The sequence below is a fragment of the Ornithodoros turicata genome, chromosome 5 (assembly GCF_037126465.1).
Source record: "Ornithodoros turicata isolate Travis chromosome 5, ASM3712646v1, whole genome shotgun sequence".
Taxonomy (NCBI): domain Eukaryota; kingdom Metazoa; phylum Arthropoda; class Arachnida; order Ixodida; family Argasidae; genus Ornithodoros; species Ornithodoros turicata.
In genome coordinates this window covers 43,474,103-43,618,281 of record NC_088205.1, presented here as the reverse complement: position 1 = coordinate 43,618,281, position 144,179 = coordinate 43,474,103, and the positions used below count along the sequence as shown (strand labels likewise).

General features: G+C 44.8%; 1 protein-coding gene and 5 long non-coding RNA genes across 7 annotated transcripts; 4 read left to right on the top strand and 2 right to left on the bottom strand.

Moving 5' to 3' along the window:
- Positions 1–25,282: 25,282 nt before the first annotated feature.
- LOC135395603 (uncharacterized) lies at positions 25,283–26,925 on the bottom strand. The gene is made up of 2 exons (XR_010423208.1): positions 25,658–26,925; positions 25,283–25,602 (listed from the first exon to the last, which is right to left on the bottom strand). It is a non-coding gene; the product is annotated as an uncharacterized LOC135395603 (long non-coding RNA).
- An 18,125-nt stretch (positions 26,926–45,050) lies between these two features.
- LOC135395601 (protein D1-like) lies at positions 45,051–127,137 on the top strand. Of its 2 annotated transcripts, XM_064626706.1 has the most exons (5): positions 45,566–45,613; positions 46,607–46,740; positions 46,867–46,939; positions 75,521–75,752; positions 126,577–127,137. In XM_064626706.1, exons 3-5 carry the CDS (start codon positions 46,923–46,925, stop codon positions 126,970–126,972), a joined length of 645 nt encoding a protein of 214 aa, XP_064482776.1. In that variant the 5' UTR covers positions 45,566–45,613; positions 46,607–46,740; positions 46,867–46,922; the 3' UTR covers positions 126,973–127,137. The 2 variants fall into 2 exon arrangements, with proteins under 2 accessions (XP_064482775.1, XP_064482776.1); XM_064626705.1 differs by lacking the exons at positions 46,607–46,740; positions 46,867–46,939 and adding an exon at positions 45,051–45,099 and having other exon boundaries at positions 45,481–45,613.
- On the top strand, positions 48,060–50,713 carry LOC135395600 (uncharacterized). Its single transcript, XR_010423207.1, has 4 exons — positions 48,060–48,689; positions 48,827–48,921; positions 49,045–49,163; positions 50,185–50,713. It is a non-coding gene; the product is annotated as an uncharacterized LOC135395600 (long non-coding RNA).
- LOC135395599 (uncharacterized) lies at positions 98,412–99,247 on the top strand. Its single transcript, XR_010423206.1, has 3 exons — positions 98,412–98,634; positions 99,033–99,104; positions 99,181–99,247. It is a non-coding gene; the product is annotated as an uncharacterized LOC135395599 (long non-coding RNA).
- LOC135395598 (uncharacterized) lies at positions 99,347–100,879 on the top strand. Its single transcript, XR_010423205.1, has 4 exons — positions 99,347–99,405; positions 99,725–99,784; positions 100,379–100,625; positions 100,766–100,879. It is a non-coding gene; the product is annotated as an uncharacterized LOC135395598 (long non-coding RNA).
- A 4,240-nt stretch (positions 127,138–131,377) lies between the features above and the next one.
- On the bottom strand, positions 131,378–132,032 carry LOC135395597 (uncharacterized). The gene is made up of 2 exons (XR_010423204.1): positions 131,850–132,032; positions 131,378–131,769 (listed from the first exon to the last, which is right to left on the bottom strand). It is a non-coding gene; the product is annotated as an uncharacterized LOC135395597 (long non-coding RNA).
- Between the last annotated feature and the right edge of the window lie 12,147 nt (positions 132,033–144,179).

Below are 144,179 nucleotides of genomic sequence, written 5' to 3'. Positions count from 1 at the left end.
AAATATCCTCTTCGTCCGCTTCGCGCGACATATCGCACTTCTACTGGAGACTAGTGGCTGTACTACAGCATCAAGATGTACGAAGCTTCTCCAGTGAAATGAACGCGCCGAATGACATGCACACAAACTGAAAGAAATATGCCGCGTCTAGCGTCTACGTCGTCTGCTCCTTTGGCGTCGCGAGTAGCCGCGAGGGACCCTCCTTGCCGATGGCGGCGAGGCAGCGGCAAGGGGAACGAGTGCTGATGTCACGGGTGACGTACAGCAGTTGAACGGCTCCCAAAACACCATCCCGAGAGTCCCAGGTGAAGTGAGTGAGGCGAGGCTATGCGAGCCGTGGTGAGATGCCGAGACGGGCTGAAGCGTGCCGTGGCGCCGGCTGCCGCGATTGCCGCGACCGGCAGGTGAGTGCAAGGCTCGAGTGTCGCTGCCGGCAGTGAGAAGCGTTGGGTCCGGTGAAGAGTGCCGAGATGCGGCAGGAGTGAAGGCGGCTCAATCTGTGAAGCGCGTGTGTGTCGGAGGTAGTGCTGCTCGATGATGTCGTTACAAATTTGGGATGGTGAAGGGCCGAATTGCTCCGGACGTGATGTTCTTGGTCCGGGTCACCAAATGTAGAGGACGATGGTCTTCCTCTACATGAGCCCTAACCGGCGATGATGGTATGCCACGGAGAGGCGATGACGGTGATCTCCATGGCCGCGCCGGTGGAACTGAGAAGCGGGTGCTCCATGCGCGTGGCCATCCTTGTCGTTGTCCAGCGTCCGCTACACAGTGCCGCCTCATGCATCGTAGATGAGTTTTAACTTGCGGAAACAAAAACAAAAACAAATGTGTCGGGTGGCTCTATCGCAACTGCCCTTATCTTGGGTTGCACTTTGTTTTCTTTTAATCTTTTTCTAGGACGCAAGAGGCGATAGTGTGCTCTTTCATTGTCTCGTTTGGGGGATGAAGGAAAGACGCATCTCTAGAGATGCGCAATGAACAAAATAAAGAAAAAAATGGCGTTTCTTCACGAATTTTTTGCGAACGATCTGTAGAACGGATTTTTCTTCTGAAAACGGCTTTGGTATCAGGCGACCGAAGAGATCAGATGTTCTGATTGGAACAACTTCGTAGCTTTTATAATTAAAAATTTAGAAAAATTATTACGGCTAATTAACAAGGGGCGATGAAAAAAATATTTTTGGATAGACCACACAACTGCCAAACACGTAGAGTTGGTTCCATTTGTGTCCAGCACTCCGTTTTTTCTTTAGCCCCTGGTCCTTTTTCGGTGGGACACCCTGTATATCCGTCGACGAAATAATAATGGATGCAACTGGACAATATGATGTACATTTAGCCGTAGAACAAATAATATTGAATGAAAGTGGGCAACTTAGTCTACATATAGCCGTCTACCAAAAAAAAATATTGGATGCAACTGGGCAATATGGTGTACATATAGCCGTCGACCAAATAATATTCGATGCAACTGGGCAACATTGTCTTTGGGCCCATATCGGCTGAGCGTTGGCGATACGGGTCCAACACGGAACCCGTTTTGCCAGGACTTTCCCCATGTTGGCTCAAACTTAGCAATATGGGCCACATATTGCCTATGTGCACCAGATACTGGCTGGAAATGCGGAAAATGGGACGAACCCGTATTGGGTACTTGTACCAAATGCCAAGCAGCACGGCAAGATTAGACGTTGAAGCGTGTGAAATGCCCTACTCAATACGTCATTACATCGAACTACTTCCCGCAGACGATACACATTGTTCGAAACAGTCAACGTTTGGCATTCCCACTAAGATGCACTGTCACTCAGCTGATACAGCTAGTACAGCTGATGCAAAGAGCCGTCATCTTCCTTCGTAATGCCAATCAGTCGTAGCTGCGGAATAAAACGAAACGACTCAGAGCGTGTGGTCGTTTCAGCGAAATCGCGAGACCTGCCACTCTTAATGCGCATGCGCGGCACTCGGATCGGTCGTTTCATTCGATCGAAAATTTCGGCAGTTATAGTCTCTAATGACAATGGAAGCTGTAGGTCAAGTATGTCTGATAGAGAGGGATATCCGTTTTGTAACTCTAGGTGCCTTGAAGCTACTGTAGATGCAGTGCGGGTTGCTGATGCGTATGTCCGTCACCGTCACGAAAGTGTTTCGCTCCTTTCTACTCTACGAGCGGGTTGTAAGTTTTTGGGTCATATGGTACTGAGATCCCAATGAAGGCTTCTGAGGGATTGGTAGTGCTCTTGCCTCCCTTCAAATCCGAGTAAGCGGTGTAGGAAGGGAAATGGGAGTTCGTCCCTCATATACTGGAGAGGAGCCCCTTGATAACGCGGTCCGTCTCCGGTGTGCCGTGTCTTTAAAGGGAGACTTCGCAAGGATTCGAAAAATATTAGGTGAGCATCATTCCGAAAACGAACCACCCCGTCGATACCGAGTACAACATTCGCCTTCATTTTGCGCGAGTAATTATTTCGTAAATGATGACAATAGCAAACCGAAACCGAAATGCGAAGAGCGGAAAACAGGGCTCCATACTACGGCGGTTCGTCCGGAGGACGATTCCGTGACGTCATCCAGCACTGTCGTCTGCTTCCAAGCCTGCATTCTTTCTCCCTTGCCAGATGCCGGATGATGTCAGCAGTGTGTTGCTTCCAGCGCCCTCTCGCTTCACAGTGGCGAAGCGCTCACTTCGTAATAATTCGTTTGGGTAAAGTCTGCGCAGTTTTGGACCGAGATATTTCGTACACATGTTCCTGACATCCCAAAGATTACGGATGTACCACAACCTTTGTGGTCATTTTGTTGTGGAGTTCTACTTTAAACGCGCGGCCTATCAAACGGCTTGTCCAGCCTGGGACCCACATTGGTGTGCTGCCTTGGTAATTATACATGTTACACATGATGCAACATGATGTAACATGACAGACATGATGCTGTTACAACGCTATTGTAACTGCAAGTATCTCTCCGCTCTCTATCTGTGCTTGCGATTCTACAGATATAATACAGCCCTACACGACGCAGGCGCTCGCTCTCAGTGTGTACTCCTGCAGCACGATCAGTTTTTGCTCACATTGATGTGGTGGGGCATCCATAGTGAAGCGGCAGGCAAATTACACTACAACGAGAACGGCCCGACGGTGGCGTGGCGGAGTGTGCGGTATACAGCCGCTCCGTTTAGTTCACCTCCTCTTTCCCGACCTATCAGCAGCGCCCTTCCCCTCTGAGTTCTGTGCTACCTAGCAGTTATAAATACGCTTCCTGGAAGAGGCTGCCGTATCGTAAACTTTTTAAGGGAATCTGTGGCTACAATCGCATTAAATTTCTGGAGTTGAAGTTCAGGCAGTTCGTCTTATAGAGTAGTTAAACTCCACAATGAATGACGAAAATTCTGGAATAGAACAGCGCGGCAGTAGAATGGGCCGTGTGCATGTGCAAATCGGCAGCCAAACACCTATTACTTTTTTCTGACATTATGTTCTCACTGTTCTCACAGAAGTTACTGTTCCGGATCCTTTTGAAATTTATTTGCAAGAAAATAAAGAAAAGCACATAAAAACACATACAGCCATCTGGCCCGTGTGATCGTCTGTTGTTCTACAATGCGCTCAGCATATCATTTAGTACGAATCGCACGTAATTCTAGTTTTTATTTATGGAATTTAGGTGTGTATGGCAACGACAGCTGCATTGCATTCCAGCTTGCTTTTGACACATTGCAAGCTGCTATTACGACATATCGTCGCTCCCATGCAGTTGTGCCGCATATATACCCTTGTCCGCCAAAAGTTGATTCACCTGCAGCCGTTTCGCGAACAGAAAGTACATAGTGTAGTTCACGTCAGCTGCCTTCATCACCCGCCGTTTACAAGTCATGAATTGGGAATCACCTTTTCCACGGTCCACGTTCGGAATCAGTAGCAGTACATTGTCTCCGACACTACTGTTAGTGAATTTTACATATCTTTTTTTTTTTCAACATACGTATAGCTGCTGGGAGAATCGTGCCCGAGCGCGTGATCCGTTCAATAGACGATTTCAGAAATTGCATGAATGGCCCACCAGAGAGCGCCGTGTTGCGAAAGCCCCGCTGCACCTTGGGATTTAGTGTTCATGACTCAGAGAGAAGAAGAAGAGCGCAAACGGTTTCGGTTTTCTTTCTCCTTCACCTCCCGCACCTTCAAGAAACAGGCAGACGAGCACGAATGCAAACCATTTCCCACAACGCATTACACGATGCGCGTGACTTGCGCGACGGAGGTCCCCTAGCGGGGCACAAGGGCAATATCTGAAATCGCCTACTCACAACCTTGGTTCACGCCGCTGCGTTTCATTGCGTGCGGACGCGTGCTCGGCCTTCCGCAGCAGAACGCAAGGAGTTCTCCCTAGATGAAGTTTTTCCAACGCACGCGACGAGCTGCAAGCGGAGAACCAATCACCGCCTTCCACGCATGCGTGTTCAGGCACTTCTCCTCTATGTGAGACGAATTCGAACACGGCTGAACTGTAAAGATGGAGCACATAGATGGTGCAAGAAAAAAGATGCAGGATTCATTGCATTTCCTTGGAACTGACAGCAGTGCAATTTTGCACCAGACACAAACACAGGCAGAAAGTTTTCTCCCGTAACGCTTCGTGTACAAATAGATGACTAATGACGCGTATTGGCTGACACTTGAGGCGCCCGGATGCCCTGTGTCGCACGCATACGTATACAGGCGTCTGTACGCAATGGAACGCAGTAGTATGTTGGTAAGCATTATTTCACCTAGTGTACCTTCACTTAATGACAGTGTGTAAAGGCTGACCCGCATGGAGCAATTTTTGGACGCGAAAACGCGACGTGCGACAAACTCTGTCGCCGACGCGAGCGAAGATACTCCCGCATGCAACGAGATAAAAAAACGTCGCAAGCGGCGTGCTTCCAGTGTTGCGCGAACACAGGGACATCAGTATCCCTGCTGGAAACTGTCTCATTCAAAATCTTACGAAAATATCATTGGATATGGATATCATGTACTCAAATCTCATTCAGTGCCAACGAAAATTCTGAATCCCAATAGATGATTTTGGACAAATATTAAATTGAAACTAGCGCAATACTCAATGAGTCTTCATGAGATCACAGTAAGTGTTAATGAGATGTGATGAGAAGTTGTGGCTTAAACCCCCCTTGTCTCCCCCCCCCCTTGTCTCATTGAACCAATGAGAAACAGCAGCATGTAGGGGAACACCACCACCTCTGCAGGTTCTCCGTTTCTATTTGCCAGTAGGTTTTTGTGGTATAGTCGGATTAGATGTGTAGAGATTTCGAGTTAGTCTAAATGAATTCGACTCAGTGTGACTTAGAAATTTATTGGATGAAGGCACTACATATCTTATGGTATCACAACACATATTCCAGCTTCGGTGAAATATTCTCAATTGCGCTAGGGTGATTTCAAGCAGGTTCAGGCGGGGTGGTCCGGTCGACCTCTCAGATTTTTTTCGTTCCAACATATACTGAAGCCTAGTGCTTAGGAAATACATTGCGGAGGAAATAGCTGAAAATATCTTATTGTTGTGTTTTGTTTTTTAAAAATAATCTTCAAGCCTAACCATTTCGAGCACTGCGCTGCCTAGCAATTTTCAGGCCTCGTATCTTCGTAACCACTAAGGCCATGCCGTTAATTTTATTTTTTTCACACTTATGTGTACTGCAGTACCGTTTGCTCCATCTTTGAGGTTATAGGTTCTGCTGGTGTCGAGACAAAAAATCGCAAACTCGTCTCATTTGCAAAAAATCGCACTTTTTCGGTGCATAACTGCTTTTCTGAAAATACCAGAAGGTTAACATGGGTGGCATCGTTCTGTTCGTCTTTAAACGCTCTTTCCATGTATATAAAAGAGCTTGTTGGACAATCTCTGACATACTTCCTAACGCGCGTTTAGAGGAGGGTGGTAAGGCAAAAACGCGTAACTTCGGTTCCATATTTTTCATATTCGCCGACTCGTGACGTGGTTCATATTCCTCACACATGTTGTTCATGACAAGCTCGCATGGAGTAGTGAAAAAAAAATCACTTCAGAAATATCCGAGGTGCACTTTCGGGCTTTCCGCGCACGCCTGCCGTGGCTGGTTCGTGACGGCCGCAGCGAGGGCGGACAGCGAAGTTTCGTCCCTTCGTGAATTCATATTACATTCGAGATAGTCAAGTTCTGGTTTATAAGGTTTATTACGAAACAAAGTTCAAATATCAATTTACAAAAACAGGAGTTACGCTCCGTAGGTCGGCATGAACGTTGGCCATACGCGCAAAACACAAATTGAAAGCACGAACGGTCTTTAATTGATGACAAACAGAAAGGGGGACAAAGTCTAACAGTGGAAGGCTACTTTCCTCCATGCACTCTTCGAAGGTTTTGCCGTGTACACTTCACGAACACCATTACCTGTTCATCATGCTGTCCCCACACATGTGAGGACTGTATTCCAGGAACGCGCTGGAAGTGCTCCCATTCTTTTTTGGTTGTACGACAGTTTGCGATGCCTTGCGCCGGCAGATGAAGCATCTGAATATTGGGCAGCTTGGCATTTATAATTACCTTGTTTGCCGTACATCTCAGGTTGTACAGTGTGGAATTGTGTTCAATTACTGCTTGTCTGTTTGCAGGCACACTGTCAATAATGGATTATTATTATTACGCCACCGATACCATCGCATGCACTCTTCCCGTGCCCCTTTGCAGTAAACACCCACGTTGCTACTAGGTAGCTTTTGCTTCGTAGTTCTTTCCACTGCAATGCTTACCACCGTAGTCCGCACAGAACACACGGTCTGCACTATGAGCTCTATTCATTGTACGCCCTTTCAAAGGAGCACTGCGGATTTTGTGTTCTCACACACAGCAGGAATAGAATGTGTTCTGCCTAGACGAAGTGGCATGAAGTCAACAGGAGCGACGGAAAGAGGCGCTTTCTCAACTTCTGTCGATCGCCTCTCCAATCACTACTCGGATAGCGAAATATGTTTCACTTCTTTATGACACATCATCTCAGCCGCTCTGCAGGAAATGCGCAGCTTCTTAGTTCACGCCTTGTGTGTGACATTCGTCAAAGTACGGCGCCATAAAACGCTAGCGCGCCTTCGACATCGCGCCATACACGTTGCTGGGATGGGGTAACTTTTGAGTGTCTGCAAAGAAACCTCAGCCATTTCTGAAGTGATTTTTTTTTCACTGCGCTATGCGAGCTTGTCATGAACAACATGTGTGAGGAATATGAACCACGTCACGAGTGGGCGAATATAGAAAATACGCTACCGAAGTTGCGCGTTTTTGCCTTACCTCAAAAAACGCGCGCCAGGAAGTATGTCCGCGATTTTCCAACAATATCTTTTATAACAATAGAAAGAGCGTTTAGAGGCGAACAGAACGATGTCACCCATGTTAACCTTCTGCTATTTGCAGAAAAGCAGTTACGCGCGGAAAAAATGCGATTTTTTTGCAAATGCGGTGACTTTGATCTGGACGGTGATTTTTGATGTGGACACATGTAAAACCTAGAACCTCCAAAATAGAGCAAACAGTACTGCAGCACATAGGCAACAAGTGTGGGAAAAAATAACTGCATGGCCTTAATGGTTACGAAGATATGAGGACTGACAATGGCGAGGAAGCGCAGTGCTCAAAACGGTCAGTCTTGAAGATCATTAAAAAAAAACTACAATACTTTCAGCTTTTTCCTCCAACAATGTACTGCCTAAGCACTTGACTTGCATGTATACTGAAACCAAAAAAATCTGAGAGGTCGACAGGACCACCCTGCCTGACTCTGCTTGAAATCACCCACTGTGCCTTCACAGATGCGCAATGTTTGACTAGTAAACGTTTTGACGTTTCAAAAAAGCCGTTGTGCACGACCGCAGGTTGCACTTGAGCACCGTCGAAGCGAATGTAAATGATAATCCTCGTAACTTCTGGAAGTGGTACAAACTTCAGAAACGCGGTCCGGTCATTTCGCCTTCTCTCAGTGACGGTCACGCCTTGTATTCTGACCCTCCAACCGTTGCAAAGATGTTTGCTGCGCAGTTTAGTTCGGTGTATGACGGTACCAGTAACACTACTGCTTCCGCTGATTTCAAGACCGCACCGTACACTGATGATTTGCCTACATTTGTTATCACTGAGAGTGATGTAAGCGACGCGATCCGCAAGTTGAAACCCACAACAACACCTGGCCCTGATGGAATTCCAGATATTTTTCTGAAAGCTTACTCTGATATTGTTACACCTGTACTATCGTTTATTTATAACTTGTCACTGAGATGCAATAATTTCCCTAGTCACTGGAAGTCATCCGTTGTGATTCCTGTCCACAAGTCAGGAGACCGGCACATTGCGACCAACTACAGACCGATCAGTATTCTATGTGCGCCTTCTAAGGCGTTTGAGCACATCATATATACGCACTTGTCGTCGTTTTTCAAACGCAAGCTCGTTGACTCTCAACATGGCTTCATGACAGGCAGATCTACGGTAACAAATTTGGTATCCTTCATGTCCTCCGTTGCCCCGTCGTCAGTGCTCGCGGTCAGATTGATGTTGTCTACTTCGATGTATCAAAAGCTTTTGATTAAATGAGTCACGGCGTCCTACTAGATAAGCTACGTACATCCGGTGTTTCTGACCCACTTGTTGCATTCTTCGAGTCATACCTAAGCCAGCGTTCCTGTTCTGTTTTTGTCTCGGGCGCGTACTCAGATGCATATGTCCCCACATCTGGGGTTCCTCAGGGATCCAACTTAGGTCCCCTGCTTTTTAATATTTTTGTGAATGACATGTCATCCTGCCTCAAACATTCTACTCTACTTCAGTATGCGGATGATTTCAAATTAATGACAGTGATCTCTTCGGTTTCCGACTGCTTACAGCTACAGGCAGATATATCCAATATACTGTCATGGTGCAGTGCCAACGGTCTCAAAATTAACAGCGCAAAGACGAAGGTTGTCTCGTTCACACGGAAGACAAATATCTCAGTGTTTCGATACTTCTCCGACATTGAAATATGTCGTGTTGACAGTATCCGAGATTTAGGAGTTATTTTTTATGTTAAGCTGCTATTCCATGAACATGTCACAGCGGTCCGTTCTTCCGCTCTTCGCACGCTGGGCCTCCTGTCATATACATGTAAGGAGTTTCAGACTCCTGTTGTCTTCGTTAAACTTTACAAGTCCTAAGTTCTTCCTAGGCTTGAATATGCCTCTGTTGCTTGGAACGTACTTTCAGGTACTGATACAAAGCGTCTTGAGGCTGTACAAAAACGAGCGCTCCATATCATACACAATGGCTTTTTACGAAAAAAGTTATTGTATGACTATGACACACTATTGCGATATTTTCACCTTCACCCACTGGCCACACGTCGCTCTATCGCCGACGCCCTATTTCTGTACAAATGTGTCCATGCCCGTGTTGATTCGCCACTCCTGCTGAGCCTCCTAAACTTTTGTATTCCTCGCGCGGCTTTTCGTAATCCATCAGTCTTCTACGTTAAACGCTTCTGCCCCAGCGATCCAATTACCCGATGACAAATTCTTCTGAACTCGCTTCCCCCCACATGTGATATTTTCCACACCTCAAGCGCATCCCTTAAACGCGACGTTATTTCTTTCCTTCATCAGTGAATTTTCAATCGTGATATTCTTTCCTTTGTTTTGTACAGTATATCGTCTTATTCCATCTTATTACTTATGTGCTGCGCGTAATCTATGTATTGTAGTTTTGTTGCTGATCTTTCATTGCATGTACTGCGTGGTATACTTGTCTGTAAATATGTAAGTACGTATGCGTGTCATGTAGTTTTGTTGCTGATGTTTCATCGCGTGTACTGCGTGGTATATTTGTCTGTAAATATGTAAGTACGTATGCTTGTTATGTTTGTAATGTACCTCTGCTAGTATCCCTCTGTATATGTATTATATATATGTCTGTACATAATTATTTGTGCGTTTATGTCTGTATTGTATCCACTGTGAGTTATGTGTATTGTGTGCGCCAACACCATGGCCTTAGCTGCCGTTCTTGGGCACTAATAAAAATTATTATTATTATTATTAATAGTGTCATGCATCATATAGTGATAGATAGAAAATCGAAAAGATGGAGTTAGCACTAGCTGAAGGCGCAACCTCCTTCACTCCTGCTCCGTTTCCGAAGAGCGGCTGATGAAGCGCCACATTGTAGTGTAAACCGAATACTAGAGAAGAGGTTGCCGGAACTCACTGTACAGAAGATGCAAAGGGTTAATGCAAACAACTTCAAAGGAATCTTGGACGGAGCAAAATGTGAAGCATTATCCCAACCTGGTCAGGTCTTGCAATCCCCTGACAACTTCACTTATTCTTTTAATACTGGTTGGCCACAAATATTTAAATCAGCAAACATATCAGTTTGGCCCTTTCACGTAATGATAAATGAGTTGCCGCAAAACTGTGAGGCAGAACCACATGTACCTGGGCTTTGATGTGGTAAAGGAAAGCAGGACATGAATACCTTCCTCGGACTCTGTAGATGATGCAAAGGATATTTTCAGTGGGGTGTCATGGAAGACCAAGTCAGGAAGCATTGTTAAAAGCAGACTTATTGGTCTACGCTGCTGTGTACTCCGTAGCTCTACCTCCCATGCAAAACCGTGTTGGGTTTCACGAGTACTACGAATGTAGTTGGTGCTACCATAAAGAAGAATACTATGCCTCACCCATGAACCCTATCACCTCTGACACCCCAAGAGAACGGACTGATGAAACAGCAATGAGAGAGATGCAGCAGGCATTAGAGGACAACGACCCCGTCTAGGAATTTAAATTACGAGCTGCACTAATAAACATGCACCATTTCGGAATTCTGTCTGGATCTCTTCCAGATTACATGTACACGGTGTTCCTGGGCGTTGTACGGACTGTCACAGGTATGTGGCTGTCTCAAGCCAAAGAAGCATTCTACGGGGTGTTTATTTTTATTCGTTAGAGTTTTTATTTTAAAAAACTAGCAGTGTTCCAGCTAACTGCAAACATATTTAAAAAATATATATAACACTTTTTCCATGATGAAATCAATTGCAATATAGCATATGCTGAAGGGCATTCCCTAGGAGGGCATTAGCAAAGTTGAAAGGCAATGTCTTAATTAACTTTCATTAATTAACTTTTTAATTATAAAAGCTACAAAGTTGTCCCAATGAGAACATCTGTTAATTTCGGTCACCTGATATCGTAGCCGATTTCAGAACAAAAATCCGTTCGATAGATGGCACACAAAAAATTAGTGAAGGAACGCCATTTTTCTTTATTTTGTTCATTGCGCATCTTCGCAGACGCGTATTTCCTTCATCCCCAACGTGAGAGGGGAAAGGAGTACAGTGCAGCCTCATGCGTCGAAGATGAGCTTTAACTTGCGGAAACAAAACAAAAACAAATGTATCGGGTGACTCTATCGGAACTGGCCTTATCCTGGGTTTCATTTTCTGTTTCCTTTTAATCTTTTTCCAGGACGCGAGAGGCGATAGTGTGCTCTTTCTTCCTCTCACATTGGGGGTGAAGGAAAGACGCGTCTTCTAAGAAGCGCAATGAACAAAATCAAGAAAAAAATGGCGTTCCTTCACGAATTTTTTGCGTGCGATCTATCGAACGGATTTTTGTTCTGAAAACGGCTACGATATCAGGTGACCGAAAGGAACAGATGTTCTGATTAGGACAACTTTGTAGCTTTTATAATTAAAAAGTTAATTAATGGAAGTTAATTAAGACATTGCCTTTGCACTTTGCTAATGCCCTCCTAGGGAGTGCCCTTCAGCATATGCTATATTGCAATTGATGTCATCTCGGAAAAAAGTGTTGTATATATTTTAAAAAAATATGTTTGCAGTTAGCTGGGACACCCTGTATGGCGAGGTGAACAATCTCTCGAAGAAAGTATGTAACTACAAGACGACTAATTACCTACAATTTAATAATTAACTCTTTAATTAGAGGATTTCGCGCAAAAGCGAGATCCCCTATGGTGACACCGGGTGGGGAGAGGAGAAAGAGGCCGCAAAACCTGCGCACCGCTCGAATATTTGTATTTTCGCGTATTTTTTATTAAAGCACAGAAAGGCGCTGTGGTTTCGATTCTTGCGAGGTTAGACTCCTCAGGGTTGGGCTCTACAACTTACAAAAATTATGAAGATTAATTATCAAAGTTAATTAAGGCTGCGCTAATTATCCATACACCACCACACCTTCGAATAGGCCCGATCGGGTATAGATACATTCAACGATTTTTTGCGAAAGAAAAGTCAATCGCGAATTTAATAAAATTCTGGTCAGTCTTACGTGACGCATCCTGCATATACAGGGTGTCCCAGCTAAATGCAAACAGATTTTTTAAAAATACATATATCACTTTTTCGAGATGAAATCAGTTGCAATATCGCATATGCTGAAGGGTACTCGATCCTTAAGAGGGCAACAGCAAACTCCTAAGCCAATGTCCTAATTAATAAGTAACTTTTTAATTATAAAAGCTACGAAGTTGTCCCAATGGGAACATCTGGTCCTTTCGGTCACCTGATACCGTAGCCGTTTTCAAAACAAAAATTCGTCCGATAGATCGTCCGCAAAAAATTCGTGAAGGAACACAATTTTTTCTTTATTTTGCTCATTGCGCATCTTCGGAGACGCGTCTTTCCTTCACCCCCAATGCGAGAGGGCAAAAGAGCACACTATCGCCTCTTGCGTCCTGGCACAAAAATAATAAAAAAACAGAAAATACAACCGAAGATAAGGGAAGTTTCGATAGCATCACCCGATAGATTTGTTTTGTTTCCGCAAGTTAAAGCTCATCTTCGACGCATGCGGGGGCACTGTGCTCCTTCAGCCTCTCACATTGGGAGTGAAGGGAAGACGCGTCTCTGGAGATGCGCCATGAAGAAAATAAAGAAAAAATCGAAAAAAAAATTTTGCGGCCTACGGATTTTTCTTCTGAAAACGGCTACGATATCAGGTGACCGAAGGGAACAGATGTTCTCATCGGGACAACTTTGTAGCTTTTATAATTAAAAAGTTGATGAACGATTTTTAGGTAATTAGTCATTCGACGGTTGAGCAACAGATGGCCAAGAACGTCCGCCGGCACAGAGATGACAGAAGTGAAAACAGGATGTCTATAGCCCTTATAGTTTTTTAACGAAAATCTGTATAAAAAAGACACCCTGTATATATATATATATATATATGGTACATAAATGCTATATCTTGTTTGTTGTTGTTGTTGTCTTTTATACATAAATCTGTTCACCAGTTGCAAACACAATGTGCAAAATTATGCATGAATAGAGAGCATACTTCACTTGATGATTCCTGTTTTTACCTATGCATGCTCGGGGGGCTAAGAATATTCTACTATAGAGTATTAACATCAGCATCAGAGCTGCTCTGATGTTAACATCAGCTGGTGTTAGCATCAAGGCAGTGTCCCAAATCACATCAGACCTGATGTCGCTTTTTTTTTTTTTTCAATAGGGATGCTTCTCCTTGACCATTTTTTTTTTTGCTTATTGACGTTTTTGTGAAGGAACGCTGGATATGTGCACACCATTGACTGTCAGCTGTAGTCCCGGTCAGCTGTCATTTTTTACAGTTTTCGTTGTAGTAATTGCTAGCCATTTGCACCAAAGGTGCTGGATGTGAGCTATTTTCTCTTTCCTGGACTTGCATTTCTCCCAGTCGTTGGCTTTGTCATTTTTTCATAATTTAAATTTTCTCTTGGTAACTCTTGAGTTTCATAATCCCTACGCTGTGCATTTTACCATTTTTGATAAAGCTCATTCCACATACCGGGCACAGAGTTTTTTGTGCTGACATGCTGCAATTGTTCTGTTACGTCTAATGTTACATGCCATTCATTTTTGTGTCTGGGCAGTACTGAAGCGTCAGCAGATAGGCAGACTGCCTATTACTGCATAACTTCGTTTTCTTTGAGACGCCACCACTTGTGCACCGCCTCTTGCTGTATACTTTTTCTTTCTTTTGAGGCACCGTTGACGTGCCAGTGGTTACGCAGGCAGGCTGCATATTACTGTATACCATTTCCCCCATGCAGCAATTTTACCGTTACGTCTAATATTAATGATACAAGCTGTTCATTTCTTCCTGGGCCACTACCGAAGTGCAAGTGGTTTGGCAGACTGCCTACTACTGCATACCTTTTTTTGTTTCCTTTGAGAGACTACCTCTTACTGTGTACGTTTTCCCCCCCTTTTGAGACACCATTGAAGGGCCAGTGGTTACGCAGGCAGGCTGGATATTACGGTAGACCATTTCCACCCTTTTCTTTTCAGGCTACATTGCCAATGACACTAGTTATACGGACAGGCTGCATATTTCTGTATACCCCTCTTTTTTGTTTTTCATTTCAGACACAATTGGCATGCATTGGGTGATGCAGGCAGACTGCTTGGTATGCACCACTCGTCGTTTAGTCTATTGAGGTGCTACAAGTGTTGTGTCAGTCTATTTCCTCTCCGAAAATAAAATGTTGGGCTCTACACACACTGTTTGCACTCGAAATTATTGTAATTATTAAAAATAAGCATATTAACGCTAAAATATGCATGGGGGTAAATATGCATGGGGGGAGCCCCTGACAGCCGTCGGGACCTGCTGGGACCGAATACTTGCTGCCGATGTCGGTCCTTAATCATTCCGGTGTTGCAAACTGGAGGAAGGACCGGTATCGGCTGGTGGCATGCCCCAGACTTTGTAGGATTCCTTCCCGATGCTGGACCGGCTTCGCCCCGGTCCTTTGTGCTGCTTGGGCGACATTGTTCAGTTTGCCTTCCTTTTTCTTGACCTCATTCCATAATTGCCTTTTTGCAAGGCCCTCTTTGTCCACCTTTTCGCACTGGTGATGTATATTTATACACAAACACGAAGAGCTAACTATGCTCCATTTTTCGTGCGACACGGTCTATACTGTTCGTGCAGCAAGGCCTGATTTTTGCCTTCGATGACCACGCTAGTAGAACACGGTAGAAGCGACGTGCACGTGTGCCATACTATAGGTCCGGGCGCGATTATAGATTTTTTATTATGTGTTGCTTTTGCGACCATGTGTTGCTTTCATTTCGGTAGCTGGAGGCCATTGGTTTCGCTCGCTACTTTGGTTACCTAAAAGATAATCAGATAGAAGGGTTGAAGACACGCAGCCTTTCATAGCATTTCCAAACCTTCAAGGCTGACTGGGACAGTCAAAACATGATTTGTTATAATATACTCCCAGGACACGAAGCGGTTACAATATCAGCGCAAAAGTGGTGGTGCCATCCTGGGATCGGCCCCGCGCACAGAAGTATTCTTGTACGAGGAGTTGAAGCTTGTATAATATCATATTATTAAAGCGAGCGCAAGCACCAGCATATCGAAAGCTTTACAAGTCAATATACATCCACAGTAGAACGTGTCTCTTTCAACAAAACAAGACATAAATACACAGAAATCCTATGGCTATGCTTACAACCGTAACAAGTAGTTATATCGGAAGAATATTGTCAACAAACAACAGATAGGGAGCTGTTGCCCTCTAATTCCTATACTACCTATATAAGTGTTCCGGATTACAGCATTTTCAACAAAATGCCTGACCTGATGATGCTCCTGCGAACAGGCATTTAGCGCCATGCCTGTGCTGCATCCCTCGGCCCTACTTCGAATGCTAGCTTCTGCTTCACGTGCCAACCAATTTGCTTCGGCAAACCCGCCACCGTCTCGCGCATGCGTCGTCATCTGTTTGTCGAACGGCGGATTGTGAAGCGTTCCATTAGATGAGCAAAGTAAAAAGAGTAACAACTTCCTGATTTTTAATGCTAGAATGAGTATCGTAAATTTACTGGAACATTTCATTTTTACGTGCAAGATTTCATGAAAATGCACAATTAGCAATGTCTTTGTTGTTCCTGTATTCTTTGACTCAATCTAACTGGTTAGTCGGATCCACGGGAAATGCACCCATTGTGAAGCGTTCCGTTAGGAATAAAGTAACAAGAGCAATAGCTTCATCATTTTTAACGCTAGAGTCACGAGATTTAGATGGATGATAAATTTAGATAAATGCGCAATTAACGGTGTCTTTGTTGTAGCTGTATTTCTGAGATGTCGTTATGCGGATCCAATGAGGACATATCAATTGTGAAGCGTTCCGTTAGATGAGCAAAGTACAAAAAGTAATAACTTCCTCATTTTTAATGCTAGAATCAGTATAGTAAATTTACTCGAACACTCAATTTTTTCGTCAAAGTTTTCTTGAATGTGAACGCGCAGCAAACGCTGTCTTTGTTGTGACTATATTGTTGAAACACGTGCTAACTGACAACGCGAATCTACAGCTTTTTCCGCTGTTATTAATCCTTTTGTCGTACATTTTAATGCTTATACCATGACATTTAATCCATTTGCCATCGGAATTAATCCTCCTTTCATTATTTTTAATCCTCATTTCACATAATTTAATCCGTTCCTCACGCAATTTAATCCAAGGTCTATGTGTGGGCTACATGACTTTTTTTTTGTATTTCGGGACATTTTATGTGTACGCATATTGCACATGCTTTTCACTAATATTGTGGGTTTCTGCACCATAACGGGATCCTGTGGGACTGTCAATCTGGATTACGGTGTTGTGGGACTATTCCCATGTCTACGAGTATTACCCATGGTTTTCATTAAAAATGTGGGTTTCTGCATTGTAATGGGACACTGTGGGGCTCTGTATATGGATTACGATATTGTGGGACTATTCCCAAGTTATTCCCAAGTGTACAGATATTACCCATGCTGTTCATGAGATATGCGGGTTTCTGCACTGTAATGGGATACTGTGGGACTGTCGATCTTCATTACGATATCCTGGGACTATAAACAAGTCTACGGTTATTCCCAGTGCTTCCCATTAAAAACGCGTTTTTTGCACTGTAATGGGATACTGTGGGACCGTCAATCTTCATTACAATATTGTGGGACTATTTCCATGTCTATGGGTATTACCCATGCTTTTCATTCAAAATGCAGGTTTCTGGAGTATAACGGGATACTGTAGGACTGTCTATCTGGTTTAGGATATTGTGGGACTATTCCCACGTGTGCAGGTATTAACAATGCTTTTCGTTATTATGTGGGTTTCTGACTGTATTGGGATACTGTGGGACTATTCCCATGTGTGCGGGTATTACCCATGCTCTTCGTTAAATATGTGGGATTCTGCACTGTAATGGGATACTGTGGGACTGGCAATCTTGATTGCTATATCCTGGGACTATAAGCGTGTCTATGGGTATTCGCCCTGGTTTTCATTAAAAACGCGGGGTTTTGCACTAATGGGATACTGCGGGACTGTCAATCTTGATTACGGTATTTTGAGACAATTCCCATGTCTACGGGTATTGCACATGCTTTTCATTAATAATGCTGGTTTCTGCACCATAATGGGATACTGTGGGACGGTCAATCTGAATTGCGGTTTCGTGGGACTATTCCCATGTCTACGGGTATTGCACATGCTTTTCATTAATAATGCTGGTTTCTGCACCATAATGGGATACTGTGGGACGGTCAATCTGAATTGCGGTATCGTGGGACTATTCCCATGTCTACGTATTTTACCCATGGTTTTGATTAAAAATGCGGGTTTCTGTACCGTAATGGGATACAGTGGGACCGCCAACCTTGCTTGCGATATTGTGGAACTATTCACATGTGTGCGGGTATTACCCATGCTTTTCATTAAAAACGCGGTTATTTGCACTGTAATGGGATACTGCGGGTCTGTCGATCTGGATTACGATATTGTTGGACTATTTCAGTGTCTATGGGTATTACCCATGCTTTTCATTCAAAATGCGGGTTTCTGCAGTATAACGGGATACTGTGGGACTGTCTATCTGGTTTAGAATATTGTGGGACTACTCCCATGTGTGCGGGTATTACCCATGCTTACTCTCAACCGCGGTTGAGCGCGCTAGTGTAACTATGGTATAAGTGATCGATTGCTTAGTGAGGTAGCGAGCTTGCTGATTTCATCATACATCCTGGAACAAAAAAAAAGAGGAAAATTCCGAAACTGGGAACACGAAAGAAGCACTGGAACAAGACATCTTCTTTGTAACTTCAACACTGAACTTGAACACTGTAGATAGTAGCACGTTTGAACACTTTTTGCTTCAGCTATCCAAATTACGATCACGAAGAGGAACACAGACAAACGCATGTACTAGAATGTACTGTAGATGTACGCCGCGTACGTTTTTTTAGACAGTTACTGGAACACCCTGCATACACTGCCTGAATAAATGCTGGTGTACACTGGCGGCTCATCCGTTCACATTGCATACTACCAAAACCAGAACGTTTTCTAAAAAGTGTCCTAAATAGACGCTGCAATGTTAGCGAACTAGCAAATTGTGCTTTTTCGAACAGCTGCTTTGGTAGGTATGTCTTGATTCAACCAGGCTTTTAGGAAACACATTTTTACACAACGCAAAATAACATCACGACACGTGCGCTACACATTGATCCAACACACAACCGGGGTAGCCATCGCCCAACGTGACGCCCAAAGCAGATAACAACCGGAGTAGCCATCAATTAGCATTAAAATCCCTACGAAACCCCCCGAGGCAAGACTAACGTCTTTCGTGAGTTTGAGTTCACGTGAATCACCAAGTAATGGCGTTGTATCATCCCGGTACTAACCGTGTTCGTTAGTTACAGAAAACCTGTCGTGAACCAAAACTATGAATGGACGCAGCCGTTATCTTTGATTCGCAGCAGAGGACATCCTTATTTCATTGTGAGTGCTGACCGAAGAAATACAAATGACACTTGTAGGAAGCAATGACAACGACACTTTCCTCGTGGCACTAAAATCGAAGAAAGTCGCACAAATAACTCCGGTAACAACCGAATTCTCAAGCATACTGAGAATACCGCCAAAATGTAGAATTTTCTCCGCGTCTACCAGTGCCGGATTTACAGTGGTGGGGGCCCCGGGACACTGTGCTGTGGGGGCTCCCTCGTGTATTCTATGTATTCGTGTATTATATGTCTATAAATGACATCGTTTTGTATCTAAAGGACGGCGGCCGTGTGGCACACTAGTCCGAGATTTTTCAGCAGTCAGGTTTTGTCATATTTTGAACATTTCGTAGACAAGTGAAATAAATATTCTATTCATGTCTATCCAATGTGTTATTCGGGGTCGATATGCGTGGACGGAGGACAGACTTTTACAAAGTTTCCGTTTCAGGGATGCGTTTCAGGCATGCAAAACAGATTTCCCTTGGACAAGACCTTTACTGGTGGGGGCCCCTTTGTGGTGGGGGCCCCGGGGCAACTGCCGCGTCTGCCCTCCCCTAAATCCGGCACTGGCGTCTACGCATTCCCTTCCCGAGCTCGCGCCGGCCGCACGCGAGCAGCGTAGAGAGGAGGAAAGGAAGAGTAAAAGGACGGGAGACGGTTTGTGACGTGATTTTCCCAGGACTACCGTGTTTCTCAGTTAAATTTCGTTGCTTACGTAACCGTCTTTTCTCTCTCTCTCACTCACACTTTTTTTTCTTTTTGTTTGGACACCGAACAAGCTTCGAAATATAGGCCGAATAAAGGATGGAATCGATGGACAAGCATAGGAATAAAGGCTTATTTTCGCGTTGCGACGGTGCCAAATAAGAACATCAGGACCATGCGTGCCCATTCGCATGTGTGTTTGTTTCTACACCTATAGGTGTCTAAAGAAGGCACTTTCTCGCAATAAGTCTTATCTAATAGACAACATTTCCCCCTTCCAAGGCATGTTGCTCAATCACCTACACAGAAATTTGGAGTAGACTTACACGTAAGGTGACTCAGCCTATATGTGTGGCGACATGCTGCACGTCCCTCAGTGTAGGACTGCGGATAATTTCAACCTTGTGGGGTTCTTTTGACATGCGCCGGAAATCTCCGACACACGGTGCTGGAAGCAATGTTTGCCTCCCCAACATTGCTACCGTCCTCAGCCGGGATCGAACCCGCGATCTTGAGCTCAATCCCGTACAACAGGGATTAATATTCGGGAAACAGCTCACTCTTGCTCAATAATTGCCTTGGCGGAACGACAATTTTTAGGTAGGAGAATATTCCACTTTTTTAATAAGTATAATATGCGCGAGACAACTGCGATCACGAGCGACGCCACAGCGGTCGAACAACTTCCACCAAATTGCCACCATCCTCGGCCGGTTTTGAGCCCGCGATCTTAGGATCAGCAGGCGGACACGCTACCGACTGAGCTACCGAGGACGGCTGGTTTTTAATGGCACCAGTCTTTGAATGGTAGGGTACCTACACCACTGAATAGAAAATTTGATTATACTGAACCCGCACCAGTAGGGCATGCAACTCGGCAGTACCCCACGTAACCTAACATCACACGTTGACCAGAATAAGTATTAGAATTGCGCGACTATTTTTCTTCCGTGTGGCACATGGTCACCTGTGCATTACGATGCTTATGGTTTTTGTCTCTTCTTCTTTTTCTAGTGTTATCCCCACTGTTCCGTGGATGTGGTGCTGGTGAAAGGATTCGCCTTTGTCGGCCTCACAGTTTCGGTCCGTGGGAAAGGATCCATCGTATTACCCAACTTTTATTTTTTCGTTACGTAACAAAAAGTTATCTACGGTAACTTTTCCGCACTTATTGCCATAGGAAGCCGCCCTATTTTCCCTGTTGTTCGTGGCCAGGACACGTGGGTTAAGCTTAACCGCTCGATTATTTACCTTGCGTCCCCATATTTACAGGGATTTTGCAGAAACCACAGGAGCATTATGTAGTGGGGATATTCTAAACATTAGAGTATTTTCTGTGGGAACACTATCATTATGGAAGTTAAACGAATCAGCACAGCGGAACCGAAACTCTCCGGGTCCCAGTCAGACATACGCTATTTTTCGAGTAATTTCGGAGGTATTTAATGACACTTAGCCCAGCGTACAGAGTGCTCATTTAGATATCATTAAAGGTTACCGAGCTACAAGGTTTCACACCATGAGTATCTTTTATCGTTCAATCAAAGTACTTATTTTTCGAAAACGCCGCCTCTGTATTCGTCGTACTCACGAACATGTTACCAAGCTGCCTTATAGCAGACATATGTCGGCACAGTTCCCTTAGAAGTCGGCCCAGGACGCACATTCCCCCAGGGCGTGAGTCGTGACGTTGCCCACATACGTGAGGCCGACAACGGCAAGCCCTATCACCACCACCACCACCACCTTATTTTATGAATATCATTCTTTTAAGGTATCGCTACTTTATTTATTTCTGAAACCTTCCAGAAAGTGTTTCATGACAACTCGGGACTACGCACAGGAGATGTCCTATTAACATATTTTGCCTCCGCCCATTTTCCTCCATGTTTGCCAAAGCACTTCGTGGTCGCTGATCTTCCATTTTTGTGCGGAATATTTGCGACTTCACGACTGATCAAACAGTTGCCGGAGACCACGTATATGGGAGTCGATCGAAGATCTTGTCATGGTCATCATGCTCATGTTTGCTGCACACAATGAAATATCTTATTATTATTGACACAGAAATAAGAAAAGCATCACGTGATGATCGCAGATTTATGCCTTCTCCCACTTGTTTTCTAAAATGTGAACGGAACGGCAACTTTGTTCCCGGATGCGTATTTCGAAACCCTGACCGATACAAAAGAGCGGCGGCGGCGGCGGCGGCGGCAGAAAACCCTGAAAACCCGATGCGTCGCGTTGGCGCAGGACGCTGTTGACATAATGGCGGCTGTAGGCGGTGTTATGTTTTTGTGGTGTTGGGTTGGGACAGATGGGTTGAGCGAAAAGAAGCAGATAGATTTGGCTTGCTGGTTGACGTGAGTTGAGATTACGCGTTAAGTAACGCGCAAGTTCTTCCAACATTTTGCTCATCGCTCAGGCTTGCCTATCATGGAATGTATAAATTACTTTGGTTAGGAATAGTGACAAGATGTATTTGACATTGTCATGAGATGCTTACAACTTGCTTTTCATTTTTGGCTGGGGCCACTGCTGGTTGGGTATTACTGGGAGCCCTCTGTTTTGGCAACTAACACATGACACGTTTCTCTTGTTTTTATTATTTAGGAAAGCTGTCATACAACAGTTTCTACAAGGGGGTATCTAGCAAACTTAGAAACTTATCAAGATGGGAAGGTGTCTAGGTTCACATGTTTACTGATCAAGGCAAGGGAATGGGTTAACTAAAAAAAAAAAAAAAACAGTGCCAGTGTTTGCACCCACTTGACCCAATCTTGATCATACCCACACCATCACATGCTGTATGCATGTATGCACATAAATTAAACATGTTGCTCACAAATGCAAAGGCACTGCAGCTCTGTAAAACAGTAACATGCACTGCCAGGTTATGAAACAAAAAGGGCTCGACTAGACAGCAGTGTTTTCAATATAGAGAAGGCGTTGGGACTTTGGGCACCGAACTCTGCGGATGCTGCCATGGCGGCACTTATGTTCAGAGCTGTGGGATGGATACAACCTTTTAGGATTCTCTGTGCATGATCCTGGGATAATTGTGAATAGTGGACTGCTAGTGAACATATGGCTAGTGAACAGCGAACATGTGCATAGTGAATACCAAACTTGCGAGCAGAGCACATGAGCAGTATTTTTAGGGAGTGTGTGTGTGTGTGGGGGGGGGGGGGGGGTGGAGCAGAATAAGTTGGGAGACATGTTCAATTTCTCCTGTTTTTTCATTACAAGCAAACAAAGGAGATTATTTATTCATGTCACTAGAGTAATACTTGCAATGTCACACAGCAATGTCGTTTCCACGAAACACCCACATGTTGCAGGATAAATTACTTGCTTGGGCTTCATGCATTCCGTGTAATACAAAAACATTACAACTGTATTCCCCATATTTTGCCGCTAATAATGGCCTTTTAATATTTCAGTTTGCTGTGCACAAACAACATATCAATTATGGTTGCACCATATCACTAGAGTTACAACTTTTTTGTTTTCCTATAGGCTGTGTAAACACCTGCCAGAAAGCTTTAAATCGATGAGATTTTTTTTAAAGTGTTGATTCTTCTGTGCTTAAGGCATGGTTTTGATGAATTCTGGTCCCACTCACTGCTATTCGCTGCGAGATCGACCTATAGGGGGCGACACTGTCACCATTCTAGTGTGGATAACACGTGGGCCGCTGTTCGGAATTGATTGTTCTTTTTCGTAATTCTTGTGTATGTTCACCGGAAGATCACTTGTGCCACGATGGTACGATACTATTCGGTTCCCCCTACAGCACTGAACGCGGAATAAACGTGTAAAAGCAGACGACGCGTCCACACTGCGATAGTTCTCTGTTCTCCGCAACGCGCCGACACCGTTCGATCTCGGAGCGAATAACGTTCAGATTGTAGGGGGAAACTCGAAGAACACACAGCCTCAACAACACAAAGACATCTATTGCTTAGTCGTATAAGGTCACCAGGGTGTGTGTGGTGGGGGGGGGGGGGGATATATTTATTATGTAAAAAAATAGGAGGGAAAGGTTAGCTTGCGCCATGGCGGGTTGCTATTCCCAGCAAAGAAAGGCAAACAATAAGAAAAACAAACAACCAAGGGCAATGAGATGAACATGTAAAGTACTATGGCTATCAGGTAACAGTTGTGTTAGTGAGCTTCAGGACGTGTCTTTAAGCGGGCCATTGTTGCGCAAGAAAGAGGAAACATATTGCGTTTTATGATGCCTGGTGCTAATGCCATACAAGCATAGCCCAGGCAAGTTCACGGGCAGTTAATAAGATAGACCTCAAACAACCGACAAAAACTTCTCTGGTACCTGCTACATTTTAATGTAGGTGTTCTCTCATTATCTCGAGCTACTATAATTCATACTTTTGCATACTTCACACAAACTTCATGTCACCTCCAAGTTTAGCCCACAGTTTTCAGTGTATTGAAAAGCTTAGTAACTGAACGGCATTTTTGCCAAATCAACATTTTTCATTCCCTTGTGAAACCCTCCTACGGGCAGAAGATGGCTTCCACATTTTGCTGACGCCATCTCTTGAGACACCCTCCTTTGAACATAATGCTCACCTACAGATGCCTGTCTCCTAAGGAAGGCACACTTACTGCTTGGGCTTTAGCTGACATCAGACATTTAGTTTTGAGGACTGACGTGTTAAGCTAGTAATCATCGACATGCTTCTTTTGAATATCTCTGCAGTTATTAACTTATGCCTGCTTTTTTGTGTCCCCACTGATAATAGCACTTCTTCAGAGGAAAGGCAAAAAAATGTGAGCTACAACATATATTTGGAGTAATTTACGACAATTTGAACAAAAATATGTAATGACCTGGGATTTGAATTAATGAGTCTACTATAATTTGGTGTTCTACACAACGTCTTGCAATTATGCCCATATGAAAAAGTTGCATGCAGGGCCAGTCCGTTCGTTTTGCTTCGTTATGCTGCTTCCTTCTGATTTGTTTATTTATGCACTCAGGGCAAAGCAATGTGATGCTTGATGAACTTTGACAATTGCTTTTGTACTGCACTACCTTTTGAAACCCACAAAAAAAGTATTTTAGAAGTTTACGCAGACTGTTCTGCAAATCTTGTAGGTCATGCTTTGTGGTAAACAGGCCTCATCAATGGACGTACTCTGAAAACAACATGACAGGATGCAGTATTTTCGTGTTGTCTTCAACATTTGCCCATTGCTCAGGGTTGTTTACCATGCAGTTTGTCCACCAGCTTGCCTGCATTTATGCTGTTCTATCAGTTGTTGTAGGTCAAGTTATTGTCATGCAATCACATTATTGATGAAAGATGGAAGTCACTGAAAAGGCTAGCCAGCTGTAGGACTCGAACCCATATCTTCTGCATTACCGGTCCAGGGCTCCACCAATTGAGCTAAGCTAACACACCTCCCCAGCCACTTCCAAGGATGCGTCGTCTCCCAGGCAAAAATCTGGAGTGGGACCACTTCGAAGTGGATTATCGGACAGGAACCACTTGGAATGTGGAACCATTCAATGGCTGGGACCAGTTAAAAGTGGAACCAGTTTCACGGTGGTACCACTTGTAGTGGAACCAATGGAAATTATCCAGTGGTCTCCTCTGCTAAGTGGTCTCGGATCCGACCACTTAGCAGATGGGACCACTAAATGCATGACGGAAAGTAATGCGTAGAAAAGCATATACTGTTGAAGTAAATATTGTTTATTCTGCTATGAGCATACACTAAGGATAAAGAAATAATCGATACATCTCTCACGTACTAAGTCGCACACGGGTAATCACTCACTGCGTTCAGACGAGGCATGTGCTTGCGTTGAATTTGCGATGCACTCACGGACAACAGGGAACATGGCGTTTTGTTGACCACCTCACACCTGTATTTTCTCAGAGAAGATGACACCTCCGTCCATGTAGGTCGCGGCATATACCATTTTCCTCTTCACCAAACGATCCTAATCTTTATACTCGTCTTAACCATGTTTCTCAGGTTCCTCTAGCTCCTGAAATAAAACACATAATCAGTAGTAATCGAAGCACCACGGTAAGCACTTATACCTCATAAAATCGGAAGAAGCATTCTGTGCAGTCCGTTTGGCGTTTCATCGTCCGGTTCTTCTGCGGACGCTGTGTCTTCCTAGCGTCGAAACTTCTCCGAGATATCGCCAATATGTTTCACATGACTCATTGTCATCACGTTGTCGTAGAAAACGCACTAAAACCACGTAAATAGTGCACAGGAGATGCCCGATATCTGCCACGGCAACCGAAGAGAAATAAACGACCTCGCAACGACGCGTCAAGTTCCAACTGACGCGCTCTCTCTGCTCCCTCTCGCGGCCCGCCGTTAGAATTTGAATTGAAAGCCTCCCGTCGCACCGGAGCGCCCTCATAATTATTGCATCCGCTTTGGGTCAGCCCGTGCAATTACCTCTTTGTTTTTAGTTCTTCTAATTATTTGGCGGAGTGTGTCATCTTTAGATTGTGTCTTTTGGCATCTTGCTGGTACATTTTATGACATTTGCCTTTAGATGAGAATATGAGCACGAATTGAAGTTACAGCGTATATTTTATCGAAGACGTAAACGGATAAAAAACCCAGAAATATAGATCATACGTGTGCTAAAATACATCAAAATAATGGCTAAAAAGCAAAGAAACAAAAAAACAAAAGGGTATATGGCAAGAGTGGACTCTTCTTCCCCTGACGGATCTCAAAGGGGGAAGCTGCCCAGCTTGGAATCTAAAGTGGTTCAATTGACCATTGTGGGAACAAAATGGTACCTGTGAGGCTCCCACTGTAAATTCTGGAACCATTTGAGGCCAGAGTGGTACCACTGACTTCACCAATGTGGAACCAGCCACCCCACTTGCGAATCCAGCTGGGACCACCAAGATTCAACTGGAACCATTCCGGAGCCATCCACATTCAAATGGAACCAGTCCAGATTCAAATGGAACCATTCTGGAACCAGTCCAGATTTTTGCCTGGGCTGAAGGGACAAACCAGCCCCTCTCTCTCACTCATCCTCCTTTCACTCTTACATTTTTGCTCACTCATACATACATTCATACGACGGGATCGACGCAAGCGGCAACTGTTGAACATGAGAGAACTTACGTTCTGAGGCTGGAGCACATAGAAAGGACAAACACATAAAAAGACTATTGTTTGTTTGTTACTGTCATGCTTCCTGCTTCTAAGACCAGATAGCACTTGTCTTTGCTATACTATCTGAAAGACAGATGAAGAAACACAATGTTGTAACACAATTGTGTTTAATAAAGCTTGTCTTGCAGCCACAGCAACCATTTAGTTGAGTGAAATAATGAAGCCCACACATGCTATTTGTCGTTCATTATTATACTATTATTGTTAAACTAATATTAATAATAACAACGCACACCACAGTCAACCGAGTGCACATCCGCGCATACGCGTCGGCGACGTCGTGATAGTGGAGGACAATGCACTGCCACCTCTGGTTTGGAAAGTCGGGCGCATACATAGGTGTCGAGCGCTTAGGTGTAGGTTAAACTAATATTAATAATATAAGTAATTATATACTATTATTACGTAGTATTATTTATTAATATATACTATTATTATAATACTGCATAGTCTTGTACGTGGTTGCAGATACCCGGCGCAGGTCTCATCTATCATACAGGCTACAAAGCAGACTTTTCGTAAAAGCAATAGATAGTGGTGTGTGTGTGGGGGGGGGGTATGTTTATTATATTAAAAAGCAGTAGACAAAGGTTAGCCTCTGCTATGGCTGCGTGATGGCATGCGTGATGACAATAGAAACCTCATAACCACCAGGTCTATCAACACACCCCTTTTGTTTACATTGATATTGGGTATGTCTGTATCTATGCAGGTGTTGGAAGGTGGGTGCAGGAGAACACTTTCCTCTTGATCTCAGGGCTTTGGGGGAACACCTCCCTTTTCATACATAAGGATTAGACAGGGCACCTGATATTCTTTCATAAAACATATTTTTACAGGATTTACATGCATTTTGATTACTACAGGTAGCGTCTATTAAATTAGAAGGATCTGTCATGTGTCATCAATATGTTTACTAATAGAATCACTACCCCTCTGATACCAAACATACTTAAATATGGCCTCACATCATGTGAGTCCTACCTGAAGTCTGCTTACCACAATTTACAATATTGCAGATTAGATTTCAAAAACTGCAGCTGCTACATGGCATAAACCGCCAAAGTGTAAACACCCCATTTAATTGTCCCAGTCTGAAAATTTCATAAACAGTTGGTGGTATTGGAGAGCTTTCTTATCGCTAAAGATGAGTTGTGCAGTGAGTGGCTTATTTGCATATGCTCACTAATTAAATAAATATCTTGAAAACTTTTGAATTTTACTTTGGACACTTTTGGGTAAGTACATGGGCCTACTTGCACTAAACTTCTGCTAGGGTCCTAATCTTGAGGAATTCCCTTTGGCGCAGCCTTGCTAGTACTTGTGTCACGTGCTACTGACATAAAGTTTCCTATAAGTGAAATGCACTGCCAGAGCTGTGTCAAAGGAAATGCCTCGAGGTTAGCATCCTAGAAGAAGTTTCGTGCAAGTGGGCCGGTACCTCCGGCAAAAAATATTCTGAGAACGAACTGCATTGACACCCAGTGACTTTTTCGAGTTATTAGTTGGATTCTGTTTACATATTTCTTGCGTGAAGCATTGTACAAATGTGCTCTTTGGCTGCTGTCACATGGAAGATGCACTGCGCTTTTCATTCGTCTTCTCTACCGAACTGGTGCACAGCACTCGTGTCGTCTCATGATGCAAACGTGCTGTCTCACCTGCGGAATGACATCATAGCCATTGGTGTTTACAAGTCAGGTAGAGAAGGATTCCAAAGCATGCCGTGTGGGTGTTCTTTAAGCAGTGTTCACAGAGACCAACAGACCAACTTCGAGGCGGTGCCATCTGCGTAGACACAAGTACCAACTAGGCAGCTATGCAACAGCTACAAGTACCAGCTAGGCAGACAAACAATCTCACATCATCTTATTTCACCAAGAGAACAACATTCTCTTAAGATATGCCAACTGGGACGTTTCTGCGGCTTTGACCTTTTAAGGACTATTATTTTTCAGCTACACCTGCAATCTAATAATAGTAGTACGGCACTATGACACAAATAAAATTGCATCACCATTGGAAGTGAGGGCATAAGTCATGTGACAATGCTCCTCTCGCCGACTTGCCAATGCACAACCACTTTCTGGAGGTTTCGTTCGGTGACAGATTCCCTCCAATTTGAGTCGGTCATGAATGTGCAGTTGGTGCAGAAAGTTGACCTGTGTGAACGCTCTTATCCTTTGTCACCCCTGTTTGTGTGATAGACAAATGAACATGCGATAGATACGTCAAATGAGCTGAGTAAGAGAGCTTTGGACACTGCTCTGTACAAAAAATGTGTAAACTGTAACCAACTGATAACTTGAAAAAATCACGAATTGCCAACATAGTTTTCGTTAAATATTTTTCACTGAAGGTTCCGATACGTAAAACAGACATTCCAAAAGTGTCACTAGTAAAATTTAAATATTAGAATTTTCATTCAGTTAGCGAGCATATACAAATGAGCCATTGCCTGCAGAGTCCATGGCACTGCACTCTCAAGTTTACGGAGGTCTAATCTGCACTAGTGCAACCCAGCTTATGACATACAGAATTAATTTTCCAGGTTCGATTGAAATACATGTGTCAACATAACTTCGTAACGTTCCGTCTCATCTACAGTCCAAGGGGTAGTCAAATTTGACCCACCCTTGCTTGTAATCCAAACACATAGTAAAGAACTTCAATATTGCGTGCGTGTTCCAACCTAACCTTGTTCTGCACATTTCACCACCTTCCGCCCTCCCTGCCCCTGTGGGCGGTGCGTACAATTTACAAATAGTCGGCGTCGGCGTCCGTACAGCAAACGCATCGGGTTTTAGGGATTTTCTGCCGCCGCCGCCGTCGCTCTTCTGTATCGGTCAGGGTTTCGAAATACGCTTCGCGAACCACACTCTCCGCGTCTCTTCGTCAGCTGGACTCTCGCCCTTTCTCCCTATCGAAATTGCTTGGTCCCTGGCCCAATCGAGCCCAGCAACGCGCTGCGCTCAAAGCTCTTCTGACATTTCTGGACACCATCGGACTTCGATCGTTATTGTGAAGGGGCTCGTTATTTTCTTCCCCCGATTCCCACCAGCACAGGGGTAGAGTATCGCCTGTGGCGATGAAACTCCCCACTCTCCAAGGTCAAAAATAAAGTTGTTGTTGTATGGTCATGGCTTGTACCGGCAGTAATCTCATCCCAGAAATATGTTGCTTTGATAAAGTCTGCAGCCAGGTTTCTTGTGTTTTCTGTCTTGCGGTGGCAGTTTACAAAGCCACATCTACTGTTAGCAGGTGATAAATGTGAGCATAAAAGCAAGTAGTTGTCACCTTGAATATTTTCTAATATTACGCATCATTGCAGAAATGTTGGTTTTGGGCATATTTGCCCTCCTCCTCTGGTGTGGTGTGCTGGAAGCGGTAGAGCACACATTTGAGCTACACATGTACTTACATGTGCGTCCTTATAAAATTTTAAGACCTTCACTTCTCTGTGGATTTTCTCCTGAACCGGCAATGTGAAACCTGCTCACAATTTTGCACGCAGCATCTCCACACTCCTGACAGTGGTATCGACATCATGACTACATGGGCTGCTTGACACTCTAGTGTTGTGTTTATATGCCCCCGTGAAGGCTCTCATTTGTCCATACAAATTCGTTGACACAAAACACTGCTCGCAATATTTCCTTGTATGCCTCTGTGGGATATTTCTACCTATACTTTTATCGAATAACCAAGTCTGATATCCTAAAGACACGCTGTTTTGTCAAAATTTCTCCCAGTCGACATATACAGCAGCACCCTGCGTTGAAGCCGATAAGCACTGCGAGATCTCACGAGCACAAAATTGTGCCAAGAAACATGCTCATAGCGCTTTCCAAAAAACATTAGTGCTTTCATAATGAAAGAACGCAATAGTGCTTTCCTGTGGGGCTTGCATCTTTCTGGGCAAGCAAATCAAGCTTCCAAGGGGATCTAGATCTTCCTCCATATGGTGCACTTTCCAGAGTCAGATCTGAAATATTGTATCTTGTTAATGTACTGGGACATCCAAGATATAACTCCAGGTACCCTCTCAATGCTACTATTTTGGAATGTCACTCGCACATTTCAAAGGCGAGCTACATGTTTGATATTTGTGCGCTTTTACATGCTGGGTAACATGTTCCATATTCCGCTGTATAGCTGTGAGGCACATGGAGGTATAACTGCTCCATGGAACCCCCTCCCTCTTGTGACCTCCGTTTAGTTTAGAAGACAAACATGATGGATACATTTTTAACGGGAAACACTTAACAGTAATCTAGGAACACAAAGCTCGTTCACAAGTACCGGCGATCACTGTAGTGTGCAGCAAGTCGTTAAATGCAGAACCAGCAACGGCAGCACAGCACAAACTATTCTTAGTGGTGTATAACAAAGGCATTAGGGGCTGTATTAAAAGTACCACGCAAAATCAGCGTCGTTTTTGTTGCTGGAGGTAACAGCTGTTTGTGCACGACCTCCTGTCAGCTTTGGATCGGAAAGTGACTTGTGTCTACCTGCCAATGTTGACATCACTAACTTTGACGATGTTGGTCCTAAATTAGGACATCGGATTTCAAAATTCCACTTGATACCGATCAACTTTTTATCGGTGGCGGGTTTATTACATCACTTACTTCGCTCACGGGTTCCTCACAACGTTGTTTTTGCTTAATTTCGACTTGAAAACTACGCAACAGCATCCAGCAAAAACTATTTTTGGGTTGTTTCTCGAAAGGCTCATTCACAGCTGCTCCGCGGTAGACCGGCTTTAAACTACCCCCACCCCTAGTTTAAATCAGTCCTATGCAAATGCATGGGAGTTACACCATCGCTAGGCCGCCGAGTTTACGTCGTGTGAACGGCGAACGAAATCAGACGTTGAGGGCAAATATTGATTGGAGTGCAACAACATTCGCCTTACGAACGCTTCTACGAACGCTTCTTTACAAGTCAAAACTTACCTGTATTTCGCCGAAAATTTTCCGGCGAAGCGTAGATTAGGCCTACGCGTTGTGCACACAAACTACATGGAGGCCGCCATGGGCCTCACGGTAACCGGGTTAGACCAGCGGGGTGGTTGTTCGTGATTGGTGGACGAAGTACTCACGTGATCAACTTAAACCAGACGTCACTAAACCAGTGGCTAAGTGGGACTGGTGAATACGGGCAAAGATGTCCTGCAGTGCAAGACAACTTAGTCTTGGGGATGGGGCTCCATCGCGTAAGTCCTGAGAGTACAATACTTCGTATCGGTCTTCCTATACTTTCATTTTATACGTCTGCGCTCACCTACATTTGTGCTCAAATTAATTTTCTCTTGGCTCTTCAATGTTGATCGCCGATGGAGGGCTACGTAAGAAACTAAATACGATAAGCACCTACGCTTTTTTCCGAAAATTCCAGGTCGAGTCCTGTACAACAAATGCCAGCGAAATTCTTCTATCTATTGCAAATGCACCACCAGAGCACTCACCCAGCAGGGACAGCTCTCACACAGAGATAGAACCAGTTGTGCAGCAAACAGCAACAGCGAGCACTGCAGCAGTGCCCACAATATCAGGTCGCCGTAGGCATTCGCAACAGAGGGCACAACATAACAGTCCATCTGACAGGCTAGCTGCCCTTTCCAAAATAGCGGACGCACTTTCAAAGCCTTCTGATGAGTGTGAAGCTTTCGGTAAGCTTGTTGGGTGCAAATTGAGGAGACTTCCCTCTTCCTGCTGCTTCGCATTCCAGCTTAAGGTGCTGGAGTCTATCAGCCAGTTCGAACAGTTGATGTCCAGTGACGAATCATAAAGTGGCTGCTCACCTGAGGTATTCCACTAGTAATGGTCTTCACATACAAGGGCTTTTTCTGTGACAGCCCTAAATGTTGTTGTTGTTATTATTTATAGTGAAAGAAACATAGCAGAAGGCCCCCTTTCCAGCAACATGCATGTAACATATGATGCGTAATCGACATTAGTCATGGAACTTGCTGCACAAAATGCATTAAAGTATTATGAACACTATGTGACGCACATCACTTAAGGTAGAGGTTCCAAGCTGCGTTAATGAACTGCCATAGTGCAGAAAAGGTGTGTAAACATTGCATGATGCAGGAAAGTTACCGAAATTATTATGAGCCAGTCATGCATGCCAGTTGACGACATGACGACAAATCATTTGCTACATTATCTACTTTTTCAGCCACGAGACTCGTGATTGAAGGAACAGACTGCAATTTATATTCTGCATGATCGTAAAAATGTATCATAGAATGTAGGCAGCATCGAGTGCTTTGATGTAAAGTGTAGGTCATTTGCAGATTAAGCTTATTACTGCTGGCAGTTCTTGCATCCTTTTTCCTTCTTTTCAGGGCCACCTACTGTCCTCACGATGCATTGCGCCATATTTTTCTTCGTTATTCATCAGTACCTAAGTGTGTGAGTGCTTCAGCAAACATTGTTTTGTACAGACACCTAATCCAAACTCTCCAGTAGCTTAAATTTGACACAGTGACCACCAAGCGTTCCCATTTTGTGTGGAACATTTTGCATCCTTTACCATCTTTCACATACACTAAATCTTCATAGTACATCGAGTCACGTCGCTCAGGACGCAATTACCAACCCTCTTGTCCCCCAATCCTTCCTGCTGTTCCCAATCTGTCATTGTCTGTACACTGCTCATAGCCACAGGTGCTTTGCTGCGCTAGCATGTATATATATATATATATATATATATATACATAAAAGCCCAAACACATTGGGTGAAAGCACGCAGGGGGGGATATGGTTCGTATGACCAATAACTGTTCCTGCAAGGTAAGCGCCTAGAATAGGCCCAGCGGCATCTAGGGTATGGTAAGATAAGTAGCTAAATATACATGCATGAACATATGCTTTTTGTTTTCTTGCTACTGTATAAAACAGTCAACGCAGGTTGCACACATTCCTGTTCGAGAAATAAAGTACACAAGACATGAACCACCAATCTTGATGCCCAGGTATCATTCAAAAATACATTTGTGTTCACAACAAATATTTTACACCGGCTTACATAATAAAATAAAAGCGAAAATATAAGGACGTTTCGACGCCTATACGGGTGTCCTCATCAGCTCGGATACACACCAGAATTCTTGTGCGTATCCGAGCTGATGAGGACGCCCGTATAGGTGTCGAAACGTCCTTATATTTTCGCTTTTATTTTGTTATGTGAGCCGGTGTAATATATTTGTTGTGAACATGTCTCCTTGCTTTTGGTCTATTTTCAACATTTGTGTTGTTTGTGTTATTGTCCTTAGCAACCCTCACCTGGGGTCACGTCAATAAAGCAGAGCAGTGCACAATTTCTTGGTGTCATTTATTTGCGTGCATTGATTATTCAACTGACTAAAAAAGTCAGAACAAACATTGAATGTGCTACATTAGACATTGTATGCAGTAATAAGTGGTTTATCCAGTATCTCAAGCACGGGGATTGCTGCTAAAAATTTGATGGGGGGGGGGTGCATTATTACAGTTGCATTACAAGAACTTAATGTACCCTTTACCGACATGTGCCTAACCCTGTATTAACACGAGTCAGTTTTCTGCCGGCAGCAAGTCGGGAAGGAGTGAGAGGATATCCGAGAGAAACGAGGTCACTACGGGTCTAAAGACGCCCGATCCTTCTCTAGCACTCACACGAGCCAGTTTTCCGGCGGCTGTCAGTTTTCCAATCCCTTCTGTATTCGCGCTTGCAATGAAAGGAAAAACTTGTCACACTTGTGCTCCTTGTGGATGATGCAGAGTGCATTCACGTGAGAAACCGGGACAAGATATATGGACCAAAGAATAGATTCCGAAGAAGCGCTACGGAATGTAAAACAGCATTAACCCAAATGTCCGTGTGGACGGCCCAAACGCCTGTCGGAGTATTTTGAGAATAGATGTTGTCACATTCGATTTTATTTTACACAAGTGAAGCGTATCTCGATGCTGAGCACAAATATAGGCGCGATAATGTGCCGACGAGTGATCGACTGGCTTTGACGCTGTGATGTCGAGCAACAGGTAGTCAATAATTAATTAAATTAAATTAAATCAAATAAATTTTTATTTTGCTTTCGGTAGGACGAGTAGCTTCCAATTATTATGTTTTTATACATGTACTGGAAAGGTGCAACCGAACGATTATGTGTAGTCAACGTTTGTCAAGCGAAAGAAATATCCGCGTTTATAAAATTCATGCTTTGTATTCCGTGTCTGTTTCGCCTCACGTAGAGAAAAAGCTTCCTATGCAACACTACATTGTAGGCATCTATCTATGCATCGCATAATTGTTCCAAAGCTGCTGCACCGGTGTGTCGTTGCACCACTTTCGCGGTAAAGTCAAGCATCGTTGGCGTTCCAATTCAGAAGTGGCCATAGTACAGTGAATGCCGTTGTATGGGACACATGCAGAGCAATCCTGATTAAGTAAAAAGCAATCGCGATAAGCAATTCCCCCAGCCATTCCCAGCAATTCGGGACAAAACGTAAAGCAGGCTTCACCTGATACTGTAGCCATGTATTAGGAATAGAAAAGCGCGTGCAGCACGTTCCGTTCTTACCGCTTTGCATTCGTTCTCTAGTGGGACGTTGTCTGTGTCATAGCGAAACATATGGTGCAAGTTTCGTTAACGAAAATTGGGGTCTTCGAGGTTCCATTTTGGTTCCAAATTTCTGACCTGTAAAGTAGGCTTCACCAGATGCACTGAAGCGCTGGTTGAAGCCCTCTACCTGGTGAGTTAGCGCAAATACTCCATGTACTTTGCAAGAAACGCGTGAGCAATTGAATGTTCCGTACGGCATTTCAAACACGCTACAAGACAGATAAGTTCGCATAATTTGTTGCGCATGCAAACAAGCAAAAAATCTCTGGCTGTCACGAGACTCTTGCTTCGATGCACGGAGCTTGTGAGTAGGTCTGAGGCCAGTGGCGCGCAGGCAAGGAATATCGTGGTATGAGCGGTGGTAAACAAGAACAGATGCCAACATTAGAGCACTAAGTTGATTCCTTTCGCCTGGTAAAGCATGCATCATCTACCTACCGCCACGGGATGCGCGTATTGAAAATCAAAGAGCGCGTGTAGTGCGTTGTTTTTCTTATAGTGATGTTTCTAAATGCATATTTGCGGGCGAATATTGTCAGGTTCCTTTGGGGTCTCTCCTGCGTCGACTCCTCCTCAATGTGGCTTTCACCCCACAATTCCAGTGCATGATCAGATGCTGGAACACAAGCCTCTGCTCAACCTGCGGTGTCGTTGTGAACTCTGAGCACATTCTTATGGAACGTGCACTCTACTTCCCGCAAAGGCGGATTCTGTGTGATGAGCTTGCCCCTATCAGCAAGACACCACTTAATTTAGCTGCACTCATTGTCCCCGTGAAGATCCTGTGCTCCATCGTCGGGTTCTTCACCTGTTCATGGACTTCCTGTCGTCCACGTCTGTCGACGTCTGTCGACTTCCTGTCGTTGCTCCAGTCGCTCTAATTCTTTCTCGTATTTTCATTCATCCTCCTCATATAATGTTTCACGTGCAATGTGGTAGGGTACCGCACCGCCGCGGTGAAACACCCCATCTCATCGTCATCATTTATTGTTGTTGTTGTTGTCCCTTGAGGTTCCAAACTTTCCAGTTCGGCTTGTTGAGGGAGCTTCACTTGGGAGCCCCAATCTGGCTGGTTCCTCTGCACAATTCCGCATGAACTTCGCGTGCTCCAAATACCGCTAATAATCTTAATGCGCAAATAATGCAATATATTCAAACGATAATGGTAACATCCCAGATACGAACATCGGATTCGAAAGTCTCGAAAGTACAGAATCTGCCATCTTTCTTCTTTATGATTCGTCCTTGAAACAGCTGATTTATGCAGCGATATTTGCGTATAGATGATTTTTTGTTCGCGCTACTTGACTACGCGTGTTGCGGATCGTTTTTTCTCACTTTGATTGGTAACATATAGGGTAAGGTGGGGCAAGATGAGACACGGGCCAAGACGCGACATTCTTTACTCGACGCCGCCTGTCTCAGAGACGCGTTGCTGCATGCTCTTGAAACTTTACTCATGTGCGGCTCTACATGTCCGGTTTATTGCACGTGAGAATTGTACGTACTGGTGTATGCGTTTAGGAGAAAAATATCGGTTACTTCTGACTGGAATGTAAAGACCCGACAAAAAGGCGCGATTTTCTGTAGTCTGTTTGTTGCAATCAGTGCGGCAGCGTTTCGCAGCCTTTTCTGTCAATGGAAGTTCACATCCCGTTTTTTTTATTCATTCTTCTAGATATACACAAAATATGGACACCCTTGGTTATTCACTGTTGAACAGAAAAAATAATGCGTCCGATGACATGCACGGGGCAAGACGCGACAATTTAATGTAATTTTAATTGAATGCAATTTCAATTTCATGTGATTTAAAAACTGATAAGTCAACTATTAGGTGGCTTTATGCCTGTTCCTCAGGGATTTCTTTTGTGCATATTGTGTAGTATTTTCCAGCAAATTTTCCTGTTTCCTAGGATATTTCCAACAAAGCAGAAGCGCACACAAAAGTGAGTCTCCAACGACACGTCAGACGGGCCGTGCCCTGTTTGTAAAGGACGGTGGAGCAAAATAGCACCGGGTTGGGTGCGGTTTTATTGGACATTATATGTGGTAATGGTGGGCTCAGGGGGTTGTGTAGGGGTCTACGGGCTTCACTTTGTCTGCATGAATTGCAAAAACTAATTTGTGTAGTTCATTACCACGGCGTGTCTCATCTTGCCCCACGCGATGCCTCGTCTTGCCCAGAGGGTTGGGGCAAGATGAGACAATCTGGGTTTTTAAATTTCTTGTTCTGTAATTATATTAGACCGGCTACATTCGTTCTCCATTTACAGGTCAGAAGTTGTAGAACCCGGAGAATGTGTCTATGGCTAGTTTTCTTGAAAAACACGAAAAATAAAAATTTCACGTTAAATTGCAAATTTCTGTCTCATTTTGCCCCATTACCCAATATATATTTCTGTGCTAGCTACCGTGGCATAGTGGTTAGAATTACTCATTTCCACGCAGAGACTGGGAGGTGACGCGGGTTCGAGTCCTGGCACCGGCTGTGTTGTCTGAGGTTCTCTCTGGCTTTTCGGGCAGACTTTCCAGACGAATGTCTGTACAGTTCTCGCTGAAATCTGCCGAAGACGCATACTAACCCCCTATCCTTCCTGCTGTCCTCTCTGCATCTGTCCACGTCTGTACGCCGCTCATAGCTACATTTGCTTCGCGGCGCTAACACTGAACTTAAAAAAGAGCAATTGTTTGTGTCCTTTGTCGTCCAGTGTTTATCACCACATCTCTCTTTGTACAAGGTGGGAATTCTCCTGCTACCCGCAAAAGAAAAGAAAGAGGCAGAGCATTTCGTACATAGAATGTGCGCAATAGACTACCCGCTGTTTGCGGACAGTCTACGTCACACTGCCAAATGTCGCGACCGTCGTTGGCAAAATATAGCGACGTGGGTTGGCAGCTGCCGACCACATGAGTTGTTTCCGATAATGGATGCCATTGCAAGAAAAGATACCAAGGAAAACTTCATGTGCGAGGCAGAACTACCCTGACCTCACCTCACCAAAACGCGAAAACCACGACGTTAAACGACGGCGACAACCACGTGTGCTTGCTTTGCCAAAGATCCACTCTTTCCCAGTTTCATGATATCTTGGTATGACGTGCCGCTGCGGGGGGTCTATTGGTACAGCTTGGGATAAACGTTTACGGAACACGGCGCTGACGTATTTCTTCATCGGAGCGGCGCTTTGCTAACTATCAGGAGGAGATCGAATAAGAAACGGGTGACCAGCTATTCTCTGAGTGTGTGTGTGCGTCCGCTCTGGTTTGTCGCTGGGCTGTCGCTCCAATGGAGAAATGCAACACCACGGTGTGCCGTGAACTGGTGTCCTAAGCTGCACCCCATGAAGCGGAAAACCAACTAACTGTCCAGCAGCGGAGCATAATTCGTAAAAATGAACGTCAATTCCCTTTGCTGAGTATCGCACTGCAGCGCACAGTTCCAGCAATTTTCGTTTAAACATTTCCGCACATAAAGGTAGCATCATGACGCTTTTACAGCATCCTGCTGTATGCGATGAAGAAGCGCCACGAGTGTATGCAACGTGTTGTGATCGAACCACGTTATCTTTACTTCACCAGTAAAATATCAATCAGAAAACATACAACGCCCTGGTAGAATTATCGCTTATCGCTACTTCAGAGACACCTAAGAGGGAAGCAACGCTGCCTCTGATGCCCCCAAATCGCACAATATCGTTTTTCTTATTTCGTTTTTTTTTTCTTATCTTCAGGTTGATGGAACCACATATCCGTAGGTTCAATGACGTACGCTGAACTGCGCGCGGAGCTCGACGCAAATCAGGCGAGGTGTCATAGTGACACCTCGAAGGACATAAGGAAGCTCAGGCAAATATTACGATGTGTGTTGAGCAACAGCCCTTGAGCCGCCGCTGCATTTCTTGTTGAAACTTATGTACTTTTCTGTCTTAGTGGCCTTCTGCATACTGAAATTTCTGTGTTTTCCTACCTAATCAAACCAAAGTGCAAACTGAGGAGTCTTAATAATGCGGTGCTGACTGCTTCAGATCACTCGCACGGAAAAAAAGAAATAAAAGCGAAAAGCCATGATCGTACTCTACATCACGCTTCGGCAGGTAAATTGCTGTTCGTGTTATGTGGAAGACATATTTCTTCAGCTGTTTGTAATCGAATTAGCCAACTTCTCCGGGTGTCAAAAACAGCACTATATACTCTTTTTTCCTTTTGCTGACTTTACTTTTCGTTATCATTCATTCAAGCGTCAATGTAAAAAGTACCTTATTTACCGGAGTCCCCAACAGCTAGTTTTAGTGCAATGGGATAGCGTGGTGGTTATGCGCACTGCGCGAAGCTCTCTTTTGCTGGAACATATCGCTGTAGAAGATACGCAGCTAGAGACAAGGGACGACAGACTTCACGCAAGAACTGCTTACTAACCGAATTTAATGCAACAGAAAACGAGTAAAACCCAAAGAGAAGTGACAAGAAAAGTTGTATTCTTAGTCATTACCTTCCTGTTCGGTGGTCAATTGACTTATCGCCACAAGAGATTAGCTACCTGTACGACAGGCGCTGTTCGACCACCGAAGAGGAAGATAGTGACTAACAAGCCAGTTTTTCCTATCACTTCCGCTTGTGTTTTCCTTGTTTTCTGTTGCATGAAATTATGTCAGTTGTTAGTAAGCATGCAGTTGTTGCGGGTTTGTCGTCCCTTGGCTCTGGCTGCATATCTTCTGTAGATCGCTTTATGTTTTACGCGTGCACAGAACCAACAACGCTATCAGTTACATACGCAAAGGCGATAGCGTACGATGCACTAAACCTATCTGATAGTGAGATTTAGTGCATCGTACGGTATCTCCTTTGCGCACGTAAAGGATAGCGTTGTTGGTTCTGCGCATGAGAAAAACAGAGCTTCGCGCATTAGAGAGCTGCGCAGGACCACCACACTATCCCTTACGTATGCAAAGGCAATAGCGTACGATGCACTGAAACGCGTGTTATCGTGTGTTTTAGTACACCGGAAGAATTCTCGCTAAACCTCGCTAATAGCGAGTTTTAGTACATCGGAAGAACTCTACGAAAACGATACGATAAATAAATTCTCATATCCAAGCTTAGCAGTGTGATGCCACCCGAAGAAACAGGGCGATTGGCTTATCATGCAATATGCTCGGAAGTTCCAGCCGCTCTTTGTACAGAGCTTAAAATAAACCTTTACATGGTATGATCACGATGCTGATAAACAGACCGCAGGCGTTGTACAGCAGGTGCTCACATAGCTTCCATTGCTTGATACCCGTGTGCTTTAACTGTGGTTCGATCAATCTGAAGATAAAAAGAGAAGATATTATGCGTTTTGGGTGTCTCAGAGGCAGCGTTGCTTCCCTCTTACATCTCTCTGAAGCACCGATAAGCGATAAATGTACGAGGGCGTTGTATGTTTTCTCATTGATATTTTACAGGTGAACCAAAGGTGACACGGTTCTATCGCAACACGTTGTATACGCTCTTGGAGTTTCTTGATCACACACAGCAGGGTGCTGTAAAAGCCCGTGATGTCACCTCTATGTAGATAAATGTTTCGACGAATTGCTAGAACTGTTTGGAATTGCTTGAACTGTGCGCTGCACTACGATGACCTCATACTCAACAAAGTGAATTGTGCTTCACTTTTACGGATTCTGATCCGGTGCTGGACAGCTGGTCTTCCGCTTGTGCCAATTCTGCTTCCGCATACTATGTCTGAAAAGCTTTGCTTCTTCCGTTTCTTTTCTTTTTCGTGCAGCAGCAGAATGTCTGGCTTGTACAAAATTAGACGGGAGAATGTACAATGGATGACAAATGACAGAAATAGATGTTACCATGACACATGTTACCAACCAAACAGAGGAAAAACGATCCGAAACGCGCGTAGCCAAGTAGCGCAAACATAAAGACATTCATACGCAAATATGGCTCCTTGAAGGACTAATCATAGAGAACATTAAAGGAGGCCAGGATGAGTGTGTACGTTCGGGACTTTGAAAACAGATATTCGTTGCGGGGGGGGGGGGGATTTATTGGCAGAAAAAAAAGAAAAAGAAAGGGGGGAAAGGGGGTGTTACCATCGGCCTTTGAATATCACCATCTTCTCACCTGATTTTCATTGTTCTTTTCACAGCCTATTCAGGACTTCCGGTTGTAGAAGCATTGCATCTGTTCCTCATTTCGAATCCATGCAAGCGGAATGTTGAGCACGCGAAGTATATGCGGAAGTATGCAGAGAAAATCCCCCCCCCCGCACACACACACATTGGGGCTCCCAAGTGAAGCTCGCTCAACAAACCGAGCGGAACAGTTTGGAACCTCAAAGGACAACACCAACAATAGATGATGACGATGAGATGGGGTGTTTCACCGCTGTGGTTTAGTACCCTAACCCATTGCACGTGGAACATTATATGAAGCTGATGAAGGAAGGATGAAAATACGAGAAAGAATGAGAGCGTCCATTCAATGGAAGACGGGAAGTCCATGACCAGGTGAAGAACCCGAGATGGATGGAGCACAGGATCTTCATGGGGACAATGAATGCAGCTAAATTGAGTGATCTCTTGTTGATAGGGGCTACCTCATCACACAGTATGTTCTTTGCGGGCAGTAGAGTGCACATTCCATAAGAATGTGCTGAGAGTTCACAACGACACCGCACGTTAAGCAGAGGCTTCTGTGCCAGCACTTGATCATGCACTTGAATTGTGGGGTGAAAGCCACATTGAGAAGGAGTCGACGCAGGAGAGACCCCAAAAGAACCTGACCATATTCACCCACAAATATGCATTTACAAGCATCACCATAACAAAAACAACACTACACGCGCTCTTTGATTTTCAATACGCGCATCCCGCGGCGGTAGGTAGAAGATGCCTGCTTATTACCATGCGAAAGGAATCAACTTGTTGTTGTTGGTTGGTTGAATAACAAGGGTAGGTTGAATTCGCGCAAGCGAATTCTGCTACCCCACAACAAAAGAAACGCTACGATCGCACCACAGAAGATGCGAGCGCACCGCAAAAGTTGCTCTAATATCAGCCTCTGTGCTTGTTTACCACCGCTCATACCACGATGTTCTTTGCCTGCGCGCGCCACTGGCCTAAGACCTCCTCACAAGCTCCGTGCATCGAAGCAAGAGCCTCGTGAGAGCAAGAGATTTTTTTTTTCTTGTTTGCATGCGCAACAAATTATGCGAACTTATCTGTCTTGCAGAGTGTTTGAGATGCCGTACAGAGCATTCAATTGCTCACGCGTTTCTTGCAAAGTACATGGAGTATTTGCGCTAACTCACCAGGTAGAGGGCTTCAACCAGCGCTTCAGTGCATCTGGTGAAGCCTACTTTACAGGTCAGAAATTTGGAACCAAAATGGAACCTCGAAGACCCCAATATTCGTTAACGAAACTTGCACCATATGTTTCGCTACGACACAGAGAACGTCCCACTAGAGAACGAATGCAAAGCGGTAACAAAGGAACGTGCTACACGCGCTTTTCTATTCCTAATACATGGCTTCTATGGGAGCAGTATCAGGTGAAGCCTGCTTTACGTTTTGTCCCGAATTGCTGGGCATGGTATCCCTTGCGTCACCTTCTCCTTCTGCCGGCAGCAGACGTCGTCTGTCGTCAGAATCTGTGCCGGGAGGACAAGATATCCGGCTGCCTCCGACTGCGGCTCCGGAGATCAGAAAGTGGTAACGTGGCGAAGAGCGCCGGTCACGTGGCACCAGAGAGCGGTGACGTTTCCTGCCGCCTGAGCGTCAGCCGGCGGAAAACTGACTCGTGTGAATACAGGGTAAGGCTGAAGCTGAATGGGCCATTACTGTAGGGGGGCACAGGTAAAAAGTTTGTGTTGTAGGGGGTATCTGGATTATCCACTGTGGCTAATTTTGCTCAGGCAGTCTTCCTTGGCGACTGAAATAGGCCGTGCGTGTGTCCCTTACATGTGTAGCCATCAGTGAGTGGCGGGCCCGTATTGGTTCAAGATCACTCATGGGACCAGACAGCGGAATCTGCTCCGTGACCCCGCTCTCCTCTGCATGCTGCCGTAAGTAGTTGTGGAGTATGCATGTTGTCTCTACAAGTAGTTTGACGTGTCTTGGTTCCGCGTAAATTGTAGTGTGATAGATACGGAAGCGGTTCGCAAGTATGCCGAATGCACTTTCTACTACATTTCTGGCCCGTGAAAGTCGCTTATTAAATGCATCTTCTTCGGGGGAGAGATGACTTCCATGGTAAGGCTTCATTATGTTCTCACTGTGAGGGAAAGCGTTGTCACCAAGAAACACTGGTGGTACTAGCAGTGAGCTGTTTGGTGGCTGTATTGATTTTGTTAGCCCTAGCTTACCAGTTGTCAACAGAGTTTGTAGAGGTGTACGAGACCAGATACCACAATCACTTGAAGAGCCTGGGGCATTTGCATCGACATACATGGACTTGTACCTGGCATCTACGACTGCAAACAGTACAATGCTGTGTGGCTTCTTGTAATTGAAAAACACTGAACCGGACTTCTTCGGCTTAACAATCTTTACATGTTTACCGTCCATTGCTCCTATACAATTGGGAAATTGCCAGTTCATGCTGAAGTCCTGATATTTCTGCTTCCATGCTGCTTCTGTGTTTGGTAGTTCTACAAGACCAGATAGGTGTTTGCAGATTGCAGTACATGTAGACCATATCAGGTTGCTAGTAGTGCTGTGACCCATTCTTGCCTGAAAGCTCAGTGACTTTTGGCTGTCTCCTGTGGGGAGAAATGGAGCACCTCGTGTTTATTGTAAGTACTGTTGCAATGTCATATGTAGTGATATTGGTGGGCATCCTTCTACGCTGAATAAATAAACTTTGTTTTGTACTTTTGTGTGAAACTGTAGCTGCATGGACTTCCAAATATTCCTTATATTTTAATGGGGCTGTATATCGTCGTTACAATAAGTAATTAGGGTATAGGGAAGAGATTTTATGAGTGCAGTATGCTATAAAACAAGCACTGCCATGAATGGATGGCTCATCTGATGTGTAATCTGCACAACCCCCCCCCCCCCCCCCCCAATTAAAGAGTTCCGCTTTAGTACTTGGATGTGGACCCCTTTTCGTTTGACGTGACATTCGCAGTAAGGACATTTTTTGATAATGTGAATTGACCAGACAAAACATTGTCTTATTGTTTGCCGCTTTCGTTGGCGAATGGTACGCTAGTCAGAATAGACAAAGCAGATATAGTAGCTGTAGCGAAATATCTTAGTGTTACACTAAGTTTGTCGTACGGTTAAATTGCGCTTCGCATGACTGTGCCCTGCTTCTGGAGATCTGGCCGTACAATATGTAAGAGCTCTTCAAACGAAGCGGTGTCCATACGTAACACGCAGCGATATGCGTTTGGATCGGTCAGCTCTGGCTCGGGAATAAGTTGTCGTTGTATCCCCCTGTGTTTGGGGTTCAACCAGTCCCTTGTCCACGTTTTCTTTTTCTTTGAGCTATCGTCTTCATCTAGATCATCAATAAGTAGCGCAAGACATAGCAGTTTCCTTTTCGTACTGTTCATTATTTCGCCAACAGTGGTTGTGTCATTCACAGCGCTTGAAGCGTTTGGAGTGTCGTCTGCTCACGTATCGTCCGCTAGGTGGCAGTATCGCCACTCTCAAAATTCTACCGCCGTGTGAATGCTCAACACAAGACGCGGGGAACTTCTGCGCCGTAAGAAGTTTTTTTGCTTTTGCTTCCACAAGAATATTCCACTGACATGTCGCTCGTGTGAATACACGGTAAAGGAAGCGGCGGAAGAAAACAGCGACGGGCTCTTCTTCCTCTTTCATTCTCACTGTTTCCGATAACTGCGGCGTTGTAGCCTTGCCGTCGTTAACAGCGGACACGTACACACAAACTCCAGATCAGCGCATGGCATACACAGTGTTACCCCTAATTTTCAATTTAAATTTTCTGAAAATTTTGGCTGCAGTTGTGCCGAAAAATTGTGCCGTGTGTGTACAGAGGGCTCCGGCTATCGAATAAATATATCTTCTGAGACTGCACATCTACTGCTTTACGATACTTTTAAATGGTGCCATTTCGTTCCAGTGTTCGCTTATTCATTTCCCGTTGGAGCAGAAGTTTGCGCGACAGCAAGCAGCTGCTACAGCCTGATATTTTCGCCAGACGTAAACAGAGCTGCAGCTGTGCACGTGTATCCTGCAAGCATCAAATCTGCACGGTATGTACCTAACGCACAGTGTAGCATTATACGTGGAGTTTTAAAGGAAAAACAACATCTCAAGAGTGCATGTAAGCTTCATTCATAACAACGTTCATATGATCCCCGCTATTGTTTTTCGTGATCAATAGCACATCCAATATTATATAAATGTACCCTGAGTACAAAATATTGCATGCACGTGACAGCATCTACAGGGTAGATGTCCTCAAGCTGTTGGGATTTCCACTTACGTTACATTGTCGGGCCCAGCATTTTTTTTAGAACTCATCACCACCATTAAAAATTCTTTGATTTTTTTAAAGCTTGTACATCGCTCTTCTCTCAGCCTCTGGATGTGCAGTGTTGTGCTTGTGTGGATTATAACAGTTTCAGAGGATAAAACCAACTGGAGTAAGGAGGCAGTGGTGAAAGAAGGTGGCAGAAGCGAGACTGTGTTTGTTCAATTTCGATCATGTTTACAGAATGCTGCCTGCCTCGTTGCGTGCGTAGGGAGGGGGGCATAAGTACCAGAAGTTGTTAAAGAATTCGGAACTAGTCAATGAGCAAGTGCGACAGATTGACTGTCATATGTAGCATAGACCCTATCGACTCCCGATACAGAAAACTTCAAGTAGATGCAGGAGTTACCGTCTTGTGAAACAAAACAAGGTGGATAGGAGCTGCTAAAAGAACGATTGAGTCACAACATTTTAACAACTGGGATACTGTGGAGGAAACGCCCGTTTGGTTAAAGTGGATATTCAAGATCAAGTGAGAGAAAGGAGGGAACGGTGAAAAATATAAGGCCAGGTTGGTTGTTCAAGGATATTCCCAGCAGTATGGAGAGGACTATGACGTGCATTTGCCCCTGTCGTAAAACCAAGCACGTTGCGGACACCTCTAACGGAAGCTACAATAAAGGAACGTGGGTTACTTTGACGAAAAAACTGCGGTTTTGAATGGTGGCATTGACGAGGATCCATTTCTCGTGACACGTCAATCATTCTCCAGCAATTAACCACCTGAGGGCATTACGTCGCCGAGCAGAAAGAACGGCTCGTCGAACGGGGCAACTTACTCACATTGTGGAATACCGCCGGATGGAAGCCACGAGGACCTAAGGGGGCCGTAAACAGGTGTACAAGGTGCGCATTTCTCTGCGTTATATTATTCTAACTTAGGCAGTGAAAGCTCCTTGCAGTTTCTAGCGCTCAAAGCAAAAAGACGCTTGCATACGGATGAAATATTCACTGCACTCTTTCGCTTTTTAGCTCCGCCCTGCGCTCTAACTTTACGTCCTTTTGACGTGGCACTTTCCTCACCAATTATGATCAAGGGTTCCAGGTATGATTTTATTTCACTTGCGGAAATAGACTAGATGAATGTGAGTCTTATTCTATCCAAAATCTAACTGTGAGTCTTATTCTATCCGTTTTCGCGCGGTGGTGGTGGTGATGGTGAAAGGGCTTGCCGTTGTCGGCCTCACGTATGTGGGCAACGTCACGACTGACGCCCCGTTTTCGCGCAGTAGCACGCAGCACACCGCGAGCGCGAATGAAAATCAAGCGCTACAGTTCCGGAATCTTAGGTAGGTGCGCGATGGATCATCTTCGTCATCTTCGAATGGTTCCGACGACTGGGCTGCCGTAACTTGGTTTGAGCCACGCGCAATCGCGTTATTAGCTCGCGTGGCGCAGTGGTTAGCGTGCTGGCCATGTCACGTCGTGACTGAGAGGTACCCGGGTTCGAATCGCGTCATGTGAAAGCAACCCAGTTGTTGACGTTTACGCCAGACGAAGATGTTGGAGATGTCATGACGCTGAATTATTTCGGAACCACGGAGCGCAAAATGTAGTTCCACACAAACAAATGGAGCACTCCACCTCACAGCTGATAATGAAGCCTATTTATTGGCTGGTAATTTGAAACGTCACGTTCCCCCCCTCGATTGGATGACAAAAGGCTACGTAGCCATGTGACGTACGCGTGGTGGAGAGAGGCTCTGGTTACTCATCGTTGAAAGCATTTATATGGGTCACTGAGCTGGCACGAGCCGAACGAAATGTATATTTGGGTACTATGACCTGTGTTCTTTCATGGGGTACGTACCATTATTTGTGAAATGTTTGGCGACCTGTTTACGGCCCCTTTAAAGGTCAGGTCTGCCAATTTTTAGTGCCACAGAATTGAACGATACACACGTTGTGTGCCCATTAGGGAACACTTAATATGTGTGCGAAACATTTTGGTCCAACTGTTTGTAGTTCTTTGAGAAAAACATATTTTTTTTAGGTTCCCTGCCACCCCGTCAAACCGTCGGCAAACCTTGCGCTAGGGCGCACCGACGTCACTGCTCTAGGTTTTAAAGGTCAGATATGCCGATTTTGAAGTGCCGCAGAACTGAGCGATACTCGCGCTGTGTGTTCATTACCGAACACTGAATATGTGTGCGAAATATCTTGCTCCAACTGTTCGTAGTTTTTTAGAAAACAGTTTTTTTAGTTCCCACGCCCGGCCGTCAGACCGTCGGCAAACCCTGCGCACGGGCGCACCGACGTCACTGCTCTCGGTTTATCTGTCTTTGGCTTGGCATGGACTCTTGGCTTGGCTGCTTGGCTTCTTTCGTTTCCTCCTCTGTGCATCGTACATAAGCGAACAGCTGTTATGTTGTTGCTAAGCCGGAAACAAAGCATGTGAATGTTTTTTTTTTGGCACAGCGTCGTTGGGAAAGTGCACTTCCTTGTTCTGACCTTGCCTTTTATGGGCTGGAGCGATATGAATCGTAAATATGCCACGGCGAAGTTGTCGAAGATGCGAGAGTGCTACGCTGTTAGAACAATTCATCGGTGCATTCAAGTGTTACCTATTATAAGCTGCCAAAAGACCAAGCAGTGCGAAGCTCTTGGCTGACAGTGGTGCCTGCTAATTTCCACTGCAAGGATTTCGTCCACGAATGTTATCATAGGTTACGCGCGACTCCAGAGGTAATTTGGAATCTCGGCACGAAATCGTCTGATGAAAATCTGAGGTGCCCGACGCATAACATTTTGAACGTGCCACGGAGGATCAAGGCAAAAAACGAGAGCAAAAAATGGTAAGTCGAGGTTCAGATATAAAAAATAGCAAGCTTAATGAATCGATTGTGCAGCTGTCCTACTGCGCTTACTCTGATATAACCACGATTAACAACACAATAGTACTATTGACAATCTAACTTCTGAATTATCACAGGCGCACGCTGAAGGCGGAAATGAAGCATGATCTGGCTTGCATCTGGTCATGAAGAAATTGCTGACACGTTAGTTGCAGTCCACCTCCACCAACAGGTATGACAATGTGATGTTATAATTTGAGTATTCATCTATGTTCAACTTTTCATGTGCACTCGCATGCAGACATTTTGACACCACTTTTAAATCTGCCCTCAAAGTTACAACCTGTGGTTCCAGGGTGGAAAACAAAGATCGCCATTCCGATTAGCTGCTATCTCCCAGTTCAAGCACTTTTGCTGTCTGGACACTGGTTCCTGTGGATGGGGTGTTACAAGCTTTACTGTCTGATATAGAAGGTATGTTACATTAGTTCAGTTAATTTGTCTTTTGCACATTTTTGTTACTGTTAGCTGGATTACTGTTGGACATACAATCCTTTGACACACCAAAGCTGATGTCGCCTCTGATAACATTTTAGAATTTTCAGTGTCATCAACGTCCATTGAGGAAGGTGCCTTTACTATCTGTGAATCTTCAACTGAAGAATAGCCCAGAATTCATGTTAACATTGTCTACTCTTATTAATTCACTGTCTGTTTTCTGTGAGCTAAGAAAAATGGAAACTATTTATTTGTCACAACTTCACACTGGATACTGGTGTGGTACTGGCTTGACATGTAAGCTAAAATACCTGGATTCTACAATAATTGTGTTCAACTTGGTGCATTACCCTGGGCAATGCCACATTCACTACATTTTTAGTGGGTCCAGTGCACAAATACTGTGTGCATACTGCATACATACATACTGTTCGATAGGCAAAAATACCTGAGCAGTGCTGTGTAGTCTTTTTACCCAAAGTCCATACTCTTACTGCAAAGTCACAGTACGTAGAACAGCAATGTGCAGGTATACTGCGATAGAGATTCACAACAGAAAGAAGACTGTTGAGAGCATCTAAATTTTAATGAGATGAGACTTTCGTGCACAAGGCTGCTCTTGTCAATGTCTGACATGAAGTTACAAAATCCCAGAATACATAAAACATGTTGTAATGTAGAGAGTGAGGCAGACATGTAGAGACATGTAATGTAGAGAGAGAGACATAAAGATAATTATATAATCATATATAATAAAATAAAAAGGGGGTACAACTGCCCCCTCAACTCAACTCGACAACTCAATAACTCTACTTATTCTCTACCTTACAACATGTCATATATTCTGGAATTTTGTAACTTTATGTTAGACATCAAGAAGTACAGCTTTCTGTGCAAAAGTATTCTTTCTGCCGTGCACAATCATTATGCAGTAAATGCGACTATCCATTTCTTGTCATTAAATGCTTTTCCTTTCTTTCTTTCTTTTTTTCTGCAGTGATGAGCATCCATAAGGACACATGCCAGAAAGGGAGTCTCTTTGGGATGACAAACCCTCATCACCTCATGAGGATACAATGGTTGACGAATGGTTCTCAAGCACATCGAAACTTCCAACAAATAATTCATGAAAAAGCCAGTCAGTGCTAGCACCAGGAATTGAACGTGGGCCATCCTGCTACCAGTCAGAGATGTTCAGTGGTGTAGCCACAAGGGGGCTAGGGGGTCTCGAGCCCCCCCTACCTGCCACGGACCGACCCACACAAATCGTGCAAATCCGAGAACATAATATATGGGGGGGGGGGACCAGTGTGACTATCGCGAAAGTTCTTGCAGTTCATGGCGTCTATCTAAGAAGCATTCTTGAATGGTTTTCAAAGTATGAGCTTTTCAAAATACTTCCAATCTCGTGACACCACTTCATTGGTCATGACAGCCTATACATGTAATCGTACTGCGAACGTCTAAATCAACTATTTTCGTTCCCTTTTTTAATCCTCAGTTTGAAGTGTGCACAAGTATGTGTGTGTTGTCGACACAGGATCAGCGGGGGGGGGGGGAGTTTTCGTATCGAGCCCCCCCTACCTTTGAGGTCGGGCTACGCCACTGGAGATGTTACATTTCAGGCGCTCATTGACTTTTGGTGAATTACTTGTTGACTTTGTCCCAAGGTGGAGCTCGCTACAGCTCATTTGCTATCTGTTAATGTTGTGGCGTGTGTTGCATTTTTTTCTTTGTGTGTTCCAGACTCAGAACGGTTAATTTGGATCAGGTCAGGTACGTTTCATTTAGACATGGCAAACATAAAGTGGTGTTTCTCAACACAACTTAGCAGTGGTCTTCATGCATTACTGATACAGGCCATTAAGCGTGAATAGAAACCTAGCCAGAGCAGCTGATACACAGAGAGAACATAGCCCGTGTGTGTTTGTCTTTTCCACCGCAGCCCTTGGGTTTCCTCCCTGATGGCTACACATGTCAGGGATAGGTTTCAGAACCGGTAGTTCCCGCCAAGTGTGAATTGCTTTTCAGGGGATCATCACGCTGGCAGATGAAACATATGGTTTAAATTATTTGCAGGACAGGAATTGCGCAGCTTCACACAAATCTACTACTACGACGTAAGAGTGGTTTAAAATCTATATTTTTTGTGCTCCTGACATTATCGCACAAGATGTAGTATCCACTATGATCCTTTATGTGGGGGGTATGTACAGTGCAATCAACAGATGCTATTTACAAATCTGTGTTTTCTACTGTGTTGAAATGCTGTAGTTTGTATCTGAGAGCCATAGTGAAACACAGGCCCTCGAGAAACATGGCAACACATTGCAGGGACTCTGGATGCTGCCTAAATTTCCAGAACACACAGCTCAAGGCAGCGGTTAAATAACAAGTGGTTAGAGAAATCAAAGATAGTTGCATCCGTAAGCAGTCCGCTGTTGGATTTGCTTCTGTCAGAGATACATTATCTCAAAGGGAACGCACGGACACACTCAGAATGATACTAGGGCTGCCTGTGAAATAGAATGAGGAGAGGGGAAGATATATAACCTTTTTCTTGTCTGTTATTCTATTGGTTAAATTGTCATTTTCTTAGCAGCATATGTGTGTATATTCCAGAGTCTGCTAATAAATATATCAGTTTAGAGCTAGCAGTCGCATTGTAGATGTCTCATCCTGTCCTTGGTTGCTTGTGATTCACTATGGCCATGCTTGCTAATGCAAAAACAGAAAACAAAAAAAGACAATAGAAAAACACGGAAAGAGCGACCTAAAAAGCTGCCTGTTGTAGTGCTCACATGGAGGCAATGCAATGAGGTAACATGTTCCATTCATGAATTGTGCATAGTAGTACATATCACAACGGCAACCGATTAATCAGATTTTTCTTAAGTACTTTGTTTTTTTTTTAGCTTTGTTTGCACAGTCTATTATTGGAGCTTTATGTGATTCCCCTCTTCAGATACTTTAAGATTGCTGATGCTGTGCAGTTTGTTAATTTTGAAACTGTACTGTGCTGAGGTACAAAAACAGAATTGTCATATCTGCATTTGAGCACATAGGAATAATTTGTAAGTACTTTACTTGTTGACATTAATATTTGCACCAGGTCACAACTTTGTTGATTTATGGAAAATGTAAATAAATATATTTATTTGCTTCCCAAACAATGCACAAATGTCTTCTTTTCTAGTGAGATATTCCCTGTTCACCAGACATAAATGTGGAAAAGTTAAAGGAGCACAATGATGGTAGAGTCTAGCGTTGCTTTTTGCCACTTCACATATATGCACTGTTATTCGTGTGCACATGTAGGAATAGGAAGGTAGAGGATGCGCATAAAAAATTTCGTATGCAGCCACACATATGGTTGAGAAGATTAATTAGATGATGTCCAAGCATATATAATTGTGCTTCATGTGCAATGGGTATGCTAACGGATTGCTTCCATGAAGCCTTTTTATTTATTTTTTTCTTATTTATTAAATTCTTTCTATAAATGTTATTTTTGATTTTATATAAATTTCATATTACATATTGTATACTTATATTTTTATAAATTTTATACTAAAAACTACATGGCCCCTGTAAGAGTGCCCTTTGCAAATGGTTTGATAACGTGTCTCGAACTGTAAAGGTAAGAGGCAATCGAGATTGCTGCAGACAAGGTTGCAACTTACATATTGCTTATCACGTCCTACATACAAAGTGCTTTGTACAATAATTCCTGAGCACGGAATTAATCCCGAGGCTGGCCAGTGATGTCACCCACGACGACAAGTCACATAACTGCCTTTAATACTTTTACACCCCATGGGCTGAGTTGTGAATTGAAAGAGCACTCTACAGAAGGATAAGGTGCACCTGACTTCTAGGATCTATGCTATGCCCTAACTCTTCAGACACCACATTTCTAAGTGGCAATATGTGCTCTGGTACTTCTTTTGCGTCTGCATAGTGTGCAACCACATGGCTACTGGAGCTTTCGTGTGCATGTTTTTGTGCGACGGTGTTCATTACAAACAATATCCAGATGTTAGACATAAAATACAGTAGTTTGTAGCGTACCACACAACGCAGCGTGACATGGGAGTGCGTGATTCAAAGAAAGCTTCTGGAAAATGCACAGAATCCCACAAAAAGTTTAAAATGTGATTTGTATTTCGTTTTACGTCTTTCGTCGTTACATACCATCGTCGACGCTGTTGCACATTGATAAATCGTACGTAAAACTTGTCCCATAGCAGTATGCGGTTTCTCAAATACATAGCACAATTTTCCTGCAGTAATAAAACGCTGTCGGCACTTTCTTGCTGACACGGCTGTCGAAACGTCAGCCTCTACAATGGGCAAGTGCTGTAAAGGGGCTAACGCAGACGCGACTTGATACAAATTGTACGTGCTCACAAAACACAAACGACGAATTCCAGTCACAACATCGCACAGAGGTTGGTTCGCGAATGAGTTCGCAGCTGCTGCACTGTTTACTTATCGCGGAACGGTGGAACCCGGCTGTCCGCCATCTTCAAGCACAGATACGTGAAGCCGCGAGAAGCCGTAGCTGAAATCCACTGACAAGTACGAAGGCGCGTACACGTCACAATGCCCGTTCGGGCGCATTTACGTCATAAAAATGGCTGCGCCCATGTGTGTTTCGGAATGAATTACCTATTTTTTTGACATGGTACTGTACCGAACTGAGAGAATGAAGGTGTATTTTGGGGAGAGCTGGACGTGGGCTTTCAGAATATCACAACCGTTTCGACTATTTGGGATATCGGCATAGCTGACCTTTAACTGTCTTGGCTTGGCATGGGTTCTTGGCTTGCTCGCTTGGCTTCTGTGGTTTCGGTCTTTGTGCATTGTCCATTGGCAAACAGCTGTTATGTTATTGCTAAAGCCCGAAACAGTAACATTTCTTTGGCATGACATCGTTTGGAAAGCGCACTTCCTTGTGCTGACCTTGCCTTTTAAAGCTGCAGCGATATGTGATATGCCACGTCGAAGTTGTCGAGAATGAGGCCGTGCTACGGTCCCGGCTGTTAGAACAATTCATCTGAGCATTCAAGTGTTAGTAGTAACGGGCCTTGTCCAGGCTTCGACAGTGAGAAACTACAGGTTTCCTGCCCTGAGCCCTGCGCGTATTTTTCCCTGCGCGGCGCGTGTGCGGAGGGTTGTCCGCGCGCTTATCGGCGGGGGAGGGCTGCGCGTGCGCTCATCGTAGCGTATTTTTCAGCCTGGGCAGACTTCTTTGGCCGACTTCACATATTTTTTCAGATACAACAGGTGAGCGGTTTACATGCAGAGACATGCAAAGAAGGGTCATACACAAAAAGTACAAGTGAAAATATATTTATTAATGCCAATCAAGTTGAGATATATTTATTAAAGCCAATAGTGCTGGGAATTGTGATGCCAATCAGGTGAAGCAGAAAAAACCAGCCGAAAAACCTTCACCACCTGTAACAGGGCGGTGCTCGGGTGGAGGGCTGCTGTGGTGGGCGGAGCGTGACCGGAGGGCTGCGTGCGTGCTTACCATTCCACCTGGGCTGACTTCTTTCGCCATTTTCCTACTTGGACCGACTTCATTCCCGTGACAGGTGGGCGGTGCTCGGGTGGAGAGCTGCTGTAGTGGGCGGAGCGTGACCGGAGGGCTGCGTGCGTGCTTACCCTTCACCCTGGGCTGACTTCTTTCACAATTTTCCTACTTGGGCGTCGCGTGGCCGGAGGGCTGCGTGCGCGTTTACTATTCAGCCTGGGCCGCCGACTTTCGTCATTTTTCAGCTTGAGTTGACTTGAATCGTAATTTTTCCAGCTACAACAGGTGTGCAGTTTACATGCAAAGGATAGCCATACACAAAAGTACAAGTGAAAATATATTTATTAAAGTCATTAGGAATTATGTTATGACTCTGCATGAATGGGAAAAACTTAGCCAAAAAATCTGAAATAGAAGGAACACAATACACGTAACAATACTTATTACAGGTATGACACATTAGCATTGAATAGGCATCACAAATCAAACACAATATTTTTATTAACAGTAATCACAAGTTTTCAATGAATCAGAAGTGATAACACACTTAAAATATTCTTAATCAATACGATTACAATCAAAATTAAAAACTGTATTATAAAACGTCTAATATTCCTATACGTGAGAACCATCAGTGCAATAGCGGGAAGTTCTGATAGTTGTATGTAATTAAATGTGAACAGCACAGACCATGGAAGACTATGGGACACGAACACAAGAGGAAATAAAATCTATACTACTACATTGGTTAATCAAAACAACATAGTAAGCTATCATTCAGAAAATGAAAAAAATCAAACTCATCAGGAAATAGACATGTTAAAAATGAACTTCACCACATAGCACGCTCCTAGCCAACAATCAGAACAAAGAACGACACGAACACAAGAGGAAATAAAATCTATACCAATACAAAGAAGATATTCCACTTCACCACATAGCACACTCCTAGCCAACAAACAGAACAAAGAACGACACGAACACAAGAGGAAATAAAATCTATTCCAATACAAAGAAGATATTTCACTTCATCGCATAGCACACTCCTAGCCAACGACCAGATCTAATGATATCTGACCTGATTTGTTGAAGACGGGTGCCGATAGATGTATGGAAGACCACGGAACACGAGCGACAAGAGGAAATAAAATCTATACCACTACAAAGAAGATTACAATCAATTAAAATACTTAATACTTAATCAACACGATTACAATCAAATTACAAATTGTATTATAAAAAGTCTGAGACGTGAGAACCATCTTTGCAATAGCGTGAATATCTGTCATAACATTTCGAGCGCAATAGGGAATCTCAGTTTCATATTCCAACATTACTCAACTTTTAATTTCTTATTAAGTGAACAGCATAGACGTAAGGAAATAACGAGAAACAACACAATCAACAGCTACAATTAATAGAGAGCCAAACCTGCGCACCATCCAACACATAGAGAAATAATAGCTAATCAATCTATCAAAGGCGAAATAGCACAGACTTAACGCTGAAGAACAGAGGAACACGCGGCGACACGTAAACATCAACAGAGGAAAATAATCTATCATTGAACCATCATAAAATCGATCAATATACAATTTTCATTCTAACAAACACTACGAACCTTGATGGAGGTATCCAAGACATAGGAAACATGCACGGTTTTCACTCTTTTCCTCAAAGCCGGGAGAATGGATTGGATTGATATTTTCTGTATACACTATAACATAATGCGAATTCTTTATGTCGTGGATATTAAAAGTTACGACTATTTTTCGAACGAAAATTTACTTAAAACTCGAAGAAAGGGTCACCCGCGTCCTCGAAGACGTTTCGGCAACACGCCGGGCCGCGTTTCCCCAATGCCGTACCCGAAACCGAACGCGATTCTGCGCCCGACGCGTTAACGCGGTACCGCACGCGAGCGTGTTGCTTTTTCCGGAAACGTCTTCGAGGACGCGGGTGACCCTTTCTTCAAGTTTTAAGTAAATTTTCGTTCGAAAAATAGTCGTAACTTTTAATATCCACGACATAAAGAATTCGCATTATGTTAGAGTGTATACAGAAAATATCAATCCATTCGATTAAATTCCCTGACGTCATGAAAGAGTGCTCGTCAAAGTGAGCGACCTAAAGCTTGCGTATTGTGAAATTACACATTCTACAACACTAATCATAAATCGCAACACATGTTCAAATTGTGATTAAACTCTTACTGATGTGTGGTAGTCACCACATCTCCTTAACGTGGATCGATAAATTTTAGCAATTAATCCACAATCAATTATCTTGTATAGTATGTGTTAGTATATACACAACTTTTTAATCTATATAACTTTAGAAAAATGCAAGAAATAGCGTGCAGTTTTGACTTTGAAAATTTAAAGAAGAAAATTATCTTTAGTGTGGAATTTGCGTGTTACAATGTCATGAGCTAAAGACTTATAAAATTAAAGTATGGCCTTTCCATTTGTAGTGCCCGGATGCTATGACGCTAAAATAGTGTGATAGTTTTCTGTATGGTTACGGGAAATCTCGAGTATATTTTGTGAATTGGATCTACGCTTATGTGTGACCTGCGCTGATCTGGTTATTATAATTAATATAACATATCTTCCATTGTGTTTATGCATAACGCTCATCTTCATTGTACATTGGTTAAGCACTTCTGATGGCTGTTGTGTGATACGCTTCTCACAAAATCTGATTGCCACTTGGAAATTATTTCATATACGTTTGTGTGCCGTGTGTTACGAAGACTATGTGATTAGAAATGTAGACTTGGCCTGCACGTCGTGCTCGTAAAATCTTTCGTTTGCATTGTGGCATCTGATAATAAATTCGCTTTTCGCGAAGGCTTCGTATTATCTCCCAGGCAGTGAACCCCAATGCGATTGTAAAAGTCGATGACACTGTGTCGCGAACGCTTTGACTTATCCCGCCGCAAACAGTTATCTTGCCTTATTTCCCGTTTTGCGCTATCTTGGATGGCTCATTTTTCCTATCCAGTCATACAAAGGGACAACTGTGTTGACAAAAAATATTTATTTGATCCGCACTCCAATCGGTTGCTTGTCAAAGACGCCTTTTCTTCTTCTTTTATTATGTCTGGGCTAGTGCAACTGATTGAGAAATATACATGCACTCTGGAATTTAATTTATGAAATATGATAAGTTTTCACATGAGGTTAGTGATCCTTTTTGTAATCATAGACTGATGTATCATGTCTCTAAATTTCAATGACCGATCCTTCTCCAGCAATTCTATCCTTCGGGTGTTGAACTTGTACAGAGTGTAGTCGAGTAAAACCTATTTGGTGGTCATGTCCCATTCCATATGAGAATTCTTACACAAATTGTAGAATATTCGTTTCCTTAGCGATCACTGTTCTCAGTCTAGCCATGCTAAATGTAAGGTGATTTTCATTGTGATGTGAAGAATTCATTATAATGATGACAAAGATTACATTTATTGTTTCAGTTATACACTTGTTTATTTCGATAAATTACAGTTCTATTTCAAACTCTGAAGTTTTCGTTTGTTGTCTTCATTGATGAATTCCGAAGACATTAAATAGTTTATTCTGATTATTGGGCGCTTGAATCCAGCGTTGATTAACGCAGGCGCTATGTTGTCGCCGTGTTTGTATTGCTTCAACAACTTGCACTTTGTCGCGATGAACTTGCACAGTCTCTTATTGATGTTTCCTTTCTTTGTATGAAGATTCTTGAATGGCGTACAAGAGAGTTTTAGATGAAAATCGTCCGGTGGTCCACCGCAATTGATATCTTTGTTGAGTTTCAACAGGTGATAGTACATCAGACCTTGCACGACAATATTGAACTTCTGTTGATTCGACATCGTTGCAGAGACTGGTAGAAGAAAATAATTGCGTTGCCGTGGTAGTGGAACATATCACGTGATAAGATTTTATGTACTTTCCATCTCAGATATGTGTAATTTCAACAAATCCGTAATGAATCGTGCGATATAGACCGCTTGTATATGATAATTTGATCCGACTGCTTTCTTGATGAACGCAATGCCCATTGCAATGATTACAATTACATCTGGTCTAGTGTATTTCAATTCTTCGTTAGAAAATCTCAAAAACTCCGCCATCAATCCTAGTGGCCCTTCCGACGTTGACGTGCAGATATTTTTATAAGTATTGTAGATTCTGCATATAAATTCTTGCACCTTCAGTTCTGTAGTTTGTACCATATATCCGAATACGACCATGTCTAGGACGTATTGAAATGCAGCGATAATGAAATCGTTTCGCGGCTCCTCCTTTTCGAAGCAGTTTTTTATCACATCTTCCCATGACTTATGGTATCGAGTACAAAATCTGTCCATCTTTTCAATGTAGAGCAATTGTCTCTTCTGTTTTCAAGTGTACATCTACACTTAATTAAAAGCATACCTATGTTTATTTTATTGATTAAAATTTTATTATCTGGTTTAGAATGCTATAATCTCCACCTGTCGTGAGAATTATTGTTTTGATTTTGTTTCAAGTATTCACTCGACTGATATTCTATGAGTTGTGAACTTACTGCCTGAAACGATTATTGTCTTGTATTTGTTCCAATTGTTCACTCGCTTGACATAAGTAAATACCTCTAAGATGGGAATGCCTCATAACTCTGAGTTGCATTTCACATTTGATATTTCTGTGTGGTTCATTAGAAATTTCTGTTGCAAGATATTACAAAAATTGATGTAATTAAATTTGTTTCTCTTTTTGATTGAGTATCCTTGCTACCAATTAATAATTTGGACTTTCTCTACATGTTCAATAACAATATCGCGTCTCTACAAACTTAGCCGTCTTGTCAACCACTTTGACGAAAGATTTCCGTTTCAGGGAAAGGATGCGAAAAGATAGTGACACCCGCAAGTGATATCGACATCTATTTGCGCTGCCCAATAAAATATATCGCCTTTGAACTCTCTTATCTGACCTCTAGAGCGCCCCGTTTGCTGGACGAAGTAATATAGCCCCTAATCCCTCTAAGATTGGAATGCCTCATAACTCTGAGTTGCATTTCACATTTGATATTTCTGTGTGGTTCATTAGAAATTTCTGTTGCAAGATATTACAAAAATTGATGTAATTAAATTTGTTTCTCGTTTTTGATTGAGTATCGTTGCAACCAATTAATAATTTGGACTTTCTCTACATCTTCAATAACAATATCGCATATCTACAAACTTATTCGACTTGTCAACCACTTTGACGAAAGATTTCCGTTTCAGGGAAAGAATGCGAAAAGATAGTGACACCCGCGAGTGATATCGACATCTATTTGCGCTGCACAATAAAATATATAGCCTTTGAACTCTCTTATCTGACCTCTAGAGCGTCCCGTTTGCTGGACGACCTAACCATCTGAGTGATAAAGCATGCGCGGTGCTATGGTCACATAGATAGAGACATAAAGTCTCCTGGCTTCGAGGAAAAGAGTGAAAGCAGTGCATATTTTCTACGTCTTGGATACCTCCATCAAGGTTCGTAGTGTTTGTTAGAATGAAAATTGTATATTGATCGATTTTATGATGGTTCAATGATAGATTATTTTCCTCTGTTGATGTTTACGTGTCGCCGCGTGTTCCTCTGTTCTTCAGCGTTAAGTCTGTGCTATTTCGCCTTTGATAGATTGATTAGCTATTATTTCTCTATGTGTTGGATGGTGCGCCGGTTTGGCTCTCTATTAATTGTAGCTGTTGATTGTGTTGTTTCTCGTTATTTCCTTACGTCTATGCTGTTCACTTAATAAGAAATTAAAAGTTGAGTAATGTTGGAATATGAAACTGAGATTCCCTATTGGCGCTCGAAATGTTACGACAGATATTCACGCTATTGCAAAGATGGTTCTCACGTCTCAGACTTTTTATAATACAATTTGTAATTTGATTGTAATCGTATTGATTAAGAATATCTTCTTTGTAGTGGTATATATTTTATTTCCTCTTGTCGCTCGTGTTCCGTGGTCTTCCATACATCTATTGGCACCCGTCTTCAACAAATCAGGTCAGATATCATTAGATCTGGTTGTTGGCTAGGAGTGTGCTATGCAGTGAAGTGAAATATCTTCTTTGTATTGGAATAGATTTTATTTCCTCTTGTGTTCGTGTCGTTCTTTGTTCTGTTTGTTAGATAGGAGCGTGCTATGCGGTGAAGTGAAATATCTTCTTTGTATTGGTATACATTTTATTTCCTCTTGTGTTCGTGTCCCATAGTCTTCCATGGTCTGTGCTGTTCACATTTAATTACATACAACTATCAGAACTTCCCGCTATTGCACTGATGGTTCTCACGTATAGGAATATTAGACGTTTTATAATACAATTTGTAATTTTGATTGTAATCGTATTGATTAAGAATATTTTAAGTGTGTTATCACTTCTGATTCATTGAAAACTTGTGATTACTGTTAATAAAAATATTGTGTTTGATTTGTGATGCCTATTCAATGCTAATGTGTCATACCTGTAATAAGTATTGTTACGTGTATTGTGTTCCTTCTATTTCAGATTTTTTTGCTAAGTTTTTCCCATTCATGCAGAGTCATAACATAATTCCTAATGACTTTAATAAATATATTTTCACTTGTACTTTTGTGTATGGCTATCCTTTGCATGTAAACTGCACACCTGTTGTAGCTGGAAAAATTACGATTCAAGTCAACTCAAGCTGAAAAATGACGAAAGTCGGCGGCCCAGGCTGAATAGTAAACGCGCACGCAGCCCTCCGGCCACGCGACGCCCAAGTAGGAAAATTGTGAAAGAAGTCAGCCCAGGGTGAAGGGTAAGCACGCACGCAGCCCTCCGGTCACGCTCCGCCCACTATAGCAGCTCTCCACCCGAGCACCGCCCACCTGTCACGGGAATGAAGTCGGTCCAAGTAGGAAAATGGCGAAAGAAGTCAGCCCAGGTGGAATGGTAAGCACGCACGCAGCCCTCCGGTCACGCTCCGCCCACCACAGCAGCCCTCCACCCGAGCACCGCCCTGTTACAGGTGGTGAAGGTTTTTCGGCTGGTTTTTTCTGCTTCACCTGATTGGCATCACAATTCCCAGCACTATTGGCTTTAATAAATATATCTCAACTTGATTGGCATTAATAAATATATTTTCACTTGTACTTTTTGTGTATGACCCTTCTTTGCATGTCTCTGCATGTAAACCGCTCACCTGTTGTATCGGAAAAAATATGTGAAGTCGGCCAAAGAAGTCTGCCCAGGCTGAAAAATACGCTACGATGAGCGCACGCGCAGCCCTCCCGCGCCGATAAGCGCGCGGACAACCCTCCGCACACGCGCCGCGCAGGGAAAAATACGCGCAGGGCTCAGGGCAGGAAACCTGTAGTTTCTCACTGTCGAAGCCTGGACAAAGCCCATTACTACTAGTGTTACCTACCACAAGTTACCAAAAGAGTGCGAAGCTCTTGGCAGACAGCGATTGACTGCCGCACGGACTGAGTTCCACCTCCGAAAGCAACGATTTACTCCAAGCATTTCGTCCATGAATGCTATCATAGGTAAAGCGCGACTCCAGAGGCAATTTGGAATCTCGGCACGAGATCTTCTCAAGTGAGATGCCGTACACACAAATTTTGAATGTGCTGCGGAGGATCAAGGAAAAGAGAGAGAGAGAGCAAATGGAGGTAAGTCGACGTTCAAGTTCATGTTTATGATGAATATAGCTCCTACAACAGAACAGTCGTGTTAATACTACTGCGATATAAAAATAGGAAGATTCGTGAATCAATTGTGAAGCTGTGTGTTAGCTACTCCGCTTCATCTGATATAACCACGATTAACAACACAATAGTATTGATAATCTAACTTGTGAATTACCACAGGTGCACGATGAAGGTGGAAATGCAGCTGTGTCTGGCTTGTCTGGTGCATGAAGAAATTGCTGACACATCACTTGCAGTCCAGCTGCCACAACGGCGGCATGACAAAATGATGTTATAATTTTAGTATTGACCTATATATTACTTTTCATGGACGCTCTCATGCAGACATCATGGCACCACTGTTAAACCTGCCCTCAGCGTTACAACCTCTGCTTTCAGGGTGGAAAACAAAGGCCGCCATTCCTATTAACTGCTACCTCCCAGTTCAAGCACTTTTGCTGTCCAAACAGTGGCTCCTATGGATGGGGTGGCACTACACACTTCACTGTCTTAATTAGAAGGTACATTGCATTAATTCAGTTAATTAGCCTTTTGCACGTTTTTGTTACTGCTAGCTTGACGCTACCATCTTTTCTGCCGCGTAGAAGCTGATGTTGTCACTGATAACGTTTTAGAATTTTCACTGTCATCAACGCTCACTGAGGAAGGTGCTTTACTACCACTGAATGTTTCATTGAAGAAGAGCCCAGAATTCATGTTAGCATTGTCTGCCCTTATTAATTCACTCTCAGCTGTCTCGCGACGTAAACACCCAATTATTATTATTAATATTATTAATTCACTGTCTCTGTTCCGAGAGCTAAGAAAAGGGGGAACTAGAACTATTTATTTGTCATAACTTCATACTGGATAGTGGTGCTGCGTTGCTGGTAAGCTAAAGTATGTCCATTCTACAATATTTGTGTTGCGGTTAGTGCGTTGCTGTAGTGGCCAATACCACAATAATTACATTTTCAGAGGGTCTACTGCACAAATATTGTGTGCATACTACATACATGCTGTTCACTAGGCAAAAATACCTAGGCAGTACCGTGTTGTCTTTTTATCCGAAGTCCATAATCTTACAGCAAAATCATTATAAAGTAAATATGACTATAGTCATATAGTATAGTATAGTATATCCTTTTCTTTTCATTAAACTCTTTTTTTCTGCAGTGGCGAGCAACACTGAGGACACGTGCAAGAAAAGGAGTCTCCGGAGTTATGAGCCCTCACCTTCTCATGAGGATTCAGTTGGTGATGGCACGGTGAGGCACACGGAGGCTTCAACAAGTAATACACGAAAACCAAATGAGTGCCATCGCAGGAGGTTGAGCGTGGACCCTCCTGATTACCGGACAGGGATATTACATTTCAGGCACTCATTGATTTCTTGCTGAAGTACTTGTTGACTTTATTCCTTAGGCTCGTGCAGGCTATGTATGTTATGTTCCTAGATGGAGCTTACTACCGCTCGTTTCCCTATCTGTTAATGCTGAGGCTTCTGTTGTGTTCGTCTGTTTGTGTTCCAGCCACAGAACAGTTACTTTTGATCGGGTAGGTACATTTCACACTGCAAACAGGAAGCAGTGTTTCTCAACGCAGCTTCGACTTTCCTGCACCGCTGCTGCAACCATAAAGTGTATACGTAAAGCTGCAAATTATATTCGTTGTCCTTTTAATTTGTACTATGAAATACTGTTCAAGTTCTGTCAAGAGAGTGCGTAGTAGTATGTAGTAGTAGTAGTCTACACACAATGTAGTGGTGTAGTTCAGCACTTCCTTGAAGTAGGAGGAATGCAGCGCATGAAAGTAGGAAGGGAACTGTCATGGTATGACAAGTGTTTATGTGCTGTGCATTTAACTACTTATTGTATTTCTTAATTTTCACATGCAGATCGTGTCAAGCCATGTTGTATTAATTTGGAACATGTTCATTTTACTTGCCAGATCAGCTGTTACACAGTGAGAACATAGCCTGTGTGTGTGTCCTTTCAATCCATGCTTCTTGGTTGTCCTCCCTGATGCTATATACCTTAATGGTAGGTTCTAGAACCTGTAGTTCCAGCCAAGTGAGAATTGATTTTCAGGGGGATATCATGCTGGCAGTTGAAACGTCTGATTTACAGTATTTGGTGAATGAGAATTCCGTAGCTTCACGCAAAAGCTACTACAAAGTACAAAGGGGTTGTAAATCCAGCTTTCTTGTGTTACTGACATTATAACACAAGATGTAGTATCCACTATGATTATATAGAGGTATGTACAATGGAATCAATAGATACTATTTAAAAATCAGTAATTCATATTGCGAAAAAATAAGATGACGAAGAAAGAAAGAAAAACACGAAAAGAGCGACTTGGAAAGCTGTTCCAGAGCTGACACAGAGGCAACGTAATGGGGCAATATGTTCCATTCGTGAACACATATTTGTACACATCAGAACGGCAACCAATTCAAATTTTTCTGCAACTATTTCGTCTTTTGGAACTGTCGTTGTCCAGCCTATTATTGGAGCTTTATGTGATTCCATTCGCGAGATATTTGAAGATTTATGATCCTGTACAGACCGTTAATTTAGAAGTTGTACTCTGCTGAGGTACAAAAAGACAAATGTCTATTATGCATTTGAATGTAGGAATAGTACCTTCATTGCTGACATTTATATTGGCTCTGGTTCCCAACATTGCTTGATTGACGTAAAATGTAAATAAAGAGATACATTTGCTGGCTAAAGATTACACAAGAGTCGTCGTTTCTATTGAGACATTTCCTGTTCCACAAGACCTTAAAATTGAAAAGTTAAAGAGGTTCCATGGTGGTACAACCCTTTTTGCCATTTCACATATTTTTACTATTATTCGTTTGCATAGGGAACGATATGTATGACTAGGAAGGTACAGCATATGCATAACAAATTATTTCGCATGCAGCCACACATATGCTTCGGGAGCTTGAATGATCCACTACATAATGGATATCCAGGCTTACACAGGGTGTTTTTTGTTCGTTACACAAATTTTTAAAAACAAACTAGCAGACCAAAATAGATGCCGTTTTTCCAGTTGAGTTATATGGCGTAGCGAACATTCTCTCGAAGAAAGTATGTAACTGCAAGTTATACGAACTACCTAAAATTATTTAATTAACCCTTTAGCTAGTCAATTTCGCCTCATTGAAAGCCATTGCATGTTTAAAAATCCTTTAACGCGCACGTGTGTTGAAATATCCATCGCTGAATATGGAATCATCACTACGCACTTTTCGAGTGCAGAAAGAGCGACAATCAATCCACATCAGAGGGCCACGTGCTTTGCAGCGATTGAGCTGATCGGTGTAGGAGCTAATCTGTCGGCCAGATAGACCGCTCTCCGACCCAGATAAGGCGAAGTTCGCTTCATTTCTGCGCTCCAAAAGTGCGTACTTCCTTTTTCGGCTCATTTGCATAGCGAAATTCAGCGATGGATATTTCAACACACGTGCGCGTTTAAGGGTTTTTTAAACATATCTCCTGTTCCGGGGAATATCTCCCGTTCTGTTAATGCGCTTTTGCGCGAAATTCCCTAACTAAAGAGTTCATTAATGAATTTTAGGTCATTAGTGGTTTTCTAGTTACATCCTTTCTTCGAGAGAATGTTCGCCTGGCCATATAACTCAACTGCAAAAACGGCATTTATTTTGTTCTGCTAGTTTTTATAAAAATTATGTAACGAATAAAAAAAAATGCCCTGTATAATTGTACCTCATGTAGGATACGGATGCATAAGCGTAAGTTCCATTACAAGACATGCTAACTCATTGGCAACATTTCTCTCGAACTGTAAAGGTGAGAGGCAGTCGAGAATGCTGCAGACATGGTTGCATCTTACAAATTGTTTAGCATGTCCTACATGATGAACATTAAATACTAAGTGCTGTGTGCAAACATTCCCGTGAACAGAATAAATTCACAGGCTCACCACTGATGTCACCCATGACGACAGCCACGTAAATTGTCTTTATCACTTTTGCACGCTGTGATATGAGTTGTGAGTTGAAATAGCACTATACCAGCAGGATATATTAACGCACGATGTTATCTTTTTGCTTTCGATGATGCAAGAAGAGCACCCGCTGATTTGATTTCTAGGACCCTCACTCTTCAGACCCCTGAGACAACATTTCTAAGTGACAATATGTACCCTAGTATTTCTTTTCTGTCTGCCGAAACCACATGACTTTTGCAGCTTTCGTGTGTATGCTGTTAGGCTATGGTGTTAATTAAAAACAACATGCACATGGTAGACATGAGTGCACCAGTTTGTAGCATGCTGCACGACGCAGCATGACATGGGAGTGTGCGATTCAAAGAAAAGTTCTGGAAAATGCACAGAATCCCACAAAAACGTTTAAAATGTGACTTGTATTTTGTTTTACGTCGCTCGTCGTTCTATAATATCGTCGTGGGTGTTACACATCGATAAATCGTACGTAAAACTTATCCTGTAGCGGTATGCGGTTTCTCATACACACAGCACGCTTTCTTCTTGCGAAAATGAGTTCGCAGCTGCCGTACTGTTCACTCATCGCAGAACCCCACTGTCCGCTATCTTCAAGTACAGCAGAGAGACGTGAAGCGTGTAGCCACGAAAAGTCGTAGCTAACAAAGGCGCGTACACGTCACAGTGCCCCGTCGGGCACTTCTACGTCATAAAACATGGCTGCACCCATGTGTGTTTCGGAATGAATTATCTATTTCTTTTCCACGTGATGATGGACGGAAATGGGAGAAGGAAAGTGTATTCTGGGGAGAGTTCGAGGGGGGGGCTTTCAGAATACCACAACCGTCCCAATTGTTTAGAACGTCGGCGTAGCTGCCCAAGCAGCACGCCAATATTGGTCCAATATTGGACCAATATGGGGAGTGCAACCAGGCAAGCCCATTTTGCGCCAATATTTCTGTGGTAAAGCATTATCCGGTTTAATATCCACCACTGATATTACTTCTCTCTTCTTTTTGCTTTTTCATTTCTGCAGATCTCATTGATCCACTTTGCATACAATTACAAAAACAAACAAAAAACAAACAAAAAACAAACAAAAAACACTGCATCGCCCCAAAAACGGAGAACGGGTGCTACGCCCGTCTTGCTGAAGGACACAAGCAGTTCCACGGAACCGCCAATGCCAAAGATTTTAGGAAAAATCTTTCCGGAAACAACACCGCAAGCGATGCCGCCCCGACGACCGTTTTACGGGCCGCGCATTCCAAGACACGGCCCACTCGGGGGCGGACCACGTTATCAAAGGGCCCCTCTCCGGTATATGAGGGACCGGCTCCCATTTGCCTCCCTCCACCGCTTACGCGAGAGCCATCCCTTCCAATCAAATATATTGTTTTTTACTTGACCTGCCGCAATTCCGTTGTCATTAGGGGAACCAGCGACATTTTAGTGCGTATGAAATATCCGATCCTGCCGTAGCGCATGCGCATTAGTTGTAGGACGCGTGATTTCGGTCAAACGACCCGCTCGCTCTCAGTCGGCTGCTTCCACAACTTGGAAAGTTGAGTTGTCGAGTTCTAGTGAACGTTACAATGGGATTGCCACGTATGTTGACTGTTTCGGACAATGTGTATCATCTGCGGGAAGTTGTTGGATGTAACGACGTACTCAATTGGGCATTTCACACGCTTCAACGTCCATTCTTCCCGTGCTGCTTGGGCATTTGTGCAACACGGGTACGTACCATTTTCTGTATTTTCAGTCAATATCGGGTGTACACAAATATGGGGCCCATATTGCCAGAATTGTCCGAATATTGGCTCAAAGTGGGCAAAATGGTGCCCATATTGCCCAGTTTCAGCCAATATGGGGGAAATCTTGGCAAAACGGGCCCCATATTGGCCCCGTATCGCCAATGACCAGCCAATATGGACCCAATATTGTGTGCTGCTTGGGTGACCTCTTAGAAAGAAGACCGGAAACGTATTGGAGTCAGATTTGTCAACACCTTTCACCATTTGACCCAAAGACCTGGAGGACAATCCGATCTCTGAAGGAGGCGCCCCCTCAAAAGAATCCTCTCGCGGCCTTGGCTATCGTTAAGAACGTAGACGAAAACACGGTAGCAACGGGATTCGGTGTGGTACTAACGACACCAGCGGCAGCCTCGACGACTCCGGTACACAGCGGTTTCGTCCAGAGTTTGACGGCTGAAATTCACCAAGACTGGCGCAATCCACCGGAGGTTATGGACCGTGACTTCACTCTAATCGAGCTAAGGACAGCGTTGAAGCTGGTGAACGTGGGCTGGTTCCCGCGACCCGATAAAATCACCTATGCCGCACTGCGAAACTTTGACGGGCGGTCACTCCAAGCTCTCCTTCATGTGTATAATGCGTCTTGGTAACAGGGACCTCTACCACCTACCTGGAAGGAGGCATTAGTTGTTCCCGTCCTGAAATCAGGCAAGCCCTCAAATGCCCTATCCTCATTTTGCCCTGTGAGCCTGACAAGCTCTATGGGAAAAAGTGATGGAGAGAATGGTTTTGCATCGTCTCAGCTTGTGGCTCGAAAAGCAAGGTGTGTTCCCTCACGAAATGGCCGGATTCCGTCGCCACCGAAGCTCCATGGACCCAGTTCTTGACCTAGTCTCTGCAGTCCAACATGCTCATGCTCATCGGCGGATCGTCGTATTGATTTTCCTGGACATCAAGTGCGAATATGATACGGCCTGACACATCTGTGTGCTGCACGCCTTGCGCTTTTGGGGGGTATCTGGTCGACTCTTCAGCTGGCTCCAAGACTTCATTACGGACCGAACTGTCGGTATCCGTATACAGCCCAAGGCCAAAGCCCCAAGCATCTTGTTCGTCAAGGAGCTCCCTAAAGGAAGCATTCTGTGCGATATTCTTTAATGCGCTGATGGCGGACCTAAAATCGATAATTCTTCTGAAAGTAGCGTTCTCTGTGTATGCGGATGACGTTGCCCTTTGGACAGTAGGAAAATAATGGCTTGCCATTCAGCGCCGCTTGCAGCTGACTTTAAATAACGTCCACAAGTACCTTACGCAACTTGGGATGCACATTTCGCTCGAGAAGTGCGTCGAGCTCCCGTTCACACGCAAGGCTATGATAAATTCCCCTCTCTGGGTCGGTGCGGAGAAGCTTCATCCTGTATACGTTTCCTTCGCGTTCATGGCGTGGTCATAGACTTGGATCTGCGCTGGACTCGCCACATTAAGCAACTTGAATCCAAAGTGCAGCGATAGCTCCATGCAATTAAACATCTTTCTGGCTCAGGATGGGGCTGTGATTAGCGATCCCTTCTAGCAGTTCACACGGCTTTATTGCGGAAGGCAGTGCTTTACAGAATTCCGATCCTGCACATGATTTCCACAACTTCATTGAATACTATTCGAAGCGTGTTTGCTTGAAGCCTTCGTCGCTGCCTTGGGGTTCTAAGAATGGCTGAAACAAGGCAAGTCCTGGCTGAAGCTGGTGAACTCCTGATTGACGCTCTACGCGAACGTGAAACAACATCGGCACTTCCTCCAGCCGCCGGCTCTAAAGCGAAACGCACCGCCTCCAAAATAATGTCGCCACCGGCGCGCGTACGCTAACGATCTCTGATTGGCTGCGCCATATATGTGTAAATATTTGGATGCTCATTGGTCTAAAAAACTGGCGTCAGTTTGCTTTGCGCTGATTGGGCGAGAGTCATTTGACTGAGGAGCGAGCATCCGAACGCGCGAACCGCTCAACGGAAGCAGCCGAACGGAGGAAAGAGAAAAACGACAGCAGACGTCGCGTCTGTCCGGCCACGCGTGTTCTCTTGGACTGCAACCGTTGTGCACGCAGACGCTAGGGGGTACTTTGAGAGTTTTCAATGCCTTAGATTTAGATTGTGGCGAACTGCTAATGTGAGAACGGAATGGAACATCCACCTCATCATCACAACAGCGGGAAGACGAACATGACATAGAATCCCTGCACCTCCAAAGGACGCAGAAATCGTCACAGAGGAAGTCTGCACTCTTTCCGACGTACTGCAGGTGAACGGTAAGACAAGTTTGATTACTTTTTTGTGACTGGAGGAAGTAATGCAGGTTTATCACGTTAAGTGTATTACGTACAACATTTACGAGTCACTCGGTACGTTAGTCGCGTTTCATTGTGCAGTGCATTGCCGTAACTTGTACGTTTCTGATATGCCGTTAATCAAATTATGTGTGGTTATGCTAGCTGCCCCTCATGCGCGTCGCAGCCGTTCATTCACTGTGATCTCGAACATTCGTGACGAATGCCTTGGTGTTCAAATACGAAATCAAGATCGATTGCGCTATCATAGCAGTGATTTTCGTGCAGAGTTACGCATCATCAATATATTTTGTGTTTTGTTCTACCGCAGCCATCGGCAACAACGACGCACATAGCTCAGCGTTGGCTTTTGAACTGCCCTTCGATGTCGAAGCACCTAAAGCTCCACAAGAACAGTGAACAGTGAAGCCTGTTACAAGACATAAAAAGATATGTACTGTAGCTTTTCGAGGCAGTTCCCGAGGACAAATAAAGCTGATTTGTCATACACCACCGCTTTTTGATTGTTTGCTTTGGGACAGCATGATCGTTGCTCTACAGCAAGACAGCAAGCGCCGAAGAGAAACCACAAACGGACGAGGCTGGGGGGATAGGGGGAACGAGAGGAGAGACGAAAAACCCGAGGAGAGAAGGGGAAGGAGGTTGGGAAAGGAGGTCGGTCTGCGCATGCGCACTGGGCCCGAGCTTTTTTCCCGCGCTGGCCAGCAGAGACGCTGTGAGTGGCTCCTGGGGATCACGTGGTTTGGGCGCCCGCCATTTTCCCTGGACCATTGAGTAAACGGCAGCTTCCGGCGGATGCTTCCTCCCTTTGCGTGCGCACAATCCCCGTCAACTTCTCCTCAAGAAAATTCCATACCGTCCTGAAAGCGACTTTTATCGAGTGGCGCAGAGGACACGCCCGAGTCCCACTGACTTCGTAGCTAAGGACGTAACACCGCCGGAAGCTCCCTGGTCTCTGCCGATACCACCAACCTTCGCAGGTCTTCCAAACCTTCGGGAACCTTCCTTTCCTCACCTCACTTCACCTCACCTAAAATTAGATTAAAACAAAAACAAACTAAAACTAACCTAAAAGCAAAACTAAACGGAGCAGTACCGAACTGGTTAGGAAACCCAGGACGTCTGTGAAAGGCAAGGACGGGAACCGGCCGTCAAGCGCCCTGACCCGACACAATTAATTAAGCGTTGGTACCCCGAGCTGGACAAACGATGCCCGTTGAACTATTTTCCGAAGCCGACAACTTAACAGCCGTGATTATATCCGCTGTTTTCGAAGAAGGCCTAATGCAGTTTCCAGGATGCAATGACCAACGACACATGCTCACTAATGCATTGCGCCCATTTTCCCGTATGCTCACGGAAAACCCAGGTCTAACTGACGGCTTGCAGCGCCGGATAGAAACCGGAGACACAACACCATGGAGATGTAATCCGGCCTCTAAGTGTACACAAGCGCAATCTCCTTGATGCTGCGCTGGACGAGATGATCGAGACCGGTGCTGTGAGACCTTCCCGAAGCCCGTGGGCTTTTCCGGTCGTTCTCGCGCGAAAAATGATGGAAGTCGACGTCGTTCCTTGAGTGACATCCTTTGCGGTTGTGACAGTGCAGGATCCGACTCCGCTATGTGATCCTCCATTGATGGGTTCTATTTTCCCCATCTTGTATAGAAGTCGTGGTACCTGCTAGAACTACTTCGCCAACTTTGAATTCTTGACATGCTGGGATGATGTTAGGTGCCGACTGGAGTTCTCTCAGGTACTCTCTGACACTGTTGAAGTCGCCGCAAAGCACTACGTCCCATTCCACATTTGTGAACTCTTGAAGAGCGGATAAAAGACTGGCAGATATGATTAGGGCTTCCGGTTTTCGGTGCTTATTTTTTAGAGAAACGGTGAAAAAAAACGGTGGTTATTCCGCTCACCACGAAGCGGTGGCTTTCGACGGATGTATTTAAACATCAAGACACTCGGTGAAAATCGGCGTGGAACGACACTGGCGCTAGCTATTCGTACAATACCAAAGCATTTTATTTTCAGATTTTACAAGAGTTATAACGGCTATGGCCTGAATTTATTGTAATAGATGACCAGGTGCATGTTAAGAGACTCGGCAGACATCGCGCACCGCTCTTTTCACTGCAAAAATGTTAGGTAAAAGATATTCAGCCAGCTCGTCCTGGAGTTCTGGTAGGTCACTGAATGACACGACACACTTAAAAGAGTGAAGAATGTGCTCAGCGCTACTGCCTACTTCGGACTTGTTGGTGGGATCAATAACCCTGACTTCGTTCCAGAAGGACTCATCTGAAATGTCCATTGTGAGAGGCAGGTTCCTTTCCCTTGTAGAGATCCACTTTGTGCGCACAGTCTCGTAAAATCTACTGAATGCTGTCACGCACTGCCATCGATGTAACTCCGTCATTGTCTCTAGAAGGGTTGTTGTTCTTGTTCCAAAATCTGAACACGGTCTTGCTTCACACCACGTCTGCAGTTTCGCTTCCAGTCCCGCAGTCCAAGCACGCAGAAAACATCAGTTGCTATAGCGTACCCTCTGACTCAATCAGTTTCATGATTTCAACAAGATTGCTTGAGGTTTCTGACAGAAAGGTCAACTTAGCATACAGTACTGCAGAGTCTCCCAATATCAGGTTCCGCATTTTCTCCGCTTTCTTGCCTTTGAGGGAAGTGGAGTTCATCAGTTGCTTGAGTGATTCCCTTTGGTGCAAAACCGAGAAGCCTGAGAAGGCCATTCACGGTGGCTATCGGTGCAAAATCCGTTTCCACCGAACATGAGAAAATTTTACTGGTGTACGTTTATCGGTGCTTTTCGGTAACTACAGAAAACCGGAAACCCCAGATATGGTGCAAGTTACAGTGGCATGAAATCAACGACAGCGACAGAGCTGTTTATTTGAGCTTGACTGTCGCTATGTGCATGGTCTGCCCTGCTGATTGAGGACCACAGCAAGATCTTCCGTACATACACTCCCTGGGACAGCCCATGATGCCGCTGTTCACCTCCGCACATACACGCAGTACCGCAGCTGCGGGCGACGAGAAGCCGGTACGCGCGCCGCGGAACTCTTCACGTGCCTTAACATGTGAGGCGACAACCGCCGCTGCCACTAGTTCTCTGAGGCACGTGACGCAAACGTCACAGCCAACTGACTCTCCGAAATGTCCAATTTGCATCGCGAGCCTTTTTCTCGTTCCTTCGCTTTCTCTCGCCACGCCAAGAAAGAGAAGGGTTTCGGCGATGTGACGTACGGACAGGATCTTCACGAAATCGAGCCCTTAACAGCTGTCCCTGTAAAAGTACGGAACCGCAAGGTTGTGCGTGGATTACCGCCGGCTCAACGAGGTAATGGTAAGAGATTCGTTCCCTTTTCCCTCGATAGCCTCGATATGTACTCGTTGGGATTGGCCAACGTGTTTATAACGCTGGATTGCACTAGAGAATTCCTGCAGGTACCGATAGCACCTGTTAATGTTGAGAGAACAGCATTTACATGCCATAGGGGACTGTTCGAATTTGTCCCACTTCCCTTTGGATTATCGAATTCCCCTGGTAGTTTCCAGCGTGTGTGGACGAGGTGCTTGCTGGCGATGTGAAATTCGATTCCGCTATGGCGTATATGAAAGATGTAGTAATTTTTTCACGTACACTCCAAACGCAACTTTCTTACTTGAAAGTGGTGTTGGGACGCATGCAAGCTGCAGGATTGACTGTCAATCCCCGAAAGATGAAATTGGCTACTAACCGCATCGACCCGCTCGGGTTCAAGGTGGAGTCCGGCATGGTCAGGCCGAACGAGGACAAGCTGAACGCTATCCTTGAGTACCCCCGCCCAACTGATGTTAAAAGCTTGCAGCGCTTCCTGAGTATGATTGGCTTCTATAGGCAATTGATACCGCGATGCACATACCTAACGCAACCGCTAACATGGCTTTTGCGTTAGGAGCACGATGGTCGTGGGGTGGAGCGCATGAACAGGCATTTACCTCTCTTGCTAAAGCGATTGCGGAAGCCTGTATCACCCAGACATAAATCGCCCATATGTACTTCAAACAGATGCTAGCGATTACGACCTCGGCGCAGTCTTGTTGCAGCAGCACAAAGAGGAGCTAGGGAAGGTGGCTTTTGCAAGCCGTACGCTGACAACTCCAGAGCGGAATTATACTGTGACGGAGAAGGAGCGCCTGGCAATCTTGTTCGCACTACATAAGTCCGACATGTATTTGGACGGTGCGAAATTTACTATCCAGACCGCCACCAGGCTTTATCCTGGTTAAAGCAGGTGAATAACCCAGCTGGACGACTCGCACGATAGAGTTCAACGTTGCAGCGCTCCGACTTCTCCGATGGAGTACCGGAAGGGAAAACAAATAAGGCGGCAGATGGTGGCCGCGGTTGAGCAGACCGTTTCGGAGTTCTCGTGGGGACAGATTGTAAGCAGGGAGGACATCCTGGAAACACTGAGGACCACTGGAGTAGCCAAGGGTGGGGGTGGGGGTGGAGGGATATGGGTATTCAACCCCCCGAAATGGTACATTCGGTAGTGCATTTGGGAAAGGGAAACAAGGGGACATCCTCCTCCCCCATGTAAATAGAACCCCAATGGTTATGCATTACCAATACCGGCCAATGGTTATGCCGCTACAGCGACCCGAGGGTCGCGGTAGCGGCAGCAAGATTTATTCTAGGTTGTGTCGTATCGCAACTTGGCCAGGCATGAGACAGGATGCGGTATACACGCAGCGTCCGGTATGTCAAATATGAACCCGCGCCGCCCCGAGGTTGGTGGCGTTTCTACATACGTTTCTACGCTGTTGAGCCGCGTGTTTGTCCTATACTCTTTTTGCCGTTTCTCTGCGTCGGTTTTATATACAGAAGGGTCGTGTTTTCACATAATGCCTCAAATTTTTTCCGACTTACGCTAGTTGCTTGGTAGTACCACAACAACGAATATGCGAGATGAAGCCAGAGTTTTGATTAATGACAAATAATTTCGTTTTATTGCAGGATAAACCCTTACCTCCGATATCTGACCTTGCCTGCGATGAGCCTTCGGTGCAGCACACCACTAGCTCTATTTCTGATATTTCTTCGAACGCGTTGCATTATTGGAAGTGGCATGTCGAACTTCACGACGGACGGTGTCATTCCGGATGTCATCACTAGGGCCCCTGCGAGAGTTCTCAGATATAGCTACGATGCTAGAGTGATCAGCCTTGGAGAAAAGTTATCCGTCCAGGTAAGAAACGCTGCTTTCTAAAAGTGCTGCAGGTTTGGACTCAGGTTTAAACGTATCAACTTTCAACTCAAGGCGCCGTTTTGTATGCCTCAGTGCCTATTCTTGTAGGGAACAGTCCCAGAACAACAGCAGCGGTTGTGCTGCGACAGAAGGATCGGCCAAGCATTTTCAAGCGCAGATTAAAGCGGCTCTAAACACTAGCAGGAATGGTACATTCAAAGTCACTAAGGAGTGCACTAAAACTCAGATAGGCATTGGCGATTTTTCAAACGAATGGTCGAAAAATTTATCAGCCTATGTATTATACGAAGGTTATACAATAACATATAAGCATACCCGGCTTAAACCGGAAATGTGGAACCCTAGCTACGGTAGCTAGAAATGTCGATCTACCATGCAATTGCTTATTAGCTTCACACGGGGTTTGAGGCCAGTGGCCTGGCCAAGTGCATACAGCACATCTAAAACAAGAGATATATAGTTTTCATGGGATAACTGTCTTGAGCTGTCTTGTTTTCATGGTTCACAACGAATAATAACGACTAACGCCTCGTTGTCATCAGCTTCCTTGCTTAACGTCGTCAGCAGTTTCCCACAGGACAGTGTATCTTTTGCACTTTATGTCTTGAACTCTCGTATTTTGTGTTGATTCTACATACTGCACACTAAATAACTCCTTTTTGGGTGTAATTTGACGATACCCTAACTGACTCCCTTTTTGGTGTATATATACACCCTCTGGCAAAACTACACCCCCCAGAAAGGGTGTTCTCTGAACACCTCTTTTGGTGTAATCTAGCGGTACCCTAACTGACTCCCTTTTTGGTGTATGTCTACACCCCCAGGCAAGACAACACCCTTCAGTAAGGGTGTTATACCGAGGGCAACAGAAACACAACAGTTAGAATAACAGGCATATTCTTTATTTGGATTACCTGTCGACCAAGATAAAGGTATTACGGTGAGGCCAAGAGAAGTCCTGCCTCTGTAGTGATAGAAAAAATGAATTGTGAAACGCCTTAATCAAATTAAGGGCGAACCACAAATTACATGATAGTTACGCAGATGGTTGAGCCCACAGAAGGTTTATGAGTATACACAAACACAGCCCTCATGCCCAACATGCAAGCAGCTCAAGATAGAAAGTAAGGCGATCGATAAATGATGATGATGATTGAATTGGCGCAAAAGCAACTCAAGCTATAATAAGCCAAAACCATGGTAATATTGTGACTAGTTAAAAATCAGACGATTATACTAAAATAACATAGAAATTAAGAAGCACGCAATCATAGTGTAGTTAAGAGACCAATGTCGCTACAAAGCTACAATTGGTAAAGGGTAAGCGAAGTGTCGGTAGCGAGACCCGAGCCCATACCTCTCAGATTTCTGGTCAAGTGTATTACCAATTACACCATTCTGACATCGCCAACACACAAACTTGCCAGGGCCTGGTTCAGAAGACGCGCACAGCCATTGACTCGGCACATCTGATCGGAAATCAGAGGGTTCTGGCCTTGTGGTTTCATTGCCCGCTACCTCTTGCCTCTTGAGTTGTTGACTCTTGCCAGCGGCTTTACTTGCTACCACAAATTGCACCAACTTCGTTTGTTACATGTACCCCTTGACTTTGCCTAACGGCCACATGAGACCGTTACAACGCGACGCGCACTGCTCTCTGATCTAACCCGTGCATTCCACTTAAGGTTCAAACATAATCTCAAAATACCCGCTTCAAAGGCACCTCAATCAACGGGACAAGACAAAATACACCGATAACACTTACCAAACAGCACGCTGCAGCGAGACGCTCGGACAAGTTACTCGATCCGATGGGCACGGCGCATCTGTTCCTTGCATCCGTTCGAGACCCGGAACCATAATCCTTGCAGTGTCATACTAAACTCAGATGGTCAAATGACCTGTAGTTCACCAAACGACCTCCCCAAAGGACACGAAAACTACCACAACTAACTCCAACCGCCTTAGCTGGAGAACACAGAGTAAACAGCACACTGTTGACAGACCTGCCGTAGCGAAGCATTAGAAATTTTATTGCCACTACACTTTTTTCACACCAATTCTCAAAATTACACCCTGCAGAGCGGGACATACACATATTACACCAATTTCAGACCAAAAACAGGGTGTATTCTTTTTCTTGAGGGTGTAATAAGGAAGTAAAGCAATTGATACACCCCAAATACACCCCAATTACACCTAAAAAGGAGTTTTATTTTTTAGAGTGTGGAACCCCACAGATGCACCGAAATATCTCGTTCCTCCAGAAGCAATCGATCACGTCCCTGTGTGCAGGGTGGAGCAAGGGAGTCTAAGTCACTTACTGTTTCTTTCCTCTAATTTTCCCACTGGCCAACCCTATTTCGCTGAGTGCGTCATCTTCAGTGGCCAAAACGGCTCTTATCGGCAGAAGAAAAGACATTCCGTTCTCTTCTTTGCGCACACGGCGTTCCTGGCACACGGTGATTGTGTGCCTTCCTTGAAATTAGAAATGCTAGAACATAGTTACTGTGGTGCACATTCAAAACACAAACGAGTTTGTGGAGCTTGTCCCAGAATTATCTGACCCAGAACGTTTTGAACAGGGAAGGGTAACGGACGCATTTTCGTTACAGTTTCCATTTTCGTCACACTGGCAGTACCCCCAAAGTATAAGTGCTAAAGACTGACTGGGACATCTTGAACTACTTCCATCGGCTCTACTGTCTGAGCTTTTCCCTGAATTTCCAGACGGATGTTGGGACTGTCCCCCTGAAGTCGGCCCAGAACACTAACATATGTCCGTTCTTCTGCAAGAACAGTTTTATGGGGTGGAAAGTAACTGTTCTGAGGCTGGAACACACAAACACACCACAAGCCTCAATACCTTAGAACAGGGGTCTCAAACTCAAATGAAGTCGCGGGCCACGGGCCCTAGAACACATCACGGAGGGCCACAAAGAAAAGAAATGACGGTAATTATCATAAATACCTTGATATATCATATCATAGAAATGTACACAAGAACAGGAGCGGCGTGTCCAGAATTAATTACCCAAAAGCTCCATTTTCCACACCAACAGAAATAAGCAGCTGCCCTTCAAACCGTGTACTGAAATTATGAAAAACGATTCGAGAAAAACACGTAGTCCCGTTCACGAAAGATTATGCGAATGTTCGGGAGCTCTAACTATCTCCTCTTTACACACTGTATTGTTGCCTTTGCTCACAGTTTCAAGTTGGAAAAATAAATGAAAAATCAGATAGAAACACCTATAGCTGACATTATTCACAATTGGTTATTGCTTCGGGTTTATAATATGACTCCTAAAAAAATAAGGTACAATGTCCTTTGTGTATACATAATTGTTCTGTTGTTTTTAATGTGTCACTATTTGACTTACTGTGAGAATTAAGATGGACCCCTCTTAATCATCACATTAGCTAGGGCGCTACGCGATGCTGCTATTACTTACGCGTATACCAGGTTGCCGTGTCCGGAACTTTGTGAGGTCCACGAGCTTGCTCCACGAAATGCTCACATGCCGTGTATTCTGACTAACATGAACAGAGGCGGCTGTACGCCGGGCAAGGTTGAAAAGAATGCCTGAAAATCTGGTTTTGTTCCTAATTCGTTCTTCATTAAATTTTTCGATGGGGTAGCTTCGTTGTCTTTGGTGACCAAGAGACCGCTGGCCACAGAACAGGTCATCGCTGGCCACATGTGGCCGGTGGGCCGCGTGTTTGCGACCCCTGTCTTAGAACATCAACAATTGAAATATGGCAGTCGTCGAAAGAGCCAGATACCGGCAAGATTTGAACCACGCACCTCTTGATTGCCGGTCAGGTGCCCAATGAATTAGGCTACGCTGGCATCTGCTTTCAGACGGCTTCAGGAGTCTATCAGGAGCTACCACGCATAATATTTTTGCTCTCCGGTGTCTTGTCAATGCGCAATTAAATTTACGAAGCGTCCTAAAAAACAGGTATGAGCGGTGCGGCACGACCTTGGGGGGCCGTCCCGATCCCCTGGAGTGATGTAATCAGGTCTGCCCATGTAACATACCGTGTATTCACACGGGTCAGTCTTATGACTGCTGACGTATAACGGCCTAATGACGGCTGACGGTCAGTCGGCAGAGCATATGATCGCTTTGTTGCTGCACGTGACCGCGCATTTCGGGCTCGTGATTGTTTCTTGGGCTCCGCACAATCAGACGGGGGCACGCGGGTATCCTATGCTCCCAGCACATATCCTGATTAAAGTCCGTGGATGTCCCAATACAGGGACGTGTGACCGCGTGTGGAATTCTGACGTGTGACGGCGTCGGCTGCCGGCAGAGACCAGCTCGCGTGGCTGAGTGGCTAACGTGCTGGCCATCTCACGTCGAAACTGTGAGGTACCCGAGTTCGAATATGCCTTATTCATAAGTGCTGCCATCTCGTGGCGGTCGTGCGATGTCCGATTTCCTGGAACGGGACAAGCTGGAGAATCGGGAAACTTGCGATTCAAGCTTTTTAGGATGGCAGGCGAGCAGAAAGAATGCACAGCCGAGCTCACGAAGCTAACGTCATACTATACTAACGTTTCTTTCGGACAACTTCGTTGTCCTCTTCTACAACGAGGAAACAGCATCGCATAAGCCGCTCGGCGTAGCTGCAACTCCCTGACTGAATCTCACGTCGAATTGCTCACGTTTAGGACCCTGTCGCTTTTGTACATATACTCAAATAGTTGCCCGAAGTTTACAGCAGAGTGTTTTGATGCGGTGTGTTACGCACTTACGTAGCGGGTCCCTATATGCGCGTTTGTGCAGCATGGAGTGGCGATGGATGATATCTTACTACTGGACTCTTTGCTTAGCTGCCGGTCCTGTTCAGTAACTGAATAAAAAAGCATTTGAGCACCTGTGACAAGACACATTTTGTGTATCTTCAGTAAAATATCAGATGTACATTCATACTCGCATATGTAGCTGTTTGGTACCAGACACCCAACAAAATGTGAACGGATACATACTTTTTGGGATGCAAGTCATGTGAAGCTGACAGTTCACACAAAGAAAGAGGAAGAGCCCCTTTCTTGGAGACACACAAAACCAGACTGTCTGTGACGATTTCACGATTTACTCGCATGTCATGTCGTTTTCTTTGTGATGCAAAGGCAACGGCACGCCAGAAGGAGCACATTGCCTTTACTCTGAAATCTGATGTGTCGTACTTGGTTATCTGCTTGGTACACAGCTCCTTTAAAAAAAGCAATTATAGCAACGATGTCCCAAACGGACATGTACCACTAAGAGAGACAGTGCACAAAGCTCATTTTCCCAATGATGGTCTAAATGCTAGTCTGGCAGCACGCTTCCACTCGAAATTCAACACTCCTGCACATAAATGAGGTCTTCTGTAGCTCGTGTATAGTATAGACCTACTTCTGAAAGAAGCTCCCGTCCCGTGACACGCCAAACAACCACAATCTAAGCATGTTCTGACCGTGAACGTGTCACGTGCCTTTTTAATCATTAGAGGCAATAATAGCGAACTGAGGATTTACCTTCTCGGTATTCGGGCCAATATTGCCCTTTTGGGTGCACAGTGGCACAAGAAGTAATGGGGAGTTCCCGGTCAACCTCCCGGGATGCCGCGTTGTTGGCGATAGGCGATGTGGCGAAAACCGAAACCACAGGCAGCTATACTCAAACATGGTGTAGAGGACGGTGGTCTTCCTCTACATGAGCCCCGACCGGCGATGATGGTATGCCACGGAGAGGCGATGACGGTGGCCTGTCTCCATGGCCGCGCCGGTGGAACTGAAGCCGGTGCTCCACGCGCGTGGCCATCGTTGTCGTCGTCGTCGTCGTCCGCTACAGGGGTCCCCCGGCCGTCAGATGCGTTGCGGACGCATCGCAAGAGCAGGGAACAGCGGGAACAGCGGGAACAGGGGCACGGCACACGTTGGCGGCACTTCAGTGAGGATGAAGACGGGGAGAGCATCCGTGTGTAGGTCATCCTTGTGGTAGGTGTGGACGGGAACAGCGATCCGTCGCAGAGAGAGTGAGGCGCTCGGTGTCGTGGTCCTGGGGTGCCGCGACCGGCACGGGAGCCGAAGCTCGATAGTCCCAGGTGGAGTGAGTGAGGTGCCGAGACGGGCTTAAGCGTGCCGAGGCGTCGGCTGCCGCGACTGCCGCAACCGGCAGGTGAGCGCAAGGCTCGAGTGTCGCGGCCGGCAGTGAGAAGCGTGAGCGAAGAGAGAAGCGTAGGTGAGAGAGAGCGAAGAGTGCGGTAGGAGTGAAGGTGGGCCGTGTGTGCCGGAGGTAGTGCTGCTCGATGGCGTGGTCAGAAATTTGGGATGGTGAAGGGCCGAATTGCTCCGGACGTGATGTTGTTTGTCCGGGTCACCAAATGTAGAGGACGGTGGTCTTCCTCTACATGAGCCCCGACCGGCGATGATGGTATGCCACGGAGAGGCGATGACGGTGGCCTGTCTCCATGGCCGCGCCGGTGGAACTGAAGCCGGTGCTCCACGCGCGTGGCCATCGTTGTCGTCGTCGTCGTCGTCCGCTACACATGGCACGTAAACGTAGTCTCCGTCTCCGTAGCGCGCACCTATGCATAAGGCGTATTGCCGCCTGTGTTATCTGGGGTTTTTCCCGGGATTTCCTCAGACGGGCTCTCAATATATGTCGGCACAGTTCCCTTAGAAGTCGGCCCAGGACGCACATTTCCCCCAGAGCGTTAGTCGTGACGTTGCCCACCTCTGTGAGGCCGTCAACGGCGAGCTCTTTCCCTAGCACCACCACCGCTGCCGGCAGATTTGAATTGCAGAAAAGAAAAAGCTGGAAGGAAGCCTGCGCGTGCCCGCTCTGTCGTCGACACAGGGGTGACACAAACCCGCCATTGTTGTAACTACCCTCAAGCGGGTGCTTCTGGCAAAACTGTCATCTTGTCCTGGTCGCACGTCATAGAAAACGTCACTTTGAGGCCATGTGACTTTGTTTACATGTCGTTTTGCCGCTTAGCGACATATTTCCGTCGTCATGACGCCAAGAGATGAACGTATTTTGCCAGTGTGAACTATGCGGTGATTCTTCCGCAACATGGTAGCCCAGTTCTCCTTAGTTTTAGTACATTGCATCGGCTCATGAGTTTTAGCGCGCGGTCGTCATCACATCTTTGGAAGTCATCAACAGTACGAGGCCTTATGTGCAAAACTGCGCGTTTGTTTTATTGCGAGAACATCGAATAAAAATAATTACCGTGATCGAAAGACATCCAAAACGTTGCGCAGAAACAACAACCGCATTGTTTACAAACGGTTTGCCCGCCGATAACGGGCGCCGCCATCTTTAAGGTCACGTGTGCCTTGACGTTTGCTGTTACGTGCGACCAGGACCTTTCCAGGATGCATTGCGTTCGCCCAGCACGCTTTCGTCTGCGGAGCAATGTATTGGATGCCACCCCTGTGGTCGTCGACAAGCCGACAGGTGCGAATTCTCGTAATCAGAGGAAGATTTTCAGACGGCCTATGACCTCGTTTTCTCAAACACGCCTTCGATACCGTCAGTCGTGAGAAAACCGACTCGTGTGAATACAGTGATGGCATCAGCGTCAGACATGATCAAAGAACTTTTAGATGCGATAGTATTTCTTTAACGCACTTTTAATGCCTCGGTGAAGCCGCGTCGCGTCAATTTGAGGGACAGGAGCATCGGAGAGGGGCCCTCTTATACCCCTGATACACACTTACCCTGTGGTTGACAGCACAACCACGATTGAGTTTGGACTGAGTTCCTGAGCTCTCGAGTATCGGCGTATCGTGGACCTAAGAGTTATTCTCAGTTATTTTCCTGTTATTCTCAGTTTACATTAATGACATTGTAGCCGTATAACAAATTCCTCATTTATGCTGATGATACTACCCTTTTTGTTTCTGGTGCCGATGTGAAGCAAGCCGTTGACAAAGCGAATATTGTTCTAGATGAGATAAGGCTTTGGACCAGTGTTAATGGCTTAGTAGTAAACGTAACTATGACAAAGGCAGTTTTATACAGATAAAAAAATAAACCTGTTTTCTGCCCTGTCGATATATTTCTTGGGGATCATCACATTGAGGTTGTGAAGTCAATGAAAGTACTAGGAGTACATTTTTCAGAAAATTTGTCCTGGGACTATCATACATCTTATGTTAGAGCAAAAATTTCTAAACCCATTGGGCTCATGAATCGGCTCCGCGTTACTCTGCCAAAAAGGATTAAGTTGATCATTTACAATTCATTGATATTTTCCGTACTGCGTTATGGCCTGTTGGTTTCGGGTACGGGAACCCAGGTTTCCATTAACAGTTTGTTCATAGCACAAAAGCGCGCAGTTAGAATTATAGCTGATGTACCTTTCGACAGTCACACTGACGAACTGTTCATTACACTTAACATCATCAAGGCAACAAACCTATATAGCTATTTTTTGTTAAAAACCTATGTAACTGCTGTAAAGCAAAATAATGCCTTTTTTCTATCGCTTCTTTCACTTCATACTTTCACCGAGCATACGCGCCACACTGCAAGATGGAAGATTCCTAAGTTGAGGACTGATTACGGACGCCAGTCGCTAACCTATAGCCTTCCACATATACTAAGCACGTTTTCCGCACTGAATTTGCACGTTAATGATGTGTCATTGTCCTTCCTAAGGACACTAAGCATACGTTGTGCATTGTGTAGCTGATTATGCTGAATTGTTGTCTCCTATGTGCAGTGCCTGCATTTCGTGTATATGTTCCTTTATATGTTTTCTCTTTGGCTAGATTTCTTATGTAACTATCAGTGATGAGTGACAAAGGGTCGTGCCCTAGTCAAGCAGCTTTTTTGCTGGTTTTTGGCCACACTCTGATGTACAGGTTCCTACAAATGTTTCCAATAAATGAAAATGAAAATGAAATGAAGAGTCCAGAAAAGAAACGCCGCCGATTACGACCGCATTGAGACAGCTATACTGCGGTTCTCGTCGGGAAGCAAGTACGGGTTAAAATTGAAAACCTGACGACGGAATGCAGGTAGGAAAAGCAGTTTGTAGCAGTTCATTTCCTGTTTCTGCTTGCATTTCGTACATATCGCAGCTACTTACGCCTAATTTATCCAGCTACCACAACATGGTGGTATAGATGATTCCGTGCGATAAGTGGCATTTCCGTCGCATTCGTCGCGTGTCCTTTTCGATGTTTCATACTATTTGGTAGAACAGATGACATGTCGTACTTGAATTTCCAGCTTCACCTAAGAAAACTACAGATGCACTACACGGTTTCGCACTGCTACAGAACGTCTGCTTCAGAAACAGTGAAGTCATGATTGGTGAGCATACAACCACAGCTGCAATCTGAACCAGCGTGCTGATATGCTTTGTGCAACTCTGCATCTGACTGATCTGCTTCAGGATGATGTGGGGAATTAAAATGGGGAGTTTGATATCTTCTTCGCCGAAATATGTATTGCAGTTAGTATATCACTACTTGTTCTGTATGAACTCATGTCAACCAAGCATGTGCTCAAAACATGTAATACTTTGTAAAGGCATTATTAAGCGGTAAAAAATTAAAGGGCGATAAGTCTGAAGTCAGTAAAGTGATAAACATGAATGATAGGAGGGACGACATTTACCAAGCTGCAAACCAGGGTCAGTGCTAGCAGTGCCATGTTACCACAAAGCGTAGCAAGACAACTAGTGGAGATTCACGCGCAACAAGTGAAGGCAACAGTAGCTTAGAGGAGGACGAAACCTGAGACGGAGAAGAAGACACAACACACACACACAAAATTTATCGAACACAGTAAACTTTAATGGACGACAAATCCCTATATATTCATAAACCTTCGAAGCGGGGAAAGGGGAATATTTGAAGGTTTGCTTACGCAGTTACCACGTGTGGTTATCTCAATGGTTCCCCTGAGAAGTCTCCGCCAAGTATTCCTTTCCTTGCACAAAATACAGGTTTCACACAAATGCTGGCTTGACAGGCTATAACCAAGGAAACGAACACAACTTTTTGATATTCGTTGTCCGTTTTCATATTCGTTCGGTGGTTATAGTCTGTAGCCACTGTATGAGATTGCTTTCAGCAGGCTATAGCAAGCATATCATTGCCTCAAGCGCCTTTTCTTGGTTCCTTCGGAAATTATCTTGCCACAACCCTCTTAAATCCATAACCCTTACGGACGCAACCAAGAACAAGTTTATGGTTATTTCCTACCGTCACACTGTATCCCACACAATCCGCTCCTCGCAGTAGAGTTTCTCCAGCAGCTGGAGCGCCCTCTACCAGCCACGTGTTAACATTTTGGGTAGTAACTTCTGGGCGGGTCTCCTGCTTTCCTTCGGTTAGACTTGTCTCGCTAAATGTCATCCACTAAAGCGAAGCTCATTACAATCGCTTAGTACAGCGCACCTTTATTTAGTGGCTCTATAGGTTAGACGAAGTTACACTGCGCGTTCGCAATTTTTTGTAATGAAACATGTATGAGACGCGACGAGCTTGCCAGGCATGACTCTCGCCAGGCAAACCTCGCCAAAATGAAGAAGCAGTCGAATACATCCAATTTCTCCCGTGGGGGGATAACCGTTGTCAAGTGGAGCAGCCCTTAGGCTTTTTCGGAGCTTTTTGAAAGAAGCAATCTAGCCTTCACGGACCTCCCGCCGTAATCTGGACGGGAGGTCCATCGTCTGTATGACACTTACCACAGGTCAACAGGTCCCCGTCAGCCCTGCCAAACGACAACGGGTAGGGAGCCCTTCCTGTGGTGATCCCGACAATCCACAGACCGTGAATGTTCCCAATAACACCATGGACACTTCGGTACCGCCAGCACCTCAGAAGACAGATGAGATGAACGATGGCAACCTTGCACTATTCTTCATGAACCGTTCACCACTGTCTACATCTACAGAAAGAACCAAGCCGGCGGTATTCCCATACTGTTTCCCTAGTAACTACTCCTTCTGGAAGGTGAATCCTAATGCGGTCGCTAGTGAAATACGCCTGCTATTCCGGTTAACCGTGACAATTTCACGTGCTAGCAACGTCAAGTGCTAGTCACACGTCATGTGCTAGCCCAACAACAGGTTATGCATCACCGTTTCCACGGAGATGGTTCTCTCTTCGTCTCCGTACGGTCCGAAGCAGCTGCCCGCAACCTTTTGTCAGCTAAGTGCTTAGCTGGGATTCCTGTGATACCATCAATACCCCAATCGTACGCCAGAAATATGGGCAAGATATATGATGCTCCAAGAGAGTATTCGAACAACGACCTCGTGCTCTATCTCAAAGACGCACGGGTTTCATTTGCACGGCGACAGGTTCGGCATTCCAGAAGGTGGCAGTGATGTGTTTACCCCGTTACGGAGCGTGATCCTGACTTTTAAACCTACAATCCGTCTTCCCCACCGAATTAACCTTGGGTTTCAGACCTTCACAGTCCAAGAGTACATAGAAGGCCCCATACAGTGTTATAACTGCCAACGATTTGGCCATATTGCACGAAACTGCCGAGGTTCTACACAGTGCGGCATCTGCGCCGGGCCTTACCGGAGATCAGACTGCAACAATAAAAGAGAGCCAAAGTGTGCTAACTGCAAATCCAGCCGTACCGCATCATTTTTATTATGTCCTGTCAAGACCGCCGCCACCAAAAGGCACCAAGACCGGACACTACGACTTCCGTATGACGCTCCTAGGGGTGGTAGTGCCACACTCCCGTCTCGTACAAATGCACAAGCATTTCCTGCACTACCCCCTCGATCTGCACCAGGTGAACGAGGGTCGCTAAACACAATCGCGGCTAAGCCTATAACAAGCAGCCACCCACCGCCTCCTCGTCCATCAAGGCAGATTACAAACACTTACGCCAGTGTGACGGAACCAGCAGGCACGAGGAGACAGTTACCCTCTTCAGCCTCTGAAGATATGCCTTCTCTGGGACTCTTCTCAGCGGTACTCGCTACCCTTAAGGCAATTGTCTGTGCTTTTCCTGGTGCGTCGCAACTGCCTGAGGTCCACGCGCTTCTGGCACTGGAGGCATTATCTTCGCATCAGTATGACGGCATTGTATAGAAAAGCCATGGCAATGCAGTGGAATCCTCGAAGCCTGCGTAACAAGCTCCCTGATTTTAAATTACATCTACAACAGTACAAGTTCCCTTTCATAGCTATATGCGAACACGGCATGGATTCTACACATCGCCGTCAATGGATACACAATCTATCGATCTCATCAATCCCCTGAGAGCAGAACAGCGCTATACGTTCGCAATGACCTCGTTGCTGCGCAAATCGGGTCAGTTTGTCATCCCTCTTATGATTACGTCACCTGCAGGATCCGCCTTGGCCCCATGCTGTTTACGGTCGTCAGTATCTATATCCGTCCCGCGGTACAGGTGCCGTGGAGTGACCTCGAACGCTTACTTGGTTCTCTGGAAGCCCCGGCGCTTGTGCTGGGTGACTTCAATGCACATAACTCGGCCTGGGGAAGCTGAAGGACGGACATTAGGGGAAGGAGGTTGGTGGAGGCAATGGAGAATAATAACATGTGCCTGTTGAACAACCGCGAGCCCACTTACATGCGATCCCCAACGTCACTCGATGAATATATTGGACCTCTCGTGGTGCTCAACCGACATAATTCGCCACTTGTCGTGCGCTACGGACGTCGACACTAGAGGTAGCGATCATTTTCCTCTATATATTTCGCACGACAGACTGCCCCTCTCAGCAAGTACTGGACTGATTTCTTTCAGAAACTCGAGACTTTTTCGTGCGGGCCTCAGAACATCTGTGCACACCGGAATGTCCCCTGAGGCTCTCTCTCAAGCAATTATCCGCGGTATTCAGGAAGCGGTGGTCATGTCTAAAAGGGTAACAGGCCATGTCGGCCATTCCCCAGCAATTAACCACCTTAGAGCATTACGTCGCCGAGCACAAAGAACGGCTCGTCGGACAGGGCAACTTACGGACATTCTGGAATACAGCCGGATGAAAGCTAAAGTAACACGAGAGCTTAAGAAAGAGGACAGGAAGCGCTGGCGTAAGTTTTGCCACCACCTTTCACTGTTTGATCCGGCCACGAAGATCTGGCGGACAATCCGATCTCTGAAGGAGGCGCCCCCTCAAAAGAATCCTCTCGCGGCCTTGCTAGAGGTGTGCGCCGTGGGCATTTTTTTCGGCGGCGGCGTACAGCAGGTTAAAGGCCCGGCGGCGGCGGCGTCAGCGGCGTCACGCCCCGTGGGCTGTCAATATGTTCTCTTCTCCGACGGGGACGCACGAACACCTCAGAGCGGGGGTATTTTCTCCATCACAGACACCGCGACGGTGGCAGTATTTACTGTACCATGCACCAAACAAGTGCGTGAGCACTGGATAGTATTATGAAAGAAAACCGAACACACAAAGGAACATTAGGAGAAGTAAAGCACTTCAAGAAGGTCGTCGCCCAAGAACTTCGACTGGGCGCGTTAAGTGCGCGTTAAGCGCTGGAGAAAACAACATAGCTAGATAATCAGAACGACGAGCCATCCCTTTAATGGCAACTACACGTAACAGTTATAGCGAGTGCCGAACGTTCACAGGACGGCGACGCGTGAAAGCTCTGTCCACTGATCCAGTGGCTTTTTTTGGGAAACCATATAAATATGCGAACGTTAGCAAACGATATGACATAAGGCGCACCCACCACGTCATTGAACAGTATTTTTGCAGAGGCTATAGTTATCATGAATAAATACTGTAAAATCATTTAATTTCGCAGCCCTAAATTTTCGCGCATCGAGTAGGGATATATTCGCAACAACTAAATTTCGCCCGCTCCTCGAGTTCCTCGAATTTTCTCGATTCGCAAAATTCGCGAAAATTAAGGGCTCGCGAAATTAAAGGGTTTTACAGTATAAACTTGTCCAGAACGAGTGGGTTGAGTCTCCCATGCTTCGCGCGCATTATAAGCCCCGCAATTCCGCGATTGAAAACACCCTCTCTGACTGGGTGCTTTTCTCCGGTACACACTAAATGCACTATTTGCTCCGCACTTTACGCACTTTTCGAGCGCAGAAAGAGCGACGGGCAATCCACGTAAGAGGACCAAGTGCTTTGGAGCGATGGAGCTGACTGGTGTAGGCGCTAATCTGTTGGCCAGATAGATCGCTTTCCAACCCAGGTAAGGCGAAGCTCGCGTCATTTCTGCACTCGGAAATTGCTACTTCTTGTTTCGGCTCATTTGCATAGCGACATTCAGCGTCGGATATTTCAACACACGTGCGCGTTTAAGAATTTCTTAAACATGGAATGGCTTTCAACGATTAATATCTTCCGTTCTGCTATCCCGTTTTTACGCGAAATCCCTTAATTAAAGAATTAATGTATTTGAGGTAATTAATGATCTTATAGTTACATACTTTCTTCGAGACCTGACCAACTCAAAAGCGGCATCTATTTCGTTCCGCTATTTTTTAAACAAAAATTCTGTGACGAATAAAAAACAAAACACCCTGTATATGGATCATGACCAGTGCTATGGTGTTGGTGGATGACCGGCAAACAACCTGCAAGAATTGAATGACAAGTTTTCCTGGAGTTGTGCCTCCAGGGTCGGCTATGAAACGAAACTCTAAAGCATAAACAGCATATCAGGAGATGAAATTGTTACTGCTAAAAACACCACAAATGAAGCCTGGAACCTAAGATAAAAGAAAAACAAACAAAATATTAGGTATGGGAGATATTCGTTTATAGAAAGTGGATCAAAATGGGCGCATTACACAGCCGCGCCGATTTTTCAACATCGGCGGCGGCGGCGGCGGCGCGCCGACAGTTTTGGTACGGCGGCGACGGCGAGGCCCCCACCACCGGCGGCGGCGCTTCGGCGCGGCGGCGCACACCTCTAGCCTTGGCTATCGTTAAGGGTGTAGACGAAAACACGCTAGCGAGGACTTCTCTGTGGTACTAAGGACTCCGGCGGCAGCCTCGACCACGCCACTACACCGCAGTTTATCCACAGTTTGACAGCTGAACTTCACCAAGACTGGCCCCATCCCCCGGAAGTTATGGACGCGATTTCACACTAATCGAGCTAAAGGCAGCGTTGCAATTTGTGAACGCCGGCTCGTCCACTGGACCCAATAAAATCACCTATGTCGCCCTGCGAAACCTTGACGGGCGGTCACTCCAAGCTCTCCTTCATGTGTGTAATACGTCTTGGCAACAAGGAGTTTTACCACATACATGGAAGGAGGCATTGGTTGTTCCCATCCTGAAACCAGGCAAGCCCCCAAATGCCCTATCCTCCTTTCGCCCTGTGAGCCTGACAAGCTGTATGGGGAAACTGATGGAGAGAATGGTTTTGCATCGCCTCGACTGGTGGCTCGAAAAACAACGTGCGTTCCCTCACGAAATGGCTGGATTTCGTCGCCACCGAAGCTCCATGGATTCAGTTCTCGAAATAGTCTCTACAGTTCAACATGCTCGTGCCCATCGACGGATCGTCCTATCGGTTTTCCCCGACATCAAGCGCGCATATGGTACCGTCTCGCACATTTGTGTGCTGCACGCCTTGCGCTCGTTTGGGCTATCCGGTCGGCTCTTCATCTGGCTCCAAGACTTCCTTACGGACCGAACTGTGGCTGTCCGTACGTCCCAAGGCCAAAGCCCTCAGCATCCTGTTCCACAAGGAGTCCCCCAAGGAAGCATTCTCAGCCCGACACTCTTTAACGTGGTGATGGCTGGCCTACAATCAGTAATTACTCGTAAAGTGTCGTTTTCCGTGTATGCAGATGACGTCGCCCTTTGGACAGTAGGAAAATCACACCCAGCCATACAGCGCCGCCTGCAGCTCGCTTTAAATAATATCCATACGTACCTCACGCACCTTGGGATGGACCTTTCACCCGAAAAGTGTGTCGAGCTCCCTTTCACGCGCAAAGCTATGGCCGATTTCCCTCTTTTGCTTGGTACAAAGCTTGAGCCGGTACGCTTCCACCGCTTCCTTGGCGTGGTAGTCGACTCGGACTTGCGCTGGGCTCGGCACATTAAACACCTTGAAACTAAAGTGCAGCGATGGCTCCCCGCAATTCAACATCTCTCTGGCTCAGGAAGGGGCAGTGATCAGCGTTCCCTGCTCGCGGTTCACGCGGCATTGGTGAGGGCGACTGTGCTTTATAGCCTTCCTATTCTGCACAGGATATCAACAACTTCATTAAATATACTTCGGTCCCTGTTTGTTCGAAGCCTTCGTCGATGCCTCGGAGTTCCAAGAATGGCTGAAACGCGGCAAGTACTGGCTGAAGCTGGTGAGCTCATGATTGAGGTTCTCCGTGAACGTGAAACGGCTCGGCACTTCCTCCATTTGCGTGCTCACATTCCCCGCCACCCGCTCCTCAGGAAAATTCTATACCGCCCTGAAAGCGACTTCTATCGAGTAGCGCAGATGACACGCCAGACTCTCACTGGCTTTATAACTAAGGACACTATACCGCCGGAAGCCCTCTGGTCTTTACTGGTACCGCCCACTTTTGTACGCCTTCCAAACTTTCTGGAAAGAAGGGATCAGGTCCCCCCCTCAAGTGCTCCACACCCTTCACTACCCAACATTTTGCACAGCGCCGGTAGGGGACGTACGACGCTGGCTCCACCTGCGTGGTGCAAGGAGCGGATACTAGCTGTGGCAAAACATTTTGGTGTCGAAATTGTCTTTTCCAATGTTTTTAAGTTAAACAAACTGTCGCCGTTTTCTTCCGTTTTTCATGACTGTACTGTAAATCAGCGCAAACCGCTTGTATCCTGTAACCAGTTCGTTGTTTATTGTATCCCCTTTGAGTGTGGTATGCGTTATGTAGGCCAAACGGGACGGTGTTTGAATGACCGTCTCCGCGAACACCCCCCAGCTTAAAGGTACTGTAAAGCAGCAGGCATACAATTTTGTTTTTGTTTTGTACTGCTGGTTCATTTGACAACCTGGGTGGTCAGTATACAAACGCCACAAATTTTGTTAAAATCCACCTCGTAGTTTCTTTGAAAATTCAGATTTAATATTATGGGAAACCCTGTGTCTAAGACCCGACACGAATTCCGCAGTTCCCCCTTGTAGGGCGGCGAACATAAACATGTCAATAAAAATGGGAGTGTACGGCGACATTTGTGGACCGCTACTATCACCACGTCGGCTTGCCTGACGTGGTGCATTTTTGCGTGGGTGACTCTCATGGTGTTTCTGCTGACAGTTTGTTACTCATTTCCACGATGTACCAATGTTCTTGCATTTTGAGATAATATATGTCAGCAACTATCTCGTTTGAACAAACTTTTCAAAGAAAGTTAATCAAACCGGCTACTTAGCCCATGACTTAGCCGATACAAAGGTGGGGACATGTAACACTGTTGCTCGACGAATAGGCGATTGTTTCCCACCAGGCGTCGCCCCTCGTCTTTTCACCGTAATTTCAGCCGTGATTAAAAAATATTTAGAGTTTTCTGTCGCACATAAAATTTGCAGTGTGGATTTCTTTCGGAATAAGCTTTCAAATGCAGCTGCCAATATTAACAGCTTGCCTGCTGCTTTACAGTACCTTTAACACTGAAAGAAGCCATATTTCAAGTGAACTTGCCCTGCATCTCCGTGAATGCAACAATTGTAAACCTCTTTTCTGTGAAACCCGTATTCTGTGCAAGGAAAGGGATACTTGGCGTTGGCGGAGACTTCTCAATGAAACCACTGAGATAACCACACATGGTAATTGCATAAGCAAACCTTCCATTATTCCCCTTCTCCCGTTTCGGAGGTTTTTGAATATAGAGGGGTTTGTCGTCCATTAAAGTTTGCTGCGTTTTAGAAATTTTGTGTGTTCTGTCTTCTTCCCTGTCTCGGGTTTCATCCTCTTCGCAGTTATGCACCAGCTAGTCAGCACCCTTCAACTCCTGCCAACAGTAGCTAGTGTGTATTGTTTGTCATTTGTTACGCATGCTCTTTATCCCTTGTGTATTTGATGTGATGCATTATAAGCGTGCTATGTTGGAAGTCCTGGTAAACCTCGAAGGAGGGACAAAACAAATAAAAATGTTACAAGCAGTTGCAGAGGTACACTCTTAATCTGGTAACCTTTAGTAAAGGGTAAAAAATCGCAATATTCTGCCTTCTATTTCAGAAGTTACAAAGTAACTTTTCAGTAGTACCTTTCACGGTGGTAGATAGTAAGGTGATCCGACGCCGCGTCTCCTCCACGCGGTCGGGTGGTTCAAGGTCGGTCCGCGCTTCTCTTCCATGCCGACAGAGCGCGACACTCGTATTGGGGCCCTCTTATCATTGCTTCCGCGTTTACCGTGCATTGGCTCAAAATTGAAGAGCGCGCTATTTTGATTCTGAGTCTTGCCTCCGCTTACAAACTCATGTATTTGATGACAAAAAAAGCTCTGATGACAACGGATCTGACATGGGGAAGAAGTGCTTCGTGCCGCGATGTAACTCCGGGTATAAAACGTGTACAGAGAAGGTGTCCCTGTTTTCCACTCCTGAAGAAGAGGACCGCCTGAAGGTTTGGAGACATGCTACTCCACGCAAAGGTCGCCTTCTTCAGACTACAGACTACGTCTGCGAGAAACATTTCAAAGAAAGGTTCGTCTCGAAAACCTGGGACGCGCTTCACGATGGTCAGGTTGGTCGATGCGCTTCACGGTGGTCATGCGTGTGAGAAAGGAGTATATGACCAGACAATTGACTACATCCTAGACAATTACAATTTGTCATTCCCATGCAGTGACCATAAAGCTGAGTGATATAATGGCGCATATGCTCCATTACTACGTTGCAGAGCGAATGTGCCAGTACTGTACCCAGCTCAAAAGAAACGAAAAGAACAAGACGCGAAGTCTGCGCAAGCTTTCAAAACTAGTCTAGTGGTTTAGCGGAGTGCCGCCTGGTTTTCCACTAGCAGGACACGACTTCTCCTAGCACATACTTTTTCGGCGTCGTAGTCTTGCTTTGTTGATATCGCACTGATTTGAATTTGAGCGCCCGTGTGTGTGCCTGACGTTTTTTTAAGTCGTCTCATTTTTCTTTCTTGACATTTTTAAATGTTTAATAAATGTGTCGCCTAGCCGTGTCGACTCCGTTCCTCTTTCCTTTTTACCTTGCGGTAGCCCTTCGGCAAATCTCCTAATACTATACCGGCAACCTATTCAAACTTTCAGCACTTCTTAAGTTGTTTCCTCGCTCTCGCCTCTTCCTATATATTAGTACCACATTTTCAAAACAACGCAAACAATTGAATTTCTTCTTAATGCAAAGAAACTCTAATTTGTCGTTGCCCCCTATTCTCTCCGTTTCCTTGGCTTGCTGCCGTTTCGGGTTGCGGTAGCACATTCGACTGTATGCCTTCCACTTCGCGCCAGTGGTTCACTTTATGCTGTGGTGACAATGTTCAATCAGGCGACTTACGACATTCACCAGAGCATTCGTATGAAGGCTTACAGAAGCGCGCTACACAGGCATGATGCTTTAGCAGCCCTTGCTTTCCATGCGAGCGGAGCCGCACGTCGGGCCCAATCACGGTGGCGCCAGCTCACGGCGGATGTTTGAACCGCGGACAGAATTTTGCTCTCTCCCGACGCGCCGTCACTCCACCTGAAAGACTTCTACCACCGTGGTACCTTTTATAAACGTTACTAGGACGTCTGTACATAGAGGTTACTGTCTCCTACCCGCCACACAGACGTAACTTAGGTTACAAAGCAGACATCTTAAAGCAGCAAATATACAGGAACGTGAACCAACACGACATCTGCTTTCATGAAAGCAGATGTCTTGTTGGTTCGTGTTCCTGTGCATTTGCTGCTTTGAGATGTCCGCTCAGTACCCCACTTCCCAAGTCTTTTCAGTAAAAGTTGCAATTTGGCCATGCGTGGTTGCTTGCAGTCGCCTGCCTCTTCAAGGACGCTACACACTAAAAGATGCTCAAAATCAGCTGATCAGTGCATAACACAAACTGTCTTTTACAATTAACATATAGCTAAAGCATACGTAATTCATCGAGAGGCATCCACGCTGATCACGACATGCAGCTTCAGATTCACAACAAATAAAAGGAAGAAATAATCGCACTTGGAAAATATTAATTCTTTAATTGACAAAGCTGACACTGCAGTAAAGACAGAAGCATAAGGACTTCATAATGCAGTCACTTGGGCTGTTGTGGACGACATTCAGTTTCAAAGAGGGGCTCTTCCTATGCCTTTGCGACCTCTCACAGTGACACGTCAGTGACCAGACCTATGACCTATGGTAAACCAGAGGCACATGCACAAGGATGACAATGGGTTAAGCAAAGAAGGGACGCATCCACAGAAAAAACGTCGAACTGCGTTGAACCTTTGAACCGCTTTGAGCAGACCCATCGATCAGTGTGGCTCGACTGCCTAGACCGCGTAGACTGCCCAGCAAAAACGAAACTATAGAAAATTTGTAGTGAACATACGGTATGCGGTAGGCGTGGATAATGTGGCGCGCAATAACCTCGAATTTAGTTAACATTGTGCCTCCTTCATAATTCTTGACACGATCTGCGATTCATACAGAAGTAGGGTGCCCGAATACTAGCTCCCTCTGGTATAGGGAGGAGTCACCCTTTGTAGAAGCGAATGCCGCCAAGTCGCCATATTGACTGCCACGCTTACCATGCATGAATGTACCGATTTCGCCAACTTTTTCAAACCTCCGTGCTACGAATTTGCTCAACTCTAAAATGCAGTGTGTCGCTAACATGGAGGAAGGAAACACAAGGAGCGGCTCCTCCCGCCAGACGAGCGTAGCCACCCTCTGGTGGTCGCTCGAGTCGCCATTACGTCCTGTCCACCACGTGATCCTCTCTAAAGTTTCGGTTTTGCAAGGCTTTGTTCCGCGCGTTGCTCTCCGTGCGTTTTTGCTTTTCCGAATCAGTTTATTGTTAAAATGTGAGCACCATTGCAGAAACGACGTGTGGTAAGGTGTTCCTGTCCCGGCTGCAGCTCTCGTTCAGCAGAAAGCAGCTCTGTCACGGGAACACGTTTCATTCGTAAATACTCAGTCAGTTGTTTTAGTCGCCTGTGTGTGTTCGAGTCATCTTGAATCATTCGTTACCGCTGTGCCACAGATTCATTTCATATCCTCTGTTATTGTACACGTCTGGTTAACGGTGTTCTGGGGACAGCATTCTTTACCACTTAAAACATACATACGGTGGCAGTGATCGTTGCGACGCGTGATGTTTCTAGTCCCGCGTACTCGTTCTGCAGACTGTGACTGGTCTTGTAATAGAAGAGTAAACCTACGAACACAGAGAAATAAAAATGCACGCACACGTTCAACATAATGCTGACATCTCAAGTATCACGCAGCTACAGCTTGCATCGTCTGCTTTGGTAGGCGCCGTGCTGTCTGGGGGTCACGTGAGCGGTTACGTGGTAGACAGGAGCATCCCAGAATGCAATGCGAAGACGGCCACGCTCGTCCCGATGAAAAACGGTCGGAACGGCCGCTCCTGTGTTTCCTTCTCAATGTCTCCCACCCCACTCAAAAATGCGTGGCGGTAATGAACTGCATTTTGGGATCACAAGTATCAATGAAGCCAACTTACGAGCCAGCCCTGCTGGAAATAGTCCAGTTCAAAATAGTCCAGAAATCTCATTCGGTTTAAGTGGATTAAGTTCATTAAGTCCAACTCAAAATAGCCCATAAATCACATCCTGTTTAAGTGGATTAAGTGGATGAAGTGGTTTAAGTGGAATCGGTTAAGTCAGTTCTTATTGAAAGTGACCAAAATTTCCCATTCCCAATCGACAATTTTGGACAAATACCATATTGTAAACAACGGGAATTTAGTGGGTTTCAATGAGGAATAACTGTAAATGTCAATGGGGACGAAGTGGAACCACGCTCAATCTCACCCATAGGAGACCAGTCTAGTTTCCCATTGGCCCAATGTGCCGCAGCAAGGATTTTCCCATTAAAGGAGCTCTGACCAGTGAGTTTGGAGCCGTTTTCGCGATTGAGATCGATGGAAGGCATCAAGAGGAGCTTCTTCACCAATTTGCGTGCTTTCAAGCAGAGTAGTTTTTCTAAATTCGAATTTCCAAAATCCTGCATCAATCCCGTTCAGCACGCCAAGCGTCCAATCGAAGAAGCGCCCGCGCATAAATTAAAACCTGTGCAAGTGACGTGTACAGTGACGTCGAGCCGTACCCAATCACAGCCTGGGATTGCGTAGGTGTGGTTGTGACATCAGCATGAACTTGTAACCCATTATTTGTGCAAAATAATCCTTGTACGTGCATTTCTAAATGTTAAAATGTGCAGGAATAAAAAGTATACCCAGTGTCTCACGTCTTTGTCGTGCGTTGTAATTACTTCGACCAGCGCTAATCCGATTAGCGCGCGACGGAGATTATTGCAGACGCTACATTCGGAAACCGCGGTGCTTTGTTTCGGAGTTTGTGTCTGCAGTTTCTTGCGTTTCTCATACGTGATCGTTAGTGATCATACGTGATACGATAAGTGATCGTGCTGTGAACGCTCATTGTTCGCCGAATATGTCTGGTTACGGATGTCTGGTTGAAGGGTGTCCGAATGCGGCGTACTCATCGGATATTCGGTTTCATGGTTTACCAAGTGACGACCAACAGCGGCAGCAATGGCTTGCGACAGTCCTGTCACGACTCTGGCAAGGTAGAAAGCTGGAGAACATTCGGTTCTGCGAACGGCATTTCACACCTTCCGACTACGTGATACACCCCTCTGTGTCACGACGACTCGGACGGCAGCCACAGATGTACCGCCTGGAGAAGACGGCAGTTCCTTCTTTGAATTTTGCTGCAGCTGCAGAGGTTAGTGTTTTGCCTGATGTTGTTGTGTCTCATCAGCAAAGTATGGACATGTCGCGAACCATTGTTCATCAGTCTCGTTCACTTCAAACACCTAATCATCGGACGTAGAGCAGATCATATGAAAAGAATCATAAACCATAGTTCTACGTGTTATAAACACGCAATTTATAGACGACGGAGGTTAGGTTTCGGTTTTTAGGCTAATACAGATGAACACTTCCAAGAAGGTCATGCTGTTCTTCTAACTATACTTCAGGTGGAACATCAAACTTGTTATGTTTTCCCTAGGGTGAACAACATGGAAAATGTAGCACATAACTTCTTATTTGTCAGATGAAGAATTAGGTAAAGACTCTTGCGGTCTTTTTTGTTCATGGTTTTGTTTGGTTTTTGTTCAGGCTGATCGTTACATGGAAGTCGAGGACTCCCAAGTTGACTGGCCGGAAGTAGTCACATCTCGTGAGTCTCAGGTATGCATAAAATGCACTGAAGTGATGTGACAAAACAAGCAATGCTTGTAATAAAGTGCGTGCTCTGTATGTCTAGATGACTACAACTAGCCAAGCTGCCTCATTAGTGGAACCTTCCCACCTGGACCTTCCTGTTGGACATGAGGTATGCAGCACATATCCCTTCACATTGTACACTTGAATACGTAACATTTGTGATGATGGAACGTTTGCCTTCTGCCCACAGGAAACTGCAGGCGATGCAACTCCTTCTGACTTCGAGATGGATCACTACGATCTTGCAATCCCACTTGAGCATGAGGTCTGTGACAATTTGCGAAACTTTGTGTTTGTGATACATGTGGCTGGCATATGTCTGCACGTGGCCCAATACTGCTGGAGTATCTCCCCCTCTCGAGGGAGAATAATAAATTATGGAAGGATAAGTGTATGACAGTAAGCAGGAGGGTTGGAACTGAAGTCGAGGGGAAAATGACAGGCAGAGCAAGGAAGATGATGAAACAAAGAGAGGGGTACTGCACACATAAAAAAAAATTCTTCCATTTCAGAGTCAGACCAGTTTCAAGTGGGTACCCCCTTTGGTTATCATATCATATGTGTTCTTGTTCATTCCATTACAGGAAGTGGTATCTGCCAGCCATGACATCCCATTCTACTCAGGAGCTGCATCTCCAACTAAGGTAAACGAGCTACAGCAACACTCTTTTTCTTCATTGAGCACTAATTTCAACCCCCAAAAAGCACTGGGTAACGGCAGCACTAGAGGTCCCGGCTGATCCCTCTGCACATATACTTGAGGGAACTGAGGTAATAATACTGAGAGTGATCACAGGCAAAATATGTGACAAACAATTTCTTTCTTTTGTTATCCTCTTGTGCTTCACTGTATCATTTTACAAATCACAGCTGACATAAATGGAATAAGCATAAGTATACCACAACTTTATTGTCATTTCATTTTTACTTCACTGTGTGGACCCACAATTTTAGCAGTTGTGTATCACATGCACAGTTAGTCTGGCTGGAGTGCTTTTCAATGTACACACACTAGACACAAAATTCTGCAACATTTCTAGGACCAAAAGTGCCTTGGGTCATGTGGTGCTTGTTGTACAAGACGGAAGGGAACAACAGTAGCTACACAAACACAAGCATCGGACTTCAGGTCTGATGGCTTGGTCAGCACCTGTTAGTGTATAACGTATTTACTATTTCACCAACAAATAACAATGACAATCACCACTGTAAGCTTCACTGTACGATCTTTTGTGCAGCCACCCAATGCAACATGGAGCTGGAGCGGTTGGTATCTCTGAGGTCGACCGCTGTGCAAACGGATGACGCCACTCCTGCCATGGCAGCAACTCTGACATCATCACCAGTGTGTCCACTTCCACAAGGGCTCCCACCACGACGAGAGTCGCCGATCCTGCATTCTTCACCAGCTGCGGCAGGTGGTGAAGATGAGGTCTGTGAAGAAGACCGGACGTATTACCCTTCAATGAATGGGAGCCCCTTAGAGTACGTTGTGAGCAGCAGATTATGCTGTCCCTCTCTGACGTTTAATTTTTGCATAACGGTGAATGTCAATATCCATTTCCTGCAATGTTATGACCATGCTATTTCCTGTGTGACGGATGTTCAATGTTACTTCATTGCAGGGAGACACAAAGAGAGACAAAGCTCTACGAGGAGCCAAAGTACATTGTTTTTGAGAGCTGCCTCACCAAGCTGCTCAAGACATGCCGGGAGTGCTTCCAGCCCTGCACATGCTCCTTTACTACCAGTGGAACACTGCTGACAGTGCTGGCGGAGTGTCACCTGGGTCACTCCTTTCAGTGGACGAGCCAGCCACACATACACTCTTAAAAATGAACTTCACCGCATAGCACGCTCCTAGCCAACCATCACCTCTAATGATATCGTTATCTGCTCTGATTTGTTGAAAACGGGAGGCGTACGCCTTTTTTGTGTGTGACACTTATGCTGTTCATAAAAGGCGTACCCCTCCCGTTTTCAACAAATCAGGGTAGATAACGATATCATTCATGATGATGGTTGGTTGGGAGCGTGCTATGCGGTGAAGTTCATTTTTAAGAGTGTAGGCAAAAAGGCAGCAGGGAATGCCTTGCTTTCTGCTGCACTTTTGTATAGCGGCTCGAGCCCCACATGCACTTTACGCATGCTGAGGCAAATGCGTGTCCAGGTGCTCATATATAGCAAGTATTACCGGTATCAGGGTGCATACCTATTCCCTACGGTCAATAAGGTATGAATGATTGGCATGAAAAGCATGCAAGCATTTTTGTTGTTCATCATACGAGGGTGACACAGATGAAAATGATGAAAGTGAACTTCCAAAAATGACAGAGTCGTCAGGAATCTTGGTAACGATGTAGCCATATCTTCAAAAAGCGATCGCTATATAGGTGGCTGGAACGCTACGCCACGGATCTGCAATCATTTCGAGATGGCTTTTTGTTTTGACTCACCCTCGAAGAAACCAAACACCCAATGCAAATACACGTCACTAAATAACAGAGAAGTAAAAACTAATTTTGGTGGAAATACGACTTGACTGCTCCCACAATAAGCCACCACAGAAGACCATGCTCAAGGTGATGGGAGAAAAAGCTTAGGCACCTGTCACGTGGGTATGCCTGATTTATATACTCCCATATATTTTCACCAGTTATCTTAGGTGTAAGCTGCAGGAGTGGCATTTCTAGTACATGGAGTGCAAAGCGCTGTTATTCCTATTTGCAGTGACAGTAGTGCATACATTTCTTGTCTTCCAGAAGTGTTTTCAAATTTTAATTGCCCTGAAATCTGCAGCTGTAATTGAAGTACAATTTTACCATTTCGACGTGACTATTTTTAACCATAACACATAATACTGTGATCAAAATGTGTTGCTCATAACTGTGGTGCAAGGAGAAAGTAGCACAAACGTAACTTGCTTTGTGTAAGAACAAGAGAGAAACGACAGTAGAGCCCAACAGTAGAGTTGGTAGAGCCCTGGACCGGTAATCCAGAAGATGTGGGTTTGATCCCTACAGCTGGCTAACCTTTTCAGTGACTTTCATCTTTCATCGTTGCTTTGTGTGTCGCAAATTTTTCCAAAGTAGGGTGTTGCGTGTGGTGGTACAGGACAGTACCCATTAACAAAAGTGCAATGCATTTCTGCCGCAGGTATATACAAACAACAACAGCAGGGGCCTCCTCAAGGACCTGGGCACAGACCCCACTTCTCTTGCCTCAGATGGCAGGTGTGACTCGCCTGGCCACAGCGCAAAGTTCCTTACTTACAGTTTCTAGTCTGATAGGCTAAACAAAATTATACACTTTGAGCAAGTTCAGGTGAAGGAGGTATGTCCCGTATCATCTTTTCGACAAAATACATTGCTTCAATTTTTGAGATAGCGTAGCTTTGAAAGATTGAAAGGGCAAGCAGGCTTTATAACAGATTATTCATCCTCCAGAAGTATAAAGGCACCAACATATTAGCAAGTGACTGGTCAAGATATTTACTGTGCCAAAGTACAATTCAATGCAATGAATTTTATTCCTCCACTAAGTTCCCACGATTATTGCTGGTGTTGGACCCGCACTATTGCTAACAGTTAGAGTAAAAAATTGTGGTAGGAATGGACCATTTCATGTGAAAAGCACGGGAAAAGCAATTGCTTGCTGTTGCTTTTGTGAAAACAGCTATTTTTTTTTTCACTACAGTGCACTCAATTACAAATTTATTAGAGCAACCTCGAAGAAGGTAAAGAATGACTTCATCCACGAATCCACGTAGAGAGCAGAGCTCTGGATAGGAGAGCAGCATCAATTGTGAACAGCGCTTTGCTAATAGGACACAAAGTATTTCTTTTTACCTTACCCCAGTAAAGTTGCGGAAGCAGCATTGAATGTGCTACCATTTGTAACAGAAACATTTTTCTTCTGGATAGAAATGTAACGCGCTGCTCCTCCACTGAAAAAAGCAGTGAATATGAGCACCGCTACGCAAAACACTGGTGAATATATTGAAAGAATACCGAGGTCTGACAACTGAACCGCACTGCTGTACCCAGGTAGGACCTATCCACATAGTTTTGCACTGTGGTTGATGATGGAGAGAGCAGCAGGGCAGGGCAGAAAAGCCATAACGGCAACACGCACTGTTTTTCAACAACCAAATTCCGAAGTAACTCAATGCAGCTGGGTTTCATACTTGGCGCATTATACTGATATTTGGTCACCTTGTAAGGAGACCAATAATGAATGCGAGCTGACAACCCAGACGTCACTGCACCCTGCACGTTCAGAAGACGCAACACGACAAGTCACTGTGCTGGGTCTGCGGAAAATGTTTTCTGCAGAGTTAATACTTCTTCAAAGATTAATCGGTCACTCAAAATTCTACCAAGGTCCCTTATAAGGTCAAAAACTGGAACAATTAATGTCCTGAAGCCCTAATAACGTACTGATCAAAGTAATTGGTGAAAAGTAATGTAGTTACTCAGTATGTACAAGCATGGCACGTAATAATTTTGCACACTCATTACGTTCATTTCATTACGTTTCATTATAGCATTTTCGTGAAATCTGCCACATATGATGTCGCAATAGTGGTGGCAAAGATGATGGGCTACACTTTTGTTGTTACATGCGAGAAGGCAGCTGTACTTTGTAATCACTAATACTTGGTTTTGTATAAAATTCTTGTGGATATTTGGACATGCAGTCTGATGCACCTGTGTTCATTTTGTGCATTTCCTGTAATGTGCTATTACAATACACAGTGCAGTGTTGGCCATGGAGTTAGGTGTTATGTGACACGAAGCTTGTGGCACAAACCATATTTGGCCCTTTTTTCTCACCATCATCAAATAAAAATTATGTTCTTAGTTGCCTTGCTTTGTTGTTGTACTTGTTACCTGCCTCAACAAATAGGTGATGAGCCAGTTGAGAGGTTTTGCATGTTTGAATGTAATAAGTCTGCTTTATGTCTCATTTCTCATTTTAGTCAGGCATACACATGGGCAAACGTAGATAATGAAGAAACAAGCTGGCGTAATAGGCAACCGGTACACCACGATTTACCTTGTATGTCAATCCACGTCTTGCGTGAACTAGCATGACATGGAGCTGTGGGCATAGAAGTGCTTCTTCAGGCTGGAGAAGGCCTACTTATTAAAGAGCAAGTCCTTGATGCTCTGCATGACTGTTCTAACGTCAAATACTGCATCATCGCACCCAGTCACACCTACACACGGTTGCACTCTGCATTTCATTCAAAGGAACCTTTTATTTTTGTCATTGTTGTCCCATAACCACAGTCTGGCAAAGCACTGCAATCAGCCACACCTGTAATCAGTTGCGTGCCCATGGAAGATGCACCAACAATGTGGATTGAAGAATCTGGTCGTTGTAGAGTCTTCATGTTGTACTTTTATGATGCTCACTGCCTCGCCAGAGATTGAGTAGATTGGAGGCACACGTCTTGGCCACAGATCCGACAGCAGTGTTGAGGATATGAATCTGCACATTTGATTGAAGTCCTAACTTTAAACCATGATTGCGGCTTCCGAGTTCATTTAGCAAATGAAAGCTCTCAACGTGGTCTCGCTCACTACTGCTCTTCTGCTATCGGGTTCCATCAATTTTTTAACAATATTTTGTGGCTTTACATCGCATCACAACCATGATCATGAGCTTCACGACAGTGGTCAACAAGTGGATAATTTCGCCCTCGTGCCACTTTTTAACATGCGAACAGGCCTTCGCAGACGGCGTTCTGTTAAATTATAATTTGGGTTTCATGCCACGGGACAACTATGACTATCAGTGACGCCATAGCACGTCTGTGAATTAATTTTGCCCACCTCGACAAGGTTCAAACCTCGGGCGGGATGGCATTCCGTTATCAACATTCCGCGCCTAAGCCATCCGTACCCTGCAGGTAGCTAAAATAATAATAATTCGGGGTTTACGTTGCGAGAAAACTATGATCATAAGCGACGACACAGTGGTCAGTCTGTGGATTAATTTTGCCCACCTCAGGGGTCTTTAACGCGCGTGAAATCTCACACACGGCTTAACGTCCCTTCCAGGGACGGCGTGCGTAAGCAATCCGTACTCTCCACCGAATTGCTAGTAGCTAAAATAATAGTCATTACGATTTTAAATCCAGCCCCGATTTCATTTTGCTCTACCTTCATTCCTGTTGAGATTTGAGTTCAAGCGGTCGCGAAACTACCCCAATGGCCCATTCGCGAGCAATCAGGGGCGCGAAATTGAAGGGTTTTACAGTACGTCACGTTACAAACATCAACAATGCCTTTGATAGCTGCTATTACTGCCCTGCACTCAGGTGCGTACACTGGTTAGACAAACTGTACCGACATACACACATTGGTTAGTACCTTGCATATCTGAAGCCTGTCCTTGACTCTGATGGAAAGGCTTCGCGAATGGTGTTCACAGCACAAGCTGGAATCACCATGCGCTTGTTTTTTCCAAGCTTGTGCCACACCCACCTCGCGAACTGACTGTATGCAGTGTATCGGTACCTCCTGCAACAATACACAGAAAGAGAAAAGAAAAGATATGTAATGCCACATTTGCGTTGTACACATCATAACCAGAAATAAACGTGGTCGTAAAGTTGAAATCATGCTTACTTGTGAATATATGCGCTCATCGGTTCCCGCTGGCCCCGAAGATCAAAGTACTCCACCTTAAGCACGGTTTGGTTGATGCATAACAATTTCAAATCTTCGTGCTCCGTGATACACGAGAAGCTCAGTGGCTCAGCGGTGCCCTGGAGCTCCTTACAGCAGAGGCACTCTTCCACAGTGGGCATGGCGACGCATGACCCACAACGGCACCCGTAACCGAGAGGCGCATAGAGAATCCGTCGCGGTACGAATCATCCGTTTCTTGCGCTATATGATAATGAATCGCCAGTCATTATTTACCAATCTGTGGAATTCAGGCGGCTGCTGCTCCCGCACGCTGCCGCGTCATCATGCTCGTCCCGTTGAGCTCGCGGAGCCGGCGATGTTTCGAAGGCGAGGCTCCCAAATTCCGCCGCCCGTAACAAAATTTGCCTTTCCTTCGACAATAGGTTGTCGAGAAGATCGCTCCCTTCGGCAGCCACTTTGTCAGAGTAACAAACACAAGAAACACGAATGGGTGCGAGAGTAATTTTCCCTGCGCTGGGTTCGCTTGACGAGAGTGCAGTCAAGTACGTCTCATAACAAATCCTGAAACATACACATGCACTAAAATACCCATCCCTAAAACCGCGTCGACCAAGAAGGCAGGAAGCCCAGCGCTGATTTCTGAGGGCCACGCGATTTGGAGTAAGGGAGATGATTGGAGTAGGTACCGATCAGCTGGCCAGATAAAACAGCTTTCCAGCCCAGATAAGCCTCCGCCGTCGTATATGATGTGCGCTTTTTCAATTTCGGCTTATTTGCATACCGAATTCAGCGATGGATATTTTACAACACGGGCTCTTTTCTGAGAGAGAGAATGAAAGAGACAGAATGGCTTTCAATGAGGATTGTTTCCCGTTCTGCTAGCTCGCTTTTGTCCGAAATTTCCTAACTAGAGAGTTAATTAATGGATTTGAGATAATTAGTCATCCTGGGTAGTTACATACTCTCTTCCTGAGGATGTCAGACTGACCGTGTAACTCCGATGTGTGAAGCGGGGTATAGCTGGTAAGATTCCATGATGACAAACTGCGTACTGCTGGTCTCGTCTCTTGCTGCAGTTTGTCATTATGCATATAACTCAATTGAAAAACGACATCTGTGCTGCTCTCACGGCTGTTTACAAAAATTCTGTAAAGGATAAAAATAAACATCGTGTATGTTATGAAAGACAATACAAAGCAAAAGTTGTATCAACACGTCAAATATTATAGTAACTCAAATGTTGCAATATTGCCGGAGGGCTGTTTGGTTGAAGCAAAAAGGAATTGCATAGTCACACTGTCCTTCATACAATAACATGTTTCAAATCGACTAAGCACAGAAACAGTAGTTTTGTACCATTTGAAGAACATTTTGTGTGCTGCTCATACATGTTGTACTGTTCTTTAGCAGGTCTCTGGCAGTCCTCCATTTACTTCTACATCGCGGTTGCAGTTGCCTGTCGACTTTCACAGCATCTGAAAAATAGTCCTATTTCGTCAGCCTACAACCACACGGCAACCAGGTCAAAGGAACGCAGTTCCAGCCTTCCACCAACTGTATTTGAAGTACTTTGTTGACAAAAAATGTAAAGAGCTAGAGGGAGCCTCTAGAGTAAGATTCGGGAGCACATTGAGCACCAGGAACATTGGAGAACAACACAGTCACACGTCAGAAGACAACTGCTTCCCCATACCTCACAGGGAACTACAGGGGGCTACACTCTTAGAAAAAAGGGCGGGACAGTTACACCTTTTAGGAGGTAATAGTTGTCGCACATGTTGTGCCTAAAAGGTTGCAAAGTTCTACCTGCTACCTCACTCTCTGCCACGAATGATTGGGTTACCGCTTCTGATTCGGTGAGCGAGGGGGGCGTACGCCTTTTTGTAGCAATTTGGATATATGATAATTGCTTTTACCACCCTTTTACACCCTTTATCAGACGCTATGTTGACCTAGGTGGTAACTATAGAAGTTACCACCTTTTCACACCCTTTTTTCTGTCAATCTTGTGTGCAAATAGATGTTTCGTAGGATAGGTTACCACTATTTTCATATCCACCAATGCAAGATAGTCCAAGCACCTATAAAAACAAAAATACATTAACTACAGTTGCTATGGAACCACATGAATCCATGAAATGCAAACAAACGTACTTGTGCAAACTTTTCTGTGTGGTTTAACTAACAGCAAAAAATGCAAACACCGAAGTCTGGCTGACATGATAATGAACTAACCAACATTTTTGTTCAGGCGTGTCCGCCCTGCTAAGCGTAACGGTCGACTTTCGTTTGCTCAAAAGACTTCAACAGTCATCGAAAACTCGTGAATCTGGGAGGTTAATTAGAGATACCGTATTTTCTTAGTACCAAGGCGAACCAAGGCGCTTACTGAAACATTGTACTGCCACACATCCAACGTTAATCGCTACCAAGGATTTGAATGCTAGTATGCAGTCAGGTCAGCCCACACTTCCCATGTGTTTCCATCAGTGATACGAAGCCGAAATAGATGAAGGAAACGATATTCCGATATTATGCCATGCATCTCTGCCACATGCGATCTTTGTGCACACAAGCAGGCACATACCTTAATCGTTAAGCAAGATAAAAGGATGAACTCACCCCTGCAACTTGAAAACCAGAGAACAAAGGAACGCTGTCCACTACGGTGTACTCTGGTACTCTGCTCTGCTGTGCTCAACCAAGGGGATGAAACTCGCGAGTTCCTTTACTGACTAAAATGAGGCGCTGCGAGCTTTTCGCGCCATAAAACGTCAACGTCAGAATTTTTACGTCGAAGCACGAGTTCTCAACCCTCACTACTCCATTGGCTCCTGTGGCCACTCCCCCGATATGCGAGCGCTCATTGGTCGGTTTGAAATTATGAATTCTATGTTGCGCGCTCAAGCCGATGACGCCGTATCAGCGGTGCCGGAGCACCTCGACGTAAAGTTTCAAAATATGGTGGGTACAGCAGGGACGCGAGCAAAGCATCTATGCTTTGGATGGTTTTTAATGTCCTTCCCTTAACATGTTGTCGATACTGACTCTGAAAAACTAGGGGCCTCTTGCGGATACTCCTGCAAGTAAATTCAGTGATAGATAAGTGGAACGCAGGTCTACTGCGACAACAATTGAAGAATGATCAATGCTGCGTTTTTCCGCTACCCACACGATGACAGGTAAGTTGAGTTCCTATTCCATTCTGCCGGTAAGCATAGCATAGCACCACACCTGCGGCATATACGGAGCATTTCGTCCGTTAGAATTTTCGGTTTTCACGTTTATGATTCCTATTCTGATCTTTCTTGCTCAGGCATATGCACTCAACTCATATCTGCTTCAGAAAAGCCTCTGCATGGATAGGCCACTCTGAGTGGTTGGAACATCTTCATCTTCCGGAATACCAGCTGCACAAGTTCCTTTGTGACGGGTCGACCAGACGCCTACACAATCAGCATATGGACACAACGGACATATGGGATGTGTCATGCTGGATCTGTGAATGTATGTGCCTGTGTAGTCAATGTACTGTTGTTCTACTGTGAAATATTCCACTTGAAACATCAGCTATCCGTGAATGCAAAGTTCAAGTTTCAGCATATCACTCGAACATCAGAAACAATGTTCATGTCATGTTCGTGTCTGGTGCAGCCAGAGTTGTGCCTAACTCGTTACAAGTAACTCGTTACTTGGTAACGGTTCCTTTTTTCGGTAACGGAGTTACTTCAGTTACTTTTTTAAAAATAGTAATAGTAACGGAATCAGTTATGAAAATTGGTAACTCGTTACTGACGTTACTGGTTCCTTTTCTTCAGCGCGGGGGAGCACATTTCGGCACTCCTTGAGGCGCAATGCGTGCAGATTTGACCTACGTGACTCACGAGCACGTGTGACTCAAAGTATTATTGCAGTCCGTCGCTGGATGTGTTGATGACGTGCTGAACCGTCTTAAACGAAGGTCCTTGTCTTTTCTGTTGTTTTTGTAACCTCCGACCATCACTCCTTCGCAAGAATGGGCACAAACTGTGCTATGGCTACAAAAAACGCGTTTCGACTTCTAGCCTCTTCTTGTCTTTGCTAAGCTTCTGAGCGTCCTAAATTATGACGCAGCCCCTCGTCTGTTTGTGGGAACCGTTGGTGATCGGTGGCACGAAAACCGGTGTCTTTTCTTGTGTTTTCATAACCTCCGATCATCCCCACTTTGGAAATGTAAATTTCGAGTATCAGCTTCTTCTGAAGTGCAATTCCTCCTTAATAAAGAGTTGAAGGCAAGTGACGGCATGTTTGTTGGCTCCTTTAACGATGCGGCGGTAACGTAAAAGTAACTCGTTACCTGTGAGTAACAAGGACTCGTTACTTTCCCATGTTAGTAACGAGTAACGTATTTAGTACCTTTTTTCTGAAGTAACGGGTATTGGTGTTTAGTTCTTTTCTTTTTTTTCTTTTTTTTTTGTAACGGGCACAAGTCGGGGTGCAGCTACAACAGACTGCATATTTGTGACTTGGAAATACACCTCCAGAAAAATAAAGCGCTTTGTGTAACGGAAACAGCCAACGCTTCCGCGTTTTGTTATTTATTTCACTCGACGCGAACGAAACTCCACAACCACCCAGAAGAACTGCCCAGAACCGCCAAAGCGGGGGAGAGGAGAGAACAGATGAGAAAGGGAAAGCCTCGCCCTCGCCAGCGTCACACGTCACACCCAGGGAGACAAAAAGAAGCAAACAAAAAGCTTCTCAACCGTCGTCCAACGATTGGCCCAACGCTAGAGGTCACGTGAGTTTTCCCCAACAATAGAAATATACTACACGTTTATCCCCCTGGGTCAACTGCGCTCAACGACGACGTTCTTGTCATTGGACAGCACGACGTACTTTCTCGATGCTCAAAAATTGCAAGATAAAATGTGCGTGACGTTAGAACTTCGAAAGATTTTCGTATAACAACCAGTGGAGTGCAGGCAAGAGCCAACTGCTACCCGCCGTGCGTCCTGCTTTGGAAAGTTTCAACGGTTGAAACCGAACTGGTTCGAACTGGTTGGATGGATGGGTGAAGGGTCGCGATTGGAGAGACGGGCAGACGTCATTGTCATTGCTTCGGCTCGTGCTTATTGAGTACTTATTTTTTGCAATATCGTTTAATCTCCGTGGCCGTTCATTATAATTGGCGTGACAGAGGTTAAATAACACATATGCCAATCCAGTGGAAGTGACACCAACATCATCATCATCATGCCATCGTTGTATCGACGAGTATTTTGGTACGCGATGCTGTGTGTGTTGGAAATCGCTGTTATTTTCTCAAATATTTTATCAGTGCTCTGTAGTACTGGTCCTTCGCTATTGAGCTGCAGATGTACGTAATATTTAGCGTATTGCCTGTTGAGCGATTTCAAAGATATACCATAGGCAGTTTCAATGTTTTTTGAGGGGCGGTGAAGGCCCATGAGTCACGTCAGTTTCCTGTTTATTGTTGCAGCAGTGTAGCTTGTGGGAAAATGTTATGTGCAGTAAACAAACATCTGCCATCTGCTGCCCACAGTACGGGCTAAGTGTTTCTGTCTTTGTGGAGCAATGGTTTATAGTGCTGCGCTGAACGATTCATAGGAGTCGTCGACTCTGCAAGGGAGTTACTGACGGACAAAATTTACATTAATCAGCAACGATAACGCCATCAGGAACGCTAGTTCAAGATACATTGGCTAAACAAATGCGCGATTTCGTAAAATAAACACTCACACACACGCACACCAAAGAAATATATTCAGTTAAATAAAATATTACTTCACAGCACTTCGATTCTGGTAATGTTTCCTAGTTGTGGATGCAATATATATATATATATATATATATATATGTGTGGATGTATGTATGTGGATGCAATATATGTATGCATATATATAATGTCGATGAGCCAGAAAGCTCCAATCATCATCATATGTATGGACATTATTTAAATTATCTACCTCAGTCAGACAGTCTTCAATTCATCTGACTGATCTTTTGTTAGAATATATGGGCATACAACTATTCAAACACTGCTATTATCCATTTGGTCATAATATAATTGGACAGGGTTAATGTGGTCCATTCGTGCATAATTTCTGAAAATTGTTACTGAGTCCAGTTTCATAACCTCAGTATGGCCATTTGCAAACAGATTGTACTTGCTGCTTCACACATGTGTGATGAAAAGTAAGAGAATAGGGAATTTCACTCATGTATGAGGGTCATTCAACAGATAAGTTTCCCCGCTGTGAACAAAATAATAATTATATAGCATAACATTGAAAAACATGTATGTATTTCGCTGAACATTTTTGGTACCTTGATACCAAGTTTTCGATACCTTGTCTGTGCCATGCCATGTCCTGTTTATAAAGTGAGGTATTCACTTTGCTTCCCACCTGATCAATTTGCGTTTCATCATCACTTATGAATTGGTGACTGCCGAGGTGCACTTTGAGGGGAAGAGGTGATAATCTGATGGAACAGCATCTGGGGCAAATTTCTGGATGAATTTCTGGAACAAATCCTGGGTCTTCCGAGACGAGTGCAGACAGCGTTGGCGTGGTACGCTACACCCTTCCAAGTCCCGTGCGTTTTTGTTTGATTGTAGTTCGAAGCTTACCCAGGTTCTCACAGTACATCTTTGTATTTACTGTGATTGTGCGTGTGAGGTAATCTACGAGTTGCACACAACGACAGTCCTAAAACACGGTCGGCATAACCTCAGACGAAAGCGCGAGTTTGGCCTTCTTCAGAGCGCTTTCACCGGGCGCCCACCACGACTTCATATGGTCCAACGTCTGTGGTGCCGGGATGTCACACCCAACTACTCCACCACCCAGTTTGTCCTAGTGGTATTTCTTTTGAATAACAAAAATAGGGAGACTTAGGTTTGGATGACTCTCCTAATTCCAGTTCACTATCTCCATTTGGCTACATTTTTTAGATTGCTTGTGGTGACTCTTGTGGACAGATACCTTATTGATATTGGAAGACTTAATAATAATTGGGGTTTACGTCGCCAGAGAGCTGAGATCATGAGAGACGCCACAGCGCGGTCCGTCTGTGGATTGCTTTTGCCCGCCTGAGGGTTCTTTAACTTGCGATGAAAGCTCACCACATGGCACAACGTATTTAACGTCCCTCGCGGAAGACGGCGTGCCTAAGCAACTTGTAATCTACCACCAAGTTGTTGGCGTTCTCGGCCGGGTTCGAACGCGCGATTTCGGGATCAGAGGGCGAACACGCTACCGACTGAGCCACCGAGGCCGGTTCATGGACGACTTCAGCAACACAATTATGTTAGCTCTTCGTTACGATGCCAAATGTTACAGATCAAATGACGTGTTTCTTCTGGAGCTGTCGCACCCACACCTGCTATCTGTGTCGCTTGATTGTTTTGCGTTGCTGTTTACCTTGGCATGTGCCATTGGCATAGCTTGTTGCTCATGGATGGTGACACTGAGTCCAATCCCGGTCCTCTTACTGGCGAACAAGCCCAGACCCTTACCGATGTTAGTGCTGCAGTCGCAAGGATGGAACTCTCTTTGAGCACAATAATGGAGTCTATTTCATCAATTCAAGCGAAGCAGTTGGGAACGGACAATGCGCTGTCTACATTAGCAACTAGTGTAACATCGATTGAATCCAACTTTTCTATTATCAAGGAACAGAGGAGCAGCCCCCATGTAGAAAGTACCACATCCCAGTTGCGAACTGATGTTCTTGACCTTCGTTCAAGGTGTGATGACTCTGAAAGTCGGTTGCGCCGCTCAAACCTCTTGTTCTATGGCTTACCCGACACTGAATGCGAGACCTGGAAACAATCCGAGGATATCGTCATAGATTTCTGTAGAAGCAGTCTAGGAGTAGAAATACAGTCCGCGTCCATTGAACGTGCTCATATCGCATCGGACGTTACATACCTAGTCCGCCTAGGCCAGTTATTGTCAAGTTTGAGCATTTTAAAGTGAAAGAATCTATTTTGCCAAGTGGGTTCAAATTGAAAGACACAGGCTTTAGCATTGGTGAGGATTTTCCCCGCTCCGTGCGTGTTGCGAGAAGAAAACTTCTGGATTTCGCTAGGCAGCAAGACAAGAAGTTCAAACTTCGTTTCGATAAATTGTTCATTGAGGGAAAACAATATGTAATACATAACACGGATTGCAGAGTCAAGCAGATATCTCGTCCTTCATAGCAATCTGCGCCTTATCATGCGCGTGCCGTATCAACACTCCACGTGCCCATCCTGTTCACAAACATTCGCAGTTTGCTCCCCAAACGCGAATACTTACAATCTTTGATTGAGACAACTGGTGCCCTTATCATTATCCTCACTGAAACTTGGTTAAGTGCGGATATCAGCAACCTTGAAGCAATGCCATGGTGTCCCAATTATAATGTCTACAGATGCGGTCGCCGTGACAGGAGGGGTGGTGGAGTGCTTATCGCTATACATTCATCTTTGCCTTCACGTTGTTTGGATGTGTCATGCTTGATTGAATCATCTTGGGTGTGCATTAGTTCATATATTGGAAATATAATTTTTGGTGTCTGTTACCGCCCACCTGATAATGATATGATCTTTGTTAACCATCTTCATGATTCTCTAAACAAAATAAATTCAAACTTTCCCTCATGTAATATGTACCTTTTTGGTGATTTCAACGTTTCCCAAATGCAATGGTCATCCCTCTCTGTTGTGAGTGGAAGCACACTAGTTCACAGACGCTTCTTAGACCTCTGCCTCACATTTAACCTCACACAGGTGTTATCTCGTCCTACGAGGATAACTACTCAGTGTTCAAATATATTGGACCTTGTATTAACCAATGATCCAAATTCAACCGATAGTATTCTCTATCTCGATGGCCTCAGTGATCGTGTTGTCATTCATTTATCCGTATCTCTGCCAATAACTAGGAAATCACCAATGCGTAAGACTATTCGGGATTACAAAAATGGCAATTTTATGGCCATGCGTGACTCACTGACGTCATTTTTTATGACTACTCGCCCTCTTTCTCTTCCGGCACAGTTGATCAAAATTGGTTGATTTTTAGTAACAAATTAAGGGAGCTCATCAACGCTTATATTCCCACCGTCTCTTTCCGTACGGATAGAAATTTCCCGTGATTTAACAAGTCTCTAAGTTCTATGCGGAATAAGAAGAAGCGATTCTTCCGCAGGGCTAAGGCCTCAAATCAGTCTTGTGACTAGTTAAAATGCACTTCCTGCGAACGTGAGTACAGGAGAGCAGTGAAGGCGTCAAAGACAAAATTCTACTCCCAGGATCTTTTATCTATTTTGTCATCCAACCTTAATAAATTTTGGAAAGTTATTTCCCCACGTGAACACACATGTTCTTCACTAACTGACGCTTCAGGTAATCAGCTCGATGATTCCCAGTGCGCTCTTGCATTTAATGAGTTCTTTGCATCTGATCTGCATTTAATGAGTTCTTTGCATCAGATCTGTATGTACGCGTGAAGACACGTCCTCTGTGCCTTCTCTGCCTCCTCTTACTCACGAAATGATGCCACCCGGCGTGATCAATGCTGATGGGATAGTGAATATCATTGACAGATTAAAGCCCTTTGCAGAAGGTATTGATGACATTAACGCAAAAGTACTGAAAAAGCATTAAATACCCCTGCAGTAGCTTCCTGTCCCTCATTTTCTCCCAATCATTACTAACTGGAACCGTGCCCAGCGACTGGAAAGCATAGCTTGCGGCCTCACTCATGAGGACCCTCATGAGGGCGCCTCACCCTCACCTCACGACGATGAGGTGAGGGTGAGTGAGGCCAGACAACGCTGAAAGTTCCTCATGAGGACAGTCGTGAGGCATTGACCCTCATGAGGCCCACCGTGAGGGCCCTCATGAGGCCAGTCGTCGTGAGGCCATCAACACGTGAGGGTACAACGTATTCCGTGAGGAGCCTCACAGATGAGGCCGTGAGGCCCTTTGTGAGGAGCCTCACCGATGAGGCCGTGAGGCCTTTTGTGAGGAACCTCACCGATGAGGCCGTGAGGCCCTTTGTGAGGAACCTCACGGATGAGGCCGTGAGGCCTTTCGTGAGGAACCTCACGGATGAGGTCATGGGTCCATTCGTGAAAAGCCTCACGGATGAAGGGAAAGCCACTGTATCCCCTCGCTTGGAGAAGGTGTGCGTCAAATGACATCACTCTGCGCGAAGGGCCAGTGGAAATTCGAAGATCTTCGAGGATCGCCATGTTCCGTTCTTAGGTTTCATTCGTCCATATACAAGGTGGTCCACCAACCATGATAGAAATTCATAGTAAAAGACGTTGGCCCTGGAGGGACATGCGGTCAAGGGATTTTTTTTCTGCCAATAACTTTTGCCACATATTGGTAACATTTTTATTTCATTTTAATTGACGGAAAGTTAATTTCTTGAATTGAACTCCGAAATTTTCCAAGGCAACCTGACGTTTTCTTTGCGGAAATGGGTTCCCCGTGGTCATTTTTTTCAGTATAGCACATAATCCCACTCGTAATGCAATGGCAATTGCCGAAATAAATTCGTCAAAACTTCGTGACGATGAGCCCTTGGCTCCGCCTCTTTTTTGACGGCTCTAAGTTTGAGCGCAAAGCTGCGAAGAAAGGAGGTTACATTGACACGCCACACGAGGGGGGAAAGGGTTACAAGCCTTACCCACTGAACAAACACCTGCGGTGAAAAAATTTGGAACCCGATAAAGGGACAGAGGAGGGACGACACGACACGTTCTAGAACGTGTCCCTCTCGAACACGTCCCTCCTCTGTCCCTTTCTCGGGTTCCAAATTTTTTCACCATGTACCAGCTGGCCTGCACCCTTGCCCTTTTACCTGCGGTGAGTGCGGGAATCTGATCGAAAATGAGGTCACCCGACGTGTTGACAGGTAGGGAAGGAAATACATTTTTGGACCGTTTTGCACTCCGGTCTCCGGTCTGCACTCCGGTGAATGCAGTGAACAAGTAAACGGCAGCGATGGCAAGCACAGTGTATTCCAACCAAGAAAAAACAAGGATGATCATTGCTCTGGGGGCTGCAGGTATGTACTATGACAGAGCAGTCCTCAAATACAGTGAAATGCTTCCAGGAACTAGGGTGGTGAGCTCTTGTACCATAAGGCGTGCATTTGTGAGACTGTCCACAACAGAAAGTTTCCATTCCGGTACCCAGAGCCGGTCACACCCAATCTCTGCCCGTGAGTCAAGACAAACAGACCAGGCCCTGAAAGAAGTAAGAGATGATCTCCACGTAAAGTCTGCGCACCCTGGCAAAGTGAGTACAGACATCAAAGTCAAGTGTGCTGAGGATACTACACAAGCACAAACTCCACCCATACCACGTGAGCCTTCATCAACATTTCCAGCCGGGCGACAACCAGAAACGGCTGGATTTCTGTAACTGGATCCGATGTCGGACCCAGGAAAGCAGAAACGTTGTGAACAGGGTCATTTGGGCTGATGAGGCCCACTTCTGCCATAGCGCTCAAGTCGACACAACGCGCATTATTGGAGCCAAACAAACCTACACTGGCTACGCGACTGCAAGCATCAGTACGAGTGGGGATTGAATGTATGGGCCGGGATTTATAACGGAGCCATTATTGGGCCAATCTTTTTCACGGGACCCCTAAATGCCAACCGCTACTGTAGCGAAATTTTAGATGTCGTGTACAGCTTTATTGATGACCTGCTTCTTGCTGAACAGACCCGCGTGTGGTTTCAGCACGGTGGGGCTCCACCTCACAACGCGCGGCGTGCAGTACAGCTGCTCCGTCACATGTTCCGGGAGAAGTGGGCTGGCCGATTTGGTCCAGTGTCATGGCCCGCCAGGTCTCCTGACTTAACGCCGATGGACTTTTACCTCTGGGGTCGCATCAAAGACGAAGTCGCATCAAAGACCACGATCGCCGGCTGGCCAGCAGGGGAAAATCACTGCTTTCTGCTCGTCGCTTTCCAGATCCGAAATAAAAAGGACCGTGGAAGATACAATTCGGAGAGCCCACCTGTGCATTGCAGCAGATGGCGAACGCTTCGAACAATTTTGCGCTAATGATAACCTAATCAAAGTACACAGGAAGTGTGTTGAATGTGAAGAAATCCGTAGCATGTTGAAACAAACGAATTGAAAAAAGAAGAGAGCTGACAGGCGTTCGGGTGCATACAACTCTCTCTCTCTCACACATACACAGGTTCATGACAATAAGGTGGTGCAGAAAAACTACGAGACCGCTATCAGCGGTTATAGTGGAAACAGTCGTGTACGCACCCAAAAGCAAACAAACACACTGAGCAAAACACGAATAAAGGAAAAAGAGCGCGACCCTGAAACTCATGTGGGCAAAGCTGATACCTGGCAACGGAACTCTTCTGTGGGTTGGGTTTGCAACCCTTTCCCCCTCGTGTGGCGTGTCAATGTAACCTCCTTTCTTCACAGCTTTGCGCTCAAACTTAGAGCCGTCAAAAAAGAGGCGGTGCCAAGGGCTCTCATTTGCACGATTTTCGGCGAATTTATTTCGGCAATTGCCATTGCATTACGAGTGGGGTTATGCGCTATACTGAGTAAAATGACGACGGGGAACTCATTTCCGCTAAGAATACGTTCGATTGCCTCGGGAAATTTCAGAGTTCAATTCAAGAAATTAACTTTCCGTCAATTGAAATGAAATAAAAATATTACAAATATGTGACAAAAGTTACTGCCAGAAAAAAAATCCCTTCACCGCATGTCTCTCCAGGGCCTACATTTTTTACTATGAATTTCTATCAGGGACGGTGGACCACCCTGTATGAAGGCTACCATGAAGAATCTCACTTCAAAGGGGCATGCGACTTTTTCATTAGTGACCTTACAGATAAGTCATGACCCTCTTAGGCGGTCACGTTATGTTGTTGCATAAGATAAAACCCCGAGCATAGGGAACACGATTTCGAAGTCGTGTTTTGAGCGCCACACTACCTCTTGTGGATTCGTTTTTCTGCCTGTTAGCTGGAATAGCAGCCTCGTTTGGAGAGGCCCCGTTTTCGAAAGCGCGTGCAGCTGCTTTCCCCCGCTAATTTCGAATGACTGCAACAGGACACACGCGTCCTGTGTCGTGCCAAAGGTGCCATGTGCGGTATTTCTGTATTTTCTTTTTAAACAAATGTTACCGCTGCTGGGAATGTAACGAGGCTTTCTTTTGATTTTGACACCTCTTGTTCTTAACAGCATAAAGCTGAATATAAAGCAGCCTTTACCGGGCTCCCCAAAGTCTGTGCGACAGCAATAATGAAGGAAGGGACTAACAAAGCAGAACAAACAAATAACAATCAAAAAGATCTATGATGAAAAGCCCGAGACTGGGGAAGAGACGAAAAACAGACGTTGAAATTGAGAGTTTGTGTGCGTCGTCTGTTTTTCGACTTTTCCCCAGTCTCGAGTTTTTCATCATGGAGTTGTAAGAATTTTCAAAATCTTTCTTTGTCTCCCCAAAACGAAGCCAGGAAAACTGGAATCCCCGTGACTGTAGCGCGCCTTTTGAAATGTAAACGAAGGAGAAGAAAAAAACAACAATAAAGAAGCACGACCTGATTGCAGGTGCGATTAAGTACCATCGTTGTGCCTAAACACTTCAGCTGTGAGCGTATCCTCCGATTCTGGCAGCAGCGTCATACGGTTCTGAGAATCGACTACAGGATCTCTTCAAGCACTATTCCCCGCCACCACCCGATCATTTCTTTAACGGTACATCTGCACTGTAGTATTTCGGGCTCCACTTTACTGATGCCAAACACTAACGTTAAACCTCACTGTGACGTACAACTGTCAGCACATTTATCCAAGCACAGCATGAAACCCTGTAAACAGTTTAATGCCGCGCAGCATCATTAGTACCAACTACCGACACAGTAGATAAACGCCGACGTCTCATGTGAACATGACGAAAAGTTCTTTTGAGGCTCACGTACGTGTCTCCTAGTGACTTGAAGACACATGAGGCCATGTGGGTCCTCATGAGGTGAAGGTACGTGAGGCCATGAGTGCCCTCATGAGGTGAGGGCACGTGAGGATGAGGACTCCTGAGGCCATGGGAGCTCTCATGAGGTGAGGACACGTGAGGATGAGGCCCCTCATGAGGTGAAGATACGTGAGGCCATGAGGGTCGTGAATAGCCTCATGAGGTGAAGGCATGTGAGGATGAGGATGGTGAGGCCTTTCGGGATCCCGATGCCCTGAAGTGAGGTTCGTGAGGGAAAATTTTGAAATGGAATGTGACGGTGAGGGCGACTGAGGTTACGTTACTGGTGAGGAAAATTTGGTGAGGGTGAGTGAGGCTGATAAAGTCCGTGCTTCGTGAGGTGAGGATGAGTGAGGCCGCAAGAAAATGCCCACCTATGCTGGAAAGTGGGCAAGGTCGTCCCGGTCTTTAAATCCGGAGGACGTAACCAGTTGACGAACTATCGTCCCATTTGCCTTACTAATGTCTGTTCAAAAATAATGGAACACGTCCTATTTTCAAACATAATATCCTTCTTGGAAACCAATAACCTTCTTTCACCTTTCCAACACGGATTCCGCAAGAATTACTCGTGTGAGACCCAATTATCTAGCTTTTCTAATGACCTACTTTCCAATATGGATCATAACTACCTAACTGACGCCATTTTTATAGACTTTCCCAATGCCTTTGATCGTGTGCCTCATGAACGATTACTTACAAGTTAGCCCGCCTACGTATAGACCCGCTTGTCGTTGCTTGGATTCGCGATTTCCTTTCAAACAGACATCAATACACATCTATCAATAATTGCTCCACCCCCGGGTCACGCGTTATCTCAGGCGTCCCACAGGGAACTGTTTTGGGCCCACTGTTCTTTTCGATCTTCATTAACGATCTACCTGATGGGCTGTCCTCTAACATACGTCTGTTCACCGACGACTGTGTCATTTACAGAAAAATATCTAATTCCTCCGATCAATCACTGCTTCAGGACGACCTTGGCCGCGTTCAGAACTGGTGTTCCGACTGACAAATGAAACTAAACAGCTCTAAGCGCAAAGTCATTCATTTTACGAGAAAACGTTCTTTTCCTAATTTTGATTATTACATTAACGACCTCCCCATTGAGTCCGTAACCTCCTTAACTTATCATGGGATCACCTTCACTTCTGATATGTCCTGGAAGGAACACATAACCAAGCTCACCACCAACGCTAACAGAACCCTCGGCTATCTCAGGCGCAATCTTAAACATGCTCCCATCACAATAAGGAAACTGGCTTACGAATCACTCACCCGCAGTAAGTTAGAATGTGCCTCATCCATCTGGAACCCTCACCAAGACTATCTTTCCCGTGAGCTCGAGAGTGTTCAAAACCGTGCCTGTCGCTTGATATGCTCTAATTACTCTCGCCACTCCAGCATAACAGAAATGAAATCCTTCAGTTACCTCCACTTAACACCCGTCGCAAGGTTGCACGTCTCGCACTACTACACAGAATTTACCATCACATTCCATTCCTTAAGGACATCCTCTTACCACCGTCTGACTACGTGTCATCTCGCATTGATCATCCATACAAAATAAAACGTCCTCAATGCAGAACATTGGCTTACTCATTTCTACCTCTCGCAATAAGCCCGAATCACTAATAAGCATACCGGACAGTGCTTCATTTCGTTCCGATTTGTCAACATATCTTCTTTGCTAATGTGTTTTTACTGCAAGGTTCATTTTCTGTATTCATATTCTTTTTGCAATAATAACTTATTATGTACGGTGTTTTAACTTTTTGTGGCTCTCCTTTATTTTCAATTATTATTTTTCCTTTTCTTGTAACTTCAGGTTTGCGTCATGTTTGTGCGAAAATTAATTTGTCAATTTATTCCATTTCCTTATGTAAAGCCCCCAAGGGCATTTAAGGTGAAATAAATGCAATAAAATGAACTGTGCCATCAAGTAATTCAGTTTCCTGCATATGTTTTGTAACAATTGAATTTCAGATTTGTATAAGCCTGAAGGCTAAAGAAGCACCAATTACTGCCGAGAATCGCCCCTTGTAGTTTAATGACTCTATTTGATGCGTGAATGTGTTCGCACCTTTCTTGATGATTTATAATATGTGGTATATACAAGGCCAGCTACAAGACGTCTACAAGTAGACGTCAATTTTGAGATGTCTACCAAATGTCTTGTAGATCACTAATTTTGAACGTCTAAAATAACGGCAAGACTTCTAGATGTCTAGTCAACGTCTAGTTTGGTCTAGCTTTAGACTTAGCCCTAAAGTCTATGGTTAGAACAGGTCTGGATGTCTACTAGCCTACCATGTGTTCCCTGGGGTGTTTTTGCTGTAAAAAGGAGTTACACTAGATACCGTTTCTGCGTGAACATTTATTTTTACATATATAACAATACAGTAGATATTAAAATATTACAAGTGGCAGATATAAAGGTGAAAGTTATTTCAGATGTTTTGTATAAGTGTGAATATTCACCAATCAGTTGAAAATCGCTAGCCATATATAGTAAACAACAAGAGTAGAAACTTAATTCAGCACTTACATGTTTTGAAAGCATACTGTCCATCATCATCACACACAACATAAATCCACAATGAGTAAATTCATAGGGATGTATCCCCAATGTCCGAACAGCGCCGACGAAAAACAAATCTTGAATCAAAAATTGCTCCGGTACTTAGTGATTTGGTTTTGGCTAAGGTAGATAGGGCTGTTTCTGAGAACTTGGGGGGTGGGAGATTTGGGGTTGAATTTATTACTAGGTATGTTGATGACTTTCTGGTATGTGTGGGTATGGAAGGAGATGAATCGGGTATACAGGGTTTGTTTGTTGGAGAGGGTTTAGGTTTAAAGTTTACTGTGGAAAGGGAAGAAAATGGTCAAATTCAGTACTTGGATATTCGGATTTCCTCTGATGGGATTGGAGTATGTTGGGAATATTGCCAGCGATGTAAAAAACCGTTAACGCCTTTTGACTCCAATATCTCAAAAACTATAAAAGCTGGAGTTGCAAAATCTTTGATAAAAAACGCTTTGGTGAGGTCGTGTGTTCATAAGGTGGGGTCGAGCTGCATGAAGCAGGTGACTAGGCTTGAGGACGCTGGATATCCAAGGAATCTAATCAGTGATGTCGTAAATAGGTTGGTAAAGGAACCTTGTGATTCTCACATGCGTTGTGAACAGAGAGATTGGAGGGGGGTTGGGGTGATCCCGTATGTTCATCAGGCCTCCCATCGCCTAAAAAAGGTAGCCTGTAGGCATGGCGTTGATGTAGTTTTCAAAAGGGGTTATTGGCTCAGGTCTCTGATGGCTAGGGTTAACCGGACAAAAATTGGGGGTTGTCATGTAAAACACGTAGATCCTTTTGTGACTTGCACTGTTGGTGTTGTTTATTCAATTCCCTTGTCTTGTGGGTGCCAGTATATTGGTCAAACTAAACGTTGTGTTAACGTACGTCTGATGGAACATAGAGCTTCGAGAGGAAAGGGGTATGGTAAGCTGGCAGAACACTTAAGAACCTGTTCCGGGTGCGAGCCGCTGTTCAAAAACACAAAAGTGTTGTTTAAAAGTCATAAGTTAGGTGTTCTTCTTTATAAGGAAGCCTTGTTGATAAAACAGGCTGGAGATAGTTGCATTAGCGTGCCTTCCGTGCTGGTAACGGATACAATCCAGCAATTCATTGATAACTAACGCGAATTCTGTTCCGAGGGGGCGTTTACTTGGTGCCTTGTTTGCGTGATAGCTTTTTGATAACTTTGTGATAATTTTGTGATTACAGCATGACGGCCTTGGCTGCCACTAGGGGTTGGGTGTGCAGTTGGTATATTTAAGATGTGTCCCTGCCATTAAAGTTGTTTGTCAGTCAGTGCTTCGTCTGTGTTGTCTCTTTGTGTCCCCTGCACCGGGATTTTATCGCTTTTAAAATCTTGAAGCACTGAATGCCACGGCGATCATGCTCTTCTGTGTTTCGTAGGTGATTTGCGATGCCCCGTCCAGCTTGTCCTTCTTGCGTGAAAATTAACGCCATCCAACGTTGGTAAGAATCCATTTTGACCACCTGCTGACAAATGCCGATGCACCTATGGCGCCCCTTTGCCAGCCGCGTCGTACGAGCATAACCTTCTAGAAATACCATTTCAAAAGATACTGGAACAGCAACATGTCAGTGTGAGTGGACGTGAAAATATACTACATACCGTTGCACATAGCGCGGGTGGTAACACTGCCCATCTCGCTCTCGTCCCATCAGCGGTCGTAACGCCTATGAGCAGGAGTAAAAACATGGGAAACGGCGTAGAAAGAACGAGAATGTTTGACACATCGACTACATACCTTAGAAACGGATAAAATCCTCAAAATGAAGCACGAATGACGCCAACTGCTTGTGAGCCACGGCGGGGCACGGCGCACGTCCGAACACTGACTAATCCGTTGGCGACTGGTCAAAACGCTTGCACTTACATGCACTGGAATGTTGTACGGAATGCAGAAACAATAGCTTAAAGCTAGAGGTGTACACGAAGTTACCACAGCACATGTACTTTTGAGAATATGTTCACAAACATTTGAAACAACTATTTTCAACGCGGACGAGCCACTATGTGGTGCGGCACGGAAACGTGTTACAACGCGCCCTCTTCGGACTCGGCCAGCGGCGACATCGGCGAACGGCCTGCTCAGTTGATTTGTTCGGAATAAATTTTAATTTCAGATTTTCATTAAATTTTCACTTGCAATATTTCTCGATACGATGCGTATTCTGAAATTTCATTTGCTTGAATTGGACGCGTTCTTCGAATTAGTTCATTTTCTACGCGGACGTACGGCGTTTTTCCTAATCATATTATTACTTAATTTGAGAGTGATCACCGTTGGTCAACATTACGCTCGTTCCTTCAGCAACTGGCTTCTCACTTATTGTATTGGCGGCCATGCAACAAGTTGGATCCCATTAAATCAATTGCAAAGCAGTTTCTCATTGATACACGTTAGGCCAATTCCTCCAACTGGCTTCTCATTCCTTCTGTTGGTGCAGTCAGTAATACACAACATATTGATCTCGTTAAATCAATTGGAAGTCAGAGCTTCTCATTGACCACCATTAAACCAATTCGTTCAATTGGTTCCTTACTCCGTAATATAGTCTTCGCCACACAACACGGCAGAGCCCGGTTTCGCGAAGGCACCTTCCGTACTTAACTTCCAATTCAGTCAATGAGAAATAGTCGGCTTTCACACATTGAACGAATTCGCAGTCTGATTTCACATTGATTCTCATTAGACTTGAGGGGAGAATTCAATGAGATCATGTCAACTACTTCCAGCAGGGCACACCAGATTAATGCTTATTGAAGTCGCAGCACTAATTCTCATTGAAATTCACTGCGAAGTGTACTGACACGGATCCCCACACGACGTCCTCTGTCCATCCGACGCCCGTAGTTCATTGTATAATTTTGGTACATTAGATACCCTTTAAGGGTATCCTACAGAGAATTATAGAAGATCGATTCAGGCAGTTTGTTCTGGGACAATAACCGGACATCCGTCGGACAGATGTGGTTGTCTGGTTTGTTCTGACAGGGCTTACTTTGCATTTCCGAAGTTAACAGGAGGTCCTTAGCCAGACCTTTTTGGCGAGCATCGTCCTCCATGCCTTGGTCTGCCGGGGTTGATAACTGCGATGGACGTTAATTGATGCACTTTGTACTGTACCTTACAGCTACCTGATAGGCCAGTGTTTCTCAAACTGCGGGTCATGATCCCCAAATGGGTCATGAGCCTTTTCCTAGGGGTCATGGAGTGTCCAAGCAGACATGCAATATGGTTTGAGCCACACAGACCAATGTATTGATTTGCTTGTATGAAGAAAGCAAATACATCCTTCTCATTAAAATACATGACTAAATCAATCCTTGTTAAAAAAACATTAAGCATTCTTGGTAGCTCTCTGTGTGGTTAATGTCTGTTAAATCAATGACAACGTAAATGTACCTGTGTCATTCAAAAAAGTAAATTTTCGGAAGGCTTGTAAAGGTGGGGGGTCATGGTAGGTTTGGTACTACTCAAAGGTATCACGTACTGGAGAAACACTGTGATAGGCGGACAGTTTGTCCGCATAGGGCGGAACGAAGGCGAGCAGGGTAGCCTTTAAGTAACGGTGTCAAAAAAGGGGAACAAAGTAGGCTTAGCGAAGAGCTCTATGCGACCACGTATTTCCGTCTGTGAGAGTCTAAAGTCGTAGTCGCAGTCTGAGTCTAAAGATAACATAACTCGCGTGTCGTTTCCCGCTGCCTTCGTTGTTCCCGTTCAAGCTGCCCCTGTGATAGTATCTCCTTCCTTTTGGTTTCTTTTTCGTGTCCTCAGATGGACACCGCCGTTTTTCCTTTGACATGAGCCTTCTAATGCTAACGCATTAAAAACGTTGTTTTACGTGCACTGTCAGTGGTTCTGTCTTTCTAATGGATTGTTTAGCCATGAAGAAACGGCATTATTGCCGAGCACGTGTTTCAGGTACTGCGTTGAAATTTGAGAAGTATTGCAGAAATTAGGCCAATTCGACATAACATCTCCGTTTGTCTTCCGGAGTTTAGCAAGGAATAGTTCAAACAAGGAGATCAAACACGGCCATAAGTGACAGATAGCTCATCTAAGTTGCAGTACCAACTGAGCGCTTTTGCTTTCCATAGACATTATCACATAGCACCAAATCGTAATGACCACATTTCGTATTTTCTTCAGGAAACCTCAAGACAACCGCAAGTTGATCTCAGTTGGACCTGTGCATTGACTTCGCTTCTCATGGTGGATCCTGATGCACCAAGCCGAGTAAACCCAACAGAGAGGTTCTGGCGCCACTGGTTCGTCGTCAATATACCTCCCAAATGTGGTGTGCTGTCTGGTGACGTCATCACCAGCTACGCAGGGCCCGATCCTCCCAAGGGCACAGGGCACCATCGTTACGTGTTCCTGGTCTACTCGCAGAACGCCTCGATCGACAAGCATGCGCTTAATGCTACTCTGTCCCAGGAAAGGGGAAAATTTAACCTCACATTGATCACATCTCTACGTAACATATCCACATTGGAAGCTGCCGCTTACTTTTTTGCGAGTAATGGAGATACTGGTTCGCCATAGATCCCTTCATTTCAATGGGAGCGAAAAAGGTGGCGGAACAGCGACGTATGTTTCTACAGGAAGAAATGCGTGTCATTATACAGGGTGTCCGGGCAAATCATGGACAGACTTTTATAAAATAGAGAAATGCCTTCCTTTACTTATAATAAATGGCGATATATTCTACGTCAAGTGGACCACCCTATGGCAGAACTAGCAATGCCCTGGGTCGTTGTCCTCATTTATGTTGTTTAACTTTAACGTATAGGTACGTAAGATAGATGTTCGGCATGTGACTCTGCCTTGCCCTTAAGAGGGCATACCACCTCTCCGTCCCAATGTATTTCCTATGGAACATGTTTTATGCTTTTTCTCGGTAACCACCTCACAGATTTTAACGCGGGTGGTTTCACTATAAAGAGGAAGATGAGATGAATTAAATAACGTAGAAACAATACTGAAACATGTAGTATGTATTTTACGACGACGTCACGAATATGAAAAAAATCCTTTTTTTTCCTCGTCCCTCTTTGAACCGGTTTTTAATAGACTTCTATAACCATTGCGAAAAAAAATTATCATTTAATTTTTCTCGAAATCTTTCAGGAATCGATAGGCATCAAATTTATATGTCTACCACTTTTCGTTTTTATATAAAAAAAAAAAACACGAAATATGAGTACATATGTACACTGACTTAAAGCCGAGCAAACCGTCGAGCAAACTGTGCGCATGCGCAGCATAGTGCTGGCTCGCATGGGGGTGTGGATGACATCATGCTGGTTCCTGGATCCTCTTTCTCTCTCTCTCCTGTTAACTTTCATGGACCAGTGACTTAGGGCATGGCATCGGAGACCAGTACAAAGGGTGGCTTAGCTGCTCGTAAAGGGATTATCCTCTGAGCCTGCATTGTCATGGCCCGTGTAATGTAAAGAGAAAGCACACTGAGACCAACAACACTTTTCTTTCTCTCTCTCTCTCTCTCTGTCTGCGCACGGTGCGCGTATAGAGAAGTGAGACGAGTTTATTAGCTTCACGTGAAATTTGCCCGATTTTGCCGGTTCGAGTTTGTGCGGACTCAGTCAACTGTTTGAACTGTCTCATAAGGCTAACGGGAATCTCTCGTATTTCCGGTTAGTGCAAGCCGGGCTTTACAGCCATTCCAGTAACGTTCAACAGGACTGTCCTGTAATGTTCGTAATGCTGAAAGAATGCTTAGAAATTCTACCGTAATAATTACCGTAAGAAAACGGCGAATTATTATTATGGTAATAATAATAATTCGCCGTTTTCTTTTCTTTCCGCTAAGAGTGCACGCCTCAGTCAGTTCCATACTTCTGAAGTTTTCGGGAGGACCTCGATATTACCGCTTGCGAAATCCCCGATCTCGAAATTCACGGGGTATAGGAAAGAAATAGTCCCGGAAAAAATGGTCGCGGAAAAAGTGGTCCCTGGTTGTGTGGACGGAAAAAATGGTCCTGCAAGCACCTGCGCTGCCAAAAATACAAGGGCGTAGTTGCAGATAGTCGGTGAAACACATCACAGCCGACCAAGTGTTATCATTCGCTCTTCTGATTTGAAATACCATTCAATGAGCAACATAAAATCGATATAATTCGCTGCACTAGTTCGCTAGTGATATCGTCCTCTGGATGCTAGTATTTTTCTACAGTTGGCCAGACACGGGTTTTACAGTTGTCCCCTGCATCTTTTCTGTGTCGATGTTTAATTTGTTTATGTACTGCTTGCGACATACTTGTTTGATATCTCCAGCCCCCGTAAAAGCGGGTTACCAAACCAAGTTGCTGTGCTACCGTCGCCTTCGCCTCACTTCCGTTCCCCTGGTGGCGGCGGGGCTGCGCAGCGCCACCAGACGGGAGAGATGGCGATCCGATAACCGCGCATCGTCTACTAGCTCCAAATGCGTCGACGGGGCAGCGCTTTCTTCGGAATGCGGAGTGCGGATGTGTGGACCAATGAATGGTCAGAACACCTCAGGGGTAACACATCGGGAACAATCGAGAAAGTGTTGATAAGATTATCAACACTTTCTCGATTGTTCCTAAGGTGTTCTTCCGCCCTCTACGCCTCCCTGCCCAGGCGAATGAGCGCAGTGATTGAGAGTGGAGGGGCACCAACGCGTTACTGAGGTCCAGTGTTCCACAGCGTTTCTTTGCCTCATTTTGTATAAATGTATTATTTCTTTTTTTAATCCTAGCCGGCAAGCGAGACTTTCTTGCTTCACATAACACCAGTAAATAAAATGAGGTAATCCCTCGCTTGTGCCAGTTTCACGGAGCAGCCGTTGTCCCTTGCATTACTGTGACACCTTTCACAAAAAGTCGACGACCGCAGCAACTGCTCAAATGTGGCCTAATCCCGGTGTACTTATGTTTCAAAAACAGTAAACAGGAGCAAAAGGAAACAGGTTAGAATTCTCATTGCACTCAACATTCCGAGGAAAGCGCTGCCCCGTTGACGCATTTGGAGCTAGCAGACGACGCGCGGTTATCGGATCGCCATCTCTCCCGTCTGGTGGCGCTGCGCAGCACCGCCGCCACCAGGGGAACGGAAGTGAGGCGAAGGCGACGGTAGCACAGCAACTTGGTTCGGTAACCCGCTTTTACGGGGGCTGGAGATATCAAACAAGTATGTCGCAAGCAGTACAATAAAAGCTGTACACCCATTTATGCATTGTTTCATGGCTCGTACAAATCCACTTCTGCTGAAGATACGGTTCACCAACATAGAAAGTATGAGAGAACAACGCAAAGTCTGTGTCTGACCAACAATAGGAAAATACGATACAGGAGATACGATATAGGAGAGATATAAATATACGATATAGGAGCACCATCCAGTGAGCCTCATCCGAAGATGTCATTTATTTATTTGATTAATTTATTTGTCAAATTGTATATTATTTGACATCAATTTTTACTTGAAAAAGCGTTGGGGATTAGGGATGCAAGACATGTATGGCATGTTTAGTCACTATGTGTCAGAGCGGAAAAACCTATCAAGTTGCCGAACGGGCTAGGGTGAACAACCCGGCCCTTGGACCGCTTTCTGAATGCGAAAAAGTGGGTTAGCATGAGGAAATTGTTTACGAGCAAGCAGATTACACACAGATAAATGTTCCGTAGTGTAACATTTACAACTGCAGCTTTCTTTGTTGTTCTCTTTCTTTCTTTTGCTTTTTTTTTTCATCAACGCTCTAGGTGAACCAATAAGAAAAATCGATCAAGCGACGGCTGCCGTTTCCATGAAACAGCTTTCGGTCAAATGGCTTTCGACCAAATGTCCCGTGTTCGATCAAACGGCTCGTGTCATAGTCAAGATTTATTTTTTTTTTTTGGAGAATTGCTTTCTAATCTTGCCAAGCTGTCTGTACTCAGCAAAATGAAATAGAGGGAGAGAGGAACAGAAAGAACAAATGCAATCCGCACAAGACATGCGGTGCTGCGAATGTAACCACTTTTATGTTCCTTGTTCAATGGCTTGCAGCTTTTATTGTTCACTAAAATCAATGTTCATTAAAAAAAGCCTTGTCCCAATTTCAACAAATAATGAGGGCATATCATAACACTTGATCGTCTATGATACGTTTCCTCAGTTGTTCACAATGATGCTCCTGTATTTTTCGGCGCACGAAACCCAGCGGGACCATTATTTCCGCCCACGCAATCAGGAACCATCTTTTCCGGAACCCAAATTCACGTTCTCGAAGGAAGGAAAATCAACGAGAATGCTCGATTGCTTCGTGAGATGATATGCCATGTTTAAAAAACCGACATCACTATTTACGGGTACCACACAAATTCACGAAATTTCGATGTCTGTCCAAGTCATTTTAGCGAACGAAAGCCACATTTTAGCGGCTTGGGTTTAGCAGGGCGGACACGACGGAACAGTACGTTGGTTAGTTTATTATTAGGTTAGTACAAGCTCCGTGTTTCCATTTCTATGTTCAGGTTAGTCTCAGCGCCCTTACGAAAATAAACGTCTCCTTTCAAGTGACCGTCAATTGACTAAAGTCAACGTATGCCAGTGAAATGTCAATTTACATTTAATGTATGGGTGATTGATTTTTATCGTTTTCTTATTGATAATTGGCCGGTGTCTTTATATTGACTGGCGATTGACTATTTTCGATTGAGAATGGGCACAGTGTTTATTGACTCGGACTGTGTTCCGCGGTGCCTGCGAAACCTGCAGGTGCCCGCCCCGTGCCCCCTGAAACAACTGGTACGACATCCCTGCGAACGCCAGGAGCAACAGTGTACAGGACGTATTGAAGGGTTACTTGTACCCACTAATACGCGAGATACTTTGTACCTCCTGAGTTCCCTTACAGAGAATACAGAAAAATCACCTCGAGGCTTCGCAAAAAAGAAAATGAAAGGAAGAAAATGCTCCAAGGACATCGAACATGAAACACAAAAATTTATTGGCTTTCACGTACCTTAAAATTGCATCCAGTACATCATAGTTTGCCGAAAAGGAAAGCAAACACGATCTACTAATCCCAACACACACATATGGAGCACACGTTGCATGGAGCACACGTTGCACGGACACACAACACAGCCGATGCACCAGGCAGTCCTCCAAACGTCGAACACACAATCCTCGAAACTTCGAACAGGCTGGCACTGCAAAGCTCAATCAAGCTCACCCTTACTGACGAACACGACAGTTCCTCAAACGAAATGGCTGACGAACAATTGTCCAAGCAAGTGGCACCCAGACACGCTTCATGTGAGAAGCAGTTGCAATTTTGCACGCGCATGCGTGACCGTTGAGACAGGAAACAACCTGTAAAGAAACCGAAGTGAATATCACGCTGGTATTGTTCCAACGTGAATGCTGGAATAGTACACCATTTTCTAACTCACGTCCTTGCAATCGACAGTCCTACGGTCACCTATAACGAAAGAATACAATTAATTTCGCTTGTAACGTACTGTCAGGGACACTTCTAGCTTTCTACTCGTTTCCGTGGCCTCGCCCCGATAAGCGTCACGCTAGCGGCCAAGCTCGCAAACAAAAGTGGACTCGTCAGGGGGTGGCCGGGTGCCGACAAGCTATCGCATTGCCGCACGAAGGCGTTGGAAGGACCGATTAAAAAACAATGAAAAAAAACGTAGCAAGAGAAAGCAGACGCGATAACAAACCGCGATCTTCTTGCTCCTTACAAAACAGGGCACGGCACGTGACAACAGATTAAGATAGTGATATAATTCCCTCTCACACCGTCTGCTTTCCTTTTGTGACGTTTTTTTTTTTTTACACGTTCCTTCCAAGGTCTTCGTGCGGCAATGCGATCCCTCGTCGGCACCCGGCCACCTCCGGAGGAGTCCACTTTTTGTTTGCGGCCTTGCTCGCTAGCGTGGCGCTTATCGGAGCGAGACCACGGAAACGAGTAGAAAGTTAGAAGTGTCCCTGACAGTACATCGTCGCTTCACCGATGTAGCCGATCCTCTCCTTCCGCCATTTGCAATGCGTCCACCGTCTGCAACAGAAGGTACTTCGATGGTTAAACACGAGTAAAACGCAGGTGTCGTACGATGCATCACAGCTTACAGCTAGGTTGACTTACGGGACTTGACTTGACGGGAAGCGGGAAGGGAAGGAATGCACTGCGGAAGAATACGCGGTGCCATCAGTGTTGCCAACATTTTTTCGGCGCTCCCTCCAAGTCAACCCCAAAACCCTCTAGAATCTGGACAAAAACCTCCGTTTCTAAAAATATCGTGTATTTTCAGTGAAACAATTAGATATTGATGATATACTGATATATTAACTTGCAAGGAACATATATAACAGGTTTTGTATACGCAGGCATGTCCTTTACCGAGCAACGCCACGACTCGAGTTGAGGTGAGAGTAGTGAGAAAATAAAAATAAAGAGTGACGATCTAGTCTAGAAGTCTGGTGGAATTCACTGCTTTGCAATGCTATGCTTTGGGATACCTCTTCAAGCCAGTCCTTGAATTCGTCAAGTTAAAGTCACGCGTACTCCTTCGAGAACTTCTGTCGGTATATGGTGACTTCTTCTCTGGATTGGAAGGCTTCCTCATTATTGTGAGGAGGGATATTGTGCCCCAGAAGCAAACAGACTCGCGAAAAATCCAAAGAGCTTCACAGAGTATGCAAAACCCAACACGCGTCCGCCGTCACGGAGAGGAGCGGACGCTTGGCCGGAGCAGACGCCAGCACACGAAGCACGAAGAAACCCCGGGTAAGCCGCATAAGGTGTGCAACACGCTACTTTCTAAAACATCAGGCGTTCTGAAACTTCTGCAGTTTGTCATCTGACATTCGTTGATCCTGTTTTGGGTCGTATTAGCAAAAGTTTTATGGGTACATGACGAGAGTTGAAATTCCTCTGAAATCCCTCCGAAGTGCAACCGAAACCTCCAGATTTCCCTCCTCCCTCCAAATCAAAATTCTTCCCGCTAGGCTCCGGCACAAACCCTCCAGATTTGGAGGGAAATCCTCCAACTTGGCAACACTGGGTGCCATGTCACTCCTCACCGGCAAAGCGCGGAGCAACGTAGTACGCTCCAACCCAAGGCACACATATTCAGCCGGTACACACATTATTCAACAAGCACACGAGTACACGGTTCAGGAGGCACACATATTATTCAGCGGGCACAAAGCCGTTCCATACCGACGTGACGGCTTCGTACCTGCTGAAATTTGGCGATGGGGATCGCTGTGCTTGCTACTTGATAACCGTTGTCGCTGTGTACCGGCTGCACTTTCTGTGGTAAAAAAGTAATGCAAAATTCAATTTGCTGCCAGTTGACTCATGGCAATTAAAATGCAGTCAGTTTGTCAGTTTTTGTTCAATTCAGTTTGTCAATTGGCTTTTGATTCACTAAAGTCAATAAAAAGTAAAGAAAGTAGGAAGTCAATAAGGTCAATAAAAAGGAAGTCGATTGTCAATTAATTTTCATTTTTGTAAGGGGCTGTTGGCAGTTTCCTGCGCACAACCGTGCATTTTATAGTGAGATAACATTTATTTACAGTAGTTTATTTTCAACGGGAATTTCGGTCGCTTTATTTTTCGATACCAGTTCCCTCGATTTTCCATCTTTCGACACTCCCTGCTGGTTGTGCGTGGGATGACCCAAAACCTTTACCCGTCGTTCTTTGCAACGCGGGCAAAGGGAAGCCCACTGACCAAGATAAAGAAAAGCTCTGGGTCACTGGGGATTCTCCGCTGAACGAAAGGTCTAATGCAATGTGAAGGACCCTGTGAAAACACCAAGGGGTGTCTAAAACTATACTACTGAAGTTCCCGGGTAATCAGCGCGTTATGAGACGGAATTTGTGCTCCGAGACCTTCTCGCGCGTCAAGTTCCTTTTATTTTATCTTGTTCATTTAGACATAAAGACTGAGTTCAAGGAGTTGAAGGAGCTTCCTTCTTCTTCCTTTTTTTCTTTTTTTGAAGTGCTGTTGCTACATGCAATGCATTTATTTAGGCTGATTGAGCAGTAACGTCCCGGTTCCACAAATACACTTACGTATCGGAAACGTTATTTTAGTATGAATAAACGAGGTAATATGAAGGTAAATAGCTGCCTAATTATGGCTGTATTCCAGGATTTGGGGTGTAAGCGGATGCAGGAAAAAAATACTTTTTTTCCAGTTTTTCTGGAACACAGTGTAAGAAATTGCAAGCGTGGGGTCCAGGCATTCTCTAGAGCCCATTATACAGCTGCTAATACAGCGAGGTGGGGTGTAGGAAAAAATTGTCCCGCAAGCACCGCTCGGCCAAAAATACAGGGGCGTTGTTGAAGATAGCCAATGAAGCACATCACAGCCGACCGAGTGTTATCATTCGCTCTACCGATTTGTTGACATTGGGAGACATAGGTTCTTTTTCTCCATGTGTTAATGAATAAATAAATCTACATTCCATTCAATGAGCAACATAAAATGGATATAATTCGCTCCATTAGTTCGCTAGCGGTATCGTTCGCTGGATGCTAGTATTTCTGTACTGTTGGTCAGGCACAGGTTTTACAGTTGTCCCCTGCATCTTTTCTGTGTCGATGTTTATGGATTATAAAAGCTCTACACCCACTTATTCAGTTCTTTCATTGCCCTTACAACTCCGCTTCTGTTGAAAATACGGTTCATCGAGAACAACTACAACATCTTTGTCTGACCAAGAACAGCAGAAAACTATATAGGCAAATACTAGTATCCCGGTTGAGTTGGGAACTACGTCCTACGACATCCACGTTCAGCGAGCCTGAAGTCAGAGCCTCAGGATAGTGAACACATGCGTTTCATAACATTGGTATGAATACAGAAGGCATGAAGGTAAGAATGTCATTGTGCTCAGTATTCTGTAGTTCTTCCTTTTATAAAAGGACGCGGCTACCATTTTTCCAACATATCTGCCAGAAATATGTAGAAGGTAGCAGGACCTTGGAGAATCACCAGTGATGAATCACCCCGTGTCATTGTCAAGATTTATTTGTTGTTGGAGAATCGCTTCCTAATTTTGCCGCGTTGACTGCACTCAGCAAACTAAAATAGAGAGAGAGGTACAGAAAGAACAGATGCAATTCGCACAATGCAAGCGGTGCAGCGCGTGTAACCGCATTTATGTTCCTCGTTCAATGGTTTTACTGTTCATTAACATGAATGTTAATTTTAAAAATCCTGTCTCCCAATTTAAACAAATAATGTGGGCGAATGATAGCACTTGATCGGCTATGATCCGTTTCCTCAGTTGTTCACAACGGCGCTCCTGTATTTTCCGCGCGCGGGACCCTGCGAGACCAATTTTTCCGACCACGCAACCAGGGATCATTTTTTTTCCGGGACCAAATTATCCGGGACTATTTTTTCCGGAACCCAGCCAGGTGACAGCCTCCGGAAATCCGGCCTCTCGAGCGAGCTTTGACTATGAGATATCTTCTTCGCGATGATTCCTTCAGTTTGCAATTGACTATAGCGCTCACATTCATCTCTGGATACCCCCATTTTCTAATTCCATCTGTGTCTGTGTTGCCCTACAAGAATAGTGAATTGCCTAAAATACGCATAAACGTGGCTCACAAGGTGTCCCGTTCTTCAGCTTTTTCCACGATCGAATTACACGTTTTCAAGTTTGGATTGTATTAACTGACACCTCAGCGTCCAACACAACGAAATCTGGAGGAAAAAATTTAGGCGTCAGGAGTTCTTTTACAAAAAGAAAAAAAAGAAGCATATATTTTCTTGTTCCATATGAAATATAAGGATGTTGAACTACACTTTTTCCTACACTGAAACAAGAATCTGTTAAGTTGTCAAGTGACCCTTATGATTATGTTTTTACTCTATGTCCTTTTATTATTTGTCGAATCGTTCTTCTTGGCGTCCAGGAAAAAAAGAGTCAGTTGGAAACAGTCACTGTTGGAAATATCGCGACTCCCGCTGCGTGGCCCCGCCGTTCGACCTTTCCATAACTTTCTTGGCTGGTTTCGTGTGTGTCGACCCAAAGCCATTATCCCCCTTCCCCCTATCCGCCTTCCTTTGTACGGTTTTGTAAACCAGGACGCCCAGCCGAGACAAAAGGAAGGTCCCTGTCACCGGGTCTTCTCCACTCAGATCTCCACTGACGTCATTTTTCTGGGCTCGTGTAATGTGAAAGAAAAATGGAAAATTGGGAGGGCCAAAAGAATCTCTAAATATATTACTAATGTTTCCGAGTAATAATAAGCAGTTTATTTTGCGACGGATATTTTGAAAAGTATTTTGCACCAACGCCTTCGAAATGTATTCAGATAATACTTACTTATCAGAAATATATATCCCAAAATGTGATTTTTGCATGAATAATAGAGGTATTATCAAGGTAAATTGCGTGTAAGCGAGTGCAGGAAAAAAATACTGTTGCGAGCACTAGATTTTCCAGACCGGCATTGTAAGCGCTGTGTGCATGCAATGTTTATAGCCTAATTTACAGCCGCTCGTACATCCAGTTGAGAGCCTCCGAGATACCGACATCTCGGGCGAGCTTTGATAGCATATGAAGTAACCTTTCCATGGCCATTTCCTGATTTCTTTAATTGGCAATCGACTAGTGCTCACAACCAGTGCTGGAAACCTTCGTTTATAATACCATCTGTGTGTGTATTGCCCATATTACCATCCATACTATCCGATCACATTTGTACGTCGGCATATAGCAAGTATGCACTAGTACAACAATACGAAGAGCAACTAAAAATTGCATATTCAGTCAGTACAGACGCCAGTGACTTGTGAAAACAAGAAATATAGCATAAATATATAACAACAAAATAAAAATAACAAAGTAGTCATACAGCAATAGGAGACAAGCAAAAAGACGTGACTGTCCCGAATCGAACTGCGGACCTCCTTAAACTCCGGACCTCAATCTGGCAGAATGGGGATTATTTCGAAGTCGGAGGCGAACGGCGTGATTAGGCACGGCGACCGTGGCGCCATCTAGTGTCGGGAAAATCGTGAATCGGGGTTGCTCCTAAACTGGTATGACCTCTTAAATGGGACGGGAAGCCAGGCGATGCTTCGATAAATCGAGCTGCTGCCTTTTCTCCGACCAAGGTGGAGAATCGACATTTTTCGATATTCATGAAAAAAAAGTGGTCTCCCTGCTGATGCAACGAGAAGTGTTGAAGAAAGCAGAGGAGAAGCAGAGTTTGCGAAGCAAGAGAAACGTTCACCCATCTCGCACCACACGGCAGTCTTTCCCGTGTGTTGCTTTGGCCATGTGGTGCTCAGCCACGGAGTCGGGGAGGTGGCCGGGTGACTGACCGGAAGGGAATACCAGGAAATGGGACGGGAGTAGAAGAAACGGGAGCTCCCGAAACTGCCTCAGGGTAGTGATGGGCGATACTATCGATAGTTTTTGACTATCGATTGTCCAACTATCGAGTGAATCGAATTTCGATGGTATCGCAGATAGTTTTTCGGACTATCGACTGTGTCGTGACTGCACTTCACCGAGCTTCACGTCGCTTGAGTCAAGCCAATCCAGCACACCTTCTGAATTTGTGTTTCGCTCCTGCACAATATCAATACCCTATTGAGTTTGAGTTTTATTTATTTGCCTAAAATATTCACTCCGAATTTAACATTTTACCTTCTTTCTTTTTTGAAAACGAAACTTTCTGCGAAACTTCGTTTCGCTGCTGCAAACTACCTAATAGTACTAATAAGTACTACTAGTATAAGTAAAATACTAAAACTGCTAATAGTTTGTTCACTAAAAATTTAAATGTTAGCATGTTTCTTTTCATTTCATTTTATTACCCTCAATCGCAATCGCATTACAGAGGGGAGTGAGGCAAAAAAATACACAAAACTACACATATAAAAATAGTATGAGAATAGCAATACAATAACAAAGAACAATGTTATAACAACAGGAGCTGAGAGACTGCTTTGCGAAATGACTCTGGGTTAGTTATCTCAACTATGTTACGTGGAAGGCGGTTCCACTCAGTTGCTGTACGCGGGAAAAAAGAATGAAAGTAAGAATTACCGCTACATGAAGGAATGTGAACTTTGCAACAATGATCAGTGCGGGACGAGATGTAAAAGGGGCGAGAGATAAATTGTGTACTCAATTCGGCGTGCTGATAAATTTTATGAAAAAGACAAAGCCCAGATATTTTCCTGCGTATCTGAAGTGGCGGCAAACCCAGAGATTATTTCATTGTTGTGATGCTGCTAGTGCGATGGTAGTTTGATGGTATAAAACGTGTAGAATGGTTTTGTATCATTTCAATGGCAGTAGTTAGTGTGGAAGAGCTAGGATCTCAAATGGCAGATGCGTATTCCAGTTTCGGACGAATTAAAGTCTTGTACATTGTTAGCTTGATGTTGGCAGGGGCCTTTGAAAAATTACGCCGCAAGTAACCTAATGAACGGTAAGAATTACCAGTGACGTAGTCCACATGGCTCTTCCAACTGAGGTCAGAGGTTATATGCACACCAAGGTACTTATAAGATTGAATAGTTGATAAGGTTGCGTTGTTTAGTATATAATTAGGCGAAGTTGAATTAGTACGTGAGACTCGCATGACTTTTATTAGTAGAGCATTTATTAGTGTTCAGAACCATTAGCCATTTGCTGCACCAATCGGCAACGCTGTTAAGGTCGGACTGTAAGACGAAGGTGTCAGAAGTGTCAGAGATTTCCCGAAAGATGACGCAGTCAGCGAATAAGTGGAGAGAGGACGTTATGCTGTTAGGCATGTTGTTAATATAAATTAGAAAAAGAAGGGGGCCAAGCACGGATCGCTGGGGTACACCAGATTGAACAGGTGTTAAGCTGGAGTGAAAGCCACATCGCGAGACAAACTTGAAGACGATATCTTCTGAATTCGCGTTTCGCTCCTGCAAACTATCAGTTGTTTACTCAATCAGAAATTAAATTTAAGTTGTGCTCCAGCGAACTAGCAACAGTTTTCTTAAGTCCGAATTTAAAATTTGAGCAGGTTCCTTTTGAAAACGAAACTTTCTGGATTCGCGTTTTGCTCCTGCAAAGTATCCATAGTTTGCTCGCACCAAATGTAAAATTTGAGCAGAGTTCTTTTGAAAACGAAACTTTCGTGGTTTGCTCCTGCAAACTCTCAATACTTTGTTCACCACGAATTGAAAACAATTACTAATGGTTCTTTTCAAAACGAAACCCGTCTGAATTCGCGTTTCGCTCATGCAGACTATCGATAGTTTAGTCACTCGCAATTTAAAAGTTGAACATATTTCCATCGGAAACAAAACCTTCTGGATTCTCGTTCTCGTTCTGCGTTCTCGTTCTGCTCCACCGGTCTCGTGACGGCTCTCTGAAAGTGCTTCCCGCATCATCATCCCCTCATCCGTTCCCAATGCGCAATAGGGCAGTGTACCGCCTCAGCGGCGGTGAATCGCCCACATCATCATCATCCAATGTATATATGTGCGTGTGTGCATTCTCGTTTTTCGCATGCAATTCGACTATCGCGTTTCGCTATTGATTGGTTGTTACCTCCACTAACGTGTTCGTGTGGGGTAGTTGGTACATGTTAGATGCAAAAGAACACAGTCAAAGACGAGGGACGAAGACTTGGCGCTACAACTGCTTACTGATAACTGACAGAAATTTTAATATGAAAAGGCAGAAACAAACGGTAGACACCGGTGACATGTAGATGCGTAAACGACCGCCTTCGTGAACACGCTCGCTTAGTGAAGAACACTACACGCGCTGGACACTTGGCAATACATTGTAAAAACTGTGGGTGCTCTCCCATGTTTTAGAGCACAACTATAGGAGCAATGTTTGCGAAACAAAGTACGCGTGAGATTGTCGAGGTCTGCATCATATCAACTCTTGGGAAGGACGTCTGCGTGAGCCAATCTTCAATTGACTTATCGCCACAGGAGATTAGTTATGTGTGCGACACGCGTTGTCGTGTGTGTGTGTGTGTTTTCTGCCTTTTCGCATTAAAATTTCTGTCAGTTGTCAGTAAGCAGTTGTAGCGTCAAGTCTTCGTCCCTCGTCTTTGGCTGTGTTCTTTTGTATTTGGTTGTTACCTCTCGGGGGAAAAGGGGGAAAGAAAGAAATATAATCATGGGAAATAAATTGTGAAGTTTATGAAATGTGAAATATCGGAGTATTATACGTGTACAATGCTATAAGGTGGGCATTTCTGAGGAGGAATTTGTGGTCGTTAATTGTCACAAACCCGTATTACCATGACAGTAACATAAGCTAATCATAAGCTAATAATAGTTTGACAGCATATGCGACTGCTCTTATTAATGTTAACCATATGCATAGTGCACAACAACCCACGAGATGTCTTTTTTCTGCTTTGTTGGTTTAAGCAGGACACAGGTTCCCGTCTGTTTTTCGGAACAGTTCCTCTGTTTTATGTAGTCATTTTTTTATACTAACGGTCTGAAACTATTTCAATAATATCAATACTGTTCAACTATAAATAAAGGAATTTGATTATATTGATAATAAAACTTGGAGCAGTGACTTCTACATTTTTGCAGCAAGCGGGTTTGGACTGTGCCCAGCTTACTATCGATCGTTCAAACTATGGATGGTTTTGAGCAAAGCTATCGATAGTTAAATGAGTAGTCGTCTCAACCATCGATGGTACCATCGATATTGTTTGGATGACTATCGCCCATCACTACCTCAGGGGCAGTCTGGACTCGACTTTCTTTAGAGAAAGCAGCACACGCTCTTGTTCCAGTCTTTTTCATTATATTTTGTATTCTGTTATGTGGTTATAATAGTTTGTTTGGTTTATGAAATCGGAGAGTCGTGTGCAGTTATTAGTCAACAACATTTTTCATGCGATCACATTTCTCTACAAACTATTTGGTGCCGAAACCCGGGACTAACTTGTTAGGACCGATCAGTTAGTGACCACGAACGGAATACTCCACACTCTCAGAAAAAAAAGGTGTAAAAGGGTGGTAACTACCACGAGTTACCACCTTATGCGTACGTTACCTCCTTGCTGAAGACCGCAAAGGGTGTAACTGCCTTCTTACCACCTTCGTGGAAGGTTGGTAAAATCTTCTGAATGTGTGTATTTAACACAAATGTTGCGTCTCTTCAGCCGCCCTCGGTGGCTCACTCGGTATAGCATGTCCGCCTGCTGATCCCAAGATCGCGGGATCAAATCCGGTCGAGGACGGTGGCAACTTGGTGGAAGGGTACAAGTGGCTCAGACACGCTATCTTCCGCGAGGGACGTTAAATGTGGTGAATCAAGCTTTCGGCGCACGTTAAAACATACCTCAGGCGGGCAAAATTGATCCACAGACCCGATCACTCTGGCGTCGCTCATGATCGCAGTTGTCTCGCGGCTTAAAGCCCCGAATTATTATTATTATTATTATTATTATTATTATTATTATTATTATTATTACACCCTTCTATAGGTGACATAGATACCTGCTGCATGTGGTAATGTTACACCCTTGCATGGGGTGTAACTTTACAACCTTTTGGGCACAACATATGTAGGAGGCCAGTTACACCCCAAAAGGTGTAACTTCTTTACCCTTCTTTCTGAGAGTGCACGGAAGAATCATGAGCACTTCATCAGAAGGCGTCAACTTCGAGAGACTGAAGCCGAAACGTGCTGCACAGCGTGGGCGTAACACCAAGATCGTTAACGAGGTGAGAGTCCGCTCTTGAGAAAGCTGATGTCACTGTGGAAGAGCTAGCCATTTTCATGGAAAGACTAGATGATAGCAACAGTAAGCTAGCCAAGATTAATGAAGGTATGGAGCTTCTGCTTCCCAGCGAGAAAATTGAAGAGCAACATGCAGTAATTGCCGATTATGAAGACCAAGCACTACATACGCATGCCAGGCTGGAGTGCACAATTAAGAAACTTAGTACAGGCACAAACGAAACAAAAGCCCACAACAGGTCATGACAGCGACTGCGAGTCCTGTTCCCGAATCTCACCAGAGTATGCCTGTTACCGAACAAGATACATCCACAAGAAAAAGGATAAAAAAGGGCAGGATAAAATTGCATAAATTAGACTTGTATACCTTCAGCGGCGATATGTTATGTTGACAGCCATTTTGGGAGCAATACCGAAGCGCCGTGCAAGAGAATCTAAGGCGAAACACTACCGAGAAATTTCACTATCTCCGATCTCGGTTGACCGGCCACGCGGCAGCGGCAGGACTGCAAATCACCGAAGCCTGCTACAACGACGCTATCGATATCTTGAAGAGATTCGGCGACAGGAAACGAGTTGAGCAACAACCCAAGCAGCACAATGTACTGAAAGCCGAGTGCAATAGGGGTGGACGGTATGTGTCTTATCGATGATCCTTAGTTTCACGAGTCGGTTCAAGGCCTTCCACCTACCCGTCCACCCCTATTGCACCCGACTTTCAGTACATTTTGCTGCTTGGGAATATCTCTCAAGACTCCGATTGCTCAACCAAGTCAAGCCGTCAAGTGACGTGAAAGGCCTGAGGAGCCTGTTCGACTACGTCCAAGGAAATGTTAGAGGTCTGCAGGCACTCGAGGTAAGCCCTCTCACATATTCATCCGTGATGTGCGATATACTCCTGAAGGCCTCGCCACCTGACATCGTTGTTGAGTATCACCGAAGTGTCAAGCTGACAGCTCGTACTGGTCAGACATCAGTAGAATCGAAGCCTGTATCCTCGGATTCAGAACTGCAACAAATATTAGATTTTCTTTGTATGGAAGTAGAGAGCCGCCAAAGATGCGACACTAGCAGTGACCCACAAAGGAATAGGAGTAGAAATGGATACAACAAGCGCTCAGATGGAAAGTCGAAACATCCTACTGCAGCAGTACTCCATGCAGGTGCGAAAGAGATTCCACAGTGATGCTTCTGCAAGGCACAAACACATTCAACGGAGAGCTGCAGGTCATCATTGAGCTTGGATGGGAAAAGAAACCGACTGTCACGGGAAATGCGATGTTTTGTTCGCACCCTAAGAGGACATCGATCAAAGGACTGTCGTCAAAAAATAGTCTGTGCAACGTGCAAAGGTGGCCATGCCACGACAATGTGTGATCCGTCGCGAGGGAAGCCACCACAAGAGGAAGACAAAGTCCAAAGCGTCAACCAACAAGAGCGCAGCTTCCAAATTCGACTGTAATGCTCAGACACGACTTCAGACTTTTCGAGCATGGGCTGTGACAGCGACTGATTGCGACTATGTACGTGGCATCATTGACGGTGGCAGTCAACGGGCTTTCGTGAAAGAAGATGTTTCGCGGAAGCTTGATTAACTTGCCTCTCATCCGAAAGATCGACCTCCGCCTGAGCACATTCGCTGACGACACACTGACACCGAGCCAGAGGCGGGACGTTGTAGGCTTCGAAGCCAGTTTAATCGTCCGAATGTATCTTAGAAGCTATCGATATTCCTATAGTCTGCAAGGACATGTCGATCATTCCGGCGAACGACGCTTTCGTCAAGCAGCTGAACGGACGTGGAATGAACCTCGCCGACCGAGTGATCTTTCCCAATGGAGGTATCGCAAATGCAATTTCTGTACTGATTGGCTCAGACCAGTTGTGGAAACTGTTGTTGTAAAAATTGTGGCAGTTGTGGTAAAGAGTGATGTTCAGCACAATCCGCAAAACAATACAATGGTGGCCATCAACACCACCTTTGGCTGGACGCTGCAAGGACCAACTACGACAAAGAGCTCG

Bases quoted from the DNA above. Each gene is read 5' to 3' on its own strand.
- LOC135395601 (XM_064626705.1), top strand. From the start codon at position 45,066: ATGCTCAACACAAGACGCGGGGAACTTCTGCGCC. The intron at 45,100-45,480 runs GTAAGAAGTTTT...ATTTCGTTCCAG, and splicing joins ACGCGGGGAACTTCTGCGCC to TGTTCGCTTATTCATTTCCC. The intron at 45,614-75,520 runs GTATGTACCTAA...GTTTTATTGCAG, and splicing joins GCAAGCATCAAATCTGCACG to GATAAACCCTTACCTCCGAT.